At 38.3% G+C, this 136,202-nt stretch overlaps 6 protein-coding genes across 12 annotated transcripts; 1 reads left to right on the top strand and 5 right to left on the bottom strand.

Annotated features, from left to right (window-relative positions):
• Positions 1-15,562: 15,562 nt before the first annotated feature.
• traf3ip2l (TRAF3 interacting protein 2-like) lies at positions 15,563-25,519 on the bottom strand. Of its 3 annotated transcripts, none has more exons than XM_057338697.1 (10): positions 25,061-25,519; positions 23,374-23,466; positions 21,573-22,228; positions 20,710-20,752; positions 20,523-20,590; positions 20,161-20,258; positions 20,005-20,073; positions 16,686-16,799; positions 16,523-16,597; positions 15,563-15,945 (listed from the first exon to the last, which is right to left on the bottom strand). In XM_057338697.1, the coding sequence occupies exons 2-10, from the start codon at positions 23,409-23,411 to the stop codon at positions 15,796-15,798; spliced, it is 1,311 nt and encodes a 436-aa protein (XP_057194680.1). In that variant the 5' UTR covers positions 23,412-23,466; positions 25,061-25,519; the 3' UTR covers positions 15,563-15,795. The 3 variants fall into 3 exon arrangements, with proteins under 3 accessions (XP_057194680.1, XP_057194679.1, XP_057194681.1); XM_057338696.1 differs by lacking the exon at positions 25,061-25,519 and adding an exon at positions 24,313-24,443; XM_057338698.1 differs by lacking the exon at positions 25,061-25,519 and adding an exon at positions 24,313-24,435 and having other exon boundaries at positions 21,573-22,836.
• Positions 25,520-26,059: 540 nt separating this feature from the next.
• On the bottom strand, positions 26,060-38,403 carry chd1l (chromodomain helicase DNA binding protein 1-like). 2 transcript variants are annotated; one of them, XM_057338717.1, is made up of 25 exons: positions 38,184-38,403; positions 37,964-38,076; positions 37,668-37,774; positions 36,833-36,947; positions 36,702-36,733; positions 36,456-36,537; positions 36,179-36,341; positions 35,595-35,750; positions 35,415-35,507; positions 35,218-35,314; positions 34,842-34,915; positions 33,760-33,870; positions 32,619-32,733; positions 32,353-32,506; positions 31,956-32,142; positions 31,729-31,874; positions 29,805-29,968; positions 29,484-29,686; positions 29,056-29,154; positions 28,158-28,228; positions 27,953-28,067; positions 27,712-27,820; positions 27,195-27,479; positions 26,884-26,968; positions 26,060-26,581 (listed from the first exon to the last, which is right to left on the bottom strand). In XM_057338717.1, exons 1-25 carry the CDS (start codon positions 38,278-38,280, stop codon positions 26,459-26,461), a joined length of 3,096 nt encoding a protein of 1,031 aa, XP_057194700.1. In that variant the 5' UTR covers positions 38,281-38,403; the 3' UTR covers positions 26,060-26,458. The 2 variants fall into 2 exon arrangements, with proteins under 2 accessions (XP_057194700.1, XP_057194701.1); XM_057338718.1 differs by lacking the exons at positions 36,702-36,733; positions 37,964-38,076; positions 38,184-38,403.
• A 203-nt stretch (positions 38,404-38,606) lies between these two features.
• Positions 38,607-40,880, bottom strand: sft2d2a (SFT2 domain containing 2a). Its single transcript, XM_057337928.1, has 8 exons — positions 40,635-40,880; positions 40,351-40,440; positions 40,000-40,085; positions 39,821-39,902; positions 39,578-39,613; positions 39,429-39,487; positions 39,269-39,298; positions 38,607-39,022 (listed from the first exon to the last, which is right to left on the bottom strand). The coding sequence occupies exons 1-8, from the start codon at positions 40,701-40,703 to the stop codon at positions 38,971-38,973; spliced, it is 504 nt and encodes a 167-aa protein (XP_057193911.1). The 5' UTR covers positions 40,704-40,880; the 3' UTR covers positions 38,607-38,970.
• Positions 40,881-41,995: 1,115 nt separating this feature from the next.
• On the bottom strand, positions 41,996-48,516 carry tmem45a (transmembrane protein 45a). The gene is made up of 5 exons (XM_057337927.1): positions 47,342-48,516; positions 43,982-44,192; positions 42,683-42,895; positions 42,238-42,422; positions 41,996-42,142 (listed from the first exon to the last, which is right to left on the bottom strand). Exons 2-5 carry the CDS (start codon positions 44,175-44,177, stop codon positions 41,996-41,998), a joined length of 741 nt encoding a protein of 246 aa, XP_057193910.1. The 5' UTR covers positions 44,178-44,192; positions 47,342-48,516.
• A 2,807-nt stretch (positions 48,517-51,323) lies between these two features.
• Positions 51,324-61,183, bottom strand: lnp1 (leukemia NUP98 fusion partner 1). Its single transcript, XM_057337840.1, has 5 exons — positions 61,148-61,183; positions 58,189-58,635; positions 56,192-56,422; positions 55,878-55,976; positions 51,324-55,657 (listed from the first exon to the last, which is right to left on the bottom strand). The coding sequence occupies exons 1-5, from the start codon at positions 61,181-61,183 to the stop codon at positions 55,508-55,510; spliced, it is 963 nt and encodes a 320-aa protein (XP_057193823.1). The 3' UTR covers positions 51,324-55,507.
• Positions 61,184-64,744: 3,561 nt separating this feature from the next.
• Positions 64,745-106,554, top strand: opa1 (OPA1 mitochondrial dynamin like GTPase). Of its 4 annotated transcripts, XM_057337916.1 has the most exons (31): positions 64,745-64,942; positions 65,451-65,769; positions 66,187-66,283; positions 69,447-69,554; positions 70,316-70,363; positions 72,639-72,727; positions 74,407-74,565; positions 75,628-75,681; positions 75,771-75,875; positions 76,023-76,109; positions 76,224-76,337; positions 82,590-82,670; positions 82,751-82,825; positions 82,930-83,001; positions 84,513-84,612; positions 85,089-85,219; positions 85,329-85,401; positions 85,475-85,547; positions 85,636-85,751; positions 87,547-87,611; positions 87,765-87,841; positions 88,979-89,144; positions 89,875-90,027; positions 90,121-90,229; positions 90,378-90,457; positions 90,580-90,720; positions 90,811-90,927; positions 91,075-91,168; positions 91,282-91,392; positions 104,890-104,958; positions 105,399-106,554. In XM_057337916.1, the coding sequence occupies exons 1-30, from the start codon at positions 64,914-64,916 to the stop codon at positions 104,952-104,954; spliced, it is 3,108 nt and encodes a 1,035-aa protein (XP_057193899.1). In that variant the 5' UTR covers positions 64,745-64,913; the 3' UTR covers positions 104,955-104,958; positions 105,399-106,554. The 4 variants fall into 4 exon arrangements, with proteins under 4 accessions (XP_057193899.1, XP_057193900.1, XP_057193901.1 ...); XM_057337917.1 differs by lacking the exon at positions 70,316-70,363; XM_057337918.1 differs by lacking the exon at positions 74,407-74,565.
• Positions 106,555-136,202: the final 29,648 nt, after the last annotated feature.

The raw sequence follows: 136,202 nt of genomic DNA, 5'->3' as shown, positions 1-136,202 counted from the left end.
TCTATTGTTTTGCGCTGTCTCACCAAAATCTTTATAAGAAAGAAGGACGTTTACAGTCCATAAATGTTCCCATTATTTCTATGTAACACCTTGGTATAAAACAAGCAAGTGTCCCTAGAATGTTTTTGGCTCTGGTGATTTAAATTGAAAAAGAATAAAATGCAGTCTCGGTCAAGGCAAGTTTCATCTTTTCATGTGCTAGCCACTCGAAAATAAGTCTGGCTGTAGGCATCACAGAAATATTTTTCCTCAAACTTGCATGACATCGGTTATATGCCTGACACAGTGGTTGGAGAATGATCTGCATACCCTGCAGTAACTCAACTGGTCGGGGAGAGCAACAAGAAGTGCATATTCAGACGACATGCATTGTATTGGAAATAACCATTGTTGCTGCCTCTTTAAAGTGTGCACTGAGATCTAATCTGTGGCATTGAATTGTAATGTCTTTCACAATATATTTCCATTCGGCAGAGCGTAAGTAGAATAGCCCTACTGAAAATGTCAAAATCTTTCACAAGTTAAACTTGGCGCGTAATTGCTATAATGCATTAATGTGTTCAATACTAACTGAGAACATCTAATGCTGTCGAGTTTACTTAAAAAACAATTTATTTGTAAAACAATGAATATATATTGTGCATGATGGAAATCAAGTCATGCTAGCCTTGAAATACTTGATTTATATCTTCAATTAATCTTAAGATTCAATAGTGACCTTTAAGATGCATCAAACAGTGACAAATGGGGTCATTAGAGATAACCTTCTCTTAGACATTGCATGTTGACAGGGTTGATGTGGTGGTAAAATACATTCCAGAGAGGTTTCTTTAAACATATGCTGTTAAGCAAACAGTCACAACCAAACTTAAACTAGTGATATCAAATTATATTAAGTTTCACATACTTGCAAGGATTCCACCCACATTAAATGATAAATATCATGGAATGATTTGTTTATACGCCTAAGAAATTAATTCTTCAACAAGAATATTGTTATTATGGATTATTATGTGTTGCTGGTGGCATTTTGATGACATTTTCACTTTTGAATAGTTCTGGAGCGAGGTCAGGTAAGCTATAAGTAATGTTTTACGAGAAAGGTTTAAGATGTGTTCAGAATGTGCACTCAGTAATTTAGCTCATTAAAGTATTTAACAAATAAAAAATAAACAGTACATTTTAGAAATACGTTTTTAAATCATGTAACCTTACATGAGCAGATTAGTCTGATCAGTATCTTCATAAATGCTGCTTTCATTTAAAATGTCATGTGAGAAGACATATTGAGGTCACATGAACAGCTGAATACGTTATTATATGTTATTCCTAGTTATTACACGGCTCGTTGGAATGCTTGTTATTGATTGGCCAGTCGCGACATTTGCAGGTTCGTTATTCCCATAAAAACCTCTCAAAACTAATAACACACAGTAACCCGGATGCAGCAAATCATTTTGACAGTTTTTTTGTACAAATTAAATATAAATACGTCTTTTAATAACATATATGACATTAAATTTAAAATTGATTAAAACAAATTGACTGTTCGTGACATTTGAACGTCATTTCTTATCTTAAAACCGAAAGTAAGTGGCTTTTCCTCACGGAAGGTCTGCATTCGGTAAAAATGAGCTAGTAAAATATTTCACATGAATATTTCATGATTTACTCTGTGTCAAGCTGTATTGGGATAATGTATATCTAGGACGATAAATCTGTTGCCATAATGCAACATAAGCCCAAAAAATACTGTGTGTACCTTTAAGAATATGTGTAACCGGTCCCACTTGCACCGCTCTGCACGGGCCTCGAACCGGCGACGGTCCGGATGGGAGACGGGCACGTTAACAAGGAGGCTAGCTGGCCTCTGTTACACTCACCCCCCTAAAACTCACTCCCATCCGGGTCACGGCACCAATGTAACCGGTCCTACTCGCCCGGCTCTGCGCGGGCCTCGAACCGGCATCGGTCCGGATGGGAGACGGGTGCTCTCACGAGGAGGCAAAAGACCGCAGTCTCTAGCGTCTGTCGCTAGAGCGTCTCTGTTGGTCGGGGAGTGAGGTTTACACACTGCACAGCTCTTCACTAGCTGGCCTCCGTTACATATGTTCAAGAGGTTTCGCTGGTCTTCTGTAAACAGTGATGGTCTACATAAAGATCATGGGATTAATTTATTCATGCCTTCCAACATCCATCACACTTTTTGTTGTGCCAAAATGACAAAAAGATCCTACATTATGCTCAGTTGGCATCATCTGGAGAGTGACAAATTGAATGCCAACAGGATATAGCCCACTAATGCAAAACAGTTGGTACCTTCTTTGATTTTAGTACAGTATTTTGCATCCTCCTAGTTCTCAGTGTGTCTAAAGTTTAAACTTGGAGCACTTTTGACTCTTGGAAAGCCGGAGGATTGCTGTTCACCCTTTTTGAATACAACAAAAAGCAACGATATGAACAAACGGCAAAAAAGCTACACCATCAGGTTCCCCGCTCTAAATTACAACACATGCCCAGGGGAATCTTTCCAATGAAAATAGACAGTGTTTCACTGAAAGCACCACTTCAAGAGACTGACCTTCATACGCCAGACTGGAAGTTAATTTTACATCTCATTTAAAGCTAGTGATCAGAGAGGCTGAGTTTCCCCTGCAGATAGTGCAGCGGAAGACTGGGATTTTCAAAGCAGGTTTTAATCTGCCTGACCCTCTCGCATGGAAAGGTAGACTACCCACTGTGCTCCTAGACCCAAAACAGCTTTATCACGGCTCACCCTAAATGCAATTTAAATGCATTGCCTTGAGCCGGATGTCCATCATTACTGAAACAATACGTCATATATTTTTGGTGAGAACAAGACAATTCAAGTTTTTAGTTTACATGCTAATTGTTAGAAAGAGTTTTTAAATGTTTCCGTCAACTTTGGTATTCAATAAATGAAAAGCTATTTAAAGAATCCCTGTCAAAATCCAAGTTTTGCAAAGATCAATATTCATATGGATGTGGTGACCTTCTCAGATTCAAAGAAAAAGGATTGCCCTCTGGAAGCTTTTTTAAATACTTCAGGACGTCTTTTGTATAGTCTGATAATTTCAGAATACATCTTTGAGATGATAGTCCATTGGTTCCATTGGTACCTTTCAGGGCTCAGCCTAATCTTCTTTTTCTTTGTAATTGCTTGTAGAGACTACCACACCATTTTTTACCTCTTGTATGGTGTAAGGGTCTGTGGGACTTGTTTTTAAATGATTTTCTAAAAAACGATGCAATTGATTGTTAACCTTAGACAATTATATTTGTTCAAGATAAACATGTTTTTAAAACCCATGTCACATTACTTTTTTTTACAAACAAAAAAATAGTAGCATTTTCCTAAATGTGATTTAACAGAGGTAAATGACAAAAATGACCCCATATGCTTTCCACTGATTTAAAATGTTAAACAAATATCTTGACGATATACAGTATATATGTGTCACGGTCCTGCCGTCTTGTTTCTGAATTTCTAGTAGTGTGGCAGGATCGGGACAGAGCCCTTAGGTTTTATGTGAGAAAGCCATGAGTTGTTTATGTTTTGACATCTCATGTGCTTTCTCGTGTCTTGTCATTGGCCCCGCGCCTCTCGTCTCATGTATTGCTTCCCTGCCGTGTCTAATGTTTCCCACCTGCCCTGTGTCATTATCCCTCGTTTGTCTTGCCCTATTTAATGCCCTCTTGTTTCATTGTCCTGTGCTCTTGCGTTATATGTACGTGTACCCTGTGTATGTGCATGTATATGGTTCCTTGTCTGTGTACTTACCTCCGTGCCTAGTGCTGTGTGTTCCTGTTCCTGGTTGTTCCATGAGTTTAGTTATTGTCCGTTTATTGTAGTTTTGTCCAGTGTGGAGTTTAGTCCTTTTATTTTAGTTTAGTCAGTTTATGCGCCTGTTTTGTTATCTTCCATTTATTATCGTGTTTTATTCCCCACTGTGAGTTTTTGTTTCCCGTGTCTTTTTGTAATAAAGTATCCTGTTAACCCCTTCATCACTGCCTGCCTGCCTGCAATTGGGTTCTTCTCCTCACGACCCTGACATATATGTATATACTGTATATATGCATAAACTCTTTATGTATACTGTATATATATATAAACACTTTAAACTCTATATATACTGTATATAATAGAGTTTAAATGATATATAAAGAGTTTATTTCCAAAAAGAGATAACTAAAATATTTAAAAAATCATGGGTCAACTGGCATTTCCATTAAACGATGTAAAGCGACTAAAATATAATATTTCTTGCAAATTAAATTTCATTCTTGCCAAACTTCTTCTTTGGGCTTTACGGCCAGTTGGGAACCAACTTTAAGGTGCATATTACCACCTACTGTGAGGAAGTGTGTAGAAAAATCTAGCCCAGCCATACCGTGCCATTCTAAAAGAATGATCATGTGACTATTTTTTACACGACGTGACCTGTAAATGTGACGGAAAACATGTAGACCGTTTCCATTGCAGTTTTGCTAAATATTCCTTTATCAAATTGCACTCATGTAAGACTAAAAACCTTTTTGCGATAAAAGCGAGTTAGCTTAATTGGCGTGTTTCCATTGAAGTATTTTTTATGCGCAATTTCAATTTACGTAATTTGAAGGTTAATACTATTGTTTGAGTAATAAAAACATGGACATAACACAAAGGTTAAATATATTTTCTCATGCATACAATTCATTGTTTTAGACAAACCTGCCACCATAACAAAACAAACTGTGGTTGGTCACTTTGCGTGCCGCGTAGACACTCTCTTTGTGGGTGTTTTTGTGGCCAGAAAAGCTTCAACATGAACTATAATGTGCCTGATTATACAAGACTGATGCTTACATAATACGTTTATTTTACTTTGTTGTATAAAACATGAGTAAGATGTCTTGGCAAAGTCTTATCTTGATTAGTAGCTCACTTGTCTCTGTGAATAGCATTAGCCAGTGACCAAGCCAGAGCTCACACCGCAAGCGTTGCTGTCGTGGGACTCATTAAAAGAGGAAATAAAATACATCTGAGAGCTTTGAGGAGTTCAAGAAATGACCGTCCATATCCAGTCTCCTCCGTTCTCGTTTTTCGGCACGGCAAATAAACCCTAGGAGAAGCCAGGAAACAACTTATTCAGCCTGGAATTGGCTAGATTGTGATATTCAGCAGAAGATAATGAGAAGTGATGGGGCAAGGCAGACAGGCCGGATAAAAGGCCTCCAGGCATGCTGAATGCCGTTTAAAGGTGGCCGCGTTCGAGATTCGCACCTCACTTTCGGGGAAACTCTTTATCCACGCATGTTGTTTTTGTCGCTTCTCTCGCCACATAAGCACGGGTTTTTATTTGTAGTGTCTGACAATTTCGGCGAGTCACTGTGGAGCAGAAGCAATGGAAGTGAACATGTTTGTGTGAGAAGAAATGTTATTCAATTCCAGCGGGGCCTTTGTAGGAAGGGTCAGATATCTGCGGACACACTAAGTAAACAGCAGTATAGCTGTATAGTTGAGGGAACTGCTGGAGTCCATTTCCTCTATTGCGAAGCAGTTCAGGCGAAGCACTGAAGTTTACTGCAGTTTGAATATATTCCAAAAAGTGGTAAATTTAGTTTACTTCCTCATTTGAATGCGGCTGATGCATTTCTACCAGGTTTTGATTCCGTCCTCAGAGGAACCGCAGCGTCTTAACTGTGTGTTTCCTGCAGATACGACACAGACAGTCGTGTACCCCGTGGGACGGTCTCTGAACGGTGGTTTGGATGTTTCATATTCAACATGGTTTCTGTGATCACACCTTGCTCTTAAGAAAAACAAGCACTGTTGAACTTACGCATGGGATAGTACTCTCATCCTCAAACTATATTTACTACACCAGAAAGGGTGTGCGTATAAAGGCCTTACTGTCACACAATAGATAGCAAGCGCTCCATTGGATTGCTGTGATGTCATTTTTACAATACCATTGTCCTCTGTGAATCAGCGTAATCTCATTCAATTTTTCATACGTTCGCAGATAACAACGCAACAAAGGTGCCATGTAACCCGGGCCACTTTGAGCTTTCAAGACAACAAATTCTCCAGTATCCTATTATGACAGAATCATCTTCCCAGTATCAAATCATTTATCTTTCAAGCAGCTTATGTCTTCTCCAATGACATTCATACTTTCAAAAACATTCATGCCAAATCCCAAATCACCTCCGGTTGGAGCTCCTTTTAGCATATAATGACCGTAGGGAGTTACAGAGAACTGCGAAATAACCCATTCTGTTATCATAAAGTTATAACCTAAACCTCTCAGCCAGGTGATTACTGCGATTTAAATTAGAGCTCAGCTGACTTACTTTGAATACTGATGATATTCAAAACATTATAAATATTTTAAAATGTTATCGTGAATGTCATGAATATTAAACGGCTAGATGCTGTATGCTATAAATCGTGGTTCAGTCTTATTCTATAACAATTACTCAAACTCTTGGGTCTTGGCAGTCAATGATAGCATGTGTTTATAGGAACTATTAAGAACTTGAGGAGAAAGGCAGTGAATTGTAAAACACATTCTGATTTAAGTAAAAATGATGTAGAAAAACATTTCAGTCTCGGTGTACGTATGTTGGGAGTAAAGAGGTCTCCCTTCGGTTTGATCATTCATGTGTGCAAATGTTCCTATTTCTGTTTCAAACGATCAAAAGTTCTCATTCAACTGGCACACAGCATTGCATCAATCATGTACATACTGAAAAAAACAGCACGGAGGATTTACAAGGGTGAACTGCAAAGAGTTTTATTCACATTGAATTATTTTAGGAACCGTTTTCAAATTCACATGAAGAATTTCAAACTAGCATTACATTTCAAGTGCAGATGAATAGCGACGCGCCCATAAAATCATTTTTATAGGAACGCGGATGTGAAACACATCATTGGGTATTAGATTATGAGCTGTAAATCATGCACGTATTTGTGAATATGACTTGCATTTGTCTCCCTGCTCCAGTTTGCAAATCTCTGCCTGTACGCATGTATGCTCTCAGAAGACAACTTTCCAGTCATAAAACAGACATTTTTTGGATGAAGTTATGATCAAGACTCCCATTTTCTCCTTCCACTTCATCAAAGCAATGACCTGGAAATATGTCACCTTGTAGTGTCACCACATTCAGTCATCTTTGGAGGCCACCTGCAGTTCTAATGTCTCATTTTCAGATTCTGCAGATTTGTAACATGGTGTCCCTACACGTTTTCATCTGAAATGACATTCGGCGAATGCTTGAAAATGACTTGATATTTTTTAGGCGGTTTTATAAAGCAAATTCACACCACGTTACGGGACTCATTGGTACAGATCACAGAGTCGTCTGAAAATAAATGTGAAGCCATTATATGTCAAGACACCATCTCCTGATGTCAAGGTGACAATCGATTTAATACCTGCTTTAAAAATGCGTATATGGTCCAACAATAACATTAAATGAAAATACAGTGGAAGTGCGACAGTAAAGCATCTGATGCAGTGAACGATTGCAGCCAGAAGACAACCTCTCTATATCCTTGACACTCTCCCAGAAATTAAGGAACATCAGAAACGAGGCACCTTTTGATATGCCTACTGTTGAGGGAGTGAGCTGTGCAGAACAGATGGAGAGAGCAGCAGGGGTCTGGGTGGACTCACATTCCTATAGAGATTCCCCTGGACAGACAGTGGAAAGTGACGGTGGTAATTAATCCATCTTCTTCATTTCTTTTTCCCCGTTTTCTCTCTCCCTTTCATCCTCCACGACAGCACAGGGTCACAGTAGGGCATCAGTCGTTTTTCTAGTGTAAAGGAAAGGCTTCTTGGATTGGTTTGTTTAAATGATGACTGGTGTGATGCCTTGCCTTGCTTTGCCTTATGTAACTAAAACAATCGAGACATAGATAGATTACTTTTGTCACAGTAGTATTTCTAATGATAAATATTTATTTATCCCAAATACAGAAATGTAGAATATAAAAAAATATGTTTTAATGGTTGAATGTTACGCAAGATTAATTTCTGATTTCTGAGAGAAGTTGAAAATGCCGACACAAATTTAGGTATAAGAACGTGAATAAAAACTATTTCGATGTTTTCGTTGACAATAACATGTTTCGCTTCAACCCAATCTCAAGGCATTCATTGCACAAAATGTGGAATCTATTGATTCGTGTTCTTGAACACAAATTTACCCATTTTTTCCGTGTCAGTCAGCACAACATTTTTTTCGTGTCACTCAGCACGACTTTCAATACAGAGACCGCATGTGTATGTACATTTATATATTATAACCTGATATTAAAAGAAGTTGTACATATTTTAGGTGGTGGGCTAACCAACACCTTACCTCACCCCAAAACCCTAAAATCATCAGGGCAAATTTTGCCAGAAAAGCGACTTTCACAAGGTGGCAATGCAATGATAAATGGCTACCCTAAACCTGCCCCTATTCTAACGTCACAGGGGACGGGGTAACAACAAAACATACGAATGAGAACGTAGGAATTCACACGAATGAGTCACCTTGTAAAATACGTATGAATTCCCATCAGATTGCGTTGATATATATTTATATACACTCACCTAAAGGATTATTAGGAACACCTGTTCAATTTCTCATTAATGCAATTATCTAATCAACCAATCACATGGCAGTTGCTTCAATGCATTTAGGGGTGTGGTCCTGGTCAAGACAATCTCCTGAACTCCAAACTGAATGTCAGAATGGGAAAGAAAGGTGATTTAAGCAATTTTGAGCGTGGCATGGTTGTTGGTGCCAGACGGGCCGGTCTGAGTATTTCACAATCTGCTCAGTTACTGGGATTTTCACGCACAACCATTTCTAGGGTTTACAAAGAATGGTGTGAAAAGGGAAAAACATCCAGTATGCGGCAGTCCTGTGGGCGAAAATGCCTTGTTGATGCTAGAGGTCAGAGGAGAATGGGCCGACTGATTCAAGCTGATAGAAGAGCAACTTTGACTGAAATAACCACTCGTTACAACCGAGGTATGCAGCAAAGCATTTGTGAAGCCACAACACGCACAACCTTGAGGCAGATGGGCTACAACAGCAGAAGACCACACCGGGTACCACTCATCTCCACTACAAATAGGAAAAAGAAGCTACAATTTGCACGAGCTCACCAAAATTGGACAGTTGAAGACTGGAAAAATGTTGCCTGGTCTGATGAGTCTCGATTTCTGTTGAGACATTCAAATGGTAGAGTCAGAATTTGGCGTAAACAGAATGAGAACATGGATCCATCATGCCTTGTTACCACTGTGCAGGCTGGTGGTGGTGGTGTAATGGTGTGGGGGATGTTTTCTTGGCACACTTTAGGCCCCTTAGTGCCAATTGGGCATCGTTTAAATGCCACGGCCTACCTGAGCATTGTTTCTGACCATGTCCATCCCTTTATGACCACCATGTACCCATCCTCTAATGGCTACTTCCAGCAGGATAATGCACCATGTCACAAAGCTCGAATCATTTCAAATTGGTTTCTTGAACATGACAATGAGTTCACTGTACTAGAATGGCCCCCACAGTCACCAGATCTCAACCCGATAGAACATCTTTGGATGTGGTGGAACGGGAGCTTCGTGCCCTGGATGTGCATCCCACAAATCTCCATCAACTGCAAGATGCTATCCTATCAATATGGGCCAACATTTCTAAAGAATGCTTTCAGCACCTTGTTGAATCAATGCCACGTAGAATTAAGGCAGTTCTGAAGGCGAAAGGGGGTCAAACACCGTATTAGTATGGTGTTCCTAATAATCCTTTAGGTGAGTGTATATGAAAGATACCACATATTAAAATACATTCGATCGAAAGTCGTGCTGGGTGACATGAAAAAAGGGGGAAATTCATGTCCATTAACACAAATGAATAGATTAGTTCGTGACAATGTCACGAATTCCCGTGAGATTGTGTTGTTGGTTTTAAACACGTTTTTGACATTTCTAAAATATTTGGGTTTTATTTTTATTATGACAGGTGGTCTTATAAATGTGTAAGCACTGTAGACTTCCACAGCTCTTCCTATGATTCCATTACTGTATGTATGTAATCATTCATCTTCCATTCACTGACCCGGTTTTCTTTACTGTGCTCATTTATAACGGACAGACATTCATGTCAATTGATGGCCTTGGGACACAATAAGACAAGAATAGGAAATTTGAGAAAAGCTTTGTGATTGTTTTATGAGTATGTACTTTTAGACATGTGCCAAGATGTGCAAAAGTTTATAGGCTCGACCAAATACGATTCACAAGTTCACATTAATGGTCCAGTGTGTCATTTTTGGAGACTCTATTGACAGAAATGCAACATAATATACATATGTCTTCAGAGGTGTATGAAGACCTTACATAATGAAGCGTTATGTTTTTATTAACTTAAAATTAGCTATTTCTATCTACAAACACCGTGGGTCCCCTTGCATGGAATTCGCCATGTTGTTTCTACAGTAACCCTAAATGGACAAACTGCACTACAGAGCATGCTCGATAAATTACATTTGCACATTTGGTGGATGCTTTTATCCACAGCAACTTACATTGCATTGTATTATAATTTTTTTTGTTTCTGACTATGTGCAATCCCCTGGGATCGAACCCATGACCTTGGCATTGCTAGTGCCATGCTCTAACCACTGAGTCACAGGAAAGCTAAGTATGTGATCTCCTTCGGCAAAGAAGCGAAAACATGACGACATCTTAGTCCTGTGTCGGAAGGGATGGGGTGGAGTGAGCCGTTGGTTAGAATTTGAAACCTCACCACTAGATGCTGCTAAATGCCACACGCTGGACCTTTAACATGTAATCAGATGAGGTAACAAAATCATATTTGCTCCCCCCTTTTTAACCGGGATAGATACAGACTGATAGCGGGGCGATGGGGTGAAGGAGGGATGCTGAAAAACTGTCACGGGAACAGGGTGAGGGACGGCTATATGGCGCTCTTCACGCTCATTGGTTAGTCTCACCCTCAAGTTGTTCCAAACCTTTTGGGTGAACTGTTCCTTTAAAATCAAGAGATATGTTGATCATTTTGACTGGTATTTGACGACAGAGAAAATAAAAGATAGATTTTGATGAAACTAAACTGTAATGAAGTACATCCTCCATTTAGGTAACTTTTGGACCGTACATCCATCATCAGGTTGTTTATAGATAATTAACAATATTTACTGAGCATATTCAGTATTAAAACGTCAAGTTTGTAACTGACCTTGACTGACAGTTATTTTCATTTCCAAAAAAGACCTGTCTTTTCTTTCCCCTTTGCAGCTCTTGAAGCATATAAAATGGACTGTGAAACACGGCTTCAGAAGGAGACAGAGTGACTCTGAGGGGTTCTCTCTGGGGAACTCAGAAGTGATTCATAATTTGGAATCAAATTGGTTTAAACTGGAATTTCATTTATTTCTTCCATTTCGTTTCCTTGTTCAAAGTTTAATTATCGGCGGCACACGGTATCCATTACAAAAATAATATTAAAAATGTATTCATAACAGGTCAGACATTTCTGTCTGTCACAAGTAATGCAGAAAGGCACGCTATACCCAGTTCAATCATTTTGGTCAAGACTCATTCTGCTCTCGAGCGAGTGAAGAGCAGGTCTGGGAAGATGACTACTTTGACTTCTGTCTCATTTTGGATTTCATTGTTTCCCACCGGGTAAAAGATGAAGGCTGTTCCCACAAGACTGCCGCTGTAGACTCAGTAATTTTTCTGGAGGACTCCCTTGAACACAGGATTGACCCAAGCGCCGAGTTTTGCATGACTGCTATAATGTAATGGGATAAACCTTTTTTTGTCACTTGTTATAGAGGGTTGTAATACCTTCTCTGTTATGTGTCACAAAAAATACACCCAAGTAAATGAGCCAGGGGCCTGCTTTCTTGGACGTGCACGCAGACGGTTTCCGTGGATGTCTCTCGCTTGCCATGAGCATCACACGTTCCAGTTTTGCTGAGGAAAATGAGGTCCGCATAGTGACAGTGAAAACAAGGGACAAGTTTCTCTCTTTTGTTTGAACATTCGGCTCCTGAACTGGACATCCTTTACAGCACTAACAATGTTTACTTGAATCTCTAAAAGATTCAGCACAGGAAAAAAATCCTTCTGATGTGAAACTGATCATGAACAGCAATAATACAGGGATTATATAATTAGAGCTATTCGTTGCATTTCTGCGTATTATTGTGATATAATCTTGTAGTTTGTGTGTTATTATTGTGTCGGTCGATAATTGTAATTTAAACTTTGACTCCTTTTATTGCACTGAACCTTGATGAACTGTGATGTTGCCATGGCAACAACACTTCACAAGTTTAAGGATCACACGGCTTCCCCTTGCAGGAACAAAACAGCAGCAGTGATTTCATGCACAGAATTACTCCCCTGATACTTACTGAAGTGACGCCTATAAAACGCTCCCACAAAATGCAATCGAAATAAAAGAAACGCAGCGGCCGTTGGAAGCATCCAAAATGCGATTTTAACACCCCTTTTTCATCTTCCTATGAGAGTTAGCTTTCTCCTTTGATATTCATGTCCTTATTTGCCATAAGAAGATATTAAATTTGAATTTAATGATGAAATACCGTGTCACTGATCTAGAGGGCGTTCAACACCCAAGTGATGGACCGTTACCGAGCACGTTCAGAGAAATGTATTGTGACAGCATGGTGTCGCATCATTATGTTATCTCCGTTTCTTGAAGTAAACAGAAGTCCAACAGCAAGGGGTGTTTATAGGTGTATATGATGATCAACGGTTAATATCATTTTCTGACCCAGCACAAAGCTATAGTTTCTCAACTGTAGCCTATATCAGTTTCCAGACTCCACGTTGAAGATCAAGTGATGCAACCCCATTGTCAGAGTGTTGGATGGGAGGAAATGTCACTGATCATATATTGCTCTGTATTGAATTATTCAGCAGTGCAAAAATAGAATGTGTGAAACCTTCAATTCTGTGTGGAACTGAAACCCTACCGGAAAAAAGGCAGGTGCTTTACTGCCCCCTAACGGATTTTGTGCAGTAGTACAGATCGTTTTTATGATGGATTCATTGGAGTCCAAATTTTCTGTTCATTCTTAAAAATAAAGGTGCTACCCAAAGGTTCTTCAAAGCGATGCTAAAGAAGTACTATTTGTGATACTATTTCAAAGTCAAAATATTTTTTTTTCTACAGAGACAATCATTATAAAGGTTCTTTTTGTGTGTGTTTTTCTCATTTTCTCATGTAAAGCGGCTTTGGAACAATGCACATTGTGAAAAGCGTTATATAAATAAAATAAAATAATAAAAAAAAAAATTGAATTGAATTCTTTATGAAACCGTCCAAACATGGTTCTTGGCAGCACTTTTATTTTGAAGAGTGATGAGTAGCATTGTTTTGTTGCTTACAGAGAACTTTGGAACTTTGGAAAGATTGATAATAATCAAGCACTTCTTATAAAAAAGTAATAAATTGCATTTGTAATTCAATATATGTAGAAGTCACAACAACATGTTAATGTCAAGTCTTTAAACAATTACCTCAGGGTAAATAACTGTTGGGTTATTCTATTAAAAAATGCATGAAGAAAATGACTAATTCCATGCAAATGTGAAACGTTTTTACCAAAGGTTTTCACCACTGATGGGTCAGATATTTGGTGACCTCTTTAAAGAAGTTTTTAAAGCACTTTTTTGTTTCTAAGGGATAGTTTTCCATAGACTAAGTGAATTGTTACATCCATAAGGTCCAAATTCCTCATACTGCAAGGCACTTGGAAATGAAAATAAAATAACTATTTTTTGGTGCATGACGAGCCATCCTAGTCACATTACATCAATAATGCATGTATTTGTCTTTTTTTTAATAAAAAAAAAACTTGTACTTAGACTGAAATCTTTCTGTTGTCTGGAATCTATCATCAGGTTTTTTTTTCTTCATATAGATTCATATTGTTATGAACGGGATATACTTATCTGTGTGGCATTATTGGGGAGACCACATATGGCTTGTTGTTATACAGGGAAGATGTCACAGGGGCTATAAGCTTTTTCCATTTTTAAATTGTAACATTAGTAACAGTAATTATGTTTTAATGAGTGTCTATAAAAGAACGACAGAAATATTAAATAAGAGGAAAAAAATCCTCTTTCCCTCAGTTTAATACATACTGTATGTGACGTGTGGTTGTGGGGTAATGGGAACACATACTGATCAAATTTAGCCTGTAGCTTGAATGCACTGTACGTCACTTGGGACAAAATCCATAAATGTAAAAATGTAAAGAGTGCCATCTTAAGGCAAAACAAGAACAAGATCAGCTTACAGACAAGGAAAAATCCTGCTAAATGGTGTGCTAATGAATTTACACTGTAATGTAAGTCTGCGAAAACAACTTTACATCGACAGTCACGAGCCTTCATAATATTTCACAGATCTGTGGTGCAACTGATAAATGACACATTTCTGGAATGAACTTGTTTAATTTGGAAATTAACCAGCTATAAAAAGACTATGTTGGGGATCCTGTTCCCATAACCTTTTCTGTCACTCCACTCCACGATCAATCATTCTGTTTCTCATTTCATTTTAATTACAAACTGATAACTGATTCCTCAGCAGATCACACTGCTAATATTGTTCATGGGGATTATGACTGTATATCGCTTTTATTATATTGGTGTGGTTGATTTATAATAATTCATTCATGATAACACTGAATACCTTGTTTGATGGCGTTTAATTAACCTTCAGTAACTCCTTAAAGACTGTAACTGACACTTTGTCATGATTGTTCAATGGTGTTCAGTAGGGTACAAGTTCCTAACCAAACTGTTTATACTGTTTCATTGTCAGGTACATCAGTCTCATTTTACCAAGCCAGTTGTAAATGCAAGTTCCTTGGCTCTCTTGCAAGTGCAACTACAACCACAAATGCTTTTAAATGAGTGCTTTTAGAACCACAGCAATGTGCTTGTGGGCCTAAAAAATCCCATGCTTGTTTTTATCTTTAACATAAAGTTATCTGCTTTATAAGGGAGCAATTTGGGAAGAATGCTTCTCAGAAATGGAAAAATGCACGGCAGTGATAAAATCTAGGTCTCATGAGTAGGTGGCAATAGCCTCAGGCAGGATCTGCATGTCACGACTCTAATTACATAAATATGCAGTCATAGTTGATCTATATTTTGTTGGTATCACCAACAAACCAAGCTACAATATGAAATACTAAAGGGGAGGTCTTGAACGTGCCCTGCCTCAGTTGGTTCTTGTCAGATTTGATGTACAACACACTTTTTAATGGAAAAAGAACATAAATGACCAATAAAGTTACATGGACTTAAAATTCTTTAAAGGGTCTCCGTCTGCAGAACAGCAAAAGTAAATTTGGCATGTTTTACTTTTATAGCAACTAGGTTGGTTAAAGAACATTTTATTTAGTCAAATGCAAAGCTAAGAATAAAATAAAACAAACAAACAAACAAAAACATATACAAACAAAACAACAGCAATAATCATTCAACCAATGTTTAATTGATCAATTTGCAATCGCTACAGATAGTAGCTGTGATTCTTCTATACAATGGGACTCATACCGATTCATAAAACAATACCTTAAAGGGTTTTAGATTCAGATGGGTAAATAATCTTTTTGAATACTATTAAAACAGATCGCAGGCCTTTTTATTGATTACATTAGATCACACATTTACTGAGCAAACCTTCTCAAAGCACAAGATTGGGATCTCAACTAATAGGGATAGAGACAATGGTGGGTAGTTCTCCAATGGGTGGAGGGTTATATTTCTCAACACGCATAAGCCTACGAAGGATGTCATCTCGGTCCCTGGGCCAGGTGAAGATTTGTGTACTTAGAAGCCATGAAGGGACGTGGCACTGATGGACAGATTTAAGTCAGATATATTAAATATTACTCAGTACTGGTGTAAACTAACACATTTGCATATCATTGTTACTCATTTATAGAGCAAACAACCAAAATGTCTATCATCATTATACTTTACATTCAGACTTTTCAATTAAGTGACCACAAACACCCTTAACATCAAAGAAACAGGTCACCCCCCTAAAATCTACCATTACTCACATACAGTATGACTTCTGTGGAGGACAAAAAACTTTCTTTAAAGAATATCTCTGCCATTGTTTTTCATATAATGAACGTGAATGAAGACATGGGGGTTTAAGCTAAAAATAACAAAAAGCACAATTATGGGATCAAAAAAGTGGTCCAAAAGACTTTTTCGTTGTCTTCAAAAGCCTTCTGAAGTCATACGACTTCAACCTGACAGCCCAGATCTCATTCACTTTCATTAGAAAAAACGTGTTGTTTCCACAGAAGAAGGAAAAAGGAATTTGGAATGACATGAAGGTGGGTAAATAATTAATGAAATAACTTTTATTTATGGGCAAACTATTCAGTAAACAGGTTTAATAAAAAAAATAGTTTTACCTTCTTGGCACCAGGAAACACGATAGGGATAAATCTGTAATTCCTGGCCCCATTCTGAATGAATTCGTTTTGTAACTGCAGAACAAATCACAAAAAGCAAAATCTGAAAATACACCATTTACCCATCTTATCAAACAAAGATTTTTTTCTAACAAAGTTGTACCTGTTTGTGGATGTAGACAGTGTTGAGTGTCTCATCATTTTCCATGTAAAATGATGCACTGGTGACAATCTCATGGTACTTCGGACTAATGACTATGATGATCAGATAGTCTTTCTAGTGCATCCAAAAAACATTGCATTAGAGCTTGCATTAATAATCACATTGATAGTATTCAATATAGTGTTTCTTTTATAACCCATGAAATGCATAGAAGAAAGGTAAAAAAATGCTTGCAAATACTGTTTAATGCAGACAGAAAACACATTTTGAGAAAGTCACGTGGTGCCGGTAACATTTATTCACAAATAAATCGACCAATAATAACCATATTGGGAGAAAAGGCATTATAGATATTTATTTGAAAGTGAATACCTAACAGGATTGTCAACTGTATGTCAGGGACCAATCCTTGGCATTTAAGAACTTTAATGGTGACATTTCCAAAAGATAAATGATGTCGCAGATCTGAAAATGTCCTGAGCTTTGAATGAGTCTCGATACCCCCTTCATTTTTCAACAGAAGTAAGTGGCAGTATTACTCCATCCACTGTTTGTAATTCAATAGTAGGAGTATATGCAATAGACGGTTTCATCTTAACAACATAAACCTTACTGCGCATGTGCACTTTTGTGACCCCAACTTAACTTCTGGTACATATTCACAAACAAGAGTGCCTGTAGATTATTTCTGATAACATCAAAAGAAACCGAGGAGAACCGTTACTTGGCTAAACTTGTCTCTCCAATACTTTTAATTTAGACTCTGATACCAAGCTAGTTGTCAATGTACCATACGGTTTGTTTAAATGAGACCAAATACAGGACCCATTCAAGAATTGTTTATTTAATAAAATGAACATACAACTAAATTCAACTATTTGTTTATTTAATACAATTATTATACAATAACATAATAATACAAATTAATATTAACATAAATTAAATAAAATATAAATAGTTATATTATTAGACACTGGCCAAACACAAACCGGAAGTTAACTGGGGGTCAGGCACGCGCGTGTCCGATGAGACGGCCTATACAAGTTCTCCCAGCCTGCACCCAGCTTTAAAGCCCCAGTGAAATCAAAATTAACGTTTTTTTCCTTGTATTAAAAATAAGTTAGTCATAAGGACGTCAATAAATTGATATGCTCCTCCGCGCTGACAAAATTCCCATTTAGAAGATATAAACCTTCAAAACTGACAGTCTGACACGTGCGCTCAAAATAATCCAGAAATTCCATGACATCGCGCTACACGTCAGGCTCTCGTCAAAGTTCTCGTCCATTCAAATCCGCTTTAGAATCCGAAGAGTCCAACCCCCTTCACTATGAGAGCTGCGGAAGCAGTGCTTCAAATAAGCCACTTGTTCGAACATTTATTATGTCCTTCATGGTGAATGACGCATGGGAGATGGGGGATGATCCAGACAGTGTAACCATTAACATTAAAGTCTTAATTTCACGTTAGTGTCACGCAAGCGGTTGCACATGAGTGTCCTCCGGTTCAGATTCCTATCACACGCGCAAATCCGCTGAGAAAACAAAGCGTATCTGACCCATTTCAAGTCTACACAGAATGTTGTATGTTAAGGCTGGAAGAGATCGGACATCACAGCCTTGATGAGTAAAGGAGAAGACAAACGCCAGTGTCACTCACCAACGTAAATAACAAGCTTCAAATGACACATCACTGGTAACACTAATCTTCCTATAGACTCTTTTCAATAGACTTTTACACCACTGTGGCTATTACATTGCTAAATGCAGCTTTGCCAGGCTGACTGTGTGCCGTACGCACACGTCGAAGCGCTATTGGTTATTTTAAAAGGGGGCGACGGGATCACTTGTTATGTCTCGCTCTCTCTGCATTTTTCAGTTGAAATTACGTCAACACATCAAATAATGCTGCACGTTCCAAGGCATTGCAGTGGTGCTTTAAGAACTCCAGACTCTTAATTATAACATTGGAATCAACATTTGAAACCATTTTTGTTTAGAAGACAAAGGGACAAATATAAACTCTCAATAAAAATGTATTGCAGTTCCATACAGATGACACATGCCTTCTCACCAGGATTCAACCAGAAAAGCGAAAAAAATTGCAGCGGAAAGGTCACACCAAGACCAAAGACAAAAAAAATCACTTTGAAATTTCTTACACTTTACAGTAATTCAAAGTATAAGCCATTTAAAAGCAATCAGGGCCAAGAATAGACACAATGAGTAAACCGTAAACAAGGGTACCACCTTTTTTAACAAAACATATCTTACTAATAAAATATCCAAATAATATGGATTCTACGGAATCTGGCATTTGGGGAATATTAATCAAAAGAAAACCTCACAACCTTTGCATTTAGTGATCAGAAATTAAACCATAAAATTTTGCCTATGAACTTTTCTTTATTTTAAGACCATCTGACTTAAAATAATTTCGCTGAGACTTGCCAACAAATGTGAAATTCACTTTTGCCATTTCACGTCTACCTATCCATGTTCTCACTGCCGTGAGCGATCACAAAGACAAATGAACTTCCCTGTACTATGACAGCTGTGTGACAAATGTAGTACCACTAAAAAAAAAAGCACGATTGTGCAAGCGCAGAATTCATCAAAGGTTCTGTACTCTATAATCTGCATGTTAAATCTGCAATTTATATTCAAATTTTTTGTTGTTTGCCTATGGCATCTGATAGAGCATTAAGACCCTGAAGGCAAACAACAAAAAATGGTATGTACACTCATGGCATGTTGTAAAATTTAATCTCCATTATCTCTACAACGAAATATCAGATGACCAGAAAGTGTTTTTTTTTCTCTTTTTTTATATTGATGTCAAAGAGCCTGGAGACTGTACACTGTGAGTTTATAAAAGTTTATAAATGTGTGATATGAATAAACGGTTCTAAATAGTCGCCACACTTGAAACGAGAGGAGGCTTGGATCTGGAAATCCTTACATCACGACTTAACCAGATATGCACAGCAAGTGATGGCTCAGACTAAAATACAAAAAGCTTTATTTGTTTAGGATTAAAACATTTGCTGAATTAATGAAACAAATACATTTATTTTACACCTCGCCTTTGCCTATAAAAGTTCATAATGTCAAAATCTGTCAACTCCAGCACTTCCTGAAATATACACACAGACACATGACACAAAACCTCTATATGAAAAGTTTTTTCCAAAAAAAATATGATTCATTTCGTCCCTGAACAGGTACTTATATCCTTACGGTTTCAAATAAAGTTAGACTCTTGATATAAACAGAAGCACCTGACGACCCATAGCAGAACATCTAAGATATCTACTTACCTCATTTATGTATCGCTCCATGAAGTCAATCTTGCTTATGCTTTTAAACTGCTGCTCAAACATGTCAATCTAAAACAAATGACCAAACACAGAAAATCAGAGAGAATGACTTTTTGACAAACTCAGGTAACGTTTGGAATGGACTGCTTGTCTCACGTGAGTATAGAAGCCATTGTGCCTCAGTAGCGCCACAAAGTTGATGATCTCTTTGACGTGCTTTTCACTGTCTGCTTCATAAGTAACAAACACCTTCCCTGCAACAATAGAGCAGGACAGAAAACATTGGAACATAATCCCATTAACAGAAGAAAAACCTCAACTTGAAACTAGTATGAATTATACATATTATTTAAAAAACACACATCAACAAACATACTATTAGGATTAGACCTAATAGTATACAACTTACAACAGCATGTTGACATGATGTGACATTTTTTGATTTACTAGCACACATTTGGCTCGCATTTCACATTCTTCAGGTGTTGGGCAACACTGAACATTCTGTCTATACTCACTTTGCTCCAGGGACAGAGGGGTTGTGCTTGGGGTTAGTTTAGTTCGAGGATGCGAAGAGGTGTGGCCACTGTGAAAATTGGACATGGAAAAAAACTCAAAATACAAAAAGTTTGCTGGGAAAACCGGTTAAATATGATTTTCAGAGACTACACGTTTCCCAGTAAACTCACCACTACTGCACATTACCTGGGAGTGAACTCGGAGCAGAACTGCATGCTGTTTTCAGGGCCTGTTAAACAAGGATGAATTAATTGTGTGGTTTAGAAAATGTACAAACAAGGGCTGTTATTGATTCATCATTTTAAATCAAATGAATGATGCTGATTAATTATTCATATTTATCCATTAAACTGTACTGACAGGTCGGTGTGCATGATTAAACATGTACATCTTTTTTATATAATCAAATATGTCGAATTACAGGCCTTGTGCAAACATAAAATGGCAATTACTAAACAAGTTTCTCATTCAAATATTTAATCTTCTGGCAGAAAGTTGGCCGCTTCTCGTAGGAATGCCGAAAGCCAAAACTGCCAACTCACCATTCAGTTCTGCCATTTAGTCTGGTTTGTACAGGTTGGATTGGTTTGCTGTAGCCATAACAGCAACCCCATGATAAAGATATAATCCTTCATGACTAGTTTATCCAAAAATAAAAATGTACTCACCCACTTGTCATTTCAAACCTGTATGAGTTTCTTTCTTCCGCAGAACACAAAAGAAGATATTTTAAAGAATGTTGTTATCTGGCACCCATTCACTTGCATTGGTTTTGTGTCCATACAATAGAAGTGAATGGGTGCCGTTGCTGTTCGGTTACCAACGTTCTTCAAAATATCTTATGTTCTGCGGAAGAAAGAAAGTCATACAGGTTTGAAATGACAAGCGGGGGAGTAAATGATGACAGAATTGTCATTTTTGGGTGAACTATCCCTTTGAGAACGAGGAGTTATGTTGATTTTAAGCATCTTTTCACAATATTGATTAACCTCCACAATTTCTACAAGTTCAAAATAAGAAACCCATTTGGAATCCAAGACTAGACTTACGTGAAGGCCAACAGGGCGTGTGATAATGCTGTCTGTGATAGGAACCCTGATCCATATGACTCGCCTCCGGAGGGTACCGGCTACAGCAGGGTGGCCTGTGGGAGGGGTAGGCGTGCGGGGGAATGTAGTAGCCGTGCGGTGCGAAGGCATTTGGAATAGAGCGCAGCGAGCGAGGCTGTTCCAGACTCAAATCTCCCTGACTGTGCCCGTCTGGAGAGCAGGAGTAACAGGAATCACCACGGTAGCTTCTGTAATTTCCAGAAACCAAGCAGGAAGGAGGGTTGCTACTGGGGCATTCCATTGAACTGCTGCCCAGTGAACTTAAGCGGGGCTGATCCCTGTCGTGCGGCTCCAGGGTACTCATACACATCTCGGTCTGACTGGGAAAGGGCGTCTGGGGACTGTAGCCAGAGGGGAGACCCAGAGGGGGCTGGTATGTGCTGTAGCTACACCGGTTGGATCTGTAGTTGATGTTTTTGCCTCTGTAGGTATTTGGGAAGTCAGCCTGGGAACTGAGGGAGGATTCGCAGTCCGACACGCAGGAGTCAGCATGAAAGAGTTGGGAATCGGTGGTGTCCGAGTCGCAGACAGTGTCGTCAATGTTGGTTTTATTCATAGTCTCGTCGTTCTCTTCCGGAACGTTAAAGGATTGTAAACTGTAGTGGTCAATGGAGGAAATGTACCAGGATATTGAAAAAAAAAACAAGTTTACAAATTCAGATTTAACCTATTTGAGTAAAATAACTAGTATTAAATGAAACAAAACGTGGAAGTGTGAAGAGTTTATCGTACAACAATAGACAGTGACACAGGCTGTGGCCGGAATACGAGAATCGCAAGACAAGTTCAAATCTACTATTGATTTTCAAGGTATCTTACATTTAAATGAATCCCCAAAAGTATCTGTACACTTTAACCACACTTTTACATGTATAGACACTATTGCATTATAAAACAAAAATCACACCATGAGGCACAACACAAGAACACATTTAAAGGTCCAGTGTATGAAATTTAGTGACATCTAGTGGTGAGGTTGCGAAGTGCAACCAATGGCTCACTCCACCGCTCACCCCTCCCTTTTGAAGCACTACGGTGGCTGACACGGGAATAAGATGTCACGTTTTCGCTTCTTTGCAGAGGGAGAACGTATTTACGAAACGTGCCCTGTAGAGCAGTTTGTCCGTTTAGGGCTACTGTAGAAACAACATGGCGAATTCCATGTAAGGGGAACCACGGTGTATGTAGATAGAAATGGCTCATTCTAAGGTAATAAAAACATAACGCTTCATTATGTAAAGTCTTTATACATCTGAAGACATAGTTGTATTTTATATTACATTTCTGTCAATAGATCCTCCAAAAAATTACACACTGTACTTTCATGCAAAATAGAGTCCTCCACCACTAAAAATCACTGGTACCAGCTGGGTCATTGCACAATTGTTAAGAGAAATGAAAAGGCAAAAATAGAGGAAAAGATCTAGCATCACCAGCAATTGATTTGATATTTTGTTCTTTAATGCAATGACATGCATTTTCTGTCACTGTATGTGATGATTTACTGTAAGTTGGACAGCCTGACTGATGATGGAAGTCAAATCAATTAGATACAGAAAGTCTACTTTTATTTACGTGTTGAAAACATCCAAAAGAAATAATAGTTGAAGTAAAATAAATACAGTTTCATGGTTGGTATGAAACATGTAAAACAGATATCGGTAGGTGAGCCGAATAGTTCATTTTGGACCCTGAACATAATCTTGATAGATTTCATGTCATTTTGACATGTTTTATTTACCTATAAGCAGCTGATGAGCAGTGCAGGGAAGACATCATCCTTATGAATACAAATGAGCTGCGTCCATTTCAAATGCCCAGTTTGCACACAAATCTGCAATAAATTATGAATAAGTTAAGAAACACTGTGGTATTACAACTGTATATGTTGTTCTTTCAAGAGCAATTCAATATTCAAGTACATGCATGTCTTGACACTTGAGGAGTCTTGACTGATGATTCAAAGTTGACATTTAGGAAAAAGCAACCACCTTTGGCTACTGAAACCACAACTGTGTTAAGGGGATTTTCTGTTATTCTTGAAATGTAGTTACAGTATGAAATACACATCAACGGAAAAACCTAAATAAATGAGACATTATGGGAAATCACGAGTAGACATTCAATCTATTAAAAGCAGAGGTTGCATGTAAGTTATAACATATGCAATAAGTTTGAGTACCAAAATATTAATTACTGTCTAAAATACACTTAAGAGTATATGGAAACTGTATATTTGTACTTTTACAAAAGCACGATAGTTTCTGTCAAAAACAGTTTGTCAAAAAGTTTCTGTAGCCTGCTTTACTCCTGTGAAATCTAAATATGTGAAAGTAGAAGTAGGCTATACAACAGTAGTGTTTTGTGTCTGGTAAAGTTTCTTAGGGTTATTGCTGATGTTCTTCTAAATAATAAATATCAATTCAAGTGTCATCTATCGCTAATGTATTTTGTTCTGGCTGTAAAACTGTCAAAAAATTAAAAAAAATACTTAACACTTTTTTAACAAGTAAAAACACTTTATTAACCTAATAAAGTATAAAGGCAAAATGGTTGAAACGTGACGACATGTTTAAAGTTATTGTTCAAGTTGTTCAAACAGAACCTTTAACAGTTCCATGATAAGAATCTCTTCGCTGACGTATAACACACAAACATGTATTTTAAAACACGTACATACCCATCGGCTTATCAGAAGATTGACATGAGTAACGTTAAATGGTTTAATTCCGACCGATCTAAAGACACTGTACAGAAGAGATTGACACTGATCGAGCGGCTGGAAGTCTCACACAAGTGCAGTGCGTGCGTATCTGAACACCTGAGAATTCACCGCACAGGCTCCGCCTACTTCCAGGAAACACACACCAGTTATTAGTGCACTTGTTTATCAGCAGAGGTGGGTAGAGTAGCCAAAATCTTTACTCAAGTAAAAGTACAAGTAACTAGAGAAATTGTTACTCAAGTAAAAGTAAAAGTCACTATTTTAAAATTTACTTGAGTAAAAGTAAAAAAGTATGCAATGAAAAAACTACTCAAGTAGCTAGTTACTTAGTTACTTTGTATCTGATTATATAGGCCTACTACATAAAATTAATATTAACGCCAATATTTTAATATTACATTTTAATCAATATTTTTAATTATCATAAGCAGATATCTTTGCAATATACTAGAGAGACTAAAGAATAGACAAACACAGAAGAGACAAGCATTTCTGTAAATTTAATCTAGTCCTGATGTCAATGTAGTTTACACAACTTATTTAGAATACTAGACCATGTCAAACTAAAGCATGAACTAAACTCAGAGCATTTCCTAAGATGATCTAGAACATCTGCAGTGCTCTCTTGAATGAAATACACACTTCTGAACAAAGCTCATGTTTTCTCGTGTTGTGTCACGTGTGTGTTGTGAAACGCTCTTACTTGTAAACAAACAGTAAACAGTGAACCACACGCCCATCAACACGTTTTCTTCCTTCTGTTCTTCAAATGTATATTTCTGCAAGCCCACGTCTCTGTGTCTGACAGGTAACGCGCATGTTGCGGTGTCTGACGAACAGGTCACGCGGGTGCGCGCATATGGCGGGCATATATCACCGCTGGCAAACAATATGACACATTTGCAGTTTTGATTGTATAGATATAGATACATATCCACTTCATCCAACGCTCTTTGTGTTCTGCGTGTTCTTAAATTTCGCGCTACGAGGAGTGAGTAATCCTGCTTCAGATGATTCAGATCGTGCTGCGAACTGAACAAATCATTTGAACTGATTCATTAGCCTATTCAAGTGGTTTTGCCCATTGTTCAATTAATGCTTTCAAAAGAATCGACTCAAAAGAATCGATCACTCGGGAATGCCCGTAAAAAGAGACGACGACCTTGAAATAAACAACGCGTTTTAAAAAGCATATTTTAAAATGAAGGAATGAAGGAACGTCACGCAATGTAAGTTATGTAACGAAGTAAAAGTACAGATTTTCTATTAGAAATTTACTCAAGTAAGAGTAAAAGTACACACTTTTAATTTTACTTAAAAAGTACATTTTTTTCCAAAATGTTACTCAAGTAAATGTAACGAAGTAAATGTAGCGCGTTACTACCCACCTCTGTTTATCAGCTTACAACAATAATAAACGATTCGCCTCTTTCAACAATTTTACAAGTTTGGTCCAAATCCCCAAATGCTAAATATTACTTTAAGGACGTAATACTTTTGAAAGTGATCCAAACTTTACATTTTTATTTTTAAAATAAGTTGTCTTTCTCAATTTCTGCTGTTTTATATTTATATTTCAATACTTTCACTAAATGTTCTATTTACAGAAAAAGGCAAATAAGAACTATTGATAACAACAGCAGGTATAATAAATAGTAAGATGGAAAAGTATCATTAAAAAAAAAACTGTGTTGTTGTTTGGTCATAGAACATGGTCTCATCTGTTGGTCAAGGGACAGAAACCCATGGGACATTTTATTTATTCCACGCATATTTACAATCATATTAAATAAAACAAACTTTAAAAAAAAAAAAAATTGCATAGAAAAAAACATTATCATTGCATATAAAATCAAGCTACACAGATACAATTTGTTTATTGAGAGAGTAAATGCTACAGTTATTACTTGACAATCACTAAAGAGTGCTAAGAAACCCCAGTGTTGTATAATAGCTATACAGTACCTTCAGAACTTACGTCATCAGGCACAACTAAATAAAGAACTTGTACATTTCTTAAGCCTACACAGATACTAAAAGTGAATTCACCAGAGGCAAATTGATGTGTGCAGTCACACGCAGAAACGCAGGAAGAGTTCTGTCAAGTTAATGAAATTACACATTTAGAGGCATTGACTTTCCTTTGGTTCGCAAAGCAAGACTCCAACCACTTTTTCTTTACAAGAATAGCCTGAGGGTACTGACGCAATACATCTTGCAGTTCCTGAAACGACAAACAAGAATTATGATACTAATGTTGTTCAGAGGCGTAATAAATCTATTTCAACAACAGTTACAATTGCATAAATAATGTTATAAGGCTTAAATAAGAAATTATGAATATAAAAATATGAAATTATACAAAAAAATGAAACTAAATTATGAAATGTCTGCTCTATTTAGAAACAAATTTAAAGGCTGGTCGGATGTTTCATTTCATTCACACAGAATCAAGACAGTGTCAGAAACGCCTCAACCAAGTGGGGACAGCAAAAAATGTACTCAAAAATATTTTGGATTGTATACCTGTGCATGAAAAGGGCTGTCCACCTCTCCTACAATGTGAGTAACGTGCGAGCTCATGAGATCCTCTTCATCACCGTCATACGTGCAGCCATGTTAAGGTATAAACAATCAATAGAGATATGATGGCATAGTCGAGTGGAGTGGATAAACATCCAGACTGGCAGCATGTCAGGTTGTAGGTTCAACTTTATGAACCATCATTATTTGTGCTTTTAACATTCTTATGTACAGTACACTAACATGCAGGTAAAAGAACAGGATGCAACATCACACAACACTGTTCTTTCGCAAAAAACATGAAAGGATATGTGATCAAGTACCGGGCGAGCTTCTTCTTTTCTGTAGCAGCCATGTTGTAGAAGTAGACATGGACACCTCTCATAAAGTCAGCCAACCCCGGTGCACTATGACCTTTTTGGGACGTAACCGAGAGCTCTGGTGACTTTTTTGAGCCTTTACTGTCACCAGAAGGACTGTGGGAGTGTGGGGACCCGGCAGGTGATGATGCTACCGGAGCACAGGCTGAATGTGAGGTAGATGGAGAGGTTGTAGATGTAGTGGAAGCTTTTGTGGAGGAGGCTCGGCTGTAATAGTAGCTGAAAATCAAGTCAAGGATGTTGACACACTATCAAATTGTATACTGCAATTTGTCAAATGTATTAATAGTGCAATAAAGTATTTTAACTTTATAAGTAAGTAAAGTAAACTATATATCTAGCCATTGAAAAAATTATATTCTTAATTTTCGTAACATCATATTGTAAATAGCAAGTTGGTTTACTAAGGTTTTATAACTTTACATAGAAATACTCTTCCAAGGTTGGATACATTGACGTAGGGATGCCTTTGGAGGCCAGATGCTTTCGTATGAGTCTCTCTGTACCGTACCAGTTGAAGCCTTTAGTGGAGTGGCCAATCCGAGGCAGATGGACACTTGCTATTAAAAAAAAAGAGTTAACTAGCAAATGACCACACAAATGCACGAATAAGCCCTTGTTACTGTATATGAAATACATTCCTAGCAGATTCTTAAAACGCCATGTGAAGTAAATGATATTATATAGCATACCCTTTTTTTGTTTGGCAAATCTATAGATCTTCTTGAGGGCCTCCTCCAAAGCGGTGAGTCGAATGCCTGATAGGTTGTTGGCTTTATCTCTCTGCTGGGCAACTATTAATGCCAGCTACAGAAAAAAGCAGACGGATCATTAAAAAATGAACGGTTAAAATAATTAACAGCAATAAATTAAGTAGCAGACAGTGTGCTGACTTACATAGTCTTTTCCGCTGAATCTGGACTGCTTGTCATCAATAGGAAAAAGCAGAACATTCCCCAGCTCTAAATCTGAAAAAAAGATCAACAGATCATTCATATTGCATTTTGTTACCATAAAATATTATACCGATAAATCATTGTTAAAGAGTGCATTTTGCATATGCTGTAATTACTATATATGTTGTTATAGACTAATCATAATATATGAATTATATAATGATTTTCAACTAAAAAACAAACGGCCATGGAATTCTTACCCCCGAAATGTCGCATTATAAAATGCAGAGTTCTGATTGGAGGAACATAAGATTTTAAATGCACACCTGGCTTAGCATGTACTGTATTAGTGACCAATGCTTCAATGCTGCCTCGCAAATTGCAACCGGCCTACAGAAAATGAACTGTTTATTCAATTTATACTGTATGTCATTTGGTAACACTGTGTACTTAATATTATTGTCATTTATCGTTGCAGCTGTCATTTTATAAAAGCCCTGCTTCTATCAACTTTCTTTATTCATGGTAAATTCACAAGAACACATGGCCTACCATAGCTTATTGCTTTAATGAAACATTCATAAATGCACACACATTTGTGTAATTTGCTCATTATGTGACACATTTACCGTCTGTTTACAGTAAGCCGTTCTCAATAGTAAGATAACAGCTTTAAAGCACTGACGTCACAACAATTTTGAAACTCAAAATTAACACTCGGGTTACTAAACCAATGCTGACAGTTTTACGCAAGTCGGCTTGAAAGCAACATTACAAAAATAACTGAGCTGAACTGATCCTGTGAACTGATCCGAACAGATACTGACGTCAGTTTGGAATGTTTGGAATGGTAGCGCATCAGTTGGGCCTGTCAGAGCAAAGTGAAGAAGGTATTTCACCTTTCATGTCACCAGCCAACTCGTACTGCTTGCTCGGCTCATCTGATCTGAGCTCCAGAGCGGTAAACAATCCTCCTCTTCCCCAGTGTCCAGAGTCATCTACACAAAATACACACATACACAGGTAAGGTGTGTGATATCCCTGCCAATAGTGTCACCAAGCGGAATTGTAAAGTGATTCAAAGCTAATTACTAATGACTTACCTACTAGAGACTTATTTTGTCTTTGAATGTTAAGCTAGGATGTGAGAAATGTATTAAAAAACCTTCAGCTTTAACTACATTGGGATCGTTTTAAACAGGGTATATCTGTTAACATTTCATTTGGAACAATCGATATGTTGACAGTGGTCTTCTGTCAGCGTAATATCCCTGCTACTGGCTATCTTGAACAAAGCATTGATAAGAACTTTTTATTAGAGCCATACCAACACAGTGCACAATGATAGCATCCTCTCGATCAGCCTGAGGGTGGGTCACATCACCCAGCACATAGCGAATGGCTGAATGATCTGAATCAGTTGAGCTCAAGCTGACATCTTCATCTTCATCAGGTTCCATATCTTCCCCCTCGCTGTCGACGCAGGGCAAGCACAGTGATCTGTAGCCACATGAGTCCCACCAAGCCATTCTTTTATCGAAAAACACACACAAAGATACATGATCACACACAGTCCTTAGACTGGACCTCCACAGAAACAAACCTGTCATATATAAGCAATGAATGACTACCAAGTTCAGAGTCTTACTTTTTTTTATGATTTAGTTCTTCCTGTTGTCTCTTCCTCTCCTCCTGTAGCTTCGCTCTCTTTGCAGCAGCCTCTTGTCCCTTCTGACGTCTCTGTTCTAACTCTTCATCGGTAAGAGGCCTTCTCTTCCTCCCTGGCTCGATTAGAGGCCCAGAAAGGGACACCTGATGGGCAGTGCCACATTTTAGACGGATGGACTAATGGATGGATTGATTCATCTTATAATTCGCTAGTTGCACAAGATGGTGCCTGTGAGCTTTTGAGACGCCAGGGTCGGCAGACTAATTTCCGGTCGTATAACACTGTATGGGAAAAGGAGGATTTTTGGCCGACAAATATGGGTGTTTTTTAGATAAAAAAAGAATAGATCCTCTTTACATTGCAGAGCACTTTGTTAAGCCAAAACAACTCGATAGGGTTATACGACCGGAAATTAGTCTGCCGAACCTGGTGTCCCAAAAGCTCCCCGGCGCCATCTTGTGCAACTAGCCCATTGTGGATGGATAGATAGATGGATGGACGAACGGATGAACTGATGGATGGATGGATCCATCTAATAATTCGCTAGTTGCACAAGATGGTGCCTGTGAGCTTTTGAGATGCCAGGGTCGGCAGACTAATTTCCGGTCATATAACACTGTATGGGAAAAGGAAGATTTTTGGCCGGCAAATATGGCTGATTTTTAGATAAAAAAGAAAAGAATAGATCCTCTTTACATTGCTGAGCACTTTGTTAAGCCAAAACAACTCGATAGTGTTATACGACCAGAAATTAGTCTGCCGGCCCTGACGTCGCAAAAGCACCCTGGCACCATCTTATGCAACTAGCCCATTGTGGATGGATAGATAGATAGATGGACAGACGGACGGACTGACTGATAGATAGATTCATGCAATAATTGTGGATGGATGGACTGATGGATTCATCTAATAATTGTGGATGGATGGATTGAGTCATCTAATAATTTGCTAGTTGCACAAGATGGCACTGGTGAGCTTTTGGGACGCCAGGGTCAGACTAATTTCCAGTCGTATAACACTGTATAGGAAAAGGAGGATTTTGGATGGTAAATATGGGTATTTTTTAGATAAAAAAGTAATTTATCAGCAAAATGACAGATCCTCTATACAGTGCATTGCTGAACACTTCATTAAGCCAAAACAACTCGATAGTGTTATACGACTGGAAATTAGTCTGCTGATCTTGCCTAGCTAACCGGCGCCATCTTGTGCAACTAGCCCATTGTGGATGGATGGATGGATGGACGGACTAATGGATTAATGGATTCATCTAATAATTATGGATGGGTGGATTCATTTAATAATTGTAGCGGATGGGCGGATTCATCTCATAATGGTGGATGGATGGACAGACAAACAGATGGATGGATTCATCTAATAATTGTGGATGGATGGACTGATGGATGGATTCATCTAATAATTGAGGATGGTTGGATTCAACTAATAATTGTGGATGGATGGACTGATGGATGGATTCAACTAATAATTGTGGCTGGATGTATGGATAAATAACAATTATATCTTTGCCAAAAACAACGTAAACTCTTCACTTCACATTACAGCAGTCGTGTTTACTAGGGTTGGGCGATGGAGGACGACATCGGGTAGTGCACGCAGTTATAAAGTCACGCGCATCTTCTTCATACAAGCGCCAGCTGCGCGGATATTAAGTCACTCATCTTCTCTATACATATGCGAGCTGCATGGATATTAAGTCGGTGCGTCTTCTCTATACATACACGAGCTGCATGGATAATAAGTCACGCGCGTTTACTCTATACATACGAGAGCTACGCAGTTTAAAAAGTCACAAGTAGGAATCACGATGCCGGCTCAACGTCTTTCAGCCATCGGCGATGGACGATGCCATCGTCTATCGGCCCAACCCTAGTGTTTACGCTACCCCAGCTTTATTTCGTAGAGAGCGGCCCTCTTTCCCAGCATCATCTAGTTCAGCAAGCTGCTTTTCAAGTATCAGTTCAAAGGTCTTCTCATCCTCTTCACTGGGGTCTTTAGAGTAGTCTCTCCCCTCAAAGAAGTACATGTGGTCTAGAAGTCAGGAAAGATCAACTCATTTAAAAATGGCAGTTAAAGTATGATCACTGCAGACAAGAGAGGTAAGGGTCTTACTTTGCCCCTCTATATCATCATCATAATCTTCCTCTTCATCACTCTCATTAGGTATGACATGCTCTTCATCCATAACCCATTGTCCGTTGCGGGACAATCCTAGAATCTGCCTGAGATCCACATCCTGAATAGAGCTCTCCTCTGATGACAGTAGCTTATCCACACCAAACTTCAGGATCTCACTCAACTAGAGTGGTGTCAAGATGTGAACATAAAATAATACTGAGAAAGGAGGACAATGTTTTTCTCAACAACTGTTTCACACGAAGTAAGGAAACCACAATTAGACACAGAGATATTAACCAGGATGCAGGATGTAACAGCACTGAATGTCAGATATAATAGAGATAAGCTACAGAGGTAAGCTGAAAAGCCAGATATGTGGACCTCTATGCACCTGAAGGCCAGCCGCTGCAGACTGAGCCTGGTCCAGCAGAGAAAAACGTCCCTCCTCAATCACTGTGTTTGTGAGACGTAGTTTAGAAACAGCACGAGAATAAATTATCTCCTCAACTGTATCTCTTCCAAGGAGGCGGATGACTTTAACAGCCCTGTGTGCAAAACAAAGATGAGAATTTAACAGTCAACACAGTCAGGTAGAGGAAAAGAATGTTCAACATTAACATTGAAATGTCTACTTTGGTCATGCATGCAGCGCAGTACCTTGTTTGTCCAATCCTGTGGGCCCGTGCTGCTGCCTGCAGGTCATTCTGTGGGTTAAAGTCACTGTCCACAAAGATCACAGTGTCTGCTGCTGTAAGGTTCATTCCAACCCCTCCTAAAAACAGGAAAAAACCCCATGGTTGTGTCACATGGTCTTTAAAGGGAGAGTTCACTCAAAAATAAAAATGCTGTCATCATTTACTCACCTTCGAGTTGTTCCAAATATATATAAATGTCTTTGTTCTGATGAACACAGAGAAAGGTATTTGGAAGAATGCTTGTAACCAAACAGTTCTCGGCCACCATTGACTACCATAGTAGGAAAAAATTACAATGGTTAGGGCTGTGCAATTAATCGAAAATAATTGTAATCGTCAATTTTGGCCTTCAACAATTACAAAAACAAAATAATCGAGGTAAAACGATTATTGTGCCACATTCCATTTTGCAAGGATCATCTCTTTTCTTGTGGTATAAATCCACAGCGCACCCCCTTCCTTTACAGTTGTTCAGCTGAGCTATTTCTTTACATTTATTTTTCAGTTGAAATCACAGTTTAAAAGCCAAGTTTTTTTATTTTTCTATGTCGTTTTAAAACTTAGTGAGTAATCATGTTAAATAATCGGGATCTCAATATTGGCCAAAATAATCGTGATTATGATTTTTGTCATAATCGAACAGCCCTAACAATGGTAGTAAAAAAGGGCCACAGAACGGTTTCACCTTCCTACATGCTTCGAAATTTCTTCTTTTGTGTTTAACAGAACCAAGAAATTTATAAAGCAATTTTTCCTACAATGTTGGCCAAGAACTGTTTGGTTACAAGCATTCTTCCACATATCTTTCTGTGTTCATCAGAACAGATTTGAAACAACTTGAGGGTGAGTAAATGAAGACAGAATCTTCATTTTTGGGTGAACTGTCCCTTTAAATATTTAATATAGTGAACAGTGTAACAGTAAGTCAACAGTATATAACAGTAAGTATAATTATATTATCAATGAACAAAAATGTCTACAATCTCTCTCTACACACCAAAGAGGATGTAATATATTTGTAACGGATTTGCACTACTGTTGCACTTCTGTGTGACGTCTAAATATTGGACTATCAAGCGCTTAGACTGGCACTGTAAACTCACCAGCTTTGGTACTGAGGAGGAATATAAACACATCTTTAGTGCTGAAGTTTTTAATAGCTAGGTTACATTCCTCTCCCCGGACAGAGCCATCCAGACGCTCATAACTGTAACCTACAAAAGTGAGAGACACCAATCAGAGCTGTCAGTTTCAGGGCCGGTAGCAAGTTAACGCACACGCAGCAGTAAACACAGGATGTGATACTGAACCCACATCAACTGCTCTAGATCAGGGGACTAGATTCCTAGAACACGTAGGGTACGGTTACATAAACATTCCATATTGAGAATACAATTTCCTTTTACAAAACAAACATAATTTCTCATAAGTGTCATTGTTAAAGGGGTCATATGGCGGAAGTACGTGTTTTTCTGTGTTTTTGGTGTGTTATAAGTTGCCCATGCATGTATTAGACACGTAAAATTGCACAAATGAAAGTGTGGGAACAAAAGATGCATTCTATCTAAAAGCGAATGCTCAACCAGACTTGCCTGAAATGCCTCGTGTAACCATACCCCGGCGAATCTACATAACTTCATAACATGATTTGACTAAGACCACCCAAATCTACACGTAGTTAAGGTGGGCTTAATTGTAAATCGCATTGTATCGTCTGTCAGTACAATTGCTTTGGAACCTGATGTTCTGAATATGGTAAGAGGCGTTACATTTCCATGAAATGCTTGCAGTATTTGACCAATCACTACGCACTGGTGAACTGGCCAATCATAGCACACCTCGCTTTTCAGAGCGATGAGCTTTGTAAAAAATCAGCGTGTTTCAGAGAGGCGGGGCAAAGAGGAGATACAAACATGCACGGTATGTGGAAAATACAATGTTTTTTAAACATTAAATGGTGTATACACATTGCGTTACATCTAAAACAAACAATAATATTCGTTTTAGCCGTGCAATATGACCCCTTTAAATGAATCCATTCCATTCTTCATTTAACTTTGTTATTTTCGTTTTTTTTGTTTAGGCTTTTGGAAGCAATTTATTTGGATGTAAAAGCAAGCACTTTAGTGGTCTGTGTAGTATGTCATAAGACCATAGAAATAAGTGTCCAAGTATGCCTTTGTACCTCTGTACTCCAAGTAATCTTGCAGAATATCCAGCATCCTGGTCATCTGAGAGAACAGAAGAACCCGGTGGCCCCTGAAAACAACAATCACATAATGACCCCTTCAACATCTCCAAGTCAAGTTAATGCATTTAATATTACAGTCAATGATGTTGAAAGATTCTTAAACACTTAATGAAACTATGATGTGTTATTTTACAATAAAATAATAAATAATAAAATACATTGATGCAGTGCAAATGACTATAATGTAATGAATGCAGAATGTCTAAATGTATCACTGTTTGACCTACAAACAACCTCAAGAAAATCTCAAGACATAAATGTTTGCGAAATGTTGCAAGTGACAGGAAGGAAGCTAGACTTTAAGACACACCCCTCCTGAAGGTACGCCAACATGGAGTCCAGCAAAGAAAGCTTCCCACTGGCCTCCACTAAATGCTCTCCCATCTCAAACGGTTCAGGCTCCACACCTTATATTAAAAAAGGGAGAAAAAAGTGATTTCAAATTACAAATGCAAAATTGTGGAAATGAATGGTGTGTTTAAGGTTAGAAAAAGATGGAGTCATTACCATCAAACAAGTAGGGATGATCCACACATTTCCTAAGCTGCATTAAAATGTTCAACAGTCGGGTCTTACTGCTTTGATCGGTCCTAAAGGCATCTGAAATGATACAAAACACTGCAGTAAACTCTGTTTACTAAAAAAATCTAATTTTGCCTGTTGTCGTCTAAGGTAGAGGAGCATTACCAATGTCTCTCGTCAGAATAGCTTTATAGTATCTCTTCTGAAGGGCAGACAGCCCGTGAAAAACCACAAGTTCTGTCTTCTTGGGCAGTTCGGCCGCCACCTCTGCCTTAACCCTGCGTAGCAGAAAGGGCTGGAGGACTTCATGAAGCTCATTGGCTGCAAGCAAAATGATCATATTACAAACTACAAAGTATACACAAAGCCCCAAATTGTTCATATTTAAGCGTCATCATCATAGTCTCTGGAATATCTGACAGGTTAGCCAAGGAGAGAGGATCTGTGCCATTCTTGTAGGTTATCTTATATAAAGGTATTACCTTTTACACCAGATCTTTTCAATGTCTCCTTGTAACTTGTAACCTCCTTGAAACCTTCGAACTGACAGTGCATTCAATGCTTTTTTAATTGATAACCTAGTGTACACAGCATGCATTTAGCTCATGCACAGACCACAACACTGATGTGAAAAGGTTTGATCAAAGACTGTCTGCAGCTGGTGCAGTTTGAAAGAGCCAGTTTGGTTATAGAATGCAATTGTTACTTTTGATTAAAACCAAACTCTGCAAAGATTTTCATGGCCATACCTAAAGAAGAGTCAGTCTGTACGTTTGCATAGGCAGTGACAAAGTCTTCAACATTGTCAGGAGAAAACACACTAGGCTGAATGAAATTGAGGAGAGAATAGACTTCTTGAAGGTTGTTCTGAATGGGAGTTCCTGTCAGAAGCACTCGAAATCCAACTGTAAACTGAGACATAGAAGTGTGCAGATAGCAGTTAATATCAGTGGTAGGTCATAAAGCAGAAATGAAGGGGTTAAAACACCAAATATATGTGAGACTAGCCTATTCCGTTCGTTTAACCTTTTTGAGGGTTTCGTGTAACAATGACTGCTGGTTCTTCAGCCTGTGAGCCTCATCTACAACTAAAATCTTCCATTTCCAACTGTGAAAAGAAAATGGTACGGTTAGCTAAATTATGCAGTAATAAGTCTATTGTAATGTGTCATACAGGTTCGGATTATATGTGCAATTTAGCATTTATGTACAAAACGCTGTGTGGAGCTGCAGATTGTTTCTATAGGTTCATCAAAACAATAAGATGATCACCTGTTTAAGTAGCTGGCATCTTTCAGGCACATCTATTTTATGATAAGGATGATAAAGTGTTTTATTCAAGCAATGACCTTTATGTTTTTTATTGTAACTACTATGCATTACATTCAAAACAGTGCACTAACCTCATAGGTGGTGAGAAGAACATGGAAGTGTCTGTCATTCCGGAGTTCCTTCTGGAGCTCCGCCCTTCTCTCTTTATCTCCAGTGTAACAGATCACGGAGAGACTGGGACAGAAACTGGGTGCAAAGAGAGAGGGAAACCCAAACTAAGCTATCATGTTAGCAAAATGTTAGATGGGTTGTTGTCAAATTTTTGGCTCTTGACCTTTCGGACATGATACAGATTTTAAATATTTATGTAAACGACATCAACAAACATTTGCCAGTTGCAGTACCTTTCTTCTCATATGCCCTTTTTATTACGCATTTTGTAGACCCTATAATTTTGGATAATACCCAGACACTACTCCACGGTTCCCAGGTTAAGCATTGGTAGGTCCAAAAAAGCATGCACAGAATAATAATAATTAAGAATATTAAAATACATATTAACATTTTTAAGTGTAAAAAATGCAATTGTGAATAATTTCCACGTTTAAAATATTTTTGTAGAATGACCCATATAGGTGAAGCACTCATATGCTGCTGTCTCCATCTAGTGACAATGACAGCGCATAGTCTTTCCGGCTGTTTGGAAATGCTGCTATCTGATTGGTCTCTTTCGCTAAAGCCCTCCCCCCACCTATCCTACAGTGATAAACAGTGAAGTCATAAACTCACGGGAGTCCGATATACTGTAGTACACTGGATTAGTCATTATTCAGGGATAACACATATTTACAGTTTCTCATTCCTGAAGTAACTGTTTGCAGTCCAATATTTGCTACCAAACTGACCACACAATACTGAGCTCTTTACAGTATACAGTATGAATTATCCATAACTTGAACTCCTTACCGTTCTAACTCTTGTCTCCAGTTCTCCAAAACAGACAAAGGGCACAGCACAAGGAACGGTCCATGCATTTGAAGGCATCCTCTGGCGTATGCCAGCAGAGAGATGGTCTACAGTAGAAGATAACTTCTCATTTATCTGATAACTGACAGTGTATGGCATTCTAACTTCTAACTAATATCTAATAACTGATTAAAAATAACTTGAGGATCATGAAATAAAATCTTAATAACTCATATAATCTTGGATTGAATCTCTAGCTAATCCAGGTAGTAATCTTATTCTATTCTATTACCAACCTGGCACGTCTTTCCCAGACCCATTTCATCACCAAGAATACATCCTTGCTGATTCTTCATACACTGTGAGAGCCATCTCACTCCATCTAGCTGATAGGACCTCAAATTAATAGCTGTTAGATGATCAAGGTGTTGTTAGTATCGTAAGTCTTTCAAAGTAGCCTATGTCAAAGGTCAATACTTTGCTGGTTTACATTAGAGAAATCTCTTGATAACTTACACACGCCTAGCCCCCATTTTCTCAAGTCATTCTCCGTAATTTCCGATTTGTCTTTTTCTGGTATGCTGTTTTTAACTGCTCGAAGGAACTTAGACATTGTTGTGGTTTAAACACGTATAATTTAAACGCTGTTATTTTAGGAAATTCATCGATTTGACTATTAATGTAAATTATGTGTTCAGCGCGCCAGCAGACTTTGAAGTGAACTTCAGCACTTCCTGCAATAGTAGGTAGGCGGGGACAAAGACAAATGTTGTCCAATAACTAGGCAGCGATGCAAACACGTGGCATCTAATTTAAAGGCGCCATTCCTAAATATACATATCAAAAACAAATGTCCCGTACAAAACCTTGCAAGACTCAGTGGCCGAAAGCTGAATCTCAATTTCACACAAAAATCAACAGGTTTGTCAGTTTAGATTATAGAAGAACTTTATTAGACACAACATGTTTAAGAGGAACAAAAAGTTATCTGCTAAAACTAGTCTTTATTTACAAGATCTGTTCATTTTATACAATAAGAATGACAAAAAGAAAAGGTAATTCAAGTAGTGCAATTCCAATATATTTATACATATCCAGTTTCTTTCTTGTAGGCTATATGTTTTACAACGTTTATACAAATTCTAAACACATTCAGTAAATAGCAGTCATATACTTTGGTTAGAACTTTACTTTGACCAGCAAAATGTAGAAATAGACACTAGGAAACTTTTGTTGTATTGTTGATCATTTGTGGAGTAGCATCGCTGAGAGACAGTAATAACAGTTCAAAAACCTTGAGTCTTCATTTCACACACATTGAGCACAGCATGGAGAAAAACTTCAGGATGGCATCTCTGATTGAACAAAGTTAAAATAATTTAAAACCGAATTAAAAGCAAACTTGATTGTCTAAAATGCCCAGGTTATAACAATATGTTTGTTTACGGATGTCATTTTAAAGGTCAAGCTTAAAACATGCAGTCATCAATCTGTTAATATCTAATTACTAATAACACATCTAAACAAGAATTAACATTAGCCTACACAGAGATTTAAAGTACAATTCCACAATGCTTTTCAAAACATAAAATATAACAAACCTTGCAAATGGAATATATGATAGCCCATACCTACAGAAAACACAACACAATTTACTCTAATTTAAGTGTTATGCACTTGGCATTGAGTATTTGGTTATACAATACATTGATAAATGACATGCTTAAGTATATTAACGGTCAAACATCAGTGAAAACTTACCAAGCAAATGCAATGACTTGCAGAATGACAAACAGCAAAGTAAGTGCAAAGATTTTCCACTGTGGTTCACACAATGGGGTTAGTAAAAAAATAATACTTCATAATCTGATTCAGTATAAAATAAGGTTTAAGTATAGATCACAACTCACCCAAAATGCTGCACATAGTGTGAGAACTAGACATGTCTATAGACCAAAAGAAATGTGAAACTTAGTATAATGGAATAGACTTCAGACGAGTGGTGTGTATGTTTTCAAGGTTGCTTGTCTACAAAAGCGAAAAGGTTTCAATCCATTGCAAGACCCACTAAAATGTTTAAATAGACAATGAGATCCTTATGGTGTGAGTAAGTGAATTAGTGTGGTGTGAGTGACTGTCAAGTAATAACTCACTATCATAACAATTGTAGCCAAGGCTCTGGTCTTGTCACACATACGTTTCAGCTGTTTGATAGGTCCCATCAAAAACATAGTGCTGCCAGTGAGTTCAAATGAAAGTCATTCAACCAAAATAATAAATAGTTATCACATTTAAGTTGCTACAGTATGTTACTGTGGACTTGACGACTCACCTTGCTAAGGAACATAGATTGCCGAATGTGTAAAAAACAATGAAGAGAATTATACCCATTTTGGGAATAAACAGGCAACACACTCCCTGTGACATAAAAACATTATTAAAAATGTTAAAACAAGATTATGCAAACATTATTAAGAAGTTGCACTAAATAATAAGACAATAAATAGTTCCTCTTGTACTCTTACTAAAGATAGCCTACTTTAAAAGCCATGTGCATATTTTTCTTTGGCATTCCTGTAAACTAGTCAAACCGGTGATACCGCTTTCCGCCTATCCCTTTTCAATTCGCTTTAGTATGTTGGGATAACCTAAATGTATTATACTTAAAGTACAAGTCACTGACCAAGACAGAACACACTATTCCGATGACCATACAGGCGATGAATCCTTTCACTCGAGTTCCCCATCCCAGCGTGGACGCTTCATTCGCCGTCTTAATTGAGTGAAGCGACAACCGTGATTTACAGTACAGGTTTCGTTGAGAAGCAAATCACTTACCAAACTTTAGACATAAATTAGGGAGATATTATTTTAGTAAGTATACAAAAGAAATCAATCGCAGGAAATCACAACTAACGTTACGTTAACTTGTTTAAGTTATTGTACTCAAAATAGGGCATAACTTACCTGCAGTATATTACGGTTGTCATTATTTCCATGATCACGACCACCCAGAAACGCCCTGAGTTTGTCCATGGTTATATAAATCTCTTAATATCTGTTAAACTATTGCACAGTCTCATCGTCCAGCTGGCAGTCGTCTGACATCACTCATCATACCTTCACCTTCTGGGTTCCTTTCGGAACACTACAACCACCTGTTGTTTAAGCGCGCCACCTATTGGTAATTCACGTGTGTATCCAAACGTTTTGTACAGATTTGAGCCATCTAACTCTGCCAAAAGATCAAACGTATACCAGCCAAATGAACAACAGCAATTAATAATAGCATAGTTAAACCATTTTTAATTTAGAATATTTATTTATGTTTTAGAAACGGTTTAAACTATATTTATCATCAAATAAAAATAAATGAAATCAATAAATACATGTCCTAAGACATTGTAAGTGTCAGATTTCATACAATTGGCCGTCTTGAAATAAACTTCAGTGGAAATCACTAGCTAAGATATTGTCATGGCTGCCAAGAATTGAAAACATCAGTACATCTTTCATTTCATGACTGCAGAGTCTTAGGTTCATTAAACTACAGTGATCTGGATATGCATTTCATAATACCATGAAAAACTATTAAATAAAAATATAACATCACATCCTTGTGTGAAAACAAATAAAATACTGACAAGGCACAAATAATTCTCAAATTTACACACTATTAAGCCAATGAGAAACAATGCAAAGATGTATTAATAAAATAGAAATATAAAAACCTTAAACAAAAATACAAGGAAAACAAAAAAATCAAGTAATTGTTTTTTTTTTAGGAAGGGGTAGATTGATCCTGAGATGCCACATAGAAACTGGGGATGGAACTGTCAAAATAAATAAATAAAAAGTGACCACACAAGATATATTTCATGAATATGTACTGTACATACAGCTGTCTGGAGTGGAGTAGTGGTCACTTGTTTGAAGAAACTAATCTAATAGGCAAGACTGTCAATGTTTGCTCCCTTAAGCAAACACACTGTGACTTCTGCCAATAGCTCTTGAGGAAATTAAGATCAGCCTAAATTTAGTGACAATACCCTTGTGTCTGTATCTAGTAGACTTTATCTCATCGTTTTTTCTCTGACACAATGTTAAAATACACATCCTGCTCTGTATCCATGTGCAAGTGTGATAAACTCTCAGAAAATTTCATCTTCAGACTCCACTTCTTTCTCCCTCGGTTTCAAGAGCCCCATTTCCATGGGTGGCATTCTCCTCACTTTGGAACGGACACAACTGGAGAGAGAACATTGAACAATAACATTACATTTAATCTACTGTATGTCACATCATTTTACAAAAGGGACAATTTGCACTCACCCGAGAACAGAGCAGTACAATACAGAAACAATGAGCAATGCAAATGCTAGATGCCAGCAATAGCATAGTGTTACGAACATAGCATTGTCATGGTCTTTCAGATCCCATTTCACTTCACTGGGGGGGTATAACACATAGCCAACCTAAAAAAAAGGATGTCAGAAATTGCATTTAAACAAAAGAAAACACATTTACTTGATTTGTCTATTCACATATACAGGCACACACACATACTGACCTGCCAGAACCAGCTGCCCTGCAGTATGGTAAGAGTGGCTCTTAGCAATTCTAGCAGTATATTCCCCCTGTGGAAAACCTCCAGAAAGCAGATAAGAGCTTGTCCAAAGACGGCATAGAGTAGAAGGGTGTGAACGAGGATGTCAAGCATGTCTCTTCCATGCAAATGATAAAGAAAGAGGAATCCTGCAAAAAGCAAACATGCACATTGCATTTTATGACATGATTTCATGACATAAACTGTATACTTGATTATCAGTGTAAATAATGTTCTCTGACACTCTGCGTTATATGTGAATATATACATTTGTCAAAAGTTAAATTACACACTCTCCTACAGTCAAACAATATTTTTAAAAAATGTTTTAAATACCCTGCACATATTACTTTTCTGAATTGCTTTGGAATTTCCATCTTTAAAAGGAACAGACAGAGCAAGATCTTACCCTCATTAAAGAAAGCAAGACCCAGAAGCATACGGTCTAATGCCAGTGGGGCAATATCTGTGCTGTGGACGGTGAGCGATATGGCCCCTGAGATAGCAAAGAACAGGTACATGGTGGTGTGCTGCCAGTTCATGAGCTGCTCCCAGCGCTGAGAGGAAGAATCATACAGATGAAACTTAGGCCCACCTGCCAAAAACTGTTCTGCCAGCATGCCTGTGTAAATATCAAAAAAATATCTGTAAATTATAATTATCAGTAGCATTTAAAGGGGACATCGGACAAAACTGTCACTTTTTTTTTTTTTAGCTTTTTTGCATTTAGGTTTCTGGCGTGTCAGCCAGCTCAGAAAAGCTGAAAAAAAACACAGTTTGTTACGGGCTGTCTAAGTCTGAAACTGTAATGTAATTTACAGCCTAAAAAGGTCCTTAGAAATAGACTTTAGATACAATCTACAAATCTTTTTTTATCTTGTATTTAGTTATTTAGTACAGCACTATGCATAAGTCATAGTCACATAAGATGCTTCACCAAAACAAATGTTTTAAACGTTTTAAAAGTTTATTTAAATCTTTTGCTTTTAAATGTCAGCAGGAAATATCTTGGAGATTTTGTCACAGTTCCTGTACTGTCAAATAATATTTGGAAATCTATTTTGATATTTACACTGGCACACTAAAGCAAAAGATATAAATAAACATCTTGAGAACAATTTTCTGCAGACGTTTGCAGTACTCACTGCACAGTCATCACTTATGCAGTAGAATGTAGAAAAACAAACAAACAAAAAGACAATACACGGAATTTAGAAAGCTAAATGTAACATCAAAAGAAAAATGTAACTACTATACAGCTGACTCAAGAACTGTATATGCATACAACAATGATAAAAATAGGGTTTCCTTGCTGAAGCTTAAAGTGATAGATAGTTCACCCAAAAATAAACATTCTGTCATCATTTACGCACATTCTTGTCATTTCAAACCTATATGACTTTCTTTCGCAAAAGAAGATATTTTGAAGAATATTGTTAACTGGCCCCCATTCACTTGCATTGGTTTTGTGTCCATACAATAGAAGTGAATGGGGGCCAGTGCTGTTTGGTTACCAACTTTCTTCAAAATATCTTCTTTTGTGTTCTGTGGAAGAAAGTAAGTCATACAGGTTTGTAATGACAATAGGTCATACAGTCATGCATGTTTGAGTAAATGATGACAGAATTTTCTTTTTAAGGACTCTTTAATTATCCAACTGTAAAAGGCACTTTGATTTTGTAACAATAAAGACATGGCAGCAACTTACCAATAATAGAAAATGACAAAATGACTGCTCCTTCTAAGATTTCTATGCGCTGTTGGGTAGCTCTGGTTGCAAGCCTTCCTGCACCAGCACTTTTGTTCTTGCGGGCAGCGTACAGAAATGACTGCTTTCCGGCCCACCACAAACCAGTTATTAGGAAGAAACTTCCAGGTAATGCATGGCCTTTAAAACTTCCCATGATTTCTTAAATGGCCTAAAATTAAAAGAACAATTTTGTTTTAAAAAGTCACAATAAAATGGTCTTCAAAATGTTAAGTAATTGATATGTTCAGTGGATTACAGTTTACAAGTCGTTTAAAAAACTTGTGCTGCAGGCACTGAGGAAACTGGAAACAAGGTGGAGGCTAAAAAAGCCAAATACAGCAAGCCAAACACTGTACTTTTCAATAATTTCATTGCCCTCCAAAACAAAAACAAAAAGCAAACAATTTCAGACATGCATATCCACAGACAGAGGGGAATAGAAAATGTCCTCGAAGCAAATCAAGTTCTAAGAGCCCTTAGCCTCCATAATATGGGTCCAGATGAGCAGTGCTATTTAAAACAGCACACATAAAAACAGTAAACAGCTGAAAATACAGGTCAGAACTGAGATGAATGAGAAAAGCAGACAGAACTTTAAAGATGGGGTAACATGCTATTTCATGCATTCTGACTTCTTTACACTGTTAAACGTGCTGGCTTCTCATGCTTAACATGGTCAACTTGTTAAAAAACGAGTTGGACGTATGACGTAGTATTTCTGTGCTCGATACACTCCCCCAGCACTCCAACTTGTTTCGGAATGTTTTTTTATAAGTCTGGATCCCTGTTTCGTAACAGGGATCTTATTCCTTTTATTGGCCATTCTAACAGAAAAGCACGCCCACGCGTCATCCACCGAGCGAAAGACCACGCCCACACGCTAGCGTGAGAGAAAGAGCACACCCACGCGTCACCATCAATGCCGCTTCACTTGGCTGGCAGAAGTTTAGCTGTGTTTGTTTGCCAACTGCATTTCGGTGATGCATGTTACATAAACGATGGCTATAAAGCTGGATTTGGAGATTGAAAATGATAGATTGGGCAGTCCCAGTGCTAAAATATGCCAGACATGAACCGCACGCGGTAAGTCAAACTAAGTCATGTCTGTGTTTTGTTGGCAATTGGCGCATACGTGGCGTGCATAATGTAAACAACACGAAGGGATAATGCGATGATGTATTGTGTGCTCATGCTGTAGTTCTGTCCCACCTGCCTGCCTCCAGCTGCTCATCTTTTTCCGGAAATAATTGTCACGACTTTCGTGGGGTGAAGAACCCAAGCGCAGGCAACGGCAGTGAAGGGGTTAACAGATATTTATTTACACGAACACAAAACAAAAACCCACGAGGGGGTATCGAACAGGAACTAAACCAAAACAGAAAACAAAGACTTCCCACGAGGGGGCAAAATGAAAACAAGACAAATAACCCAAACTACAGGACACGACCAAACGTCATAAATCATAAAGCACAAAACTCACGAAATACGAACAGGGCAAGGACTAGGAACACGGGTGAGAGCACCAACATAATCCACACATACGTACAATCCACGAGCACAAGACAAAGAAACAAGAGGGTATTTAAAGGGAAGACAAACGAGGGATAACGACACGGGGCAGGTGTGGGTAATCAAACACTTAGGGAAAGATAACGAGGAAACAAGAGGAATGGGGCCAATGACAAGACACTGGAGAGAACGTATATTACTGTCAAATGGACAATAATATGTTTCTCTCCACACATAACCAAAGACTTTGTCATGGCTCTGCTACAGGACCAAGAAAAACATGACTAAGGAAGCAGAGCCATGACAATAATTGTACAGCTGCATCTCTCTTCTATAAATTTGATCAAACTAAATACTCTTCGAAGATATGAAGTATGCAATATAGGAAGATATGCAGAAACTGCGTGTGTTACCCCATCTTTAATTATTCCATTCTAAAAAGGATAACATTTCACACTATATAAGGTGTTTGATGTTATACAGTATAACATCAACATAAAATCAACCTTTTCTCCTCCAATCATTCAAACATGTGTGGACAGAAGTAATACTCAGAAAAGCAACAGGAAAAAGGTATTTTGCTTTTTTCCTTTTCTAGTATCTGATTTCTGTATAATATATATGTAGGGTGAATTAGTATACCACACCAATGACATTCAGATCTTGCGACTAAATTATCTGTTGAAAAGAAAGGCAGTCATTACTGCAATAATAAGATGTGTAAGTGTTTAATCGGTGTAAGTGTGTCCTTGAGACCATAACCTTTTATCAGATAACCGCTTCTGTTTACAACTTAGCTAAAATTCAAACCCGCTAAAAAGATTGCAGCACAAGTGGAATTAGCAGGTGTACTAATAAGAAAATAAACTGAAGAATGACCTTTTTTTGCTTCTTATTAATCTTTACTGTCCAGTGATTTTATTATAGCACTTGTGGCACTGAAAATGATTAGCATCTGTGATGCAGCTTTGATCTACGCAGCCTTTCAGGGCTCTAAACACCCCTCAGGATGCTCTTCTGTCACCATGGAGACAAAGCTCTGTACCTCTCTAATAAAGAGGGACAATCTTTTTTGCCCAAGACATGGCTAAACATGGACAACATTATGTACATAAAAACAAATAAATTCTTAGTCATTAATATAATTAAACTGGATTAAATACCCTTCACAGATTGATTTGCATTTGTTTAACTTTTGACTATAAATAAATACCACAGTTCAACAATAGTTAGGAAAACCATGGTTAATTTGTGGTTAACGTGTTTTAACTATAGTAATATTTTTTATTTGTTTTATTTGTAGTAAAGCCATGGGTAATTTTTGTAATGTTAAGCATCTGGATAGCGTTCCTCAGTGCACGTGTCAACAATACGATTAAGGAATAATAATAAAAACTAACATGTGACACGACAAGCTGACTCTTATACACCAGTGTAGGACCCTTCCTGGGAAACTCTGTCTGTACTATACAAGCACTATATACTGTAATAGGCTATATAAACATCTGAAAGTTTTACTTTTTTACCTCACATACACTGTTTCACTGGGTATAAAAGTCTACTGATTTACGTTTTATTGAGTTTTTCCTCAAGGCGTAAGACGAAATAGAGCTTTCCGGAGTGTAAACACAGCCTGAAAATATCAGTGATACGGGAATGCTGTGATTGTCTTTATTCACCAAAGATTGTTGTCGTACATAAAATGTAAGGACCAGAAATACATCAGCATGCCAGAGGTCCGTTACTTCACGTATGAATAAATAAAAGCGTAAACAGTAACTGGATAAGTGGTCAACAAAGTGGTCTTACCTTGGAGACTAACCAAATATTTGGGATTTTCTTGGAAAAAAGATGAAATCTCAAAGTCGATGTTTTCTCTCGAGTAGGCTACATCTGGTTCTATAACAGTTAACGTTACAGATAATCATCAAATTCGCTCAAACATCGTCACGTGGCTCCGAATGCGAAACAATTAATGTCTTTTGACCATTTTGATCTAGAATTCCCAACAACTTCTTCCACTTTTCCAGCTGTTTCGCCGCCAGATTTAGAGGGTTTATCTTTCCAGAGCGTCTTTTAACTAGAACCTCCCCCCCTAATAAACGATTGGCTCGTGCGAGTGCGTGGACGTCATTGATGGTAAATTTGATTCGTTAGGTTGCATGTCCCTCATGTTGGCGTCTTTTCCACGTGTGCACTTTTTCTCGAGTGGAACGGAGTAGACGAGCTTGCCAGACAGTTAACAACAAATTTAAGTGGGTCAGAAACGTAAAACAAAACAAGGTTTTGTGACAAAACCTTGGTAAATCATTTACACACCGCTATTAAGTCAAGTCATCTTGACACAAACTTTATAAACTACAGTACTAACTTGCATCAGTTTAATTCAATAAAGTATAACGGAAAAGTTTTTTCTATTTGGCTGGCCCATTTGTAGATAAATACATAGTGTGCGTTTGATTTTTATTGTATTATAAGAGCACATTATTTCGTTAGATTTTTGTCTGTTTATGATTATAGGGCGGAACTTAAGGGCAGAGTTTGGGTAGGCTACGTGCACAACGGCACGGTCAGAGGAAGAGGTTTCATCTGGGGATTATGATCCCCAACAAGTTTATTTCACGTTTTATAATATGTGGCATTCAAACTTGACAATATCATGGCAGTAGTAGTTAATCATTTAAACTGTTCCTTAAAGGTAAGCTATGAAAAAATATATAGGCTATACAAATATAAAAAGCAATACATGAACAATGTACTGTAGGCATAACATGTGAATATTAAAGTTAGGGATGCACCGAATGTTCGGCCGAAAATAGCAAAAAATGCAAGTTCGTATGTATGAAATGGCCGAATAAATTTTACCGAACATGACTCGTGATACGATCAAGCAGCAACCAGCGCAGAGAGAGAGAGAGACACGCGTGCGTTTTATTACTGCCGCAAACATTTTGGCAGTGCGTGTGTGTGTGTGTGTGTGTGTGTGTGTGTGTGTGTGTGTGTGTGTGTGTGTGTGTGCGTGCGTGTGTGTGGAGCATTTTAAAGTGTCAGAGAAAGACACAGCATGGGACTTTCCGCACGGAAGTAAATTTCCGAATGAAAGCGTCTTTACCGGTCGGTAACTTTACTTCAGACGGAAGCGGGCTGTCTGACAGTAGCCCCGCCGCTCGCGACATCCTTTGACATCATACAGTGGTCGCGTGCACACAGTTCACTGTACTAAACAACTTGTCAAAGTATGTTCTGTGCACCTTCTGAGAGAACAGTCAGCTTTTGTGGGCGGTGTTTGGAGGAGAGACGTGAACTGAATGGTTGTCATTCAGCATCAGTCAGAATTGCTTGCATTGGATGTTTTTTTTTTCTTTAAATCTTTTTGCAATGTAGCCTATAATAATCCAACAGTTTTCTTTTATTCGTATTTTTAGCTTATAGGCCTAATGTGGAATGACACTTTTTAATAAACTGTTTTGTTGTAGGGGTACAGAGTAACTTACATTACATTCTTTTAGCAGTCAGTTATAGGCCTAATTAATATAGGCTATTCATGAAGGGAGAGGGCTCAATTTTTTGTTTGAATTTACTTTGTTTTGCTCAATTTTACATTAAGTTGTATTGTATTTTATTGAAAAGCAAGACAAATTATAAAAAGCACATTTTTACTATTCAGTTTGTGCAATAGTGAAAAAAATAGCTTAATAAATAGAAGAAATGCAAAAAACCATGTTCGGTGTTCGGTATTATTCGGCCTTCAGACAAGTGTTTCACATCATGTTCGGCTTCGGCCAAGAATTTTCGCTTCGGGGCATCCCTAATTTAAAGTATGAACTCTGTACAAATAATGTTTATATTCTACATTATGTTCTACAACTGAAACTTAATTTTAGAACAAACATTAGAAAGATGCTATTTTTTGTCTGTGACTGAAATTCTCTGCATTTTGTATGCATGTAAGGTTAATGAGTAATGTGGATGTTACATGTAGCAGGCTACTTTAATGTAAGTGCAAAAAGGCTTTGTGGTCAGACACTTAAGCATGGATGGTTTTCAGCCCAGCCAAACATCCTGTTCTGTTGTCAGCACAGAGGGAAATAGGCAAGAGAAAAGGAGGATGTAGGAAAAGACCCAATGAAGCTGGAGATATTAAGAGGCTTTAGAGATTCAAACACAGAAAGATGCAGATTTAAAATTGTCTTGCTCAGTGGCGGATCTAGGATTTATTTAAAGCAGGGGCCACAATTTACAGAGGGGGGCAAAATTTTCAATTACTGCTTGTAGATTTCTGAACAAAACATGAGTTAGAGAATGATGCAGGTTTATTAATGATAAACAGAGATGAGTACAGGTCAGTAAGTAAGCCAACACAACACAAAAGTTTACTGTACTTATAAACATACTTTTGGTTTGACCAAATACTAAAGGGTTTTAAGTGTCAGACACTATTATCCGTCCCTGAACTATTTGACTTCTCTGAACTGTTAACTAATATGTGAATCCTATATTTAGGATAGCTCAACGCTAACGATTTTTCGACTGGCCTAGGCAGTGATTCAAATTTTTACTTGCTCTGCCATCGTTTTTACTGGCCCTGCCACAAAAAATATAATAGTTGTTGTTATCGTTGTTTTTGACCCATCGTGTTATCTGGTATTCTAATTAGCAAACTTATATGACACCAATATTCAGAAATTAAACATTTTGAAAAGTGGTGGGGACAGAGATGACAAAAACAATACTTTAATAAATTGTTTCTGTAATAATTTATTGTTAATGTAATATTTATCATATATAGTGGGCGGTCCGCTTTTCGACTCCAGCTCTCACGGTATGTGGTTCCCAAACTGTTTTTTGGGGAAGGTCACTTGGCTGTTGCGGTGCATTACACTGAAAAACAGATTATTCCAATGACAAAAAATGTCACTTGTTCATTTGTTAACGCGTTTTTGAAAGAAAAAGGTGCATCCTGTGTTTTCCTTGAGTTTTAGATGTTAATGGCCCCTAAACAATAAACACCTTCTGCAAGAATTTCTTAATTTCCTCCAAAAAGTGGTGGGGACATGATCCGAATCCGATCGACCAAAGCGCATATCAGGTAGTGATGTGTGGAGACTACAGAGGCCCTGAGAGGACAGGGGCACTTCAGGGGCCATTAAGATTTCAACCCTAGATCCGCCAGTGAGTATTGCTGCTTTTTAACCATTGTCTCCAACATGGTAAGCATGTACTGTAAGACTGCTACAGACACTACTCTGTTAAGCCTTCCTGTCTGTCTGTCTCACACTTAAAGTTGACGTTCCGTAACATGTGTTTTTAAAGACAGTCAAGTCAATATTAGACCAATGGCATATTTGCGGTGGCCAGGAAGTGCAAAACAAAACAACAAATCGCAAAACTAAAAACAAATCTAAAAGCAAAATAAAAACCCCAAAATTAAAATGACAAATCTGAAAACACAATATCAAATCTAAAAACAAAATAGCAAATCATAAAACACAACAACAATTGGGGAAACAAAATAACAAGTCAGAAACCACATCGAAAAGTCAGAAAACACAACGAAAAATCAGTCAAACCGGAAAAGGTAGGTACTTTGTTGGAAAAAACGTGTGAAAAGCCATCCATGATGCCGTATTTAACGGATTTTTAAGGCGCCCGAAAAGCACCGCCTTTTGTCTTGTCTTGCTGTCTTGCCATATGACGGCATAAAAAACGCTGTTTTGGTTGCACAGAGCGCGCGTCATTTAAGCCGTTTTGTCTCTTGTGTAATGAGCCCCTCCTGCTGATTTCCACAGCCAGTAAATTTGAACTGCTCTCACCCAATCACTGATGAGCTGAGCCAGACCTGGGGCATGTTCAAGCTCAAACCGGTGCGCAATGTTTTGCTACCGTTTCTGGGTTGAACGACACGTTTCCTGGAAACGGTTTTCAATGGTGTGCAACAGGGTTTGAGATACGTTTTCTCTTGTTTGGTGGGTGTGTCAAGAATGTCAGCCCAATCAGCAGCAACATGTATATAACCCACGCGGTGTTAAAGAGACGTGGCTGTTTATTGTAAGTTTCTTTGCAGTTCCATGCACGATAGCGTCAGTCTCTTCATGGAGATAAATGGCAAGGCATTTGGCATCGACTTGGGCTGTGTTATATTTTAGTTAATAAGTTCATGCTTGTTACATTACGATCATTGCGCAACATTATTGCGTCTCCTTATAGTCAATCAATTTTTGTAATATGGAAACTAAAATCACATGGGCTACTGATAAAAACATGCATAGACTAAAAGGCCCCTGTAAGTCGCTTTGGATAAAAGTGTCTGCTAAATGCGTAAATGTAAAATCTATTACTGTTTGTTCGTCCTGTTTATAGCATGAAAGTCCACTGATGTGTGAGTTCAGCAGCAAAAGTAAAGTGCAAGCCGTTAACTGAATATTGATACGGTTGATAAAAAAGATCTCTCAATCCACACTTTCTTTTTTTACTGACCACGCATTAAGTACTGAAATATAAATCTAAAAACTACCCAATATACAGATAAACAAGACCAACAATGTAAAAACTGGCCGGTGGTCCGAGAGGGCATCGAACCGTCAAAATGATTCAGTCAGCAATGACAAATCAATCACGCTAACCAGCAGGCTAACATCCACAGTCCCTGGCTTTGGCCACCTAAGAACCTGTTAAAGGAAATGCTGTTCACTTTTTACTCTGGCTGATCTCGCTTATACCAGGAATGATTTCTGGTGTTGGAGATTAGTTTATACAATATTTCAACCGATTGCTTTTTTGCTTTCCAGGTAAGCAATACGCTATATGTAACAAGCAGGATATATACAATGGGATTGGTTGGCCTATATACAATTGCTGACCACGTTGTATAATCTTAAATTACCAAAGAGAAGAAGTCGTTTCTTCAGAAAGCAAGCAATGATTTGTTTAATGTTAGCAAACACTGCGCACATAATAAAATCCTGTAAAATGATCAGTGGTAAATTGGTCTGGTCTGGCTCGGTTCATCAGTGATTGGTTGACAACAGGGGCGTAGCTACATGGTGGCCATGGGTGGCAACGGCTACCCCTGAATGATGGATGGCCACCTATCTGGCCACCTCTGTTGTGCGAAGCAGTTTAAGATGTGTGTCGGAGTTTATACGGAGTGCTGCACAGATCATTTAGCGTATGCATGCTGAAAGTATGATCAATATGATGTCATACGCTGATGCACTGATGCAAACAGTCTGAGCGCTATTAGCTGAACAGCTGCTAACCGCTTCGTGACAGTGTACTAGTGATGGGTCGTTCATGAACGATTAGTTCTTTTTGAACGAATCTTTAAAATAACTCGGGAGTAACGAGTGTCTCAGCGAGTGATTCGTTCATTTTGTGTTGACCGCGCATGTGCAACATTGTACCAGAAACAGTAATGAAGTTCGTCTCTCGAGTCATCGGGTCCGAGTCCTTATACCGGAAAGAGAAATGATTAGTTCGTCTCTCGAGTCATCGGGTCCGAGTCCTTATACCGGAAAGAGAAATGATTAGTTCGTCTCTCGAGTCATCGGGTCCGAGCCCTTTTGTTCTTTTGTCAAATGGTAGCTCCGCAGGCAAACCTGCAGCCTGGAGTCTTCGAGTCCGAGTCTTTAACGTTACGTGACCACTTCCCGGATCATCAGTCAAATGCATGATGTACGTGTTATATGTTGTATTATAGGAAGAAATATAAAATGATCAAAAGATATGTGCAATAAACATCTTCTCTAAAATGTACCGTTCTGTTCTTTTTTCTCTCAGTATATTCATAAAAGTTTCTTGTGGTTTTCTGCATGTGTTTTTAATTTATCTTAATAACTATTTTGCATAAGAACTGTGCTGGCAAAATATAAACATAAGCAACACTAGTAAAGTCAGTGTTTATGTCTAATGCATATATTACACAAGTGATCTCTTATTAAATAATTGCACATTTAAATGATTTCAATAGCCTATTATTATATACTTTGCAAACTGCATGAGACTTTTTAGTAAAAAACAACAACTTGTAAACCTTATTGCATACCTGAGTGACCCAAAATTGTTCATTATAAATACATAACTTTACAGAAATGCTGTCAGGAAATAATTAAATAACTGTTTCTCATAATTTGTCCCTAACTACAATATAAGTTATTTCTTATTATATATCTGATCAAAACTAGCATAAATAAACGTTATGGGGTAATTTGGCTATTAACATGCAACATTAATTTAACTCTGCTCAGATGAACGAAATGACTCGAAAAAAGATTCGTTCATTTTGCTGAATGAGATTCAAACATCTGAATCGCAAAAATGACTCGAACTTCCCATCACTACAGTGTACTGTCTGTGTACCATGGAAGTTCATCGCGAGCAGAATGATCAGGTCAGTAAAATCAGTCTTGTTTAACTGGATTTCATTCATTAATTACAGTTTAAGTTGGGGTACTGCAATGTTTATTTTCTATAAATAATGCTAACTTACTGCAAATTATAGCTAGCAAATTATTTTAAAATAATGTTAGCACATGAAAGCATTGCAAATAAATTGTTTACTTTACGTTCGTTGTGTATGTTTTTGACCAGCAAACTATGTGTAATGAAGAATTGGTGTAAATTACAGTAGAAGTTAAAGAATTTCTGTCTGCAAGGATTTTTTGGTCACCCTAATAAAATCAATGGGTCCTACCTGGCCACCTCTAAAAAAAAGTTCTGGCTACACCCCTGGTTGACAACAGTTCAAATTTACTGGCTTTGGAAATCAGCAGGAGGGTCTCATTATACAACAGACAAAACGCTTTAAATGACGCGCGCTCTGTGCAACCAAAACAGTGTTTTTTACACCATCATAAGACAGCGGCGCAAAAGGCGGAGCTTTTCGAGCGCCTTAGCGCCGTTAAATACGGCGTTATGGACAGCTTTTCGCGCAATTTTTACGGCGTTTGGAATCGCGACGCCGTATTTTGCGGCGCAAATACTGTTTAAAACGTGATTAATCTATGGCGTAATTGTGACACCGTCGGCTTGCCATAGTCTGAAACGGTTACGTTATGTTTCCACGTGAGCCTGGTTCGACACGGCACGATTACAAACTGTTCAGCTCGGAATTGAATTGTGCTAATGAATGCGCGCTGAGGCGTTATAGCTCAGTCTCTTGTGTTACCAAGGCAGTGAGTGACGCATTTGTGTTTACATTCTAAAAATTTCGGTTATCAGCCCTGCGGTGGAAAATGAAACCATTTACGTACCGGCTGGCATGGATCGGCACGGAGTGGAACGTTTAAGCAACGAGAACGATTCGGTGCGATGGTGGAAAAGCGCTCTTATTATAGCACTTTATGCAGACATAAACTGCATGCTGTTATGTGTTCTTGTTACTTACATGGGAAAAGACTATGTATACATTAAGCTCTTAAAATTTAATGGGTCATTGTAATGCCGTGCTGACACTTGCATGAAAACTGCATGTTTGACGATCTATCGACCTTTGTTTCTCTATGAGACAGAATTTTGGACAACTATTGATTTCCATTACAGTGGCCTGATAGCCACCAGCTAATTTCCAGCATGTGTGTTTAACAAGCTATTGAATATCCACAACAGTGATTCTGGACATATGATCTGTAAATAAATACAAGTTGCATTTATAGTTATCCAGTCTAACAACAATAAGCAAACATGCATCTTTGAGAAAGTCACAGTTTCAAGGTATGATCCAAAGTACAGTTGGAAATAAAAACAATCATAATGTGCAATAACAACTGAAGAGTTTATCTGACCAATCGAAAAAAATAAACAGTTAACTAGTACAACATATTTAACTACAAAGAAGTGACTGTTGAATCTTTTGTAGTAGTGTGGAGCTAAAAACAAATCAAATTGTTTTTGACTTTCAATAATACACTGAATGATCACTTTTTAGTTAATGTACTGTTGTGGTATGTATCCAGGCAGTCGTTACACTGGAATCTATTATCGTTGTCTCCGTAAAGAGAGCTGGCGATGGTGCGAATGATATTCTTCCTGGCCCTGGCCGTGGCAGAATGGCACCTCTTTCCCTCGCTCGCATGCAGCAGCAGAACTCCTGCTACGTGGTCGTGCACCATGCTCCGGCCCTTTTCTCTACCAAATCCATAATCAGAGACAACATTTTCAGTGTCATAGCTGGCACAAGAGCAGCAAGTTACAAAAAAAAAACTCCATTCTGTTCTGTTCTGTTCTAAATGTGCAAAACAGAGCCGGCCCAGGCCCACTACTGTAAGAAATATTTTACAGCAATACTTGGAACATATAAAGTAATTTTGTGCAACATGAAAGAATTGTGATTCAGCAAAATGTTTACCTCTTTATGGAAATGATGGGCGCAGTGAAGTTCTTGGATGCCACCTCTGCCATTCCTCAATTTGTCATGGCAAATAAGACATATACTGTCCGTATCACCCTACAAACACACACGACAAAATTATCTGAATTATTATTTAATTGTTTGATTATAAACACATTGCCAAACTATATTTGGGATTAGGGTCATAGCTAGTGGTGTGGTGAATGGTGGCAACAAAATAAGATAAGTCTATGGGGTCCTGCAAACAGTCAAATGGATTTAACTACAGTCCTGTATGTGATATAAAATTGTATGATGTTATCTTAACTCACTGTTGATATCAATTTCTGGTTGTGGAAACGTAGCCGCTTCTCCAAGGTCTCGGAGAGCTCTGGAATGGTGGGGATGTGACACTCAGGTCCCACCACTTTGGTTCGGCTTTCGTCTGAAGACACACGGCGGGCCCGAGGGTGGGAGTGCATCTCCTTTTCCTCACGGGTCATTAGGTGGACAGAGGCCCCAACGTTTGCATGGATCTGATTCTGCATGGCCTCTAGCTGAGACTATTTTGTTAAATGAGAAAAAGAAAGCAGTGATAAACTACCTTCTACTCATTGATAATATTCACCAAATTTCAACTAGAATCATGTAATACTCGTATTTAAATTTATGGCAGATGCTTTGATCCAATACAATATGTATTTAATGTACATTTTTACACATTTTCTCAGTGTGTCATAATCTACTGTTTGAGCTAAAGGAATACCCCAAAATTTAACTCTGTAGTTTTATATGGTGAATATACACATATTACCTCAACTACCTCAAACCTATAATGAAGCAAAACTGCAAAATCACATAAGATGCTTAAAATACACTTGTATAATTATTTGGCTTAATTAATTTATTAAAATTAACTGCAGCAAAAAGTCACATTAATCAGTAAGCTCTGTCTTGGGAAGGGTTAGAATAGGTTAATTATTCTTGAGTGACTCATAATGCCTTTCTCTTGAATCAAGGTAATTACAAGAGCCTTCTCTAGTAACCTTGGGGTGATGCCATTCACTACTGTTTATTATGTGCTGATTACAGTATATAATGAGACATTTCAAGCAAATGCAGATATTGCAAAACATGTTTTTTTTTTATCATTTTAAACAAAGGTTTGAAGGATTTGTTTGAAGATCTTTGGTTACAAATGTAAAAATTTTGATTTTTAGATTCTCAATGCATGCTGAGCAGAATTCCCCTATATGTACATCAGTAAAATCATGAATAGCAATCTCTGCGGGTGAGTTTTGAAACAGCACTCTGGGGTTTGAACAATGTTAACATGCATACAATTAGCAAGAACCTGAACCGAACCCATTACATGTTTCATACCACACCAATTCATAAAAAGTCTGAACAAATGTTTTCCATGATTCATTACAACTTCTAAATCATAGTTGATAGCCTGCAGTGAAATCAATGAAAGAAATGACTAACCATGCTGTTATGTTACATGTACAGTAGTGGCCAAAAATGTTTTGTTCAATATTTGTTTTTAATGCATCCACTGGTTAGATTAAAATACTAATATGATGTGTATGAGACAAAATGGACAAAACACTCAACCTTTATAGTACTGAACTAAATTATATCGCAAAAAGGCAAATAACATCATTGACAACTATTTTAACTGGTATTAAAAACACCTGTATCATAAAATGTATCATAAAGTAATTATGAAGCCATTTAAAACATAAAACCTTTATCATGGATTTGTTTGACTATTTAAAATGTGATTAACATTTAAAGCAAAATATAGATAAAAGATATGCAACAACAATCATCAATCACTTTTACAAATACATTCCATGCATTGTGGTCACAGCCAGATTATTGGTTTTGATCTGTTTAGTATACTCATGCATTTATAACAGCAGAAAAGTTAACAGTAACCGGGAATCCATCACACTTCCTTGACTTTCTTCTTGATCTTTTATTTCTGTAAACCTGTGGACCGATATATTTGCCGATGGGTCACCTCCTCTAGTCAGTGCACATTTCCCTGTTAACAAAGTGCCTTCAAAGCAATTATGCAATGTGTTGCCCAGCTGTGTTTACAGGATCAGCTGAGGCCAGATGTCAAGCACAACACAAATCATGCCCCAAACACACAATCATAGCCCTCTATTAGACTTCTAGACTGAACTTTTTCAATGGATTTGATTTCTTTCCAATGCATCAAGAATCACTTGCGTAATCAAATGTTAAGTATTGCACATTTTTAATTACATCTAAACATTCATTTTACCCAATGCAACATCACTGATGACTACCTTACCATGCAGGGCAAAGAGGCACGGCGGTCATTTCTGATGCACGAGTGCCTCATGAAGCTCCTCTTCCTTGCTTTGGCGTGGTCCTCTCCTGCTCCGTGCCCCCAGTAACTGCTCATCCACTTGGTGAAGTTCCCATCATCGTCCTCCTCATTGTCCACAATAATCGCGGGAAGCAGCCGAAGAGACAGCTTGGGGGTTTGCGTGGAGCTCTCCGTGTGGCTCCCGTCTCCTGCAAAGAAAGATGGACCAGGGTGTAGCCGATGCGAGATGATCCTGGCAGTGCTGTTGAAACCCTCTCTCAGAACTGTATTGGTGGTGTTAGACTCTGAGCAGTGTGGTAGGTTGTAATTGGATTCTTCCAGTGAGGTGCTCACAATGTGTGGGTTTGTTGCTGTAAGCTGACCAAAAAATATGTATGCACAGATTTCTTCATGTGGATCTTCTGTAATCTATTTAACATCAAAGTGGGAGGGGGAAGGCAGAGGAATATAGTATATGGGCGGGAGAGAGTACAGAAGAGACTGGGAGAGAGAGAGAGAGAGAGAGAGAGGATGGTGTTTTTTGGGTTGGTGCTCTGCTTTTAATCTTTCCATTACAGAGCACTGGGCCGGGGGGGAGTGAGAATGGTGCAGTCACACGCACACTGTGCAACTCCAATTCTCTCATTCTTTCCACTCAGTGAGCACATCAAACCTGTCAATAATTATGGACCACGGCAACAAGAGCCAGCATGTGAATGAGAGCGTGTCTATTTATGTCGTTGTAGCCTACCATCTGACAATAAGTGAAGTAGGATATCAATGCAAATGCAGCTATTAAGTGTGCTTTGTCCCTGTTATAATAAATTGTGCTTATAGTGAAGATCCACTTGTACCAAAGAAAAACACCCTCAAAACAATAAAACTGTTGGCATCCACACAATGTTCCAAATGTACTTTTATTAGGGCATGCTGAGTAGCCTCTTTTCCTTTGTAGCCAATGTATTTCGAGATGACCCCATTTTGTAGAATATGATAAACCCCCTCCCCTTTAGAAAGAAGCAATCTGGGGCACAAAACAACCATCCCCAAGCCTTGTCTATTGTCACCTATGGCTATGTCTCTTTGATACTTGTCCTCAATTATAAGGGTTGTATGGTTATATGAACTGTGGGAAGTCAGGGTAACTATTCCTATTGATTTATTTCTTGTGTTCTGAAAATAAATATTTTTGTATTTCATGACCAAAACAGATTCACAGCCAGTATATCTGCAGTAGTATATATCACAGATTATTCATATAATAATGAATTAAAAGAATAGTTCACCCAAAAATGAAAATTCAATCCATTGGTTCATCATCATCATCATTTACTCACACTTTTGTCGTTTAAAACCCATATGACTTTCTTTCTACCGCAGAACCCAAAAGAAGATAGAAGAATGTTGGTAACAATTGATTTGCATTGGTTTCATGTCTACAATACACTCTTAAAAAAAGGTGCTTCAAAGGGTTCAAAGGGTTCTTTGATGTCATAGAAGAACCTTTTGGTTCCATAAAGAACCTTTAACATCTGAAGACACCTTTCTGTTTCAAAAAAGGCAATTTGGGGCGAAAAAGGTTCTTCAGATTATAAAAAAGTAAGAAAGAGATGGTTCTTTAAAGAACCTTTGAGTTAATGCATATTTTGGAACAGAATTTTTTTCTTCTATGGCATCGCTGTGAAGAACCTATAAAAGCGGAGGTAATATGCTATTTCATGCATTCTGAATTCTTTACACTGTTGAACGTGCTGGCTTCTCATGCTAAACATGGTCAACTTGTTAAATAATGAGTTGGACGTATGACATAGTACAGTATTTCTTTGCTTGATACACTCCCCCAGCACTCCAACTTGTTTCAGAAAGTTTTTTATACGTCTGGATCCCTGTTTCGTAACAGGGATCCTATTCCTTTAATTGGGCAATTCTCCCAGAAAAGCACAGCAAGGCGAAAGAAATAGCTCGCCCTCAGTCCTATGAGGAGCTTTTAGATGCCTCAGATGTTCCTGTAGTAGCGGTAACCATAGTGATCAAATGCCATCGTCTATGACTGAGCTGGTGATTTTTCTGGACTGAAAAAAAATGAACTGCATAACCGCCACACAAACGCAATGAAGAGACAAAAAACAACCACCTCTTCTTTTCAAAAACTAAACAATGTAAGTATCCTATGCCTGTCGACTTTTCCCAGATGTGGCAGATTAATTTTCTTATTTATTTTTAAAGCACTTAGCAAACACAGCAAAACGTGGAGAGCATGACTATGCAATTAGGTGAGTGGACAGAGGCAAATAGCGAATTAACACAAAAAGAATGGTTGGATAAATCAAACAATTTATCGTCAGGAAATAATGTTTTATCTGGACTTGCAAGACTAAATTAGGGTCCTGGCATAACAGTATAATCTAACCCAATGTACTATATACATTGACTGAGGTAAATTGACTGATATATGTGTAAATGTTTAAATAAAACATATTTTGCAGAAGGCATGAAGTTTTGGTGGGCGATTGGCATACTAGACAAATAACAGTTTGATCATGCATTGCTAGTGTTGATCTGGTAGGCCTTTATTCATTATTGTTTATCCATGATTTCAAATAAGAATCCTCCAATTGCTTTTTAGTGCAAACCATTAGCCCAAATTATGCAAAGTAACTACTTGAGCACTAGTTAAATCACAAATTACGCAAAATAACGAACTGAGTTGAAATCATTTGCTGACAGATTGGTCCCCCCATTTAAAAAATCCCATCTGCGCCCCTGCGCGGTAAGTGAAACTAAGTCATATGTTTGTACTTTGTTGACAATCAGAAATAATCGTACAGCTGTATCTCTCTTTTATAAATTTGCTCAAACCAAATACTCTTCGAAGATACGATGTACGCAATACTACTGTATATGTACTCAAGATTAATATGAGATTGGCAGAAACTGTTACCTGATCTTGAGTGTAGAAGTGAATGGGTACTGCCATTGTCCGGTTACCAACATTCTTTAAAACATCTTTTGTGTTCTGCAGAAAAAAAGTCATACAGGTTTGAAATGACAAAAGGGTAAATGTTCATTTTTTGGTTAAGTATGACTTTTAAGGATTTTCTACAACAAATAGCTAAGAGTCGAAATTCTGAAAATGAAATTTCTCATCAGAATAACTGTCTTCTATTAACAATTATTATCAATATATTTAACTGTTTATAAACATACTGTAGGTGTCTTTAATAATACTTTTATAGTAGGCTACTGAGAAAAGCAATGTAACAAGGCATCTCATGGCTTTCATGTTGATGCTTCTGAACACAGAAAGCTTAACAACATAATTCTTATCATGCTAGTCCAAAATAAATTATTTACATAACTTAGATTATAAGACGCTGACAATTAATCATTTACGCATTTGGCAGACGCTTTTATCCAAAGCGACTTACATTGCACTGTATTATACATTGTTTCTGACTATGTGCAATCCCCTGGGATCGAACCCATGACCTTGGCATTGCTAGTACCATGCTCTAACCACTGAGCAACATCGTGACATTGGAAAAGCATAGTTCAAAGCTGAGTCTGATCAAAAAATGAATGTGCAACTGAATATGGATAAACTCTAGTAGCTATATTTTGAGCTTGTGTTCCTTCTCATTGTAAATTTCTGTGCATGGAATTTATTTGACCTGCCTCTGTTCTAGATCTATTTCAGGTGATTTCTAACACCAAAAATAGTATCCAACCTATAAAAGGGGGACAACAGTTGCTCTTGGTTTCTAAACAGAGATTTGTAATGAACCTATAGTCAGAAAAAGACAAAGTGCTTCTAAAATTAGACCCAGTCCCAGTTGTGGCCTCTCACACATGCAGACGTGGAATGTGTTTCAGTATAAATGAAATCCAGGTCTCTGAGAATGTTTATGCCGGAAAGTGAGAGTGTCTTGAGCATAAACACCCACCACGAGGCTTGTAAGATGAAAAGAATATAGTATGTCCAAAGGATAATGTGCAGTTAGCCAGTCTTCATTAGACATTCTCTAAATGTAGTTCAATTTAACTATAAAAATCTTCATAGTTATTTCAGAGTTTTTGTTCTTGGTATGAGCAAGCCTTTATGAATCAAGTATCAAATTAATAAACACTTTTATTTTACACTAGATTCATTGTAAGACAAATTAAGATTTTTTTTCTAGTGTGCACTCTTTTAAGATACTGTAGCAGCCTTGGCCCTGTCTCATAACTAGTTACTAGCACAAACACAGATTGATCATGTCTCGTGTTCTAGCTTAGAGCTATGATTGATCTCATCTAGCTATGGCAGTGAGCACTTTCAATTGACATTTTACATCATGTGTCATTGACAGAGAGCCTAGATACAGTATGAGGCTGTGTTGACCCCTGAGCATTTTAAATCGACTATTACATTTTATTTATTGTCTTAGCATCAGCACCGAGGAGGAGCTCAAACCAAACAATAAACAGTATGATTCCAACATTTGGGTTATGGGTTGAGTGCTTTAACCTTTACCACATTTAATAGGAAACTATTTTAATTACACACAAATGTATCCTCTGGAATGAGACCTGACTGATGTGGGCTCTAGATTCTATTTGAAATTCTTCTAAAAGGCCGAATAAAAGAAAACAATATTTGTCATGTTTAAAACTACTCTACTTGTATTTTATTATTTCATTTGATTATAATAATAATAATGTGTCTTGCTTGTGCATTTAAATATGTGTACTGGAAGCTTCAATTGCCAATGAAAATTGCTTGCATGTGCAAGCACACTTTTTGAGGAGACAAGATTTTAATTCAAGAATTAAATTCTTTTGTAATTTGCAATTTCTCAGAGTAACTTTTCTGTTCCCTCACACCAGGAACTGGATGTTGTATATGACAATAAGATTTGCATTACTTACAATTAAAAATACTTTTTGTCAAATTGTTAGGCTGATAACATGCAACTTGTATTGATGTAACTAAGTCACTTTGAAAGACACTTTGAAATAAGAATCTGCCAAATGTTTAAATGTAAAATACCGTCGATGAAATAAGACATTATCTCTAAAATATCAATATTACAACATCATCCAATGAGTTTATCATCATCACACACAGTCATCCTAAGCAACTTCTAGTGTCTTAAGTGTCTATACGTTGTTCACACTGTAAGATCCGGAACAAAAGCACATGGAGTTTAATAGATTTTGACCTTCCCAATGGAAGACACCCAGAAGTTGAAAACAGGAGACACATGCACTTAAAGAAAATGAATAGGCTACATTCTTCCTTAAAGGTATAGTCGTGTGGTTGAAAACAAGAATTCTTCAAAACTATATTTTGTGTTCTGCAGATGAAAGTCATAGGTTTGGAATGACACAAGGGTGAGTAAATGATAGCATCATTTTGAGTTAAACTGTCCCTTTAACTTCTACCTTTAGGATGACTGAAGGTATTGATCTGTATTCTTTTTTTGCGTAAACTTTGTGTTATAAATGTAAAGGTTAAAACCAAGCGTTTTATAGAATCCACTGCATTGGGTTGTCCCATTTTTCCCTCTAGTGGAATTTTTTTGTATTACATTTTTTTAGAGTGGGCAGACAAACAGAAAAAAGGAGAAATTATCATTATGTTTTTTCATTAATTATCAAGTAAATTAACCCTTCAAATTTCTATTATCCACAAGTCCGTTCTTTGAATTGAGAAACGGCAAATGAATGCAGCAGTGTTTACCGCTATCTGTACTCTATAAAAAAGGAAAAAGGTATTTTTTAAAATAATAATAATTTTAATTATTAATTAATAATAGTAATAATTTTTACTTTGCTTTTTATTGGTGGAATTGAGAACGTACAATGATTTGACTGTGCCACACAGTTGCAGATGTTTTGCATTATGAAAGGTGTATAATGCATTATATGTAACTAAGTTACATAAATACCATTTAAAGTGTAGTTACACAAAATATTTAATTTATTAACAACAATAAACTATTTTAATGAAGCACACAAAAGGTTAAGCAAACAAAAACTGAAACCATATTAGCCTTACAAATACATTTATGAAATACATGCAATCATGCTTAATGTACAGATGACAATTGGTCCTTCTGCCCAAAAACAATTGTTCCAGTTCACTTTGTGTAAATTAAACACCACCATAACTCTGAAATTATGTTTTCTGAGGTCCATTTATCATGTTGATTTATTGTGTTTGTTAAAATTTTGTGCTACAAAACGTTTTCCAATGTCTCTCTTAATATCTAACCAAATCACATTTAGTGGTGTTTTTGATAAAGACATGCAGTAAATGTAAGCACACTGTTTTGAATTACTTTTACAGTTTGACTGTACATTTTTGCATTGCTTGCTAAGTCAGCCATACAGTAAGCCATAATCAGCGGTTATATACCAAGTCATAAACATTGACAAAATAAATATAAAGGTAAAACATAAATATCATGGTAGATAAAATAGCACAATTCTGAAGCTAAACAAGAAACATTTATTTTGCAGACCTTTATTTTGGCAGCATGACGTCATGCTCTAGACCAGGAACTACTTTCCTCCAGCGCTTGACACTGGTGGTCGCCTGCTTGTGATGCCCTTGTTAGCCATGAAGCTAACCTAAGTTCCCCATTTGGAAACATGAATAGAATTTTATATTGAAAAGAGATTGTATAGACACTTATATTTGCTGTTAAGTTGCTCATAGCAGTATGTTACGAGCCGGAAGTGTAGTGCCCTGGTAAGTAGAACAGCTGAATTGTCAGCTACCTCTCAATACTGAATTTAACGGACATACAGAAGACTAGAAAATATGGATATGTAGAATTTTAATTGACTAATCACGTCTCTACATACAGTATACTGTATTTCTAAACGATATTTCTATTATTTGTAAGCGTTGATTCAGCGTGTCAGTTAGTCACACTGACAGGTTACACTTGCTGGACACCACCCAATCTTTCAAAACTAAAATCACTTTTGGTTTTGGTTGAGTTGACTGTATTTTTTGTTGCTTTGTTTACATTCTTACTTGAGAAATTAATAACAAATCTGCTAAGATAAATTTTCAGGCCACTAGCAGTCTATTAAAATGGTTGTCAAAATTGAATCTTTATAGCATGTGATCCGCAAACAGAAAGCAGGAGACCCCCTCTGAACTATGCATGGCCTTTAGTTTTGTCTATAAACATATCTTATACAATTACTTAATGTGGATGATCACAGTACTGATTGTATTTTCTCCCCAGCATGGCCTGCAGGAATCTGCTTCCTTCCAGAATTGGGGTAAAGTTTCGAATACCGCTGCAGAAACTGCACCCATTGTCCCGTGCCATCCACCATCGCTACACTGCTAACAACAATCCACAGAGACCACCTCACTGCTCAGCAGCTCGACATTACACATCTCTCTCTAGGCTCCCCATGCGCCCTCCCAAATCCCTGTCAGGAGGCCACGGCTATCAACAGCATCGGACCTTCTGGGTGGCCAGTCTTGCTTCCAGACTGCTGAAATTGAGGTACATCTTGCTGGGTTCAGCAGTTGGAGGAGGATATACAGCAAAAAAGGTATGTTTAACTATTGGGTTGTGTTGCATTAATAACTTTTTCTCATGCACATTCTGAGTTAACAATACGTAGTCCTTGTCTTAAATAAACTTGGTTGTTATCAGATTATGACGGGTTCTGACATTATTTACTGATTGTACGCTACCTGGTTGTTAACACCTGCAAATCCGCAAATCAGAATGCAGTTGTGGTTGTCATTGTCATCTTTGACTTTGTCATGTCTTATACCATAAAAAGCTAAAGAAAAAAGCATATGGTAAATTTGCCGGGCTTTGTTGTTGATATTTTTTGTATTTGATTGTCTGATTACCTCTTAAAGTCACAAATACCTAAAATCAAGAATACACTCGAGACTGATACTATGGACATGATTTGTATTATTGGCAAGTAAAAGCCTTTCTGTTTTGTTCCTTGTAGACATACGATGAATGGAAGGATATGTTTCCCGATATGAGCCAATACACATGGATTGTGCCAGACTTTGTTTGGGAGTTGAGTGAAAATATCGACTTAGGTAGGTGAACTCAGAAATCCACAGTCCAAATTTCGATTTAACTCATTCAACAATATTAGCACCGTCATCACTGTGCGCATCTGCAATAGTCACATTTTAGAATGTGCAACGTAGTAAGAAAACACATATCAGTCTATATGTGACCCACACTCAAAAAAATGAACTGTCGCTGTTGTTAGTTTTACTAAACCCATCCTTGTTCACAGTACATAAAGAATGCAAGTAACTACACTAAGTAAGGGACAATGTACAGGCAGCCGGTTGTTATCGCAGAAATAAGCCCCGACAGTGTGATCAGGACCCGACGCGAAGCGTCGTATTAAACTGCAGTATTAAACTGCACCTGTCAAAATGATTTGCAGCATCCGGGTTGCTGGGTGTTATTCGTTTCGAGCGGTTGTTATCTGAGAATAACAACCCTCGGAATGTCGCAACTGGCCAATCAGAATCAAGTTTTCCAGAGCGCCGTGTAATAACATAAGTTAAATATGTTATTTATACAAAAAATTTAGTACTATTGGCTTTACTTACTAAGTGTTTGACTGGTCAACTTAACATTGTTGAGTAAAACACCAAACCGTATAATTATGGGCCTATTGTTGAGTTTACTTAATGTAAACAAGTTTATTCAACACGACTGGTTGAGGGGGATTTCAGTTCCCAGCATGCTTTGCGTGAGACTGCATTTAGGAAGTAAATTTCGAAATTTAGTGTTATTTGAAGTGTTTTTAGGAAAGATAATGACTTGTTTGTGCTTAATGTTCATTTATCTTTGAGGTTTAAAAGAGTTTGTTGTATTTTTGAGTTTTAGGGTTACCATTGTTTAGAAGAGTGGTACATGTGCTTAGACTGTGAGAGGTTACATCTGATTTGCTCATTGTGTTTTGACTTACATGCAGTAAGTCTGTATATAATTTATGTATGTCAACAAAAAGTACCATTGAGAAGGATAAATGTTGAGTTTAATTAACTTACAATTACTGGTACAATCTGAATGGTTTGGATTTACTCAAAAAAGTTTAGTCAACTTTACTTAAAGATCAAGTAACACAGGCAGTTTCTGCCAATCTCATATTAATCTTGAGTGCCTATACAGAAGTATTGCATACATTGTATCTTCTAAGAGTATTTAGTTTGATCAAACTTATAAAAGATAGATACAGCTGTATGATTATTTCCGGGTAAACACGAGCTGTGGGACTAGTGGGGAGAGTGGGATGAAACTAGCACGAGCAAGCAACACATCATCCCTTCGTGTTTTGTACATTATGCACGTACACGCCGATTGCCAACAAAACACAGATGTATGACTTAGTTTGACTTACCGCGTGCAGTTCATGTCCGGCATCTTTTAGCGCTGAGACAGCGCCATCTATCAGTTTCAAACGATCTCCAAATCCAGGTTTATATCCACCGCTTATATAACATCCTTCACTGAAATCCCGTGAACAAGCAGACACGCCTAAACTTCACTATCGCAAGCGTAACGAGCTGCAGCGCAGCCCATCTTGACACAGCGCAGATAACCTTGATGGTAAGCGAGTCTCGCTCGTCGGTTGGCTCGTGGGTGGGCTCTTTCGCCTTGCTGTGCTTTTGGCCAATAAAAGGAATAGGATCCCTTTGACGACACAGGGATCCAGAATTATAAAAATAGTGTATCACGTACAGAAATACTACATCATACGTCCAACTCGTTTTTTTAACAAGTTGAGCATGTTACGCATGAGAAGCCAGCACGTTTAACAGTGTAAAGAAGTCAGAATGCATGACATGGCATGATAGCTCCACTTTAAATTTCTTTTGTTCATACAACTAAATTGTTAGTTGTAGAAACTACCCAACATATTTGCGTGGAACCACTTGACACTACTTTTTGATGTAAATCCAACAAATACATTTTTTGAGTGCCACAAAATTAAGATTTAAACATCATCGGAAAGCTGAATAAATAAGCTTACCATTGATGTATGTTAGGATAGGACAATATTTGGCCGAGATGCAACTATCTGAAAATCTGGAATCCGAGGGTGCAATTTTTTTTATATTATTGCCTTTAAAGTTGTCTTATGAGAGGCGCTATAGCAGGCCGTTGCTAAGAAAAAACAGGGTTTTTAATGCTCTCTATAGGCTTACTGCTGTAATGACGTTGTGAAGAGTAGATGAATCCGAGAGCTGACATTATAAGCTTTACATAGATACCAAACTTGAGTGGGTGATTCCCAAAGAGCAGGCAGTAGCGAGTGAAGTTTGTAGGCATGTTTCCGGCCATTTTTGTTCACGATTTTGCTGCATCACTCGCACAAATAAAGTTCATATATTTACGGTAGGAAATTTACAAAATTCAATTCAATTAAATTTTATTTATATAGCGCTGTTCACAATGTGCATTGTTCCAAAGCAGCTTTACAGGAGCAAATAAGAAAAACAGAAAAACACAGAAAGGTACAACACAGCACAGTGCATGGTGTTTATAGACCAAGCAAGATTATTCTAATAAATAATATCTAATAAATAAATGAATAAATAAATGCAGTCTCCCGGTGAGCAAGCCAACACTGCACTGCTGTGGCGAGGAACCCAAACTCCAATGATGATATCTTCACAGAACATGATCTTTACTTAATATCCTAATGATTTTTGGCATAAAAGAAAAATCTATCATTTTGACCCGTACAATGTATTTTTGGCTATTGCTACAGATATACCCGTGCTACTTATGACTGGTTTTGTGGTCCAGGGTCACATATAGTATATTGTTTTCGAAAAGGAAAACTAGCATTATATTTAACGGCGCTGAATTTACTGAGATGGGTTCTTGGATAGGTTATTATTATTATTTATGTTTTGTGTAAAAGTTTGCTGCTGTCATCCTATAGCTGTATGAGAAATGCAAGGCCCAAGTTAAAACTTTAAAAACAGGGCTTTTTTCCCACTATGATGAATTTCTCTACAAAATCGCCCTATGGTTGTAGAATTTATTCTCAAATATACAGCTCATCTGAGGAAGTCACCTGTATCTGTGCAGATATGCAGCCCTGAACAGTATCTATATATTATATAGAAATTGTTTGGTGTTGTTGGTGTTTTATGTAAAAGCCTATTTCTTTTGGCTTTCTGGTAGCATCATTTTCATGTCAATGTTATTTTCTGTTCCTGAATATAGACAAGCTTGCCAGTGCTTTGCCTGAAATGGAAGAGATTGCCAAACTTCTGCCTGACATGGAAAAGATTGGCGAGAACTTCACCTTCTTGAAAAGCCTTCTTTCCAGTGGTGAGCACATATATTAATGGACACCCGAATATCATAATTCAATCATGCCATCTGAAAAATCAAGGAGCAAGAAAATTCCTTTACATTGTACATGGGGGATTAATGTAAGCATTATGTAAAAATGTTACTACATTTAATGAAAGAAAATTGGCCTATGTTTTTCAGTGAAGTTTTAAATAATACATTTAAAAAATTTATTCAGTTAAATGTTTTATGTGTTGGACCTTCTGAATGTTTTTTTCCAGTTCTACATTAACTTTTGAGAATTGTTTACAATTTTGATTATGTTTCATGTTTCAAATGTGGACATTTGGTTATTATCTGCCTGATCATATTATCATACTGCAGTGTTATTTTTCTTTAAAGAAAACATCAATTTAAATATTTAGTTACATTTAAACTAAATAATTTAGAATTCAGTTGTTTTTGATTCAGAATTAATATTCAGCATAGTCATACGATTTTTGAAATTCTGTTTTAAAATGTATGTTAATATTGCTTGATAATCATATCAAACTCACAGGTGTCTGCATAATCACCATCTTCCTCATGCATCTGATGCCTTTAATAATAATTTTAAAAACTGGTTTATTTCCATTACTATATTTTCCAGTATTCAGCGCTGACTCATCTGTTAGGGCCAAATCCAACTTAAAACGAAATGACCTCTCCACCTTTTTTCTACTGTCTTGATTTATTTTATTTTCATATCATTTGTTCCTCTTGTCCCCCCTCCTCCCCTACCCCCACATTCTTCACAGGTTTGGGTAGTGAAGTCAATGGAGCTTCTGGTCTGCGTCTGTTATTAGGTGTGTAAATATCTACCCATTGCGCTGCTGTACTGATGCCACCCTCTGACATAAATGGGTGTGCGACTGTGAGGATGGACAGATCAAAACCTGTCTGTTCAGCTACCTGACAGATTTGCAAGCCATTGTTGGCTTATTAAGTTCATATTTCTTTAAAAAAAAACGAAAGGAAAACAAGCTGATAACCGATTAATTGCACGAACAAAGCAACTGCATCTATTAATGTTGATTTTTACTGAAACAATAACTGATATTCTACAAAAATATGCAAATTAATTGGCAAAACCGATGCTCTGGTTGACCTCTACAAGAAACTGTTGAACATATATTTGCATAATAATTAAATATCCATTTGTTATCATTTTTATTTTTCATATTCTCACTAGCCACAAAAACAACACAAATGTTCTTTTGACTTCATTCTAAACACTCAAAAATTTGTTGGTATTCAGATGCAAATAAGATCATAATAAATCTCAGATGCATTTGCAGTTACAGATGCAGTTATTGACACTAACAGTACCTTTGTTATTGCTCAGATTGTAATTGTATTGCCACTTGGTCCCTTGACTTCACCTTTCTTGTCTCCAAGGGTTTTGTGGGCCATATTCACCATGTTTATCTCTCAACATACCATCAAACGTTCTTATTTCTTCTGTGTGACTGAACTTCTTACAACTCAATAGCTTTGAAAAGTATTAAACAGCTAAGCTTTACAGGTGTTTATTTTCTAGACATCTTAAACTATCATGAATGATCGCGTAGAACAGTATATAGAGGTATTAACTGTATGTACACTACCAGTTCAAAGTTTTAGGGTCACCTATTCACTTGCAGTGTAAAGATTGCTCATAATTCAATATAATATATGACACTGGGTTCATGATACAATAGTATAATAATATATCGAACAAAATGTAAAAAATTAAACATATTCAAACAACAGATTTATTTTCAAAACATTGACAATTTTCAGTTACATTTTTGTTACACTCAGTACATTCAGTTACACTTTTTATAGAATTGACAACATTAAAAGTTGAAATGAACCTTGAATTTAAAGGGGTCATATGGCACGAGTACGTGTTTTTCTGTGTCTGTGGTGTGTTATAAGTTGCCCATGCATGTATTAGACACGTAAAATTGCAAAAATGAAAGTGTCGGAACAAAAGATGCATTCTATCTAAAAGCGAATGCTCACCCAGACCTGCCTGAAACGTCACACCTACAAATCTACGTCAGTTCGTGGTATGATTTGACTAAGACCGCCCAAATATATACGCAAGTAATGTTGGCGTACCGGTCAGCACAATTGCTTTGGAACCTGATGTTCCAAATATGGTAAGAGGCGTTACATTTCCGTCACACGCTTGCAGTATTCGACCAATCACTACGCACTGGTGAACTGGCCAGAGCGATGAGCTTTGTTAAAAATCTGCACGTTTCAGGGAGGCAGGGCAAAGAGGAGATACAAACATGCACGGTATGTGGAAAATACAGCGTTTTTGAACCTTAAACACATTGCATTACATCAAAAACAACTGATATTAGTTTTAGCCGTGTCGTATGACCCCTTTAAGGTTAAAACGAACCCTGAACCTAAAAAAAAATGTAATGGGTCTATCAATGAATAATACAATTTTATTTAAGAGGAATAATAAAAATTAGAATTTTCAATGCAGTCACGCTTTGTCTAGAATTTGCAAAAGTGTACTCTAGGCCTTTTATCAACCCACTTTTTAAGGTATCACAGTAAGATACGTTTTGATATCATCTTCATTATTTCTTCACTGTTTCTTCATTATTCAGTCCAGCATTTTTGGACAATTATCTTTTTGTTTTTTAATAAAATAAACTAATTTATTGGCACAAGTAGTGTGTTTGTATACAAGGCAAGTGACCCTAAACTTTTGACTGGTAGTGTAATATACAGTATTTGTGTTCATGTTTTTAATAGCAGACACAATTACAATTTTTTTTCAACTTATACAAAAAATACTGTACACCCCATGCCAAAAACACATGTGACTTTTACAAGTACTGTACCTGTGTACATACGTGACATAATGCATAAAGTGTATACAGGCCGTTTATTATTAAGCAACTTTTACTTTTCAAACCTTTGGGTTTCTTTGGGATATGGTGACTGTTTTTGCTTTAAACTCCAACTGTATACAGCATTGGCATGGTAGATCTTATCATCCCCTTCATGTGTTCTATTTACATGCCAATCGTGTATGCCTAATTTTCTTTAAACTGATGTGTTTTTCCACAGAAACCACAGGTGATTCAGCCCTGAGAGCACCAGATATTCCACCAGCATCTGCAGCTAGGTCTGACAGCAGCGATAAACAGTTCAAAAAGGTAATTTTTATTTGAAGGTTTGAGCATGACTTTAATACATGACATTCTGATCATTTTGAGTTTGCACATATTATTATAATAGAAAAGGATTTAATTATTTTACTTTGTCAGCATTTTTCGCCTAGCTGTTTTGCTTGTGCTTTTTCAACACGAGCTGTTTGTTTTAGTACAGCACACCATCTTGCGCTTACTATCATGCTTTTGGTAGCGCTGCTAAATACTGATGCTTGCGAAGTAGCTAGTCACAACTTACTGATGTTAAAGTTACCATATGCTTTATAAAACTGTTCCCACCCAAACATATCAAAACATATTACATTGCCAAAAGTATGTGGACACCCAAAACCATACTTGTATGTTCTTATTAAACATTTAAATCCTAACAATGAGGTTTAATTTGTACTTTGTCTCACTTTGCTGCTATAACAGCGTACTGGATTGGCTTTGTACTATATTTTGTAACATGTTGGATTTAGGTCTCATTTACACAAATGGTCAGGGAGAACATCTTCACACTGGTTAGTTTCAGTGTTCATTTGGCGTTTTAAGTTACTTCTGCTGTCAGCCTAACTTAAAAAAAACAAATTGTCTACATACTTATGGTCATGCTATATACTTGTGATAGTAAAATGTACACAATAGAATCATTGGTTTGTTTGTGAGCGATGCTGTAGTCTGCAATTTTGCTGTGTTTTATTGTACCTTGTATTTTGTGAATTTTTATGAATTTTTTTATTTTTATGAAAGTTTTATTTAAAACTCAATGAAATGTCTCTCTCAGTGCTAAGTAAAGCATTTGGCTTATTTTTCATATGTGGATATATTTAAACTCTCGTTACAGAATTTTAGTGATTCATTTCTGTTGTTTTTCAGCTTATTGTTTGTGTAAAAGCTTTTCCCCTCCATCTCCATAACTCCTCCATGCTGTTTGTCTTCAGGATCATTTCATGCTCTCAGAAAACGCTTGCTTCTCCGAGAGCAAAAAATGCATAGTCTTTTATGTTTAATGTCAGTGTTTTATTTTATTTTATTTTATTTTACTTGATTCATCACTCGTGCAGTCCATGTCTGGTATAGAAACAGTTTATCTGCAGTTAGAACTGAAGATTTTCATATTAGCATATAAACAGAGATGTAGTCCTGAACTGTTTTAAACAGACGGGGTTGTGGCAGCTATATTGGCAGTCTGAGCATACGACTTTCTTTCATATAAATGTGAAGTCAAATTATAAAATATGTGTACAGATGCGATAAATATATGGTGCAGGAGTTTAAAAGAAATGAACCTTTTCTCTGTCTAGCTTTAGCAAGCTTTGCACTGCTATGCAGCTAAACTACTCATTGTATATCAAATGCTTGCTTTCCCCCATAGCTGAAGTTGTATATGATCCAATTTATTAAAAATGTCTGAAACATTGCCTTATTGCAAGTATAGCAACACAATATTGACAATATTTTCTATGAGCTTTACCAATATAAAAATAAAAGACATATAAGTGTAAATATGTACTCTATTTGTAATGTCCGCCAATAAAATGGCCCTCGTCTCCTATTGGCCATGTCAAGCGCAATACATTAAAGTGAGGAGGACCACTTTCCAGTAGCTCCGCCTACATCCTCCTATTGATTGGCAAGCAGGTTGATTGACTGCCCCTCTTTGTCACTGTACCGTCCCTCAGGAGGGATTGCTCAGCGAGCTCATTCTCATTCAGCAGCAGATCCAGCACCATGAGGAGGAGATGCGGCGGGCGGCGGAAGCCAATAACGCTCCGCCTCCGCCGCGTGAACCCCTTCCCAGCCCGGTCCCGAACCCCAGCCCCTCTCAACCCAAACACAAGGTGAAGGTCCACGCCCCCACCACTCCACGAATGCTGTGACTCTCATGCCAGTCATCCACTGCCTCACTTCTAGTTTTTTACTTCGAATTAAACATTTTCAACAGAGTTTAACTAAATCTAGCTGAAGTTCTTTTAACTAGAAGAATGATGGTGGTATCTATGACTGGTGTGAGAGTACTACAGCTGTAAAATACTGTAGTTACAAACCAAATAAGTAGCCCCTCCCATCCAATATCCTTGTAATTTCAAGTTTCATTCCAGACACCTTTTGGAATGAATTTGTACTGATAATAATTCAGTCTTTGAATTTGTACGGCTATATCATTTTCTATAAAAAATGCCAATTTTACTGTATTTTCTGTATGTGCATAGACAGTATATCACATATAGATACTATAAACATTATCTATAAGCTTATAAAACTATAATTTGAATGACATTTTTTGTATAAACCAAAACCCCACCTAATGTTTCTCTTATGCAAACCCCATAAATCTACACAATCCCTGGAGTAAAAAAACAACTCATTGCATGGAGTGATGTACCAGTTTGCTCTGGCTGTCGACCTGCAGAACTAACGTGCCTAATACCAAAACCAATCATGTCTGTAAATTGACAGGATTACATCATTTATCAGTTATTTACCTTGTTATCCATATATATGTGTGTTAGTTTGTATTTTTGTGTCCTCTCCTGTAATCATTCACCGTATTCATGTAATTGTCTGGTGTGTCTCTAGTGTGTATGTATTGTAAGTGTAGACTAACAAATGATTCTGTCTTGCTGCATTCATTTGTAATCTATGGATCCTCCACCAATCATCTTAAATATCAAAATAATCAAAATAAAGTGTGTTTGTAGTTTGATGATTTATATTAAGAATAAATGGTTGATTTAAAGGTTTGCAAATCCAGGAATTGAAGTTTTCTTGCTCTGACTTGCCTTTCCTCTGCTGGGATGTCATGCATGAGATTTTGGTTTGTTTGTGAAATGGCTCTTACAGGGGGATATTGGGAAGGTGATCACGGTCTTAGTCTGCTACGTTGTTTCTTGTTTTCACAGTCATCTGATAAAGAAAAAGTTGACCAGCTTCAAGAAGAGCTTGTCCGAACTCAGGTATTAACCCTCATGTGTTAATCTATTTCTGTTTTTATAGTAGTTCCTGTTTAAACTGTTCATTATTACTGTTAATTATTATATTACAGTTGAAGTATCAGCGGATGCTGGAGCGTTTGGAGAAGGAGAATAAAGAACTGAGAAAGGTCGTATTGCAAAAAGATGACAAGGGTATTCACCAACGAAAAGTCAAGGTTTGATTTCAACATTGTTTATTTTGGATAGAAGTATAACATACAAGAACCAAACTTACTAGGCTGTTTTTATTTTTTTATGTTGTAATAAGATTATAGAAAGAACTGATCGATTAATCTGTGTTTCTTGCTCATTCTCCTATTTAGAAGTCTTTGATTGATATGTATTCTGAGGTCCTGGACATCCTTTCAGATTATGACTCCAACTACAACACCCAAGATCACCTGCCACGGGTCAGTCATCTTTTACTCCGTGCTAGCTACTTGTGATTTGCATACACGCTATCTACATGAAAAGCATATCAGTCCTACCTTCGTAACAGTTTTGTTGTATCTTCGTTTGAATAGGTGGTGGTAGTTGGAGACCAGAGTGCTGGAAAGACCAGCGTGTTGGAGATGATAGCTCAGGCCAGGATCTTCCCCAGAGGGTCTGGAGAGATGATGACCAGGTCTCCCGTCAAGGTGAACTGTGAGCAAACAATTGAAGCCACGCCCAAAAACCGCCACAGGCCAATCGTGGTTTAGCAACCGTAACTAGGCGCGGGAGGTCTGTCAAGCTTTCGAGCGAGGGAAACATGCCGAAGCGTTGTGCGTATGGATTGTGTAAATCTGATAGCCAGTATCCTAAAAGTTTGGATGGGGTGGTGGAATTTTTTCTCCAAGGGGAGAAATGTCGGACGTGGATCAAGCAGTGTGGAAGGCCTCATTCACACTAAATGTGGGACATTCTAAAACGCGTAACGTGAAAAACGCTTAACGTACCTAAACAATTCAATTCAATTCAATTTTATTTATATAGCGCTTTTCACAATGTGCATTGTTCCAAAGCAGCTTTACAGGAGCAAATAAGAAAAACACAGAAAGGTAAAACACAGCACAGTGCATGGTGTTTATAGACCAAGCAAGATCATTATAATAAATAATATCTAATAAATAAATGAATAAATAAATAAATAAATGCAGTCTCCCGGTGAGCAAGCCAACACTGCACTGCTCTGCTGTGGCGAGGAACCCAAACTCCAATGCTGAATAATGGAGAAAAAAAAACCTCGGGAGAAACCAGGCTCAGCCGGGAGGGCCAGATCTCCTCTGACGTGTCATAGCTGCACTCAGTGACCCCGACCAAAGCCACCGAGCAACGTCCACGAAGAACAGGGAGAGCCCACGAGCCGCGACCCAGGAAGCCCCACCCGCCGAAACCGTGCAGGTCCAACCCGGTCCCATTCCGCGATCAACAACAGACAACAGAGGAACAACCAGGGAAAAGTAGTAATGGCATAATTAACTTTATTCCTCTGTTGTCCGACATCGACCACAAAACAAGACCAACCAGACCAGACCCACACAGTCCCAACAAATGAAACGCCCCGAACCACAACCAACAAGCCCCCCCACTCCCTACAACACCCACCCAGCTACCTCCAATCAAAGTCACTGAGTGCAGCCATAACTTCAAACTGCTGTCGTGTGATGTAAGTTTAGCATTAAATACCAAGTATTGTAAATTTAGCATTTATGTGACAGGTAGTCCGTCTTTGCTCTCGGTTGGGGATGGAATTGTCTGAGCTGGGCCGGCCAGATGGTCGCCTTTTTCTTGGGTGGTGATGGAATTGCCTTGGATGGAGCTGGATGGTCAGTCAGTCCGCAGGCTCTCGCAGGAGGATGGCACGGGATTTTCAGATGTAGCTGGCGTAATCTCTAGTTGTGGATGGGCATATGACGTTCATCTGGGCCTGGCGGAATCTCTCCCTACCTCGGGATGGGCATCCCGAGGCGAGGGCAGAAACAGAAAGAGAATAATTAGCGTAGCTGCTGTTCATTAGCTATGTATTAGTGAATGCTTGGCTGAAAAGATGTGTCTTTAATCTAGATTTAAATTGGGAGAGTGTGTCTGACCCTCGAATAGTATCGGGGAGGCTATTCCAGAGTTTAGGTGCTACGTATGAGAAAGCTCTACCCCCTTTGGTGGATTTAGTTATTCTAGGTGTTATCAAAAGTCTGGAGTTTTGAGATCTTAGAGAGCGTGATGGGTTGTAGTGTGGTAGAAGCTCTGTTATGTAGGTAGGGGCTAAACCATTTAAGGCTTTATAAGTAATTAAAAGAACTTTAAAGTCAATACGATACTTAATGGGTAACCAGTGAAGGGTTGATAACATTGGGGTTATGTGATCGTATTTTCTGGACCTGGTTAGAACTCTGGCAGCTGCGTTCTGAACTAACTGTAGTTTGTTTATTGATGATGCAGGACAACCACTAAGCAGTGCATTACAGTAATCAAGTCTTGAGGTCACAAATGCATGAATGAGCTTCTCTGCATCAGCCACACATAAAATATTTCGCAATTTGGCAACATTTCTAAGGTGGAAGAAGGCTGTTTTTGTGACATTTGAGATGTGATTTTTAAATGACAGGTTGCTGTCTAATATAACGCCAAGGTCTTTAACTGTATTTGTTGGAGTAACAGTGCAGCCTTCAATTTGCAGGTCATAATCCGAAATATTCTGCTCACGTGTCTTTGGTCCGATAAGTAATATTTCTGTTTTATTAGAATTTAAAAGAAGGAAATTACAAGTCATCCAATGCTTTATATCGTCGATGCACTCTGCCAATTTGGATAGTTGGAAGGAATCATCTGGTCTTGATGAGATATATAGCTGAGTATCATCTGCATAACAGTGGAAGCTAATTCCATGTTTTCTAATAATGTTTCCAAGGGGCAGCATGTATATGGAGAATAGCAAGGGTCCTAAAACCGATCCCTGAGGTAATCCATAATTTACTTGCGTTAGATTTGATGATTCCCCATTTAAATGGACAAATTGATGTCGGTCTGATAAGTAAGATCTGAACCATTGTAGTGCCTGTCCCTGAATACCGGTATAATTGTGTAAGCGATCTAGAAGTATTTTATGGTCTACAGTATCGAACGCAGCACTAAGGTCGAGCAGGACTAGGAGTGAGATGTTACCTTTATCTGATGCTATGAGCAGGTCGTTTGTAATTTTAACGAGTGCAGTTTCAGTACTATGATGCGGTCTAAAACCTGACTGGAATTTTTCGTGTATGTCATTATTTTGTAAGAAAGAGCACAACTGAGTGGACACTACTTTTTCTAGTATTTTAGACAGGAAAGGGAGATTTGAAATCGGTCTATAGTTTCCTAGTTCATTGGGGTCTAAGTTTGGTTTCTTGATAAGAGGCTTAATGACGGCCAGTTTAAAGGCTCCTGGGACATGGCCTAGATTAATTGACGAGTTGATAATGTTATAAATGGGCTCAATTGCAACGGGTAATAAACAGCGATCAAGGAAAACCAAATTTCTGTCAAACCTTCCTTGTATTAAACACTTGCTGCTGTCAAAAGAACGAGCTCTTGTTCCGCGGATAAAGTGAATATCACGTTAAGTGTTTTCTCCCCCATAGAAGTCCATTATAAGGAAACAGCTTAACGTGGCGTAACGTACCTAAACAACGCACTGTATCATCTCATTTATATTTCTGTCCCTTTTTATCAGAGCTTTTAGAAACATTTGTGCTGTTTTGTTCTAGTTTGCTCCACAGGCTATTCAGCTCGATGTAACAACACTGAAGCCAGGAGTTAACAACTTTATTGCCTTTCAGCCTCATTTCTAAATATTGGTTTCAGACAGGGTATAAAGAGGCCCCTACTGCACTTTTTAACACAATGCACGGTGGCTTTTGAAGTATTAATTACAACTAAAATGACAGAAATTTGTCAAAGCCACGTTAAGCTGTTTTCTCTTATAATGGACTTCTATGGTGAGAACGCTTAACGTGATATTCACTTTATCCGCGGACAAAGAGCTCGTTCTTTTGACAGCAGCATGTGCTTATTATAAGTAAAATTTGACAGAAACTTGGTTTTCCTTTATCGCTGTTTAGGTACGTTAAGCGTTTTAGAATGTCCCACTAAAGGTCGACAGGATTAACAAAAACACCTATGTTTGCTCCAAGGTAAGAGCACGCTAATGTTAGCTAGCTAGCTAACTCAGCACATCATTGCTGTGTGCTATTCTTTGTTCATAATGCATATATTTGAACGTAAAATAAGATTATTAAAGGCAAGACGGAAATTTGTTCGTGTTGTTGATGATGTATGGCTCAGTTCAGCATCTCTGGCTCTTGCCAGGTCCAAGGCGTAGATTAGACCCACGACGTGTGAGCAGTAGCCTGGCGTGCTACTAAACTATAAGCGGGAGAATGTTATCATTCATAGGCTTTAGCTTCAATTTTGATTAAATTATTTTCTAATCGGTTGCATATTATGTCGTGGATATATCCCTCGAATGCACAATGCAGTCCCTTTTGTCTTGCTCTCTCAGATATGTCACATGTTCGCCAAAAATGACTAATTATCTCCTTGGGAATGTCTGACACCGGTGCATACACACTGTAATACACTTGCCAGGCGTGAAAGCTTGACAGGCGTAGCAACAGTAACTAAGGAGGGCAGGGTTTAGCGAAGGGTCAATTCTCTTGGGCCCTGTTCACAAACGCTATTAACATCCATCTTGGGTGATCCGAGACACATTGCTCCTCACGCCTGATATTAACGTGTGTCCTCGTCATATTTTTTCTCTCCATGTCATCTTGTAAATTCATGCTGATGTCCTGCAAAAAAAAGAAAACGGCCTGTATCTCCTTAGTAAATTTGAATTTTAGTCTCAATCTGGGCTGGATTAAAATGAGTCATTTTATTTTTTACTCTGGTATGGATTTGGCATTTGTTTGGCACTAGAGGCGATTTACAATTCTGCCGGCCTATGTTGTTAAAAAGAACTTCATTTACCAACAATAGCTGAATTAGGGATGTCAATTTAGACGAATTGATTTTCATTTACATTAACGATCAGTTAATCGATTATTTGTTTACGTTAATACTGAAATATGCCTCTGCAGTGGCATATAGGCATGACAGCGCGCAAAAGCCACGCAAAACGCCATCTTCCTCACCTGAATAAAAAGGTTTCTAAGTTTAAAAAAATGCCTGGTAGCATAGTTAAAATGAATCTGTGTGATTGATAATATAATAAAATGATGTATTTGATAATTAACATATGGACCAATATACAACGTGTCGCCGCCTCAGATGTGCACTCTGGTAATTGCATATAAGCAGACTCATATCATTGCGCGCGTCTGCGTGAGAGAATTGGTTGATTTGTTATTATAAGCGTGTTATTACAGAGAATCTGTAGAATTCGAAAAAGGGCATTTTAACTCACAAATGTCCATAACGTGTTACAACCTTTAGCGGTCCTGAAATTGACACTTGTGTCTCACACTGAGGCATAATTTGCAGGTGGGACGAGTGGGACATGTCGCCACCACTTTTTGCCAAGTCAATTGTGTCCCGAGCACTTATTTGAATAAAACTAAGCTTGTGAAACAAACACGCTGTGAACGCGCCGCTTGCGCATCCATTGTCCAAGCACAAAAAATGTGTAAACCATTAAAGAAGTGTAATTTTATTTATTCCCACCGAGTTATTATATAAATATTTTCATTATTAAAGTATTGTTTTCCATTGATTTGACTGACCCCAGCGGGTGGGGGCGGACTTTGTCCCCACCACTTTTGAAAACAAAGTTATGCCACTGGTCTCATATAAATCATTATTTGTATTACATGAGCAGAAGCTAAAATAACAGTTAAATGATGTGCTAAACCGTTTAGAATAAAATAACTGACAAGCTGTCCACATGCGATCAATGCAAACCTAAAAACCCTGATGGTACTGTACACTTTATGAATGCCGGTGAGGATTTAATAAACTTGTGACAACATACGTTACCGATTTCACACATTATAAAAGAAAATATATTCGCATTTTGCATCTATAGCGCTTATTTTGATCTGCAGCTTTAGATCTTTTTTCTTTGACTAAAACAAATGCTTAAAACGTTTCTTCATTATTGTTCTTAACGAAAAACTCAACAATAATAAAATAGCCTAGTATCATTACAAACGCACTTATGGTAAACTTTTACTAACAAAGGCGGATGAAAGGAAAAAAAACATTTTATTTTGATACCAATAGTTATTCATTCATTATTTACTTTTAATTAAACAACAAAAAAATACTACACTGACAAACTTGCTTATATGAAACGGAATGTTTATTAACAGAACGAATAAGACTGATAACATTGTACCTGTTTTGTAACGTAAATAAATTCAAAGATCTTCGGATTTGCCACTTACTTCAACACAGTTTGTGGTTTATTATTATTCTAAATGAAAATGCAACAATAAAACAAGGACAATGCAACTTTTATTAAACGAAGAAGTAAAACTTATTTATAAAAGCTCTCCTCCGCCTTGACCTGTCAAACATCGTGCCTCACGACTGCAACGGCTGCAGCTCCCGCTGACAGACGTGCATCTCGCAAACTCTTGCGTCCATTGTTCAAATGAACTTTCTTTTTATTTCTATAAAAGAAAAATGCAAAACTAAGGTGTGTCAGTAGCCAAGTAATGTAATAAGTGGATAGCCATTGCGTTTTTCCATGAGTCTGCTGTATGTGTCATGCGCATAAGCCGCACGCACGTGCATGACTTTGAACTCGATCATCATTAAGTTATTATAAGCGATCGTCGATTAATCATTAACATCCCTAAGCTGAATGCATTTTATCCATGCAATATCTGTGATGATATTTTATATTATACATTTTTTTATATGTCCTTTAGGTGACATTAAGTGAAGGACCTCACCATGTCGCCATGTTCAAAGACAGCACCCGTGAGTTTGACCTTGGGAAAGAGGAGGATGTAAGTCTCAATTTCATTCTCAGTCTTAGTATTTAGCTGTCAGCTCTGTGGGATAATGCCTTTTTCTTTTCTTCCTGTAGTTGGCAGCACTGAGGCATGAGATCGAGATCAGGATGAGGAAGAGCGTAAAGGATGGGCAGACGGTTAGCCCAGAGGTGAACTACACACGTATTGCAATTCCTAAAATGCATAACATGTTCTCAAAACTATAACCTCAAAAATAAAAAATACAATGTCTTTGTTTTCTTTTCTGTGTTAGACCATTTCTTTAAGCGTAAAGGGCCCAGGAATCCAGAGAATGGTGCTGGTTGACTTGCCGGGAGTCATCAGTGTAAGTTTTGTATATATTTTCACAGATTTATATATTTTACAGATTTAAAGGGGTCATGTGACAGGGCTAAAACGAATATTATCGTTTGTTTTAGATGTAATGCAATGTGTATACACGATTTAAGGTTAAAAAATGCTGTATTTTCCACATACCGTACATGTTTGTATCTCCTCTTTGCCCCGCTTCTCTGAAACGTGCAGATTTTTAACAAAGCTCATCGCTCTGAAAGCGAGATGTGTGCTATGATTGGCCAGTTAACCAGTGTGTAGTGATTGGTCGAATACTGCAAGCGTTGATGGAAATGCAATGCCTCTTACCATATTCGGAACATCATGTTCCCAAGCAATTGTACTGACAGGTGATAAAATGTCATCGGTACTTTCCTTATCAATTCGAGCCCGAATCTGATACGGAAAATGAAGATGATCAAGCCGATACATCAACTTTGCCAGCGCGACTTGAGCAGGATGTGAAGGATTGGTAACGTTTTTTAAAAATATATTATGTTAAATAGTTAAAAACTATAGCTAACTGTTTTACCTTTTATATACGACGTTATAAAGATTTGCTGTTAGTGATCAACCAGTGTTACGCCATGTCTCGTCGCGACTCAACAAAGACAATAAACCCCATTATAAACACGACATTTGTTACCTCTAGTTGGAACATAATTACTGATTTTTAGAACTTATGTTGTCTTTTTTCACGTTGCGCCGTGTCTGCATTTGCAGATCACAAACACACGACAAACTCAACTCACGTAAGTCTGTAACAAAGTCTTTTACAATGAAAATATACTTACAGGCTGCGAATCTGAAGCGCCAGACTGTCCTTGCGAAGTTGTAATGGTTGGAATTGCCCCACTTTTTAACAAAAGCTTTTGTGCACAGCTGGCCTTGAAGCGTTCATGAAGCGATCATCTGTGAAATGCGCTGCACACACTTGAATATTTGGATTGTACTGTTCTGAAACAGTATTGTAAATAAAATGTAACCATTCGTTTTTAGTTGTCTCATCTTTTGGAAGGGAAAACAAAGAGGCTTTCTTTTCGCAACGAAACACACACCGTCTCCACGACATGGCTGCGGTAGCGACGATACAATGAGATTTGCAAGTACGCCCACCTTACTTATACATATACCTTGCGTATACATTTGGGCGGTCTTAGTCAAGTCATACCACGAAATGACGTACATTCGTAGGGATGTGGTTACACGAGGCATTTCAGGCAGGTCTGGGTGAGCATTCGCTTTTAGATAGAATGCATCTTTTGTTCCGACACTTTCATTTTTGCAATTTTACGTGTCTAATACATGCATGGGCAACTTATAACACACCAAAGACACAGAAAAACACGTATTAGCGCCATATGACCCCTTTAACATTGTTTTTTTTTATAATCACTTGTAATAGAATGTTGTGCGTATTTGTAGTATTTTTCATTACGATGCACAGGTGTCTGATGCACTGTAAAACCCCAGTTTCATATGTCACTTTTCATGTGTGTATAGACTGTTACAACAGGAATGGCTGCTGACACAAAAGAAACCATTTTTAGCATTAGCAAAGCTTACATGCAGAATCCAAATGCCATCATTCTCTGCATTCAAGGTGAGGGTTTTAACCACAATTAAAATGTTTATTATTAAATATTTTTAATTAAAAGTTGGAAACTGATCTTTGAAAAATGAAAATTCTTTCATCATTTACGCACCCTCAGGTTGTTTCAAACCTGTATACATTTCTTTGTTCTGTTGAACACAAAGAAAGCTATTTCGAAAAATGTTAGCAATTTTCATTTCTGGGACATCATCCACTACCATTGTAGAAAAAATATTGTGTATTTTTGGTCTGTTGGACACAAAATGAGATATTTTGAAGAATTTAGAAAAACAAACAGTCCTGGAGCACCTTTGACTACCATTTAATGTTTTCTATTATGGTAGTCAGTGATGTTCCAGAACTGAAAATTGCTTTGCATTCTTTCTCATCAGAACATAGTAATTTATACAGGCATTTTGGGTGAACTTTCCCTTTAAGGAAGACAGAGAATATTGTATATTATATTGTATAGTTCTCTCTTTCAGATGGCTCAGTTGATGCTGAGCGTAGTATAGTCACAGATCTGGTTAGTCAAATGGACCCTCTGGGCAAAAGGACCATCTTTGTTCTCACCAAGGTTGACCTGGCAGAAAAGAACCTGGCCAGTCCAAACAGAGTAAGACCTTTAAAAAATGTCAATTATAGGTGTTATTCTCTGTATTAGCCACTAGAGGCCTCTAAAGCCTTTTGTTTCTCCACACACACATTATTTTTTCTCCTTGTAGATTCAGCAAATAGTTGAAGGAAAATTATTCCCAATGAAGGCCTTGGGCTACTTCGCTGTAGTAACCGGAAAAGGTAAGCATTGGATCTTTTGTGAAGAATTTCAATATGTGCTTTTTGGATTCTTTTTAAACTGGTGATGTTTCAGGCAGTATTAATGAGAGCATAGACTCGATAAAGGACTATGAAGAGGACTTCTTCCAGAACTCTAGACTGCTGAGGTAGGATTTATATGCAGATCTATACCTGAACTTCTGTATGATTGGTCACGTAATGTTTTAATTGGCAAATCTCTATCCATTTTTGAAGGGAGGGCATGTTGAAAGCTCACCAGGTGACAACAAAGAACCTGAGTCTTGCTGTTTCAGACTGCTTCTGGAAGATGGTGAGAGAGTCCGTGGAACAACAAGCAGATGCTTTTAAAGGTAAGATTGGGACATTAACAGACATTTATGCCATAGTTAATCTTTAAACTGAATAAACATCTTCGAAATGCATGTGGAGGGGAATGAAGCTTGTAAAAAATAAGAATAAAGGTTCAAGATATGTGCAACACAGCAAACTTTTGTTTGTAAATAGAATAATAATGGAATTATTATTTTGAATATTTCACACTGGATATAATACATTATCCAGTTATTTTGCTTTACATTTTTGGATTAGACTCTCCCACAGGTTGTGTATTAACCACATTTCTAAAAGTTTTGTGATTAAAGACACAGTTATACAGACACAGCTTTTGGGCCTTATTCTTCATCTCATTTATTTTAAATTCCTTAATAAGATGCTCATTTTCAAGGGCATTTTGAAAACCAGTGTACACATCAGATCTCGGGAGACCCAGTAAATAAACCTTGATAGAAACCAAACTAACAGCACTTAACCTACCTCAGCAGGGCTGTTTCCCAATCCCGTGTGTGCCGATGCCCGTCACGCCTCACCTCAGCTCCAGCGTTCCGCGCTGGGCGTGCTGCAGACCTCCGTGCTGCCAATTAACAGGCCACCCCTGCAAACGCTCTGTCTCTAGATTTATTGCCCGACCCGGGACGCTCTTCAAACCTTTGTGTGGGCTATCGATCTCCGCAGTTGCACCGGGGCCGGTCTGATAACCAGAGCAATTAGCGTCATCTCCATTGTGTGAGTGAGGCGGCCGGCCCGCGTGTGTGCTGGGGACACGGGGCCCCCGGGGGACGTGGGGTTGCTGATACAGTGCACGCCTGGCTCTGGGTACATTGATCACGGTGGCGATGCAGTCTGTCTAGAGTCCCTATAGAGGAAAGAGGTTTTGGGAGATGGCGGGTGTTTGAGGAACAAAGCTGTTATTGTAAAAAGTTGTAGCCAAAGTTCAAAGGTTTTTTTGGGGTGGCTAAGCAAACATGGAATACGTTGTTTAATAGTATTAGTGGCCACCTAGTGATTAGAATTTGGGTTGACCCATGGATTTGAGAAGTACTGTGGTCTCACCATTGTGACTTTATGTATTAGAGGTTGCGTCAGGTGGATGTCTTTATGAAATTAGAATATTAAAGGGGTCATATGGCACGAATACGTGTTTTTCTGTGTCTTTGGTTTGTTATAAGTTGCCCATGCATGTATTAGACACGTAAAATTGCAAAAATGAAAGTGTCGGAAACAAAAGATGCATTCTATGTAAAAGCGAATGCTCACCCAGACCTGCCAGAAACGCCTCGTGTAACCACACCCCCACAAATGTCAGTTCGTGGTATGATTTGTCTAAGACCGCCCAAATGTAAACGCAAGTAAGGTGGGCGTACCTGTCAGCACAGTTGCTTTGGAATCTGATGTTCCAAATATGAATGGGTGGATAAGGCGTTACATTTCCGTCACACGCTTGCAGTATTCGACCGATTACTACGCACTGGTTAACTGGCCTATCATAGCACACCTCGCTTTTCAGAGCGATGAGCTTTGTAAAAAATCCGCGAGGCGGGGGCAAAGAGGAAATACAAACATCCACGGTATGTGGAAAAAAAAATTGAACCTTAAATTGTGTATACACATTGAATTACATCTAAAACAAACGATAATATTCATTTTAGCCGTGTCATATGACCCCTTTAACAAAAACATTTCTATAAATGACATGATTTGTTAATCCCCTGGTAACCATTGACATAATATGTTTTGCTGGAAATTTCTGTAATGTTTTTTTTTTATCTCTGGCAATTAACTAATTTAAACATTTCTCTTACTGACCAGCATCCCGATTTAATTTGGAGACTGAATGGAAGAACAACTACCCACGCTTGCGAGAGCTAGATAGGGTAAGAATAAACTTCTGTATTAGATCTTGACGCACAAGAATTTTACTTGTAATTGAACTTAAAGAGACACCCCAAAAGAAAAAAAAATATTATGATCTCTCACCGTGTTTGAAACCTTTCTTTACCATGCTTTACTGTTTTCTTTATGCATAGAATGAGCTCTTTGAGAAGGCCAAAAATGAGATCTTGGATGAGGTTATCAGCTTGAGTCAGGTTACACCCAATCACTGGTAAACCCTTTCTTTCAGTTAACTACAAAATAAATTGATTGACTTTTTCCCCAGGAAATATATACTACCTTTTAAAAGATTAGGGTCACATGACTGAAAGGTTTCTCATACGCTAAAAACCATTTGATGTGAAGCCAAATGTCAGATTGTTTGAAAAAAAATATTGAGCCAACATATTAATTTATTTTATTACAAAGCAAAAATCGTATAAAAAGGTTTTTGAAAAAAAGGTTTTTGATCAAAAAACAAATAACAAAAACAAGCCAATAAGAGTCCAGAATAAATTAAGATACAATTTAGTGTTGGTTTGGTTTTTGTTTCATCACAACATAATTTCTGTAATTCCTTAATTTGTATTTTTCCCATAGTTTTAATGAGCTTGCAATTATTCTAAAATGTGGCAAAGACTATAAATAAAGAATGAGCAAGTGATCCTAAAACTTTGAACGGTAGTGAAAATAATATTTTTTATGCATCTGTTTAATCCTGTTTTATACTATGTTTTTTGACAAATTCTGTGTAAAAAGTGTATAACACTGAAAATAAGATTTTATTTAATGCTTCATGCTCATACACAAAACCATAAGCAATAATGGCAATCCTCATCTCCTCCAACTTATTGCTTAGCAGAAACCACAGTCTGCCCGGCCATCTCACGGCTTCGGGGCGGACACCACTATCAGAATGCCGTGCCGCAAGCTGTATGTGTAGTTATGAACCCAAAACCCAGAGGAGCAAGCTAAATGAAATAGATCAGATGCTTGTAGGAGGCCCAGTGTGCTCCATCAGCCTCTCAAATCAATGACATGATGAATAGCTGGAGGGTGGCTTCTCTGAGCTACTCTGGTTTCTGCTTTTGGAGATGTGTGTATATTGACCGACCACAATAAAACAAAGCAAACAGATAGCCGTGAAATATGAGGATCTTTTAATGATAAATGAGTTTCAGCTTCACCCTCAAAATTTTCCCATCTTTGTCATAATATCAGTTCTTGTACTTTCCACTGCACGGTTTGGAATTATTAAACACATTTTAATATTATTTGTCAATGTATTTTTTAGAGTTCCTGAAAAAGAAATTACAGTAATTATTGTTGCAAACATTGTCATTTGCATAATTCCTTTATTTTGCTTTAGGGAGTCTATCTTGCAGAAGAAGCTGTGGGAGAGGGTCTCAACGCACGTTATTGAGAACATCTACCTGCCCGCTGCACAGACCATGAACTCAGGCACTTTTAACACCACTGTAGACATCAAACTCAAGCAATGGACCGATAAACAACTTCCTCATAAAGCTCTGGAGGTAATCAACACTTCTGATTGGTTAACTGCTATTTTTGAAAATAACAATTTTTTCATTAGCAGAACTTAATAAACAATAGTTCTTAAAGGTCCAGTGTGTAATTTTTTGGAGGATCTATTGGCAGAAATGCAATATAATATACATAACTATGTCTTCAGAGGTGTATAAAGAGCTTACACAACGAAGCGTCATGTTTTTATTACCTTAGAATGAGCTATTTCTATCTACATACACTGCGGGTCCCCTTGCATATAATTCGCCATGTTCTGTCAGCCGTCGTAGTGTTTCAAAAGAGAGTGGTGGAGTAAGCGGTTGGTTGCAATTCGCAACCTTGCCGCTAGATTTCACTGACTGGACCTTTAAATCATAATATTTAAATAAATAACTTAAAAAATATTTTTTTATATACAGCATGTTTGAAAATGAACTAAAATTCACCAAACATACTATTAAAAGTAAAATGATAACATATGTTACCATCAGACTGATATGTTATAATAACAAACAAACTTTCTCTGGTTTCGTTTGGTTGGTATTTACTCAATCATTTCAAACATGAAATGTGATTGAGCCATGTAACAAAATTATTAAATATGAGTATTTGAATCATGTCCACCTTAAAAATGATTTACAGCTTAATAGATAACATACTTTGCTTTTATTAAACCACTTGAACATTTGCCTGCTTTACTGCTATTGTAAGCTCATTACTGCGTCTTCATTTTTTAAGGTTGCTTGGGAGACCTTGCAGGAAGAGTTTGCTCGCTTCATTGCAGAATACAAAGGAAAAGACCAGGATGACATCTTTGATAAGCTTAAGGAAGCTGTTAAGGACGAGAGCATCAAACGACACAAGTGGAATGAAAGAGCCATGGATAGCTTGGTAATATCCTGTGAATAGCAGCTTTTTTGCTAATAAACCTACAAGGTGTCTTGAGTGCTGATGGGAAGTGTGACTCATGTATGTGTGATGCAGAGAGTGATTCAACACAACGCTCTGGAGGATCGCTCCATCACAGACAAGTCTCAGTGGGACGCCGCTATTAAGTTCATGGAGGAAACGCTACAGTCTCGCCTTAAAGACAGTATGTTCCCCACTTACATAGAAACTAAAATTACTTTGAAGATTCGTCTTTCTTTCTTTCTTTCTTTCTTTCTTTCTTTCTTTCTTTCTTTCTTTCTTTCTTTCTTTCTTTCTGTATATTGAATGTGACATGTCTTTGTTTATTGCAGCTGACTCTGTAATAGCTGATATGGTAGGGCCAGACTGGAAGCAGCGATGGTTGAGATGGCAGAATCGAACAGCAGAGCAGGTTAGACAGACGAAACTCACATCAATTCCTTTACACAGTGTTTTGTCCCATTATGTTATCATATGCAGCTATATTTCAGTGTCACTGCTTGTGTCACAATTGTCCATTTTTCCGTGGTCCAGCACATTCGTAACGAAACCAAAAACGAGTTGGAACGTCTGCTGAAGGTGAATGAGGACCACACTGCCTACCTGGCCAACGACGAGGTCACCACAGTGCGCAAAAACCTGGAAGCCCGAGGAGTGGAGGTGGACCCTGTTCTGGTCAGTGAGATTCTGACATTGCTTGAATGTGCTGGTTGAATGTTCTCGATTAGAAATCATAATTTTTGGGGGGAATTTTACTTTCTGTAGATCAAGGACACGTGGCACCAACTTTATCGACGTCACTTCCTGCAGAAGTCATTGCTTCATTGTAACCTCTGCCGGAGAGGTTTCTACTACTACCAGAGGCACTTTGTAGACTCTGAGGTAAAGACAAACAGACTTTATTGCTAGAATTCCCAAATGTTGTTTTTCTCTACCAAGTAATTAGTTTCCCTCAAAAAAGAAAATCTTTTCCTTTTAAAAATAGAAATGAGTAATAAAGAGACACTAATGCTCATTTTTATGTGCTAGCTCGAGTGCAATGATGTAGTTCTATTCTGGAGGATCCAGAGGATGTTGGCCATCACAGCCAACACCCTTCGACAGCAACTCACCAATACAGAGGGTAAGTCTTTGAATTTTCACCTCGTCTTCATATCTTTGAGAGTTATTGAGACGGTCAGCAGCATTACCATCTACTTTCAAACCCCTTAAATACATGTTTTGTTGGCTTCACAGTTCGCCGCTTGGAGAAGAACGTTAAAGAGGTGTTGGAGGATTTCGGTGAGGATACGGGGAAGAAAGTACAGCTGATCACAGGCAGGAGGGTTCAGCTGGCAGAAGACCTCAGTAAGTCCATCTCTGTTTCTACTTGTTTGCAGCTCTCGAAACATCCCCACAACAGGTTGACCACTAGAGGGCAGTGTTGTTATGCTAGTTTGAGCAGTTTTATGACAGTTGAGATGGGTAAGCAATATTATACACTGTCAGATGTCACTTCAGAATTTGATCTTTATAAATGCAACAAGACACGAAACCCCAAAATTTGATTTCCCATGAATACTTTGTTGTTTAGGCTTCCCACAGTCTTGGCAGATTTAGATATGTCTAGATTTGAATTCTATCTCTAAAATCATTTTAAAATTGCATATCCAATATATGGAAACCTGATAACTGAGAAGTCCTTGTTGTTTATCCCTTGATGCAATGGAACAACGGTTTAGTTCATTTAACTTTTTTTATTTTCCTTTATTAAAAACAGAAATAGTTTCATGTCAAAAGTCTTTTGCAAGTTATTGCAAGTTATCAGAATTACATTCCAATTTCATTTTCTTTAAAACCTTCTAATTCAATTAAAGAGGTATTAGTTCGGACCGGGGTCTGTATGCATTTCCACACACTTTCCTCTCCCTCACACTCATATTCTCATTCCCTTCTTTTTTCTTTTCCTTCCTCTGTTGAGGCTTGAGCCTCTAATTGCCCTTCGCAGTGTGGGAGACAGTGTGAGATCGCACTGCCTGCTGTCTGTCATGTCTTCAGCCCTGGTAACTGTTAAACACTCTGTTGATTAAAGCGGCAATTTGTGGAGGCGCGACTGACATGCTCAGACTTGACCAGGCGCAGACGCACGGCTCGCGCACACGCTCGTATATATCCCAGAGCTGTCATTACCCTGATAACACAGAATGAGGTAATGGCCCTGCCGCCCAGGTTAGTGTGTGCCGAGACACAATGGTCAGACTGCCCATGCAGCGTCTCCATTTCGTCAGAGTCATAAAGAGCCTCTCTGGCTTTTCAATGAAGAATTTCCTTGTTGTTAAAGTCTCCTCTCAGTGCTTGGAGGAAAGTGGACACTGTTGATTTTATCAAGAAGTCTGTGTTTCTCTTGAGCTTGTTGACTTGTGTTTTTTCAGTGGATAGAGAAGTGGTGTCCCATAAGCATAAAGGCAAGTCATATAAATTCATAGATTATGGTGATAAAAAGTAAAACGATAAAGTGCTAAAATAAATGACTGAAAAAGGTCTAAAGTATTTTGTGACATTTGCCAGTGGTAGGTGAATTGAGAAAATGTTTAGGGCGTGAAACAGTATTTTGCATTTTTTTTTTTTTTTAATAAAAAAAAAACGTTTTGTCCCTGTCGCAATAGGACTATTTACGGTAGCTGTGTTTTTCTTTACTATTTGAAAAAGGCATTGTCTTTTTTTCCTCATGTTTTTGGTTTGGTTGCATATTATCAAGAATGTTGCAATTCGTGTTTTAGTTTTGCACTGTTTTGTCTTTGCTTTTCTACCTCTGCTTAAATATAAAGAACAGGATGTCAGGTTTTTTTGGCACTGTGAACATATCCACTTCTCCTGGTGACCCTCCACTGTTTAAGCCTGGTGCTTGGCATTGGGTAACCCTTAGAGTGGATTCTTGTGCTTTAAAGCATGACGTTGCCTGGTGGACAACCAGCACTTAAGGAAAACACAAGCATGACCTCCCAAGAAGTGGCTGTTATGCTAATAAAAGCAAGTCTGGGCATGCACGCATGGATCAGCGGTTTAGCTGTTGCCACTGCGCAAAACACATGGTCAGTCAATTAAGGTGCAGAGGCAGTCTTTAGGAAAGAAACAGTGTAATGTTTTTAGGGGATTGTTAACAATGGTTGCCAAGATATGAAAGACAATGTAAAGTAACAATTAGCGCTGGCAAACATGTTTCCTTATGAGATAAATGAAACATGTTTAAAGGCACATATTTGATGCAAAAAAATGATTATAAAGTCCAGATTGAACAAGTTATGCCATAAAACAGAATTAAGCATGAATTATTTTTATCCATTGGTAATACATGGAATAGTGCTGGCGAATAGATCCATAGAGCAGTGATCTGGCTGCATTAATGCACAATGCAAATTCGATTTATGGTTTTCATTTAATCACAAACTGCTTCTTATTATAGAATAATTAAGTAATTTCATACCCATCTGTTTGTCTGTCTATCATTGTCTGTCATTGTGTGCAGTTGGAACTGGAAAACGAACAAGGAGTTTGGGTTTTTCTCTTTGGCATCAGTTTACAGGAATCATAATGGCTTGATCATGTGCAGTATATTATAATAACCCGTTTTGCCATTTTCTATGACGGTATACTGTGAAATGTTCTTTTCATGGGATAAATCAAATGCATCTTTGCATGGCTGCAAAACTTTGTTTATTTGACAGACCGGAGGTTTGCAGATGAATTGGTCTGTAGCGTAAGCGCATGAGGATCTGTGCGTACTGTATATACACGGGGGTGCACAAAAGGTAGTGTTTTTGTAAGCGCACCAGGTTTGCCATTAAATGGTTTATCTTTTCCTCGGCTTGCCACATCCTGCAGGAATAGGCAAAGAACATGAGCCTGGACAGAATCCTGGCCACTTGCAACTTCTCTTCAAATAGCAGAGAGGAATTTTGGGCCTGCCCGGCCTTGCTGCCTGTTGTACGTGAGAGGGCATCATGTTCCAAGGGTTCTTGGAGCTTTTGCTTCTTTTCTTAGTGGTTAAATATGTTTTTGTTCACACTTACTTTCTTCTTAAATTCTGTCTAAAGAATAGTAAGGACACTACCACGGCATGCGGTTGTTTGCAAGCTCAACCCAGCTCAGTTTAGTTCATCTTTTTAAACAACATGGATAAGCATGCTTGGTCTAAGCTTGGCCATCATTTCTCACTTCTCTTCCCAGAAATGTCATTGTTAGATAAAAGAAAAAATCTCCACAACCTTAAAGTGATAGCTCACCCAAAAACGAAACTTCTGTCCTTTATGACGCAGAACACAAACGAAGATATTTTGAAGAAAGCTGGTAACCAAACAGCACTGGCTCCCATTCACTTCTATTGTATGGACTCAAAACCAATGCAAGTGAATGGGGGCCAGTTAACAACTTCAAAATATCTTCTTTTGTGTTCTGCGGAAGAAAGAAAGTCAAAGAGGTTTGAAATGACAAGTGGGTGAGTAAATGATAACAGAATTTTTTTTGGGGGGGTGAACTATCACTTTAAAGACCTAAGCATATTTTTAGTTGGCTCTTCCAACTAGTTTGAAGTATCATTTTCTAACCAGCGGATATGACAAGCTCCTCTCAGACATTTGACTTCGGGAGAGCTTCATGGCGTTTTAAAAATCACTGAAGCCCATCACTCTGAGTGCGGCCCTCTGAACGTTGTGCTCCAGTTCACTTTGATGATAACGCATTTGTAGATCCAATCTCACCAAATTGGACCTTTCGATTTGTTTTATGCCATCCAAAGTCCGACAGAACACTCGGTTTGCTTCAGTTCTGAATAATTATATTAGAAGACAGAAAGCGAGCAATTTATTTTAAGAGATTGTCTCCAAGGCACGTCTATCTCACATCGCCCACCTTACAAGACCCAACAGGAAAGGATTCCAGAACCCAGTAGCGAACGGGAGGGGTTAGGAAGCGGGGGGATTTTAAACTCGGTGCTTTTTAAATCAGCTATGAGCTGTTGTTACACGCTCCCTGTTTGCCTTTTTTAGACGGATTGGAAAAACTGACAGCCCCCTTCATAAAGAGAGAGATGTATTGACGGGCTCACGGAACCTGGGGCTGGGCCAGAGGTTGAGTCCAGCTCACAGGGGGCCGTGAGGGGCTATTACTCCCCACAGGTGCGGGGAGCTAAGCCGCTGACCCTGGCCTCACCTGTCTGCCTGTTTGAAGATGAGGACCTGGGGGAAGACAGGGCTACTTCCCTTAACAAAGAGAAAAAATGTACCCCCGGGGCAAAGTCTGGTGTTAAGAGCGATTTGCCCTTACTTGCAGGCAGGCAGGCAGAGAGCTGCTCCGGTTTCACACTTGGGGATTGTGTATGCGTATGTCTGCTTGTGAAAGTGTGTGTGCGCGAGAGGGAATGCGTGGGATTAGATGTGCGAGATGGCTGCATTCAGGCTCCCTGCCTGGGGGTGATGTGACGTGTCGTGCGTTCGGAGCGCCAGGGCAGCTGCGTGGCACCGTGCCTCATCTGGACGGCTGCCCACATCGCTAATAAGCAACTGCAGGCATGTGAGGAGACGGCTTTATGAGTCTTTGATTTACTTAATAGACTTGATTCAATTACCACAACCCAGGGCCTCGTGGCTCCCTCTCTTGTCAACCTTTATGACAGTTGAGGACTTGGCTCTCAGTTTGATGTGTAAACTGCCAGAGTCATTATTTGAAAAAAGTGCCTTTTTTGTTAGGTTTGTTTTTATAGGCAATACTGACCCCCGAGCACTCGAAAATTAGTGTTTGAGACGTGTATAAGGTGTGTTTTTCCACATTTCCAGCATTACTCTTACTTTTTACGGGGTTACAGGAAATTGTTGGGGTGGGGGAGGTGGGTCTGTCGTTTCCTTGTTTTAAAGGGATAGTTTACACCAAAATGAAAATTCTGTCATCACACCCTTGTCATTTCAAACCTGTTTGACTTACTTTCTCCTGCAGAACACGAAAGAAGATATTTTGAAAAATGTTGGTAACCGAACAACAGTGGTACCCATAGACTTGTATTGGTTTTGTGTCCATATAATAGAAGTGAATGGGTACCACCGTTGTTTGGTGAGTAAATGATAAACCATGTTCACCCAAAAATGAAAATTCTGTCATCACTTCATCATCATCAAACAAAGATATTTTAAAGAATGCTGGGGAACTAAACAGTTCCGTGGCACCAGTAGATTTTTTCCTACCATGGTAGTCAATAATGGACCAGAACTTCCTTCTAAACATTGTTTTTAGTGTTCAGTATGACAACGGAATTTATACAGGCTTGAAATAACTTGAAGGTGAGTAAATCATGCGAGAATTTATATTTTGGGGTAAACTATCCATTTAAATGCAATGTAAATCACTGTAGATTAAAGTGGCTGAAAAATGCATAAATGTAGGCTAATTAGATTTACTCTTAAACAGATAAAATATTTTATTTGGAAAATAATAAAAAATGTGAGGTTGCATAAACACTTTTATGATCTATAAGTATCAGTACAGCATATACTATACCACTTGTATACATTTTCCAGCACATTTTTGTCAGCTGTTGTGATTCACTCTCTGTGTTGTGTAGGAATTCTCCCTCTTCGATCCCCTCTTACACCTTTACATCATCTTGTCTGGCTTATGAAAGGATGATGTGGAAACCAGTTTTAGTGCTCAATGAAAAGTGCTTCTCCATTTCCTCCTTGTCTCGTGATGTACTGTTGCTGCCCCTAACTCTGTATACATAGGGCTTAACTGTGTTTGCATGGGGCGTTAGGTCACCACGGAAGCTGCTGTATGTCTCAACCTTCTTACAGTGTCTGACTCTCTTTCTCTCTCTGTCTCTCTCTCTCTCTCTCTCTATCTCTCTGACTTGCTCTTTGTCTTTTATCTAATCTTTGCCACTGCTGTTTGGCATTACTGTATTCTTTTGCTTTTATTAGTTTATCTGGTGAAAAGAATTATAAGGTTATGGTGTATTGGGTAACATGGCTGTGAACTGTTGATTCTGTGTTATCGCTTGGTCGTGATGTTGTCCTGGTAGCTGGGCTGCAGAGTTTTATCAAAGAGCTAAACTTAAGAAATGACCCTTTGTATTTTGAGAAACGAGTGAAATGAATGAACTCTTTTTTAGCTTGCCTTCTGATGTAGACATATTTATTTTCTTTCCGGATAAACCTCTGATCTCCTCAGGGTGTCAGTTAATCTGGTAAAAAAAGCATTCAATGCCAGAGTGTGTTTGTTGTACATATAAGTAAGAACTTTCACATTTAAAGTGCTGTTTTATTGACTAAAATAAAAAAGTTCAATCAAGATATGTTCGTCTGAAATTCATTCAACCAATAACTTCTCATTCCCACAGAATGGCACACTCTGGGATGTCACACAATAGCTTATAGAGAACTCTATAAACTTGCCTTTCATCTGTTGCCAGCTCATGTGTTTTTCCTTTCTCATTCTGGCCTCCTCTTTCTCACACGCTCCCGCTATAGTCCCTGCTCCCCGTAGCTCTGATGTGAAAAGCATATTTTTGGCCTGCCCCTCCAGTGACAGAAAGACGATTATGCCTTTCTTTCAGGGCGAGAGAAAACCGTTTCCGTCTCTAAAACAGCTGGAGCAAGCCCCCTTCCCCCCTCAAAGCTGGCCGTAGCCCCAGTTTTCCCATTCAGGCCGATAACCCGCCACCCACTTCCATCAACTCATCTCCGTCACCCCACCCTAGGGCTCTCAAAGGTCCTGCACTCCACATATAAATCTTTCAACACTGGTCGTCCCTGTGAAGGAAAGGTCCTCAGGAAGTATTTTCCCTCTTTTACATTTACTCTGTGCCTTATTTCTCTGTGGAAGCGGATGTCACGTGAGTGGGAAGTGAACCAGCGGTCTTAAGTTTGGTGCTTTTTACGGACGGGGTGCAAAATAGGGCCAGAAACATAATATAAATGAAGTAATCTGGAGGTGTGAATCTGTATTAGCTGGGTGGCTTTTCTATTAAGTGCCTGAATATTTTAAAACCATGGTTATCTGATTTTGCTCATAAAAATACAATAAATACAAATAAAAAAACTTTTCCCACCCTTTTTTCAAAAACCTACTTTTTCAAACTCGAACTGGCTTGACCCCCTTAATTGCTGCTTGCAGCTATATTTAGTTTCTAAAATATTTTAACTTGATATTGCAATAATATTGTTATCCTGAATTCTTTTGGCCACTATAATCATGTAATTAAAATCGGATATTGTGAAAGTCCAAATTTCAACCTATTAAAAGATGCTCAGTTCAATTAAATTTCATTTCTATAGCACTTTTCACAATTTTCATTGGTGCAAAGCAGCTTTACATACGTGATAATAAAAAATATTTAAAAAATTAATAAAGACAATATATGGTATTAATTAGATATATGATGTAACATGCAATTTTATGTTTTAAGATGAGATGGTGATATAGAGGTAACTGTGACAGATTGCAGCTTCAAAAAAGTCAAGGGACATGGTACCTTATTTATAAAAAGTGCCACTTCCATTTCTCCGCCTTTGGGGTGAACAGAAGCAAATCCTGTTGTCAGTCAGTCTCCTGCAAGGCTGTTCTCCAAAGCCTCTGTACACTGCACTATACATCTACCTGTCAGATAGCCTACTATGAGGTAATAGGAAAACCATACATTTCCTTGCTCGCAGAGTAAAAATAGTGCGATTGTTGCAGTGCTTCACCTTCTGGCACAGTCGGGATGACACAGGATGACATAGTACAGCTTCTTCATCATGTCTTTGTTCAATTCATAGTTAAGAGAAGGGATTTACCGAAGCTATAATTTTAGCTCCTGCATCACCGTACTGCATTCTGCCAACCGCTCCAACAAAGCTTGCTTTTCTGTTAAAAATCCGGAGTACTAAACTTGAACCCTTTTAACCAGTACACAACCTACATCATTAAATGTTGTTCCACCTAATGATCCATTAAATCAGGACCCGCTGAAAAGCCCTGATAGACTTCGGCACACACATTAGCCAGCAATAGAATCTGCGTAGCATGCAGCAGGATCATGTTCCACACATCACCTCCGGTGGAGTTAAGATGACATCCTCTCACTTGTAGAGGCATTAAGGAATTTGGCTGTGTTTAACTTTGGAGGAACTCCGCTTTGGGATGTGCCCATCATTGGGGGTACGCAGTTGCTAATGGGAAAGAGCGGATGGAAGGGTGACATTGACATGAGGTTGGATCTTGGACGTCAGGTGTTCGACACCCACCAGCAATTTTGAGAGTGCAGGGTCAAAGTTGGATCTTTACGCTGACTGACGTGCAGTTATGAGAACGTTCTCCAGGCGTAGATAATCACCATGCGCTTCGTCTGAAGCAGGAACAGAGGGACAGCCGTCTATTGTCCGGTTGACTGTTTTCTGGCTGATCCACGTCTTGACTTGCCCCTGACTTACCTTCACCAAAGCCCTGTAATTAAACACTTATTGGCCAGGCTGGAGGGAGCATGCGGAGGGAAGGTGAGGAGTTCACCGTACACCTGTGTTGACACGAGGCTGTCTGCATGCATAACCCTTATATGGAGTCTCTCACAGAGCCTGGGGCAAGTAGGAAGAAGGAACATTTCCAAAGATTCACCCAAAAATTTAAGTTCTGTCATTGTTTATTCACCCTAAAGTCATTCAAAACCTGTATGACCTTATTTCTTCTTTGGAACATTAATGAAGATATTTTGAGAAATGTGTTGGTGGTTTTGTGTCCATGCAATGGAAGTCAATGGGGGCCAGTGTTGTTTGGTTACCAGCATTCTTCAAGATATCTTCTATGGTGTTCTGCAGAAGAAAGAAGGACAGGGACACTCATGGGCCACCCTGGTTGTCTGCTTACTGCTTATTCATCCCAGATGTTAACATTTTCAAAGCCGCTGTCGTATCATCCTGAGGTTCACACCTAAATATATGCCGTTTGTCCGTTGACCTTCCCCAGCAATCTCTCTGGGAAGAACTGGTGGGAAACGTGAGCTGTTGAAAAATCTATTTCCACATTTTAATTTCTTTGTCGTTTTCTCCATTAACGGTTGTGCTACTTGATGGCAAACACTGAAGACCATTTATATGAAAAGGGATTGAGTTTCTCTTCAGTTCAGTTCGGCCTCCGTCTCCTTGGCGGTATCCCGTGCCCTGACTCTCGCTTATTTTCCTTTCTGTTCTCCACGGCCACACTGTTTCACAGTCTAATTACAGGTCAATTAAAGCCTTTCTCCAACCTTCTGCCGCTCCGGCCCAGGAGGCTTAGAGGCCCGCGAGAGCGGGAGTGAAAGAGATATCATTTCATGTGGAGATCAGGCAAGAGCCCCTTTCAAAGAAGGGATTGAGGAGGAATCCTGCGAAAAGAGAAAGCCACCCCACGCACCCCCAAAAAAGGAGGCTGCCGGGACAGGGGCCAAAGGATTATGGGAATATTCATGACCAGATAAAGAGAGGAGACCTATGAATGGATGTGTCCAAAAGCTCATCTCTTAGGTAAACAGGCTTCTAAATGGAGTTTGGATCGTGTTCTCGGACTCACAGGAGCTGGGGACGGAGCAGTTCTCTCTCCTGAGTCCTGTGTCACATTTCCGTGGCTGAAAAGGAAAGGCTTGTTTTGGCCTTTTCTTAGCCGTCATTCTGCATTCCTCCACGTGGAGCAAACAGATGGCGGACAGGAATAAATATCTGTTTCTCAGAGTCTTTGCAGGCACGTTAAGCCAATAAACACACAAGTTTACATGATTCTTAGTTATCCGTTTTATTTTAAACATTTTAAGTTTAATGGTTTTCTGTGGGCTTGCAGTTGCCCTCCACATCCTTTTAATTTGTACTGTGTCAGTTCTTTTATTTTTAGTTTCTCTTGTTGTATTATTAACTAAAGGCCATTTTTACTTAGTAAAAAGTTTAACCTGTTTAACCTGTACTGGTTTACTATCGTAAGGCAATAGATTTTAACATTTTTATTGCATCTATGATTTAATTTCATTTATTTTATTTATAAATATTTATATTTTAATATTTACTGATCACACATGCATGCGCACAAGCATACACACAAACGCATACATATATATATTTTTCTTTCGGCTGCTCCCATTAAGGGTCGCCACAGCGTATCATCGGTCTCTATACCACCCTGTCCTCTACATCAGTCTCTTTCAAACCAACCACCTGCATATCTTCCCTCACCACATCCATAAACCTCCTCCTTGGCCTTCCTCTTTTCCTCCTGCCTGGTAGCTCCATCCTCAGCATTCTTCTACCGATATACCCCTGGCCCCTTCTCTGCACATGACCAAACCATCTCAATCTAGCCTATCTCACCTGGTCTCCAAACCATCCTACATGTGTAGTCCCTCTAATAAACTCATTTCTAATCCTATCCATCCTTGTTACTGCCAATGAAAATCGCAGCATCTTCAACTCTGCCACCTCCAGCTCTGCCTCCTGTCTTTTTGTCAATGCCACTGTCTCTAAACCATACAACATAGCAGGTCTCACCACAGTTTTATAAACTTTCACCTATGCAGATACCCTTCTATCACAAATCATTCCTCTCACTCTTCTCCACCCATTCTACCCTGCTTGCACTCTTTTCTTTACTTCTCTAACACACCCTCCGTTACTTTGCACAGTTGACTCCAGGTACTTAAACTCATCCACCTTCACCACCTCTAGTCCTTGCAACTTCACCACTCCCCTCCCTCTCATTTATGCACATGTACTGTGTCTTGCTCCTACTAACTTTCATTCCCCTTCTCTTCAGTGCGTACCTCCACCTCTCCAGGCACATCTCAACCTGCTCTCGTCGCAAATCACAATATCATCTGCAAACATCATCGTCCATGGAGATTCCTGTCTGACCTCATCCGTCAACCTGTCCATCACCACTGCAAATAGGAAAGGGCTCAGAACTTATCCTTGATGCAAACCCACCTCCACTTAAACCAGTTTGTCATTCCTCCTGCACACCTCACATGTGCCACACCTGACTTCCTTGTACAATACCACAACCCTCTCTTGGCACCCTGTCGTATGCCTTCTCTAGATTCATCATCCCTCTCTCTCTCTCTCTCTCACACACACACACACACTCTCTTCATTCGTCAACTGCTCAAAGTACTCCTTCCATCTTTTCAACACATTCTACTCACTTGTCAACACATTTCCATCTGCATCTTTTATTGCCCTAACTTGCAGTACATCTTTTCCAGCTAGGTCCCTCTGCTTTCCTTTACTTCCTCATTCCACCACCATGTCTCTTTGTCTTCCAACCTCTTTCCGGATGTCTTCCCAGCGGTCTCCCTTATCACTTCTGCAGTAGTTGCCCAATCATCAAGCGCCTTTTCACCATCACCTACCTCATGTCTGACCTCTTCAGCAGTCTTCCTCCTTCAGTTTCCACCATCTTATTTTTGTTTCAGTCCTCATTCTCCTCCTCTTTCCCTGCACCTCCAAAGCCATCCTACAGACTACCATCCGATGCTGTCTAGCGACACTTTCCCCTGCCAACTTGACCTCCCAGTCTCCAATTTCTTTCAGGTTACATCTCCTGCATAGAATATAGTCCACCTGTGTGCACCTTCCTCCACTTTTATATAACACCCTATGCTCTTCTTTCTTTTTAAAATTTGTATTTACCACTGCCATTTCCATCCTTTTCGCAAAATTAACCACCATCTGCCCTTCCACATTACTCTCCTTAAAGTGATAATTCACCCAAAAATGAAAATTCTGTCATCATTTACTCACCTTCGAGTTGTTCCAAATTTGTATACATTTCTTTGTTCTGATGAACACATTCTTCAAAATGTCTTCTTTTGTGTTTTCTACACAAAAGAAGTCTTCTTTTGTCTTCTTTTGTGTTTTCTACATTTTTCCTACTATGGGAGTCAATGGGGGGTGAGATCTGTTTGGTTATAAGCATTATTCCAAATATCTTTCTCTGTGTTCATCAGAACAAAGACATTTATACACATTTGGAATAACTCGAAGGTGAGTAAATGACAAAATTTTCATTTTTGGGTGAAGTATCCCTTTAAGGCCATACTTACAAATCACCTCCTTATCACATCTGTTCCCTTCCCCAACATTTCCATTGAACTCTGCTCCAATCACTAATCTTTCTTTCTTAGGTAAACTCACCACCACTTCATCTAACTCACAAACGCATACGCATACATATATATATCTATTTATACATACACTGTAAAAAAATCCCGTAAAAAAAGAACAATTTCCGGCAGCTGGGGCACCAGAAAGTTACCGTTATTTTTTCACATAAAATTTGTAACTTGACATTTTTTGAGCATATTTAAAAACAGAGTTAAAACAGTAAAATTCTGTAAAAATTCATTTTTTACAGTGTGTATACATCTCAAACCTTGTCAAAATTCTTAAAGATATTGACATTTTTTAGGTAAAGCACCCAGCTCTGGCTGGAAATAAAGTAATAAGTTTCATACTGTACCTCTACGAAAAAGACCTTAGCAAGCTCAAGTTTCCTCTCCACACCTGCTGTCAGAATACCCTCTCCCAAACTTAATGGAGCCCGTTACATTCACTTACCTTTCCCATCACTTTCTTTTATGTCCCCATGCACAAAAAGACAGGACTAGGGGTTGGTGCATGCGTGTGCGCTTGAGGGTGCTGAAGGGTCACGTTTCCAGGCTCCGGGATATTTGTAAAAGTTTGTGTGTTTTTATGTGCGAGCACGTGTGCGCCGATGTGTGGGTCATAGTGTTGGATTTCAGACCTCAGAGATGTCAAATGTCCACAAAGGCTGTCTTATGTCTTTCATCCCACGTCTCTGAAATTAAATGGGGAATCCCCACACCACAAAAACGCCTAAACGGCTGCACGAGCCTCAAATGACAGTATTTAGTTACGCCGCAAACTTGTTGCGCAGTGTCCACTTGAAAAGCCCAGTTAACCTGTTGTCACACGACACCTTAAGTAGTTTGTTCTCACACTACTAGGACACAAATGGACTTGCATGCGTGCATAGAAATGGTGTGTATGCATGTCATGTATTCAATATTTAAAAACCTAATGACATTTTAAGTCTTATATTTTATTATATATACACAGTCTCCAAGGGAAAAATTGATCGAAAATATTGATGACTCATCTAGCACAACACAAATTTGTGTCCGGTCACCTTTCTAGAACAAGAATGTCCCTCCCCAATTCCACCAGTAACTAAAAAATAGGCTTTGTGTGTAATAGAAACACAACAACACAGGACAGAAACATGCTCTCATGAGGCAATTTTATGGGGTGCTCAACTACTTTTCTTATGATCTGAAAAAGTTAACCGATTTCTTTGTGTGAAAAATTTAGAACGAAGACATTTCAAGTGCTGAATCAGAATCATGTCTGATTTCAAATGATGCCTTCCTGTAACTTTCCCAGGGAATGATTCTTCCTTCTCCTTGACTCCCTGAAGGGACAGGCTTTGAAGCGGCATGTGGAGGTGAGGAGGTGCAATAGAACACCACCTCTTCATCATCTGCTTCTCAACCGCACATACCTTTCAGTGTTGAACTGTCAGTGGCCACCATCTGCTGTTTGGGTGACAGAGATTGTGCCCACGGTGGCACTTGACACGACTGATACTTTATCCGTGAGAAAATGCAGAAATCTTGTCATGCATTTGAGTCCACTTGAAGGTGCGCCTCTGCAGTGATGTGGACAGGTTCGGGTTTTTCCAAAAGGCATGCTCGAACTTGAGGAGTCTACAGAGTTCAGCGCAGGGGAGATGAAATGCTGTGTGCCTTACTGAACTGGCATCTTTTCTGTGTGTTTTGCTCACATGTGCATTTTTGTTTTACAGAAAAAGTACGTGAAATTCAAGAGAAACTTGAAGCCTTCATTGAAGCTCTTCACAAGGAGAAATAGAGCAGTATGTTTTTTTTTCCATTTAAGTACAAAAAAATTGTAGGACGAACAAATGGAAATGTTTCATGTTATTGTTGTGGTATTTTATAGTTTCTGTTAGTGAAAAATCTGGAAATCTGGAATTACATTTTTATTTCTAAGCCTGGGAAAGTTATGGAAATTAATACATTTTTATATTTGTAATATTTTTCTTGAATTCAGTCTCTCTAAATTGAATAAAACATACACAGTTATCACAAACAACTAAAAAAATTAAGAATTCAAAATTAAATGTAAATAATGTGCTTAAATTTACTTTGTATATACTTTGTATATATTTTAATACTTTTTATTTGTTTTTATTTTATTTTTAAAAAAGTGTTTTTATATAAGAATACATTATTTATTTTAAATGTTATGATATTACAAGAATTACATCTTAATCTTTTTTGTGTCTTATTTCAGGATCTGCTTTTTTCTGGGCACAGTCATACACCTTTGGAAGAAAATGCACTGATCAAAGACAACATAATATTTTTGTTCTTTGCCCTTTGAAAATGACTGTCCATCCTGCTTCTCCTCTCATCTGGTCTTAACTTGTCCTGCTTCAACTTTCACACAAGCGCACACTCTCAAAAGCCGCCTCTGTGAAGTGAGCGAAGCTGGAGTAGCTTTGCTGCTCATTTAATCACTGTTGGAGCAAAAGCACTTAGTCAAGTATAGAATGGTACCCGTCAAAACACAAATGCTTTATTCTTTTCACCCCACTGCTTAAAAACCTCAATGTGTTCAGCAGACATGTTCTCCATGCGCGGGGAGGGAACAGACGCGAACATACATCTTCACTCATATCCCTCGTTCCCAATCCGGGTTGTCCGGGTTTCTATTTCTCTCAACTTTCTTTATTAATCAGGGGTATTTTTCACAGAGAGACCGCATGGTAAAATGCATCTGCTATTGATTTGCCTGGCTGTGAATACGAAATTCCAATTTGCGTTTTATCACTAATTGCCGCCTTTGTGATTTCACAGCGTTTGGATGACGTCCCTCTTTATGACGCATTCAATGTCACAGTTAAAATGATATCATTTTAAACTTTATCCATCTGTAATTATTTTGTAGTTTACATTATATGCAGGTCTTTGTATAGTAGATCTCACTCATTTGCTAATCCTCCTCACACAGGGGAGAGATTATTTCACATTATTTCCTGTTGATCTTTAGCTATTGTGCACTTTTCATTCACCGCTTGCACATTTTATATCTCCCTCCCTGGATTTTTGAGGTCTGCTGGAGTTTAATACAAATGTAAACGCCACTTCAATGTTCTCATAATTTTGAATTTAAGGGACATAGAACGTTGGTTTCTAGTATCTCGTTCATGTAAATGGGTAATATACATGTACTTGTAAAGTATCTCTACAGTAAGTAAAATCAAGAAGCTGTTGTCACCACGGGGAAATATATGAGAGTGGTGCTTGTAATAAAACATCTGTATGTCTGTTTAAGAACGTTTTCCCCTTTTTGTTGTAGATTGTAATGTTTGCATGTGCCCCATCAGATGTGGTTTATTTATTAGATTGGTGTTAAATGAGAAACAATAAAAGCGACTTTAAAAGTATGTTTAAGAGGTGGACAATATTCAGCTTTTTCGTTTGTGAATAATGTTCTGGTTTAACATTCACAATATTTATATTTATTTACTTGGTGTTTTGCTAGCAACTGTTAAACATTTTGACAGGTATCACAATGCATTTTTTCTCAATTTATGCCTTCAGTTTATTTAAACATTAAAATGTTCTTCTATTGTAAAACAAGAAAAAAGATTGAAAGCTATTGAAAGATCAAGAGTTTCCTGGACTCAAATGCTCCTTTCTCCTTTTCCAGCATTCCAGTGCTTAGACACAAAGGATAAACAGAACATATTCCAAATTTCTAAGTCGTCCCATAAACACTTTAAAGGCACGATGTGCACAAAAAATGAAAATGCTGTCAAATGTTAACTTTGTTTTTTTTTAATAATATTTACACAGTTCTACACTGTGAAAAACACGTAGTTATATAGAATTTTCACATATTTTTGGAATACGGTCAAAAAACATCAAATTACAGAAAAACACCTCAAATTTACAAGAAAAACAGAGGGGAATCTGTAATTTTACAGGATTTTTTTACAGTGTACCCATAGGAGAGTTTAGTGACCTACCATTCAATGGCCCACCTTCGGATGGGTTGGAATATAGTGCATGAGTCGCACTACTTTATATAACCACTATGATGTTATTTTGTCTGTTTTTAAATGTTTGTGATAAAAAAAATACAGCTGAAAGCTACACTCTATGGACAAAAGTATTGGGACACCCTTTTCTAATGTTTATCTGTTGCAGTACCATACAATACCATATTACAGGAATTTTGTTTCTATCTTTGTTGTAAAACCTTTTGAAGGTCCGAAATGACTGTACCCCTGTCAAAGTCATTGATGGGTTTGGGTGATGAGTGTTTGGCTCAAAGGTGTTTAGTTGGGTTCATGTCTGGGCTTTATGCAGACCAGTCAAGTTCTTTCACACTAGACTGAATCAGACTTGTTTAACCTTGCCTGTGCAAGGGGGCATTGTCATCTTGGAATAGACACAAGCCCTGTGCAAACTGTTGCTATACAATTAGAAGCACACATTTCTCTAGAATATTATTGGTGTATAATTAAGATTTATTTAAGGGAGTGCTGGGTAATGTTATTTAGAATTGACTTCATAATAACTAGGAATGTTCCCGTTTAATTAGCTAGATCTTGCATAAAAGTGAGTGTGTTTATGTCAGTGTGCATTTCCTACAACTAATGAAGCTGGAAGATGATCTGTGTTAGGTGTGAATGGCCCTGGCTCTGAGGTTTACTCTCTGCTTTGCTGCCCCTGCGCTCATCAGTACAGAGTTGCACAGTCGAGGAAGCGTGGGGCCCTGAAGCTTTGGGCTCCAGCCCGCACTGATGAATAACACAGTGGGCAAGAGGTCTTTAACTCCTGGGCATCTTCTCCCATTTCACAAGGCCCTGACTGTTACTGGCATCGTTACCTCGCCGGAGGGGCGTGGAGGGAATTGCGGGGTGTCTGTTTCTTAGAAAGCGCTCCATTTCTTTTCCAGCACCTGAGGGCCGCATACATACATACATACGAGTCAACCGGGCTCTTTCGCGTCTCCGAGAATGATTATATTCCCCATTTGTTTAAAAGGAGAGACGGAGAAGGTGTGGTTGAAGGAGGCAAAAAACAAAAATACTTTCACCTAATGACTCAGTAGCGTTTCAATAGGGGCAAAGCCGAAGTCAACCTCTCGCAGAATGCCTTTGTGCTATCAGATAACTGACTTCTGAAGATGGGGGAGGACACACTATATGGCCATTAGCATCTCCAAAGGCCGTCACGTTGACTAATAGCCGGGGCCACAACGCCACAGTGGCTCAGTTTGTGTTTTTCTCCATTATGTGAGCGACACAAAAGAGCTCAAGACTGGTAAAGACCTGTCAAATGTGCCACCACTGTCGACGCTCACAAAGCTTTATTTTTTCGCTTCAAAAGACACTGACTTGTTCTGTCTATGCCCCTTCTGTCATAGGCCCCCGGTTTGACTTTTTTGGGGGGGTGGGCACACACAGAGTCACTTTGTGAATAAAGCTTGAAATAAATTCAGCAGTTCAACTCTTGGTCTGTTTTGGACATGTAACCATTTGTTCGCAGGCTTGTCTTTTGGGGCGGGCCAGCCCCTCTGGGCTTTGTGCTGTCCCAGTCCTATACAGATCACAGTTGATAAAGGGCTATAAGACGGGGTTGGGTTTTAATTTTTAACCACATCGATCTAGGCAATCGTAATGAAGCTGTGCGCTTTGTTATGCACGTTGTGGGTCTTTAATTGCTTTGCATTATTTATTGCTTTATTAGAAATCATTTCAATTGTCTCAAAAATCCATTTTAGGAACTGTATTCTGTATTAAGTATTAAATTAATCATTAAGTAATAAAGTATTGTTCTCTCTCTCTCTCTCTCTCTCTCTCCCCCTATATTTGCATTTTTAGTTTGATTCACTGACCCAAAATGTTTCTTTTTTTATTAATTTTATTATTTATTATTCAAACCTTAATACATAATTAAGTTTGTTGTCTCTTGACCAAGGTTATTTTAGTTTACAAAAATTGAAACTATGAAAACATTTCTTTTTATTGAAATGCAATAAAAATTGCCCTTAAAATTATTTGAAAAACTTAAACTAAACAAAAAAGTAAAATGTTGCTTCAGTATTAAACTGAAATAAGTTTAAGACACTAAAATGATAATAATAAAATAAAAACTAAAGGAAAAATAAATGAATCTTATAATGAAATTGCTAAGAACGTAACTGAATAGCAATAACTAAACATCAATGCTAAAATATTAATAAAAAATCTAAAAACAACTTTGACCCCCCAGATGCTTCAGAAATGAACTAAAATAAGTTTAAGACACTAAAATTATAATAATAAAATAAAACTAAGGGAAAAATAAATTAATATTATAACAAAATTGCTAAAAATGTTACTTAAAATAACAATAACTAAACATCAACACTAATTTAAAATATTATTAAAAAAACCTACTAAAAACAACTTTGACCCCCCCAGATAAAGAGTGCACTTTAACATTTTGTACTTTTTTGTACTTCTGTTCATGGTGTCTCAAAATATCAGTTGAGTACACTTACAGTATATCTTCTTGATTTTATATTAAGTATAATCTTTTAGGTACAAAAACTTTAGGTACATTTAAGTGTATTATAGTGCTTTTACAGTATGGTCTTTTTCTAAGATTTGGCAGAAAACAACAAATCTATGTTTGGTACTTTTATGATGACAATACTCTTGTTTTACACTACCAATTTTATTACTGTAAACATGCCAAGCGACTTCAGCTTTGTATCTTAAACGTGGATCTCCGAGTGAGATCTTATTGCCCCTCTTGATTGCTGAGTCGACACCCCTTCATCACCGAGTGTCATCTTGTCATTCACCCTTTACTGTCCCCTGGGCTCTTTGCTTTCTGTGGAGGAGAGAAATCACGGTACAATTGGCCATTGTGTGCATTATGTTTGAGGCATCTTCCCATTGCTACTGTGGGGTCCCTTCCCCAGCTGAATAAGGCCCATGGGGATTTTGGGCAAGGCACAAAGGTCAGTTATTTTCTTCCCCACCCCCATCGCGTACAACTCAGGCAAAAGCCATAAATTACTATAACTGTTTAGCATAGATATTAGCCACCGGTTGTGACGCACTTATCTTTAAAGCTTATGGGGAAAGTTGAATAGATCCATGATTCAGTTTCTTGTGTCATTTGTTTGGTCAGGACTTTCTTCCTTCTTTTTTCACCGTTCATATGAATAGGAAAAGTGGGGAAAATCAATAAGATGACCTCACTGTCTCCCAGCTTGGAATGTCATAAATGAATTAAACCCTTTGTTGGGGAGATGAGACTATGTAATAGATTCCCGATGGCGAATCTATATTTCAATCCCCATGATCCCAACAGTGTCTCTTTTCCACTCACAAGACAAAACAAGCCAGTTTCTTTCTCCCACTCATAAAAGGACACGAACACTTACTGTTAGTGGTTTAATTTAACACAGTTTTGACCGTCTGGGAGCAAAGACAACATTCTGTGAAAGGCTCCGAGACAGCGGGTGCCAGCGGGCACCAGCGAAGACGGACTTTCATGTGGAGATAAGGGCTGCTGTCGTGGCAAGCCAATCAACAACGGAGCGCTTCTTCTGCCGGGCCTCGGCCCGGGTGAATTTGCATGGGCTTAGAGGGATTACTGGGGTATTCATGGCAACCTCAGGGCCAGCAGGTGAGGTCCTGGCTCAGCTCTCTCATCCTTTAGGTAAACAGTGCTGTTTGGTATGGAGAAGGGAAGGGGGGATCGGTTGCCAGGATGAAAGTGTATCCACAGGCAGGCTGATTCTTCCAAGCGGAGTGGCTCTTGTAGGGGCTTGCCACCACAGCGCATGGGACTCTAAGGGCTGCATTGACTGTGTAAGTGGTATAGTGTGTCTGCGCCAAACGGAGTCTGGTGACATTACTTCATTGGCAAGAATGGTATCTTAGCAGATGCTAAAGCCCTTCGCAAACAAGTGCAGAGCCTTTGCATTGAAACTGAGATTCTTTACAAGTCTGGGTGCTGGTTGCGTTTCCTCTGTAGCTTTGCAGCGCTAACAACAGATTAGATTAGAAGCCGTTTTATATAGAAGTAATCATTTATCCACCATTACATAATTTAACAACCAATAAAAAAATCCTTATGTACTCTTTTTTAGAAAATCAGTCTTGGCTGATAAAGAAAACGAGAAGAGAGCATCACTCAAATTTTAGGCAAAGGGTGAATATGCTAATAACATATATAATTTTATTTTTGATAATTTATTTCTTATTTTAAACTTAAATTCCGTAATTTCATGTGGTTACAACATTTCTATACAGTAGCGTTGTGTTATTCCATAGTTTTGAGGTGTTTACTATTATTTTAAAATATAAAATATGTATGCTAAAAAGTATGTGAAAGGGATTGTGTATATACATTTGTGTACAAAAGGGATGTGGATATTTGGGGGTGTATTTGTGCAATATTTGCTTTTAATGTGTAGATGAAACCATCAAAATATGAGGTGTATGGTACAAAATGGACAAAACACTCATCTTTTCAGGTGTATTTTGGACTAAATTGTTTGGCAAAAAACATATCAGGGAATATGGGTTTTCTTCAAATATACTAAATATATAAATATTCATAAATATTTGTTGATCCTCATATGCAGTAATATTTTGTAGCCAATGCTGTCTTTATAAACTCATATTTATATATATATATATATATATATATATATATATATATATATTCATATATTAAAAAGTCTAAACGTCTATCAAAAACTTCTTATGTAAACATTTTTCTAATTTATTCACAATTATGATGCATGCAGTTTTGATGATTTATTGAATGTCAGCATTCAATATTCATATTTTTAAAGTGATTTGTCACCCTACGGGACCATTAAACGAAAACTTGTAGACAAATATGTCATTATAAAAAGTGACCAGTTACAGTATATCCTGTTTAAACACTTTCCACCGTACAAATGTAACTTAAAATCTTGTGTCAACTATCTTTAGGTAAAACATATGTTTACCAACACAAAATTTGCATAAACATCCTCACATGAGGTCCTAGCCCAGGACGTGTAACAGGTAAGCCTACACAAGATTAACTGGAGACTATCCTGCACATTTGTCCTCACGAGACACAGTCACAAGGCCTCAGAGTCCCCAGGGTACGAATTCTACCAACAACACTGCTGTTGCTATGGATACTCTGGAGACCATGTTTATTCACCTGCTTGTTTGGGCGGGAACGCCCTCCTTTTTGGTATGACCGAAGACTAGGCCATACCGGCTGCTCTGGCCATCCTGTGGTCAACACACCCACAGGCCTGCTCAAATATTGGGTTAAGACCTTGGGGAAGGCCGATACACACCCTACAGTCTTTGACAGTTGCTGCCTAATTGCCATTGTGTTCATTGTCCAGAATGACTGCTGTGCCCTCTCCAGACCAGGACCTGCCCTTTGCAGCCAGGGGACAAGAATGCCTGTGTGTAAATATACGTGTGGGTGGATGTGTGCCAGGACTGTTGGTTTGTGTGTACTGGGGGTGGTGATCGCGAGCTTGTATACCCATCGCTGTGATCCTGTGCTCAGGAATGTTTGCTCTGACAACAGCGAGGAACTGTAGTCATTCTTGTTCAAACCCTCTCCAGCCTCTTCTCAAACAGCACTTGCAATGCGAGAGGCTCTTCTTTATCTAAGAGACGTTTCCCTTCTTTAGGATGGGGAAGGTAAATAATTACAAGGCTTTAATAGGTGGATAATGTGCTCCCAGGGTGCCGGGACTCACCCTGAGCAAACAGGACGATCCAATAGATCTGTTACACAGCGCGTTCCAGTACATAACACTCTTTTATAGACACATTGTGCCATCTGTAATCTGTGAGAGACAAATCCCGGTCAGCTTTAAGAGTGGATACAGAGTCTGTTCGAGATGAAATACTAGCTTGTTACAGTATGTACCGGATCGTGCCTGGTGCTTAAAAAGTAGTACGTGAAACAGTAGGGATTATACCACAGTAAACAACATGGTAACACATGAAGCCTGCATTTATAAGACGTTATAAGGACATTCTTAAAGGTGCTGTGTATAACTTGTTGCCGGATCTATTGACGGAAATGCAATCTAATATACATAACTACAGTATGTCTTCAGAGGTGTATAAAGACCTTACATAAGGACACGTTATGTTTTTATTACCTTAGAATGAGCTATTTCTATCTATATACACATGGAATTCTCCCAATTTGTGTCTACAGTAGTCCTACATGGACAAACTGCTCTACAGAGCGCGTTTTGTTAATATATTATCTCTTTCGGCAAAGAAGCGAGAACGTGACAATGTGTTTGTTCTGTGTCAGCCGCCGTAGTGCTTTGAAAGGGAGGGTTGGAGCAGAGGTTGCGTTAACCGAAAATTCTCCGTCATTGACCAGATTCACCAGTGAAGGAAATATCTGAAGGCCGTCCGTCATTTTGACGGATTACAATAAGGGCAATTTGTAACTCCCCATTTTGTAACTTGTAATTTTGTCATTTCTCTTCATTAGAGCGTGATCGTAAGCTTCTACCCCTGTCCTGAACACGATCGTGAAGGGACGTGTGTTTCTCATTCATTAGCTTACATACAATGCCTAGTCTGTTTTGGAAAACGTGACCCCCACGTCGCGTGCATGCATTCACACACAGCCGCGCAGTGGTGAGGTGTTTACAGAGTTTTTTCCTTTAGAAAAGCGACTAGCGTCTTTTTGGATAAACCTTAACTTTTAGTGAGTGGAAAAATGTCTGTCTTGGCGTCTTCTCTGTTCAGTGTGCGGCAGAAGCAGCACATTCATGACCAAACTGCAGCTTACTTGTGAGTGAGTACAAAACACCTTTTACAAACACCTGTCATTGTTACTGACTAGACAGACATTTGAGCATAAACATTTGTCTGTAATAATTATGTTATGTCTGACTACAGAAACATCAAATATATCAATGAATATAAACAACAACGGCTTTATTGGGCAGTCAGTTGTATTAAAACTGCCTTCATATGCTCTCGGAAATTCGATAGTTCCCACTTCAACCTGGAAGTAATGTCTAGATTTAGTAACATTAAAAGTATTTAGCATTAAAATATTGCAAGTATCTGTTAAAGTCCCCGTGAACCGGAAGTTGCAATCGTTTTTACTTCCGTATTCGAGTGAAATGGAATTTCTATTGAGAAAAATAGTGGGCGTGGCTTTTGTCTTTCTCTGCGATTTGATTGGATGTATAAAAACAACCGTTGCATTTTGAAATGGAACAGGCAGCAGACTGACTGTTGAAGGGGGGGAGTTAACGGAGGCTCCGTCCAAGCCGTCTAACATAAGTCATTTTTGATGGATAGTCTAAACCGTTGGTTGCAATTCGCAACCTCACTGCTAGATGCCGCTAAATTTCATACACTGGACCTTTAATGCATTATAACACCTTACTCTATAAAAATTGTATATTATGTTTGTGTTCTCTGATAAATAATTGTAAATTATATAGCTCATAAATTTCAAGAGTATGATCATTTATAATTTATGTGTCAATGTATTGTTCCTTTGGACTCTACCACACAACTTTCATTTACTAAAGGTATAGTTCACCCCAAAATAAAAATTTATCATTTTTCTTAACCTCATGTCATTCCAAACCTCTATGACTTTCTGTCTTCTGCAGAACAAAAAAAATATTTTGAAGAGAGTTGGTAAACAAACAACATTGGCCCCCATTGACTTCTATTGTATGGGCACAAAACCGCTTTCTCAAAATATCTTCTTTTGTGTTCCACAGAAGAGAAAGTCATATGCAGGTTTTAAATAACATGAGGGTGAATGAATGCTAGACTTTTTATTTTTTGGGTGAACTTCCCCTTTAAATGTAATGTCTTATAATATTCTTATATATTTTTGATGTCTTATATATCTTTTACATGTTTAATTATGCAAAATATCTCAAATAATGTTCTACTTAAAGGACCAGTGTGTAATTTTTTGGAGGATCTATTGACAGAAATGCAATATAATATACATAACTATGTCTTCAGAGGTGTATAAAGACCTTACATAATGAAACGTTATGTTTTTATTACCTTAGAATGAGCTATTTCTATCTACATACACCATGGGTCGCCTTACATATAATTTGCCATGTTTTGTCAGTCTCTGTACTGCTTCGAAAGGGAGGGGTGGAGTGAGCTGTTGGTTACATTTCGCAACCTCAGCACCAGATGCCGCTAGATTTAGCTGAATTTCTATTAATGTTGTAGATAAACTTTGTCAGCCCTTGTCAGAATTACTGACACAAGCACACACTCGCATGTGTTTCCATGGCCCTGAGATATAAATTCATAGTGTGGCCCTTATCCACAGCTTCCGAAGCCTACGGCATGATACTTAATGACCTGAGATGAGAAAGGCCTGTTCTTATTGTGCAGCATTGTGTTATGACAAAGCACTGCAATGTGACAGTATTTATTGCACTATACTCTTGCCTCTACGCAGCTGTGTATTCTGCGTCTCACATACTCATTTCTTCCAGCCGGACACATTCCTGTCATTCAAACTGTGTAAAAAAAGACGTGACCCCCCCACCTCTTCCTCACACTCACTATGTCTCTCTGGATCCTCTTGCAGCTGCAGGGCTCTCTTGTTAATGAAATTACCCAGCATGCTTTGATGGCTCTCTGTTGATGTAATGGCTGAGTTATGCAAACAAATTGGCCGGTACAAATAAGAAGAGATGGACGTGTAGGAGTGATCTTTGAAGAGAGGTCCAAAGGTTATAAAGAACAAAGCGCTTTGGTATTGGATGCGATTGGAGATGGGTTAAGTCTTTATAGAGATCACATGATATATAGCATAAATTGTGATTGGCCTTAAAGGGATGGATCAGTTTACCCATCATTTACTCACCCTCATGACAGTGCAAACCTGTATAATTTTCTTTCTTCTGCAGAACACAAAAGAAGATATCTTGAAGAATGTTGGTTACCCAATAACCTTGGACCCCATTGACTTCAATTGTATGGACAACTGCTGAGGCACATTTATTTTGGGGTGAACTCTTTAGGGTGTGTTTGACATTATGTGGCGCTACGCATACAGATTGACACCTATTTTGGTGTATTTCGTGTCTGTTTGTACACATTCTCACAATTTTTTTTTTAAAGCAAGTATTTATTTTTATGTAATATTAAGGTTAATATTAATGCAAATGCCACACCACTACTGTTGTAGGTTCATTTGGATTCTTAAGCCACAACTAAAATGTAAACATTTTATTTTGTTAATTAAGAAAATTTCAAGCCAAGCCGTATCAGCAAACATGCATGCATGTTATATAATTCTACTACTACTACTACTACTACTACTTATTGTTATTATTATTTACCTGAAAAATGGGCTCATATGGTATCTAATAAAATATCATTCATACCCACAAATACTTATGTATGTAAAGTGCTTCAATGAAATTTGAAAGTGGCTCACTACTTATTTTGTCCTCACCTGCAATTTTTTTCAATTCAGTACATCTCATTCTACAGGAAGCATATACAGATCCACCCAAAGACTTCCTCCTGACACATTTACCCACAACAGCTCTCTTTCCTCGAGTTGTTATCACAAACGCTTCAAGTTCATCATACACTGACTCCCCCAGGCACAAAAAATCTTCCCTGCTCCCCAAGGACCAATTAAGGGCCTACCTGCCCGAGGCCTCAGCACTCCCTCCACACCTCCAGACCCGACCTTTCACCCCTGACAGACGACCCCAGTGCTGAATGAGAACACACAGGAGCGTCAGAGCAAGACCCACCCCCAGCACTGGCTCTGAATTCCTGACAGGAAATGACCAAGCAGAACACCATCTTAAGGCAATAAGGAGCGAGGGATTGGATCCAGTCACCCGGTCAATACAGAGAAAACGGGAAAAAACAGCTGCTTTCTATGGGGGGAGGAGCTTCATGAAGGATGATGCAAAGGTACCATGTCCTGACAAGGGGTCAAACTGGGGAGTTTTGGTATGCATACAAATATTTTGATTTTTGCTGGGATTTTGTGTAGGATAGGTTTTCATAAAAAAGCGAATAATGGAAATTTTGTGATATGGAACACAAAAGACAAAGTGATAAAGAAGCTTTCCACAATTCTTTTCCATACAATGACAATTCAAAGTGACAATTTCTCGCAATCTTAATAAATAACTAAATAAAAATACCATTAAATGTCAAAAGTGGTTCATACAAGTAATAGACTTACTCACAAAGCTATCATGTGAATTCAGAAGACTATACACTATAAAACTTTTTGGTTTGCCAGTAACTTAGTGTAGATTTAATAAAAAAAAAATATTTAACATAAACTTACCTAGTTCTTATATTTTCTTTCATAAAACAAGACTAAATATCTAAGGTCACTTTTCTTGTTATGTAAATGTATCATAATTTAAACATAAATTATCTCCAATCGCATCCAATACCAAAGCACTTTGTTCTATATAACCTTTGGACCTCTCTTCAAAGATCACTCCTACATGTCCATCTCTTCTTATTTGTACCGGCCAATTTGTTTGCATAACTCAGCCATTACCTCAACAGAGAGCCATCAAAGCATGCTGGGTAATTTCATTAACAAGAGAGCCATGCAGCTTGAAAATCAGCGGCCACTAGCGTTGTATTATAGTTTTACAACGAATCTCTGAGTCATTTGCCCACCCCTCCCTTTCGAATTATGATGGTGGCCGCAACAGTAAAAAAAGTTGTCGTCTACTGAGACAACGGATAGCAGTGATACAAGCAACGATGTTTATTTGCAAAGGTAAGGCAATATATTAACGTAATTAATAATTTAACATGTATTCTATTGCGAAAGTTACTGTTACAATTCTATAATTAGATATATTTCTTGCGTGCTATCTAGTACACGCTGAGTAGTGAAGTAACTAAAGTTAGCTAATTGTAAATAGCAACGCTGTTCAAAGCGTTTGATCTGACAGCGACATAGGCAGTTAGGTGTAAGTTAGTAGACGTTTGTCTCCCCCTTTGTAAAGTCAGGAACAACCGGAGTACGTACCGCAGGGACGGAAAAACATTATTATTCGGAGGTTATATGGCCATTTGTATAAAATGCTAACGTTACCCTTTCAACAAAACAGTTGTTTGGTAAACATTGAAAAAATGGAAACAACCGAAGTTGCCTGTTTTCTGCTAGACTGGTAAGATAATTCAACATTTTCATACCAGTCTAGCAGAAAACAGGCAACTTCGGCGTCGCCTTGAAAACATTTGTCTTTCAACAGTGCCTTCCATCTGGTAATAGATACACCGATGTTTATCCTGGATTTCTGCCGCCGTTTGTCTCCAATTCGTCTGGCAGCATCACGTTTGCGCTTCTTTGACGACGGAGATTCACGCTCTGTCGGCGCTTGTGCACAATACGCATGGTCCTCCATTTTATCAAAACTTCTAAGACAGAACAATCAATTGCTTCAGCTAGACGACGACTACTCCTCCTCCTCTCCGTACTACGACTTACTACTTTGTGCGTCTTCAACTCAGTGATGAGGCAAGCTGCGTCTAAAAACACACACGAAGACCAACATATACGAAACGCGCTCTGTAGAGCTGTTTGTCCGTTAGAGCTTACTGTACAAAACATGGCTGCGCAACATAACAAATTCCATATAGATAGGCCCGCTCCCTATGTAGATACAACTGGATTATTCTAAGGTAATAAAAACATAACTTTTCATTAGGTAAGGTTTTTATACACATCTAAAGACACAGTTTTGTATGTTATATTGCATTTCTGTTAATAGATCATACAAAACATCCCGCACTGTACCTTTAAGAAGTTTTAAATAGTTTTACTAGAAAACAAGACAAAAATGCTTAAGAAGGATGTCATTTTTTTGCTGTGTTAATGCTAGTAATGAGACCGGTCTCTTCTTGCTCATTTTGAATCTCAAAAATCAAAGTGTTTTAATTTTGATTATTACACGGCTTGTTGGAATGCTTGATTCTGATTGGCCAGTTGCACTTGCAACATTTGCAGGTTCGTTATTCCCAGATAACAACCGCTCAAAACTAATAACACACGGTAACCCGGATGCAGCAAATCATTTTGACAGGTTTTTTTTGACAAATTAAATATAAATATGTCTTTTAATAACATTTATGGCGTTATAGACTAAATTGCCTGTTTGTGACATTTGAACGTTGTTTCTAACCTTAAAACCAAAAGTAAACGGCTTTTCCTCACGGAAGGTCTGCATTCTGTAAAAATGAGCTAATGACATTCACATTTCATGTTCAGTTTTTTTCTCATGTGGCAAGTAACTGTTTAATAAGCGGGATAATGTACAAGCAGACGGCCCTGAAATCCCCTTCAGTATGAGACAACCTGATCACGCTGTCGGGGCTTATTACTTCGATAACAACCTGCTGCCTGTACATTATCCCTTACTTAAAGTAAAGTTTAACTCAAATTGAAAAAAGAACTAATAGGAAAGTATTAAGTATAATCAAATCTACAGTAATTTACCGGCAAACCTGCTGCAAAACTACAGCAAAGTTTAACAGTGTATAGTTTTGTTGTAACTTACATGACTATTTACTTAGTATTGGACATACAGTATTTTCACTGTTATGTGTGAAAAAAATTGTGCAATGATAATTTTTCTATTTAATTGTAATTTGAATAGTATGTATGAATCTTTGGGCAAGTTGTTTAAAAATGGCAATGACATTTTATTTAATAGGTAGTATACAGTGCAGTTTAGTTGCGCAACAAACAAGGGGCTATAATAAACATTAGAACGATTCCAATATTTTACTAATGCAATTTTTCTCTAATATTCTCAAATCATCAAGAACAAAAGACTCAAACCACAGTATGTCTAAGCATGATCACTGAATGCATGACGAAATTGAAAGATCACTCTGAATACTGAGCGGGGATGATTCCTTACCTAAACCTCCCCACAAATCCAAATTTAAAAAGATGAGACTGCGTTTATCGTCTTACAATCTGTCCATCTCCATGCCAACCCTCTCTTCACTGCCCCTGCATTCACCATGGTGGGCGCGCGAGTCCGTAGCCTTATGCCCTCTTTTATCCTCCCCGTATGCTAATCTGCTGGATTAGGGCCTGTGCAGCATTGTGCTCACATATGTCCAAACATGACGGGGGTCCGAAAGGGTCACGCTGGACGCTGACCTTGGCCCCTAAAGGCCCCTGTGGCCGATGAAGGGTCCCAAGAGGGCACTGGAGCAGAGCCATGCGGGGTCCACTCCCCTAATCAGCTCAACAGCTAGACTGAGCCCTCCTACGCTTTGTCCGGTGGTCCGACAAAGGCCGCTTACTGAATGGACAGAGACTCAAAGGTCAGACTGGCCGCAGAGGGCGGCAGCTTTGAAATGCAATCCGCACCACACTACAATACTCCAGCTTTCATCCTTTGCGATCTTTTCAGAGGGACGTAAAAAGGCAGTGTGTGTTAACTGTATAGCTTTACTTTGTTTAGACACAGATGTGTAAATTAGATCCTGATAGAGGTTTTCCCTCCTTTTTTCTTTTCATCTGCAAGTACAATCTGACAACAAGTGATTAAATACTAACCAAACCCAAAAGAGTTTTTTCTAGTCAAATTTAGAAGGTTGTGTGTCATCGGACAATAATAAGGTTCTTGAACTATATGTGAGTATGCAGATTTATTTAGGTGAAGCGTTCAGAATAACTGCGACGGCAGTCAGGTAAAGCAGCTCTATGTCCATTAGTAGGACTTTAGCTGTTGACACAGTGCTCAATTAAGGCCAATAAATGTCTGGATGGAGTGTGTTAAGTAGTTAACACTGTTAGTTTCTTGGAGGAACCGCAAACAGCTAATTCTATTTGATCTGTCTGCTTTGTACTTTTATCAAATTTCATCAAGCGTTCAGCGTGAACATAGACATCCGCCGCTGTTGGACTGAAAGCTTCACAAAACTGCTACTTTATAGGAAATTAAAGACTACTGCATAACCCACAGACAAACATTTAGCGTGACTAATAGTATAATGATATATGAAAGAAAATATAATGAAAAATAGAGATACAAGGTTTCAGTCAGGCAGTGATGACAGGCTGATAATAGTTGCTAAAACTAATGGTACTCAAAAGTATCAGTTTTTGGATGGCCTTTGACAAAACTGTTGCTTAAATTGCAAGAATATATATATATATATTTATTTATGCAAACCATATAATGCAAACAATATATTTTATTTTCTTTGCAAGCTTGAAAATAACAAGACAATAATATAAATAATTTATTAATCCCAGATAAAAAAATTGTATTGTAAAAAAAATATTTGTCATGATTCTGCCTCATCATGTCATGTCTATTCTTGGTCTTGTGGCAGAGTCATGGCAAAGCCTTAGGTTTTGTGTGGAGAGAGACGTTTTGGCACTTTCGGGCTTCCACATACTCTCTCTCTCCGGTGTCGTCTTTGTCCCCGCCCTCTTGTATCCCTCGTTATTGATTGTTTATTCGTTCATGCGCCGCACCTGTCCCTTCTTGATTTTCTCCCTTTTATACAGTCCTCTTGTTCCATTGTCCTGTGCTCAGTCATTGTGTTTGTTATGCTTGTGTTAGCTCTCCTGAATACCATGTGTGTATCCTGTTCTGGATTGATACCTTGCTAAGAGAAGGGCTTGTCTTGATGCCTTGTAGACCCAGTCTTGTCTAGTGTGTAAGTTTTGTTTAGTTTTCTGTTCTCCCAGTTTTTGCCCCCACGAGGGAAGTCTTTTGTTTCAAGTTTTGCATTTCAGTTATGTTCCCGTGTTACTCCTTATAGTGGGCTTTTTGTTTATTATAGTAATAAAGTTTTGTTTTTCGTGCACCGCTGCTCTGCAATTGGGTTCTTCCACCTGTTTCATGACAATATTTCTCATATGTTGCTCCTTCATAGTTCAAGAGTTCTCAGTTTATTTAAGAATTAAAGGGATACTTTACTATCAAATGAAAATTTCCCCATGTTTTACTCACCCTCAAGGCATCCTAACTGAATATGGTTTTCTTGAAGAATAATGCAGTCGGAGGTATAATACAATGTATCATTTTACTTCCAAGTGGTAGACTGGGAATGAATGGGTGTTGACTTTGAGATCTCTTCTGAAAGTCTTATGTGAGATTTATGGGTCTTTTCTCAGGAGAAATATCTGAGACACAGGAGACTTACGCAAGTGTTTCCATTTGCTTTCCATTCAATCTCATTGATGTTTGGGAGACATAATTTAAATATAAAAGAGATCTCTTCAGTAATATTTTATTCTTATGGGATATTTTGTCCCTGCAAATTATACTAGGGAAATAAAAGTTTTAAAGCTCAAATCTGTAACTTTTATGTTTAAAAATAGATATTGAGCAAGTACATCATTTGTGGTACAAATTCTCTGAAAACCCATCTAAAGATAACTACATAAAGTAACCTGTAATTTTATTTTTCAAACAGAGATAGCAATAGGAAAAGTTACAGATTTCGTAACCCATGAAAACAGTTGCACGCTTCATCTTTACAAATAAATGGTTTCTCTGTACAGAAAAGCATCTCAGAGTCATTCATAACACAGTGGTCTTTATCAAACACTGAGAACCAAATTGCTGAGAAACCTTGACTGTAGGGTTTTTTCAGGTCAGAGTCCAAAATGAGCAATTAAATCAAATTGGAGCCTTTGGTGACTGAGCCCCGGTGGACTTGACGATATGCTTGATGTTGAAGTGACCTACTTGTGCAGCCTGATGAATGACCGCTGGGAATGAAACTGGTGGCCAGTCATTAATCTGGGAAAGATCACGATCCAAGTGTGTCTCCATTCAGTGTTAATTGGCTGGTTGTTTTATTGTAAGCCGGGAGGGTGGGAGAGAACCAGGTAGCTGAAGTCATATAGATATATGAGTCCACCTCTCCATTAATTGAAAGGAAAACAACAAGGCTTAGTAGACCCCTCAGGAGATTCAAACCTTACCACACCTCTTAAGGGTACAAAACTGTTTCTCACTGGTTCCTAGAAAATATCTTAACTCCAATCTATGAGATAAGCTTCTTCAATTGTATTACTGTCTTTCGATAATTCGCTTTTACAGTATATGAGTTTCTGTAGCTCACCGGGATAAGCAAGGCATTACTGACAAGTACACGAGACTCCCTGAGAATGCATGGACAGACAAAACGTGTTTTCCAAAATGCACTTCATTTGTCCCAGCTTCTGGTCTGACCACTATATCAGATCACAAGGGGTGAGGTGTGATTCCAGGCCGCCAAGCAGCTGATAGATTGATGGATGCAGAATGGCAGCTTGGCCTGGTTCTGATAAGGCATATCTCCAGCCGGGCTTCCTCAAACGTTTGGAAACAGTCAAACACTGTCAACCCAGAAGGATGGAGACTGGATTGATGAGGGGCTAAAGGCAATCCGTTGCTTTCTACACTCTTATCATGTGGCCGTTTTGTCAGGAGCACCAAACCGTGCTATAGAGAGGCTCCATTTTCTCATGTCACTAAACTTATCAGCCCCATGCTGAGAAAACCCAGCTCAGATAAACAGGAAGGATGTCACACGTTTGAGAAAGACACTTGTTTGACTGATGATATAAATGGAGGTATTGGGTAACAGGGCTCAAAATCCTCCTTGTGGAATCACACACATTTTAATTTGTCACAGGAAAACAAACAAAGTTTTTATAATATATCTGTTTTTACAACAATAAATATGGTTACAGATTTACCTCTGAATATAATTTTAGAATAATTTAATCATTTTAGCATATGGAAGTTAAATTCTCTGTTGGATTTGCTTTGTTATTTTGGAAAACAATTCACTTGCAATTGCAATCTTTATCCCCAGGGGTCTGATGGTGTTTTGAGACCCTTCAGAAGTTTTGATATTTGTGCTTTTTCAGTCATTTATAAAAAAATACTAATGGCTAAAGTCTCATATCACTGTATACAGCACAATCTATGACAATCTAATGGTACATAGTACAGTAAAAAAAAAAGTAAGCTGGCAGACCCACAATATCCCAAAAAACTTTGACAGGATATACAGTACTGTGAGATTTTTTCTTTTACTTTTTATCGTAGTACACTGTAACAAAGTTCCAAGTAAGGAAGAAGGAGGCGGGAACCGGCGAACGTTAAACCAACTTTTAATAAAATAAACCAAAACGAAAGTAAAGTGCCGACAGCTCCCTCACGGTCGACTGCTGGCCACACAAACATAATAAAACATAACATAAAATCCAGGCCTGGTTCTCTCAGTTCCTTCACTGCTGTCGCTCCTCCTTTTATGCTTCCGGAGCTCCTTCGTGAGAGATGCTAGACCTGTGCAATGTGCAGCCTCGCGCCATTCCCTCCCGGCCCTCTTCCCGCTCTGATTGTCACATACACATTTTCTAATGCAAAGTGAGTGTTAAGGTTTAATTATTTATCGCTTTTGTTGGTTCAATAAAAAAATGAGTTACCTGGTTGCTATAAAATTTTGAGTTAATACAACTTAAAAATATTAGTTAACTCAATGAATCATATGCAAACCCGTTGAATTGACTAATGTTTTTAAGTTGAATAACTCAAAATTTTAAGGTAACCAGGTAACTTATTGTAGCGAGGAAGGAGGGACGAGAGCCGTGGGGCAGGAAGGCGGCGCCGGTGGCGTGAGTGATAATGAGTATCAGCTGTATGCGCACCGGTCCCGCATGCCTCACGGGGGAGCTCGGGAGCATAAGAGGACGAGCGACGGGACTGCCGACGAGAGAGGACCGGGCCTGGAATTGTTAAGTTTTGTGTTTATGTTTGTGTGGCCGGCAGTCATCCGTGAGGGGCTGCTGGCCTTTTACTTCCGTATTATTGTTTGTTTATTTTTGATTAAAGTTTATTGTTAAATGTTTGCCGGTTCCCGCCTCCTTCCTTCCGTTTTATTGAGCTTTGCTACATTGGTGCCGAAACCCGGGAGGAAGGAGGGACATGCTGTCGAAGAGCCCTCGCCGCCGAGCGGCCTCGCAGTGCTGGGGAGTTCGGGCAGCGCAGACGAAGGACGTCCGCCAGCGGCTACCTGAAGCGGTGGTGCCGGAGAGAGAGAGCTCGACGGGGGACGAAGACCTCGCTGCCGTGCTCCTGGGCCGAGGTGGGGTGGCGGCCGTAGAGGAGGGAGCGGAGGAGTTCGGGCCGTTTGCCCTGGGACGGAGCCTGCTGCTGTCCACCGGGAAAAAGGGGAAGCGGCGAACATTTAACAATAAACTTTAATCAAAAATAAACAAACAATAATACGGAAGTAAAAGGCTGGCATCCCCTCACGGACGACTGCCGGCCACACAAACATAAACACAAAACTTAACATTTCCGGGCCTGGTCCTCTCTCGTCGGCAGTCCCGTCGCTCGTCCTCTTATGCTCCCGAGCTCCCCCGTGAGGCATGCGGGACCGGTGCGTGTACAGCTGATACTCATTATCACTCCCGCCACCGGCCCCGCCTTCCTGCCTCACGTCTCTCGTCCCGCCTTCCTCGCTACACTTATTTTGTTAAGTTGAACCAACAATTTTTTCACAGTGTACACAAAATTCTGAATTTTTTAGAGGTTTGTGCAAAACGTTAAGATGATTAATTTTATTGCACTGCAATACAACAGTTTTACATAGAGCATTTTGTGTGTTTTAGTACAACCAAATAAATTTTACCTTTGCTCACATGGTTACTTTTGCTCATTTTTGATTAGTGAATCTTAAGTACTTCATTGTAAATAATAACATTTGAGTGTATAAAATTGTCTAACATCCTGAAACTTTCTGTTTATTTTTAAGTTTAACAAGATTTTAAGTGTAAAATGTTTTCAAAAGATAATATATAACATATTTCCAGTTCCAAGCACCTCACTTCATCAAATATGTACATCAGTAACTTTGTCTCTGCACATTGCCACAATTTATGTAAGAGTGACAATATGCATTAAGTCTCAGCACTGAAATGAGCATGACGTCCACAGGTCAGTTGACCTGTCCTTTCTTGGGTGGTCAGAACTCAGACGTCTGACCAAGGCAGCTGATCTTCCTTTTTCTTCCCTCAATGGCCAGACTGGTGCTGACCCACAGAGCTCCAGGCCAGGACTGACCTATTGTGTCAACAACCCACTGAGAGCCTTCAGGCCCCTGGTCTATCTCTGGGAATGGCCCCCTGTGGCATGTGGCACTGGGTCCTTAGGTGGGTATTGTGCATGTTGCTGACCAATGACAAAAAGTTCCATGGGGGCCAGTGGTCAAGACGAGAAGCTGGAGAGGCGAAAGGAGAGAGAACGTGCTCCCCGCTGTTCCAGCCTAATTTGGCAGGATGCCGACCGACTGCCTTCTGAAGAAAGCGGGGACTTGGAAAAGCAACTCTGCACAATGCTGTTTGTGTAAAGCTTTTCTGCAGTCAATTCAGGGTTCTCGGACCACCATCTGCCCAAGATAAGCCCTCTCGTTCCATTGAAATTTGTTTTCAGGTCTATCATAACACTTTTTGTTCCTATTATCTGTTTATATGAATAAGAATATACTCTGTATATAGACTGCTATTGCATATCACTAAGATGACTTGAATAATACTTTCATAAAGACCTCACACTTTTTGACGAAATGAGAGCGCATGCTGCTAAAACTCTTGTAATTCAAACACTCTTGTCTGATAAACTCTTTTCCTGCACACCCAGATGAGCAGATGGACATGAGCGATGTGCATGTGCATGCTCTGTGATCTAACCCAGGCCCATGTCCAGAGGGCCAGAGTGAAAAGGTTAAGGACATATCCACTAACATGATGCAGATGGTGAAGCAGGAAAGCCAGAATTGTGAGGGATCTCACTGTAGAGTGTGATCAGTACAACCTGTTGAGACGGCCGAGAAGATCTTGGACTTCATGCTGTCATTTATGGGAGCCATCCCCTCTCATAAGCTTTCCATATGCACAGGCCTTTCATCCAAGACAGCACATTTATAATAGGGCCACATTGCTGACTCGAGATTCAAGCTTTCCTGACATGGCAACAAGAAGCTTTACATTGTTGAGGCAGATTATACAGTACACGTACTGTACATGCACTACCGGTTAAAAGTTTTGAGACTAAAATATTTCTTATTATTTGTAAATGACTCTTTCCTCAGAGGAAAGAAGATATTTTAAGAAATCTCTCAGTGTTTTTGTGTCCATACAATAGAAGTCAATAGGGGCCAATGTTGTTTGGTTACCAACGTTCTTCATACTATATTTTGTGTCCTGCAGAAGAAAATAAGTCATACAGGTTTGGAATGACATGAGGGTGAGTTATATTGTAATCATTTTAATTTTAGGGTAAACTATCTTTATAAATATTTGTTCTGTAGATGAAAATATAATGACTTGAACCAAATAATGAAGAAAAATCAGACAATAAGAACCCAGATTTAAAAAGCAGGGTCAATGTGATACCGTAAGAAGCTGATTATTGCAATGCCAACACATATTTGTGCAAATTCTAGAACAAGGTGGCTACAATATCAATTTGATAAAAAATAATATATAATAATTTTGCCATAAATCATTATTCTTACTTACCCTTTATGTTTGTCATTGGGTTTTGATAATGTTTAACCAATAAAAAGTATTCTAAAGTGCTTGTCAACTTTGACAACAATTATTCATTTAAAGGAAAGTGTTTTCCATTTCATGAAAAACAGTGAATTTGGACATCCAAGGTTTTGGAAGGACAGTTATATAATAATAGAACATATGTTTTTATTTATTTTGGTGTTTATTTTCAACATAATTCACATTTGTGTTACTCTGTGGTTTTGATTAGATTATTATAAAATGTGGTAAAACATTAATAAAGAATATGTGACCCTAAATTTAAAATTAAAGTCCAAATGAACGGGAAGTTGCTATCGTTTTTACTTCCGTATTTTGACACATTTCGGAGTGAAATAGAATTTCTTTTGAGAAAAATAGTGGGCGTGGCTTTCGTCTTTTTCTGCGATCTGATTGGATGTATAAAAACAGCCGTTGCATTTTTAAATGGCACTGGCAGCAGACTGACAATTGAAGGGGAGGAGCCGTCTAACATACCTCATTTTAGATGGATAGTCATTACATGAAGGAAGTGTATTTTCAGATTTTAACTAAACATTATGAGGGCACGCAAATTTTAAAATAAGAATGACCCACATTTATAAACTATTTACAATAAACGCTGCAATATTTCATGAAAAAATAGTCATTGTACTTTGTAATTTTACTGGGACTTTAAGTTGAAATAATAATAAGATAAATATAGCAAGATAAACAACGGTTTAATTTTTACATTAATATTTGTAGGCGCAATGCTGATGTCCTACTTGTTACCCTCTGCTTCTCAACGTTTTATAAATGCACATTTTTGCACCAACAATCACTGATGCATTATTGCCAATGAATTGTGTGCATTGACAGAATAACTATAGGTCTTTTATAATGACATGACATCATCATAGAAGGCGTTGTGGTTTATTAGGCGGTGAGTCATATTAAAATCAACGCTGCTCTGTTTTATAGCAGCGTCTCGGGGGATGCGGGTGGATGCTGGGTGCAGCAAGGCTGCTGCTTCTGGAGCCCCAGATGTAATGAATGACTGGGAGGAGATGAGTGAAAGTGAGGCAAGCAAGCTGCCTGGCCTGACTCCGGGCCCCTGGCTCCCACAGACTAGATGTGGGATTGTAGCAGATGGCCAAACCCAAGCATATCGTTTGTTGGTAACCCCAAGAAATAGTGGGAAGACAGAAGTGTGATCCATGGGAAAGTAATGTGTGTGAGAGAGAATTGTGCATGGTGGTGTGCAGCCCACTACAATGTAATGCGCCGTTATAATTTACGGCAGCTACGCTTCTAAGTATGCTGCTGTGCTGCAGACCTATTGGAACCTGAAGCCACATTGTGTGCACATTTTCTTAGAGGTTAAGGTTTGGCTGCCCTGCCCTGAATTACAACTTGGCTTGTAGACGTACTATTTAAAGATGCAGTCTTTGGTTTGTAATGCAATCACATGTCAAACAGTAAACTCAGGCTTAGTTGGAACTCCTTCCGACCGCCCACAGTCAGATCTGTATGCGTACTGATGCATAGGCCTATTGCACACAAAACTGAAAAAGACTGTAGTAAGTATATAATTTACAGTATGCTGTGTTTATCTAACTCCCCCATTTAAGGACCCAGGTTTTTAATGCACTATACACTATGTTTTCTATTACTTCTCCATGTGTTTCCGTCACAGTCAGTGGTTTGACTGTGAGAATAGTAGAAAGACCTAGAGGAAGAGTTTGTATGTGAGAGGGTCATTTGACTCTCTTTACTCGAGCAAATTGCTGCCTTCTCCTGCTAGCCGCCCCTTTTCCCTTTACTTGTTAAAAGGCCTGCCATTGTTAGCTTTAGCTACTCTGACAAGTCACTGCTGGTCATGATGTCAGGGAGGGACTAATAAGGGCTAATTCACAAGCCATCCTAAGAGCCCTGCCGGACTGTTAGCTAGGTTCCCAGGATACTTCCAGCCCACTTGAGATGGAGAGACACGGAGAGATAGCGAGAGGGGAAAGCTGGAACAAAAAGGGAAAGGGAGAAAGTCAGTCAGGGACTGCATTCAGAACCCACGCAGGTAGTCTGGCTAAAGGGTCCAATTTGTTATAAATGACACAGGCTCATTGAGTAAGGACAGGATGTCGTCAGTTGGAGGCTCTGTTCCATTCTCTGTCTGCTGTCACCAGAGGCGAGGCCCCGTCTGCCTTTTGTTGACACAGTGATGGGAGCTTTGGATATGTCCAATGCAATTTTCTGTGCGTCCAGGAAAGCTAGAAAACATTTACAACCAAATCTAGTTAGTGAGCATCCACATGCCAGGGGTAACAAAAGGCGTCCATCTTAACATGTTACTTAGACGTGATTAATTCTTTAATCTAGACTTCTAGAGTTCCTGTACCCAGCTCATCACATGTCATTCCAGGCGGGTTTTCTCAGGGTTGCGAGATCAATAATAGTTTCTTTTAATAGTAACTATCTTTTATAAATGTCTTTGTCTTTGAGAAACAACTCTTTCTATAAAACTATGAGGAGAAATATAAATAAATAAATAAAAAACACAAAAGCCACCTTAACAACAAACAAGTTTTTTATTTTATTTATTTGAATATATTTAATATATATATTTTAATTTAATTTAATTTAATTTAATTTAATTTAATTTAATTTAATTTAATTTAATTTAATTTAATTTAATTGCCTTACAATAGGCCTAATCGTATTCTCTGTCTCTGTCTGTGTTTTTGTGATTTGATATTGCTTTTAACAATACAACTGGCAAATTTTTTGTCTTTGCAAATCTTAGTTCCTCGAATACTAGGAAGATTTAAATAATTCACATGCAACTGTCTTCACACGCAACCTAAAAGAAATATTTGTTTCTCAGGTGTCCTGGATCTGGAGAGTAAAAAAATCAACAGTATTATGTGACAGGATCATCTAACATTTTTAATGATGGAAAGCACTGTAATGATGAGGCTGTATCATATGTTATAGTACAGAAAAGAATTATTAGACAACATAATATCTTTTCAGGATTCCCTCCATTCAGTTGAATTGTGCGTCTTGCCTTGTTCCAAATAACCCCTTTATAATATAACAATTGCGATGGCATCATGCCCCGTTTCCCATCTGCGCCTGTGTAACTCCTACTGGGACATTTGATGTACAGTTCTTATGCTTTATGATGTGACCACTGAGTTATATTTTAGACCTTCCCCTCTTCAGGCCATGAAACATAAAGCATTTCACCCCAGTCAAACCCCTCCCCATTAAAGAAACATACGGTTCCAAGTTCATATTTCAAAGCGCAGGTGGTGAAAGAAGCAACTTTAGTAGATATTCAGTCATGTCTGATACAAAGGCCAGAAGAATGAATTTATGTCATCCGAAATGGGATCGACGGAAAGCAAGAGGAGAAATCATAATCACCATGACAACCAGGATGAAAACATGGGAAGTGAACATGATAACGTGTACTTCCCCAAGCATAAGCGCTGTATAGGGGGGCATTCGAGTATGGAGGAGTTCACAAAACCTTTAATGTCATACACTGGCGGGTTCCTTTTGTGACGGAGACCGCGAGCTGTGACTTCTATAAAAACTCAAAGAGCAAATGGAATAGAATACCATTAAAAAGACGACTGAATCAAACTCACTGGATTGTGCGGATTATCAAGGCAAAGGAGCTCAAAGCAGAAACCATGCAGATATTAGAAGATTGAAAAGTGGACTTTAATCTATCAATTTTTTCTAATTTAAGGCATTGCCAGTGGGAAACGTCAATGTTTACACTTTCATGTGCTCACTTGCACAAACAAAATGTTGTAAAAATAATTAATTTATTAATTTATTTATTTTACTTATTCTTTACATTGTGGTTCATGTTATAATATGACGGTTGCCATAACGACACATAGCATTTTGTTCGTAAACAACACGCCTCTCAAGGTTTTCAATTCTTCTAAGCTTTGGGCGTAGAAATGATCAGTTGACAAACATCAGCTAATCATTTCTAAGACCTTCGCCCAAACATCCAATTAGTATAAAGCACAGGGTGTGGAAGCGAGGGGCCAAACAATTTCCAAAATAACACAAAAAAGGGATTGAAGAATTCCACTTAGCAATACTCTGAGATGGTTTTTGTCTATAGCATCTTAGATGGTCACTGTGGTGATCCCTGCTATTTCTCATCGCATGCCTCTTTCCCCGCCCCCTCCCGCCCACCATTCATTCCTTCCCTTCTTACCCGCATAAAACAAAAGCGGGCAGCTGAAAGCGCTCTGAGGTAGGTAAATGTATTCAGTGACATCGGCCGGATGATTCTATTCTGCGCCGGCCCTGTAACATTTGTTTCCAGCCTTGTCTGAGGGCCGGGACACCGTGTTGGGCCCTTTGTCCCACGTGCTCTCCACACAGGGCCGCAGTTAATGGTGGCCTTGTCCAGGCCCATTGGAGCAGAAACTTTAGCCAGGCAGAGCAGGGAGGTTGAGCTATGAGGGGGGTTTTACGTAAGGATGGAAAAAAACTCTGCCGGGCCACCTCAGAGGTTGCCATGGGAAGACGGCAAGGCGGCTCTCGGAAAACCCTCTCAAAGGAAGTGGTGCAGGAAAAGAAAGGGCACCCTTCTGAAACGCTGGTCAGCCCTCCCTTTACCTCTCCTCTTCTCCTCCATGCTCTGGTCACAACATCTAATTTAACTGACATCTGAGGCTCTTTTGCTGGAGATCTAGATGTGCTTTTTCTTCAAGTCGGAGATTAAACTCTTCTGTGTTGTTAGTGATGGGGGCCTATAGGGTCCGAAGAGTTGGCAGCCTCAGAACCAGGTGGAACGTGAAGGAACCACTGTAGTTGAAAGGATGGGTATGTTGGGCTTCCACCACACCAATCTCCATACTGGAGTGGAATCTTCACAAAAGTGGCCCTTTCATTGTTTGGCTCTCATGTGGACTTGAGCAGTTCAACCATTCTGATCTCAATGGTTGAATATTCTTGTGCCTAAAATGTAGTAAAGTAGCCTTAAAGTGATTTAAATCATGTGAAATTAACTAAAATACACTTTTCCCTGCACAATTTCTCAGATGCACTCAGTAAATAAAATCTTGGGACATGGAATAAATTCTGAGAACTGGCAATGAAAAGAGAAGCAAAAACAAACAAAATGTACAGCAATGGTGGAAATGATGAACAGAAATTGTAAACTATATTGAACACCTGATCTAGCTTTGATTGGGTCATAAATTATGAATTTTCATTAAAATGGTCTAAACCCAAGAAAAAAAATTCTGTCATAACTTTTCATGTCATGTCGTTGAAAACTTGTACTTCTGTGGAACACAAAAGAAGAAGAGATTTTGTCCATACCTATGCTGTTTGGTTATCAATGTACTTTTGTGTTCTGCAGAAGTTAGAAAGTCTTACGGGTTTGCATTGACATGATGATGATGAATTTGTCTTTTTAGGCAAACTTTTCCTTTTAATTCCATATTCTACCCATGTTCTACTCAATATTCAGTTTTACCTGTCACCACATCTGCCATGTAACAAAAACCACCAAAAACAAAACAAAATGATCATAAGCAAACAATTGCAAGCAAACAACTCAAATTTGTTGCTGTTCACAATACTGTTGACAATTCACATTGCTGGTCATTCTCATACAAGCTCAACAAGATTTTAGTTATTTACTCATGCAATGTGGTGAGAAGAAGTGGTATGCTGGAAATAAACACCTGTTTCCAGTAACAAACAATCTTTTTTTTTTTTTTAAGTAAACGGAAGGAATGTTTGTACTATAAATAAGAGTGAAAGTCCAGACAAAGACAAAATTCTCTGTAAAACCTTTACATAGTATATCCAGTGTAATACAATTCACGCTTAAAGGAACAGTTGTAAAAATGCAAAAGAACTGTAATATGACTATTGTCACACATAAATGATGCCTCTCTGTTAAGCTTATAGCTCTTGACGCTTATTAACTTATTATGGAAGCTAAATAAGATCAATTTAGGCGTGTGGGTTTTGATCTTTTGTTGTGGATCATACATGTTCTTGCTACGGCATTCCAGGCCAACATGTGACACTGAATCCATAATGAAATTAAAATGAAAGAGGTTGGCAGGCTGAAAATCCGTTCCCATTCAGCTCCAAGAGGTTTTGCTTACAACTATTCACTCGTGAAAATCTGCCAAAGAAACGCTCTTCATCTATCATGCTGTGTTTCCCGGGATCAAATTCCCACAAGACTTTAGCGAGGCTGGAATAGCAGTCTAGTGTGCCGTCAACGAAGAATAGAGGAGCCCCAGTGAACATCACGGTTTTCCCTTTTATTTTGTGGGATCCGAGACTACGAGGGGGTTGCCGTAGAATCAAAAATGACCCCCTTTCTCTTTTTCTGTATGTTTGTCTCTCTCTTTCACACACACACATGAGAAGCTTCGGTATGGGGCACCTTTATTGGATAGATATTCAGGGATTAGAGACTCTCAGTGGTCTAGAGAATAGCACACACAGCATGGTCACTATGATTATGACACTTAGATGCTCCAGAAATACGGAGCGAGTGAATGGGAAAGGAACGTGGGGTCCGATGAGGAACCAACCACATGTTCTTCGAGAATGAAATGAGGGGCAGCCATCAAGGGGAATTTCGGAACGCACGCTGAGGGCAGCATTTTGTCAACATTTTCAAGCTTTGGATTCAGAGTGGCAATAATAATTAATAAAGAATGAGAGGATGTTGAATGAAAATAGATGTCGGAGCTCGGCTTGAGTTAATCTCCTTGACTAGAGCGCTGAGTTTGGGAAGTTGTTTGTAGAGCGAAGGAGTCTGAAAGCACATGCTAGCTTGATTTGAGTCGGTTTAAGAACTGGAAGAATGAAAAGATAAAGAGTTGAAAACATCCTGCAAGTATGCTTAATGGTCAGAATAAACAGTGAAACGGAACATAAATCAATTTAAATACTGTCTCCTGAGGCTGGCACTGTGTCAGAGTGTACACAAGCAGAGGAAGTGACTTACAATACAGTATTTCATCTGAGACGGGCGGAAGGTCAGAGATGCATTATGTCCATTCATGTCAAATAATGAAAAGATTGTGGCTGGTGAAAAAGACACAAACATTGTACATTTACATGTACTGTATTTATTTACAATCGAAAGAAATGCAGATTAACAAATTCAAGATTGTTAAATGTCCAGTGTGTCATTTTTGAAAGATCTATTGACAGAAATGCAATATAATATACATAACTATGTGTTCAGAGGTGTATAAAGACCTTAGAATTGTATTACCTTAGAATGAGCTATTTCTATCTACATACACCGCAAGTCCCCTTGCATGAAATTTACGATGTTGTTTCTACAGTAGCCCTAGTTTTCTAAATACGTTATCCCCTTCAGCAAAGAAGCGAAAACATGACGACATCTTAGTTCTTTGTCAGCCACCGTAGTACTTTGAAAGAGAGGGGTGGAGTGAGCTGTTGGTTTGCAATTTGCAACTTCAATGTTAGATGCCGCTAAAATCTCCACATTGCTAGAGACACCTATATTAGTTTGCATAGTCCCTGACATTTGAACTTGTGATCTTGGCATTATTTGAGCAACAGGACTGTACCTCCATCTGTAGCGCAAATGTTTCCATTTATATAAATAGCAAGAACATGGCTTGTTTTTTGTTTTTATTGCTATGACTGCTTTTGCGGCTTGTCTGTAAGATGGACTGGGGAGGTCCCAGTTGGTTTCCATAGTGAGAGTCAGTCAAAAGTTTTTTTTGCTGTTGTAGTAATTTTCTTTAATAATAGTTAGCAAATAAAAAAAAACTTTAATTAATTAATTATAATTATTTTAAAGGTTTTTTTCTCTTCTTTCTGTAAGTGTTCTTAAAAATACCCTTCCATAGCCGCAGCCAGTGAAAGGTTATGACTCTTCAGGCGACTCAACATAATGGGTGGTAGTGAAATTGCAGCTGGAATCTGGTTGTGAGGGCAGGTGAACATTAGCAGCCATATAAGGTCTCTAACCCCAAGGGCAGGTATTTTGTGTTACAAAGTGAGTACCTGCCTGTGTGTCAGGAGTAAGGTTGTAATTCATATTTCTGCAGTTTTTTACATTGTCACATGACTCTTTTTAAATTCAATGAATGGGCAACATAGACCAAGGGGCCTAAGGGCTTTTCATTTCAAAACTGACCTGCTGACGTTGTAGTTTCACATAATACACAATGTGAAGCTGCATTAAAAAATACTGAAAATAAAGAAATATACTTCATTCTTGTAATATTGTATGATTTACAGTGGAGTCCAAACTTCTGAGACAAATATTAGAAAATGCTTATTTTTTAATATATATATATATTTTCAATTTTCAAATATAGATTAATTTACTTGAACAATCATTTAAGTATAAAGTTGAATTAAGAAATGTTGAATGTCACATGACTAAACCAAAAACAGGTCTCCTTACATCAGTCAGAGTGTCAGAGAAAGTGTT

Source organism: Triplophysa rosa, linkage group LG7 (genome assembly GCF_024868665.1).
Source record: "Triplophysa rosa linkage group LG7, Trosa_1v2, whole genome shotgun sequence".
Classification (NCBI taxonomy): domain Eukaryota; kingdom Metazoa; phylum Chordata; class Actinopteri; order Cypriniformes; family Nemacheilidae; genus Triplophysa; species Triplophysa rosa.
This window is presented reverse-complemented; position numbering and strand designations above follow the sequence as displayed.

Coding starts and splice junctions, on each gene's coding strand:
- traf3ip2l (XM_057338697.1), bottom strand. CDS start 23,411: ATGATGTCTTCCCTGCACTGCTCATCAGCTGCTTATAG. Junction 20,753..21,572: donor CACGCCCTGTTGGCCTTCAC/GTAAGTCTAGTC, acceptor CTTGTTTAACAG/GCCCTGAAAACAGCATGCAG. Junction 20,074..20,160: donor ACAATGGCTTCTATACTCAC/GTGAGACAAGCA, acceptor CATTTGTTTTAG/ATTGACATGTTTGAGCAGCA.
- chd1l (XM_057338717.1), bottom strand. CDS start 38,280: ATGTCTAAGTTCCTTCGAGCAGTTAAAAACAGCATACCAGAAAAAGAC. Junction 36,734..36,832: donor TTCTTCTCACCACCTATGAG/GTTAGTGCACTG, acceptor ATCATAAAATAG/ATGTGCCTGAAAGATGCCAG. Junction 26,582..26,883: donor ACAGCCCTTTTCATGCACAG/GTATACAATCCA, acceptor TTGTCGTTTCAG/GAACTGCAAGATGTATTGCG.
- sft2d2a (XM_057337928.1), bottom strand. CDS start 40,703: ATGGACAAACTCAGGGCGTTTCTGGGTGGTCGTGATCATGGAAATAAT. Junction 39,299..39,428: donor CAAGTCATTGCATTTGCTTG/GTAAGTTTTCAC, acceptor TGTTTTCTGTAG/GTATGGGCTATCATATATTC. Junction 39,023..39,268: donor TCATATATTCCATTTGCAAG/GTTTGTTATATT, acceptor TTGTTCAATCAG/AGATGCCATCCTGAAGTTTT.
- tmem45a (XM_057337927.1), bottom strand. CDS start 44,177: ATGGGAAGTTTTAAAGGCCATGCATTACCTGGAAGTTTCTTCCTAATA. Junction 42,896..43,981: donor TTTGTCATTTTCTATTATTG/GTAAGTTGCTGC, acceptor ATATTTACACAG/GCATGCTGGCAGAACAGTTT. Junction 42,143..42,237: donor AGGGCAGCTGGTTCTGGCAG/GTCAGTATGTGT, acceptor CCTTTTTTTTAG/GTTGGCTATGTGTTATACCC.
- lnp1 (XM_057337840.1), bottom strand. CDS start 61,183: ATGGCAGTACCCATTCACTTCTACACTCAAGATCAG. Junction 58,636..61,147: donor ACTTCTACACTCAAGATCAG/GTAACAGTTTCT, acceptor GATGTTAAATAG/ATTACAGAAGATCCACATGA. Junction 55,658..55,877: donor CCCATCATTTCCATAAAGAG/GTAAACATTTTG, acceptor TGGATTTGGTAG/AGAAAAGGGCCGGAGCATGG.
- opa1 (XM_057337916.1), top strand. CDS start 64,914: ATGTTACGAGCCGGAAGTGTAGTGCCCTG. Junction 82,826..82,929: donor GGCAGACGGTTAGCCCAGAG/GTGAACTACACA, acceptor TTTCTGTGTTAG/ACCATTTCTTTAAGCGTAAA. Junction 91,169..91,281: donor GCAACTCACCAATACAGAGG/GTAAGTCTTTGA, acceptor TTGGCTTCACAG/TTCGCCGCTTGGAGAAGAAC.